The sequence below is a fragment of the Pteronotus mesoamericanus genome, unplaced genomic scaffold, assembly GCF_021234165.1.
Source record: "Pteronotus mesoamericanus isolate MK-2021 breed Mesoamerican mustached bat unplaced genomic scaffold, CSHL_Meso_final scaffold_232, whole genome shotgun sequence".
Classification (NCBI taxonomy): Eukaryota; Metazoa; Chordata; class Mammalia; order Chiroptera; family Mormoopidae; genus Pteronotus; species Pteronotus mesoamericanus.
The window spans coordinates 23,453,247-23,571,372 of NW_026555311.1; the positions used below are offsets into that span (position 1 = coordinate 23,453,247).

At 39.2% G+C, this 118,126-nt stretch overlaps 2 protein-coding genes and 1 non-coding gene across 4 annotated transcripts; 2 read left to right on the forward strand and 1 right to left on the reverse strand.

Annotated features, from left to right (window-relative positions):
- Nucleotides 1–2,043: 2,043 nt before the first annotated feature.
- On the reverse strand, nucleotides 2,044–109,051 carry HERC3 (HECT and RLD domain containing E3 ubiquitin protein ligase 3). Of its 2 annotated transcripts, none has more exons than XM_054591746.1 (26): nucleotides 108,949–109,051; nucleotides 106,361–106,422; nucleotides 94,814–95,068; nucleotides 74,110–74,269; nucleotides 71,845–71,921; nucleotides 70,824–71,045; nucleotides 69,761–69,852; nucleotides 66,992–67,122; nucleotides 65,046–65,206; nucleotides 62,991–63,067; nucleotides 58,414–58,538; nucleotides 56,356–56,415; nucleotides 53,961–54,072; nucleotides 53,376–53,565; nucleotides 51,184–51,347; nucleotides 50,943–51,056; nucleotides 41,268–41,291; nucleotides 41,090–41,179; nucleotides 39,682–39,852; nucleotides 37,865–38,008; nucleotides 36,158–36,324; nucleotides 32,437–32,503; nucleotides 31,849–31,931; nucleotides 6,054–6,237; nucleotides 5,728–5,830; nucleotides 2,044–3,809 (listed from the first exon to the last, which is right to left on the reverse strand). In XM_054591746.1, exons 3-26 carry the CDS (start codon nucleotides 95,037–95,039, stop codon nucleotides 3,601–3,603), a joined length of 3,153 nt encoding a protein of 1,050 aa, XP_054447721.1. In that variant the 5' UTR covers nucleotides 95,040–95,068; nucleotides 106,361–106,422; nucleotides 108,949–109,051; the 3' UTR covers nucleotides 2,044–3,600. The 2 variants fall into 2 exon arrangements, with proteins under 2 accessions (XP_054447721.1, XP_054447722.1); XM_054591747.1 differs by lacking the exon at nucleotides 108,949–109,051 and adding an exon at nucleotides 108,272–108,466.
- Nucleotides 16,619–17,371, forward strand: NAP1L5 (nucleosome assembly protein 1 like 5). The gene has a single exon (XM_054591748.1). The coding sequence runs from the start codon at nucleotides 16,693–16,695 to the stop codon at nucleotides 17,245–17,247; it is 555 nt and encodes a 184-aa protein (XP_054447723.1). The 5' UTR covers nucleotides 16,619–16,692; the 3' UTR covers nucleotides 17,248–17,371.
- LOC129085475 (small nucleolar RNA SNORA79) lies at nucleotides 81,884–82,031 on the forward strand. The gene has a single exon (XR_008530726.1). It is a non-coding gene; the product is annotated as a small nucleolar RNA SNORA79 (small nucleolar RNA).
- Nucleotides 109,052–118,126: the final 9,075 nt, after the last annotated feature.

Below are 118,126 nucleotides of genomic sequence, written 5' to 3' on the forward strand. Positions count from 1 at the left end.
TGGCCGCCTTCTAGTGTAAGCCCGACTGGGGATCACACCTGCAACCTGGGTCTGTGCCCTGACCGACAGTTGACCCCATGACCTTTCACTCCACAGGACAACACTCCAACCAGCTGAGCTACACAAGCTGGGGCCTCTACCCCATTTCAAATAGGAAGAAAATGAGATACAGAGAGGTTAAGAAACCTGCCCAAGGTCACACAGCTGGCAAGTGGTAGAGTCAGGAAGCAATGCTGGCAATGAAGCTCGATTGTGCATAGTAAATGCCTGGCGTAGGGTCTGGAACACAGCACACAATCAATATGTGATAGCTATTATAACTTTCAAAACCTTGGTATCTCTTTCTGTAGGTTAGATAAAGCTTCATTTTCTTACCCCTGTGGCAGAAAGGCCCAAACACTTGTTTTGGTTCAGTGTCAAACTATGACCCATGTTCCTCATAAGATTTCAGTAAGGTTATCCACTCTGTTACTATGATTCCTACAAGTCTGCCCTCACAGGGGTTGGCAAATCTCTTTCTGTAAAGGGTCAGGTATTAATATGTTAGGCTTTGGAAGCCTTATAATTGCTGTCTCATAGCCTTCCTTTTTAAAAAAAAAATTTCAACCCTTTAAATAATGTCAAATACATGTTAGCTCATGGGCTACAGTTTGCCAGCCCCTGATCTCAGGGTTATTAATTGAGGACCTTAAGTCATGAAACAGCTTTCTCGTGGAGTAGTGGAGCTATTGATTTGCTAAGTTGCCTCTGTTATACTTTCAGTTGGTAACAGTTTCATTAAATTGGTAGTTGACAAACAGTGAAGAAACTTCCTAAGGTTTGCAGAAGAGGGAGGGAAAGGTAGGTAGTTAAATCTAGAAATGCCTATCTGGAGAGTCTTCTAAAGCATTAAGTACTGAAGGGAAGATATAAAATACCCCAGGAAAATCATAGTGTTTCAGAAGCAGCACAGAACGTCATTCATGCAACAAATATTTAGAAGTATTTATTGGGCACGTCTGTGAGCAGGCCCTGTTCCCAGTGATGGTATTTCAGAGCTCATTGGACCTTAGAAATTATCTGGTCTGGATCCTCTTATTTCATGGATGAGGATTCCAAGGCCCAGAAACTTAAAATAACTTGGCTAGTTCCATTGAAAATTAAATGAGGCAGGTTTTTTTTTTTTTTTTGGTCCCTCAAACCTGGCACTTATGTATGCTCTTAAATGTCTTTTGAATGGAACTTATTAATGGAAACCTGCTGTTCTCTTGACCACCTCTTTAAACCATCTATTAATTCTGGTAAAACAATACAGTATACCTGCTTTTAAAATCTATTAAAAATCCTCTCATTTGCTCCATGCTCCCACTTTGGGTGTGTTTAAGTGGGCTAATAAGTGTCGGTCACCCTGATCACCTTCTACTCGTTCTTTCCCGTATGGCTCCATTCCCTCCACGTCCGCCTGTTTCTCTTCCATTCATGCACTCCCTTCTCTTGCCACTGCTGCCACCCTTGCTGTTCTCGGTGGCTGTCTTTCTGTTCTGCCCTTCCCACTTTTCCTCCAAGTGTACCTGCATCCACATCTTCTTAAAACCAAGATCAAGTCAGATTGCTGCCTCCAACCCCCACCTCAAGGTTCTGGACATTTTAACAAATCTTACTTGACTACAAATTAAAGTTCCAGTGCTTAGACTGGTTCCTCAGACCCAAGCCTACATTCTTGCTCCCCAGTTTTATTCACCATTATTCTCCTTTTTCTTCCGATGCTCCCTTCAAGTTGTTCCTGGCCCTTCCCTAGATACTCCCCGATGTTTGAGCCCTCGCTCAGGCCCGCCTCTCCGTGGGAAACGCCCTTTCAACCATCACAACCTGCAGAAACCTCAGTCATCCTCAGCGTCCTCTGCCCCGGCCCCTGCCCTGCTCTCCTCTCCGTTTCCCCAGCACTTGCTTCCGCTTTCTCATGGCTGGAAGCAAAATGAACCTTCTGTTAGATCACTTAGGTAGGTGACTTCATTCTTCTACTGAGAGTTAAGATACCCATTCTGGAAGTACAATAAGAAGTAGTTTTTTAAGTTAAAACACCAAATTTATTGCATAATATTGAACTATATGCACACACATAGAAAATAAACATTTCATATAACTGTATATCTTCTTTTTAATCTTGTATTATAAAGACTGAAAAACTACCAATTTAGCAATTAGAATAAGTTTTAAAAACAAGAAACAAAAGCAAAAATCTACACTCCTTCATTGAGACTGATGCTAATATCATGGATCATAAATACTTTATTTTATATAAATAAGTCTTTTCTCTAGTGACTAGGAATTTAACACTAGGTTGACATGGACTCTTTGATCATATAGAATTTCCTTACTCCATGATGAAGGTTGAGCATGGCATTACTTTTGAGATACATATGCTTGCTTTAAACACAATCCCCCATGAAATCCCACTGTAAACAAACATTTCTAATGCAATAAACAAAAGTTATATGATAAAGAATGTCCTTAAGTCTTAGCAATTGGGGAAGAAAAAAATCTGAGTAGAAATTTTGTAGTTTAAATAGAATTAAAAAAAAAAAAAGTAGACTGCATGCATCCATTAGGAGAGAAGAGGAAGGGAGCATTAAGTCAGGTAACAGAATGGGATGAAGTGACAGAACAGTAAAATAGGGGAGGGGAAAGATAGGAAAGGGAAAAATGACAGGGAGGGAGGAAAGAGACAGTAGTAAAGGACAGAGCAAGGAATTTATTATTTCTACTGTTCTTGGAGAAGATACTCTTAGAAAAAATTAATTCTACTTGCTCCAAAAGCAAGGTAAGAGGTTGGGCCTATCGCTTCATCTTATTGTCAGAGGAACGTGGCTGAGCAACAAAACAACATTGGGCTCAGCCGCCACTCTAAGCTGCTCTGCACATCTTTAAGGAGGTCCAGGAATAGGCAGAGCCATGGAGAGATTGCTAATCCCTCAAGAACTTTCTTAAAACACAAGATGTGTTCATGAAGGCCCCCGTAACATCTCAAGAGTTTAGCCCAAGTATGGACCTGGATTCAGTTTGCTGGAATTGGGACTTTCTGAAGCAGTCCTTTCTTCCCGAGTTCTTAGATAGGGCTTCAGCAAGCCAGGGGCATTTCCAAGGCTGCAGAGAAAAAGAGACATTCTGCGTGCACAGCTAAGAAAGGACAGATCAGTCAAAATCATTCTTGCAGAGGGGAATGACAAGAGAAGGAAGGACAAGGAAGCACTGTGAGGAAAACGAGGGCTGAGAGACATTTGGGAAATGAGAGTTTAAAGATCTACTGCCATTTTATCCAGCAGAGTGCAACGTATTCACAAGTGCAAGGAGCACTCAGTAATTTGGTTTAAGAACAAAAACACCTCTCATACAAGAGTCAATTTTTCACCCCATCCCCAACCCCTGATTTTTCAAGAAGGTTGCTTACTGTGTACAACCCCAGAAATACATCAACCAGGTTCAGGATTCAAAAGTCCCCTACCCACTTATACAATAAAAAAATAGAACTCACTCCCCATGATTTTCTGTATAGGCCTCAATGTGGACACTGAGGAAGGAAGGGGAATCTGGTGCAACCTGGTTGGGGGGGTGGCGGGGGGCTCAGGCCAAACTAAACCCCTCATAGTTGTCCAGGGCCTGGGTCAGCCGCGCACTCAGGATCTCTTTGCTGCTGTACTTGGGAAGGTCAAGAAGGTTGTAGCAAGTGTGGGCCACAGGCAAGTACTCCTCTCCGCTGGCAGTGGACTGGATGACGATCTGCAGGCTCGCCATGCCATAGATGGGGATGCGATCGCTGCCGGTCAGGAACACTGGGGAGAGAGGGGGTTGGCACTGCCGGCTCCGCCTCCGGGGAGCTGCTGGCCGCTCCCAGCAGTCCTCCCGCGAACAGAGAGGAAAGCGTGACACCCTGTGGCTCGTGTGAGAAGTGCAATCGCTTTTATGTGCCAATGTGTGTATCATCAATATTAATATATGTTCATTCATCTAAAAGAGACTGCCTTTCAAATCCTCTTACTTGGTTATCTATGAATGCGAATTCTGTATTATTCACTGGCTAATTTTGGACCCCGATTACACAGGCACAAATAATCCGTGCAATGCTCAAAATGCCCTCAAACGTCCGCCCTCATACACGTTATGAACCTTCCCAACGATCAAAGAGGAAAGGGACTGCTGGCACGGGCGAAGAGGAGCTGGCCCCGGGGGACAGGAAGCCAGCAGTGTGACTAGCTTCAGGCCCTCCTCACTTCTCGAGTGCCTGGTGCTTGTACTGCCTTCACTAGTGGATTTCCATTTGGGATCTGTTTGCTCTCCTTTCCCTGTCCCTCTTTCCATGTTTCTGAAACATGAACTGACAGTGACACTGTATTAGACATTTCATTCCCGTAACATACACTGTGACTCGGCAAAATAGGAGGGAGACGGACTCAGCTGTCTTTCCCTGCCTTCCAACACTAGCTAAGCTTCTCCTGGTTGAATTGCTGAAAGTCACCACATGACAGCATTTGTCAAGGAGCACTTTCAAATAGCCTGCCATGGCCTGAAACTGTGATGTATAAACATTCTTGCCAAAATTTACAGGGTTAATAAAATTTTCTGTAAGTCTAATGGTCTCTGAACTGGAAGAAATGTCTTCTTTTAAGGAAATCTCTAGGACCAAGAGCGGGCTTCTCTCGATTGTCACAGCCCTACAAGCGCCCCCGGTAAACTTTAACCTGTCACTCGACCCTCATGCCATTGTTTCTCAGGAGCCAATGTCACTGGGCAGAGGAGAAGCGGGGCTCTGGTTACGCAGCGTGCAGGGTCCCTACGTCCCCTCATCCCTACTCCCCATGAGCAGGGGAATCTGGGGTAAATCATGCGTTATTAGTATATGCTCATTCTTATACAGCAAAAGAGACTGCCTTTCAAATCCTGTTTTTTTAATATGGATAAAAATTTTATACTATTCACTGGCTAATTTCTGACCTTGATTATACATTGACACAAAGATTTCAACTATTCTTAAAAGGCTGAATTCATTCATGTAAATCAGGCTTCATGCTCCTCTTCAAACGCATTTTACCCTTCTCAAATGTCATCCAGGCAGTCACAAAGGACCATCTAATCCCTTTGATATGAAATGTCCAGAACAGGCAAATCCACAGAGACAGAAGGCAGACCGGCAAGGCAGGAGCAAACGGGGGGCGGCTGCTAATGCTACGGGGCTTCTTCTCGAGGTGCTGAACCTGTTCTAAAATTGACAGTCTCGCAACCCAGTGAATATACTAAAAACCACTGAAATGTACATTTTGAATAGGTAAATTGTGTGGCATATGAATTATACCACAATTATAAAGCCATTATAAATCACATCTCCCAAGTTACATCAGCAACAGACACTTTGTAATATTTTCAAAAGGCTAGAGAGAGAAGGGAAATTAATCCAAACAATTAGATTTCATCAATGCGATACTTACAGGACTCACAAACATAAAAATAACTAGTGTTTTTACAGTAACCGAAGATTGCTCCCTTTCTTTCTTTCATGCAGTCCCTCCTGTTAGGCAACAACTATGGATTAACGGCCTGTGCTGTGCCTGAGATGCCATTAAGACAAAAGCATGAACATTTATTTACTGTTTATCATTTAGAAGAGTTAGAACTTCACCTGTAGAGTATGTCACCGTACACCACATCCAAAACTAAAATGTGGACAAATGCCACATTCAGAATCCTGATACTTACAGAGAAACTTCTTCTTCTTTTCCAGTGGAAACTCATGAAACGTTTCCCAAAATAGTTTCACAGTGGGATGTGTGGCTGAGTAATCCCCCTTGTAGATGGCAGTCTGCCCCAAAAGACAAAAAGGAAAAAGAGTCTCTTACAAAAGAAGATTACAGTGGACCTTTTAGATATAGCTTGCATTTGAGAACAGGACATTGCCACTGAGACGCAGAAGGCCCCCAAACCCCACTGAAGCACGTAGGCTTCGAAGGAGACCAGGCCCTGGGCAGGCCTCCCAAGGCCCCCGCTGCTTTCCTGGAGGGGAAGAACCGCACTTCCGTGCTTACCTCTTCTAGTTCCTCCCAGTTGTAGTTGCTGTTCCCCACCATCATGGCCCTCAGTTCCGAAGGCTGGAAGAGCTCAAGCACTTTGCCACCGCACACCTTTAGGAAGCCGCTGGAGAAAGCTGTGTACCATTCGTGAACTGAGATTTGGAAGATATAATTCACATAAGCATCCACAAACTCCTGCCTGTCAGGAAACCAGAGAAACAGAATATGCTTAGCCCAAAGTCTTAGAGAGTTTTTTCAGTTCCCCTTTTACACTGAGGTTGCAGGTGATGAAAATGGAATTTCATTAAAGCTTCATACCAGGAGGCACCGTGAGACACTGAGTATACTGGTCACCACCCAGCCCCAGGGTTCCGACGACAGGTGTCGAGTGTTGGGCAGGGAAGGCAGGTAGGAAGGGGGCTGAGGCCAGGTAGATAGAACCATACTACTAGCTTCGTTTTACCTGAGGCACTCACTCCAGTTTTCATCTTGTTTATGGTCCTGCTTAAAATTTAGCTTAGAAAAAAAACAAAACTTTTTCTGCTTAAATGAAAAAATCTAAGAAAATGGTTCTAGGCTACTCCCCCTCTTCAGAAATGAATAAAGCTAAACCCTCTGATAGTTGTGTCTTCACATATCCTACGGGGTAATGTGATAACTCCTTTCTATAAATCTCTTAACCACTTCTTGAAAGAACTGTTATACAATGGCTCCATCTCACTAATAATCAGTCAAATGAAAGACCACAGTGGATTCCTATTTTACCCACCGGACTGGCCTAAGTTGAAAAGTCGGAAGATATTGATGTTATGGGTAAAGATGTGGGGAAATGGGAACCTTATACAAAGCAAATGGAAAAGTAAGCTATGAAATGATGATGGGAATTACATGGAAATAACAAAAATCGAGAAAAGCAATTTGTTCACAACTTGTTATAGCAAAGGAGTCAGCCACTGTCATTTATATTTTTGCAGGGACTCAAGGCAGCAGCAGGAGGAAGAGCTTTCGCGTGGAAGGGGAAGGTTTCAGGCTTGCTGACCAGAGGCTGCTGGCGTGGTGAGGCTGCGGATGCACTGACGAGAAGCGAGCTCCCTAAGCGATTGGTGAGGGGCGCATAGTTTGCTTTTCCTTTCTTTGCAGTGATTGTTAATTAAGTGTCCATGTATCATGGACACTTAACATTATATTGGTTTCCGATACGTGACATGATGATTCGGTAATTGTATACATTGTGAAATGATTACCACAATAATTCTAGTTAGCATACACCTCCACACATGGCTGCAAGGTATTCATTTTTACCCTTGGGATAAGAAATGTTAAGATCTACTATCTTATACATTTGCAAATATGCACATTTTGGTTTTTTCTGCTTGGTCCTAAATTGGAAGAAGCTGTCCGTTATTAATCAAGTCATGGCCATTTGGTGCTGAGGGTTACAGAAGTTATTGAGAGAAAGAGTCGGCTGGCTCTTCCTGGGCTGCTTATTGTAGGTAATGCTTGGTTTCCTGGGCAGGTTTTTGTGGATGAGAGTTCTGTTATTCAGTATGGTCTGGCCACTGTCCGGGTGCATATTCAACCGCTCACTAGTGGGAATGTAAACTGTGAAATGAGACATAAACATCTGGGAGAGAAAGTTGCCAACAGCTACAAGAGCTGAGAACAAATACCCTTTGACCCAGCTCCTCTACTAAGAGGTGATGACACAGAGAGAGTCGCATGGGACTGCACAAGAAGACAAGCACACGGACATTCACTGCAGCGTTTTCTCATAATATGGAGAAACAGGAAAATGACTAGACTCCAATACGAGAATGGATACAGAAAAGGTGACACAGCTGTAGGATCAAACAGTAGCACAGAGCACTGGAGTGGAATTAACTAGATCTAGAGTTATCAAAATGAATAGAATTGCAAGAACAATGCTGAGTGAAAACTTTTAAAATGTTAGGTACAATATGATAGCATTTACTTAAGTTGTTTTTTAACACTTAAAACAATTCCCCTTTGAGAGACAGTGGTGCGGACACTAGAGCTCGTGACCCTTGTGCAAGCTACTTAATCTCAGTCTCTTCATCTGTAAAATGGAGAGAATCAGAGTAAGTAACTAATGGAACTGTTTTAAAAAATAAATCAATATGTTTAAAGTTCGTAGAACCAATGCTGTTTTATAAAGGTTAGCAATCATTATTATATTGCTTATGGATAAGAGATTTTATTTATGCACATGAAATTATATCTATGACATACATAAATTGTATGTTGATTTTTTAAAATGAAAGCATTATTGTAAAAAGATATTCGTGTTAATATACATATTGAACATAGAAGTATTAAAAACATGAAAGAATACACATAAAATTCATAGTCAGAGTTTTGTCTGTGTAAGAAAGGAAAATGGGACTAAAGGGATATAGAAACTTTCAATGGTATTAGTAATTTTTTTCTTTTATTAAAAAAATCTAAAGAAAATATCATTTGTTTACTCTGGATCATAGATATAAAGATGCATACCATATTATTCTTTGCACTTCTCTGTACTTAATTTTTTTTCTAAAAATTAAAAAGAATCAGACAGCTGCATGCAAAAGAATGAAACTGGACCCCTACCTTATACCATATATAAAAATCAACTCAAAAATGGATTAAAAGCTTGAATTTAAGGCCAGAAACCATAATACTTCTAAAAGAAAACATATGGGTAAGCTACTAAATGTGGTCTTGGCAATGATTTTTTTGGATTTGACACCAAAAGCAACAAAAACAAAAATAAACAAGTAGGACTACATCAAACTCTAACACTTCTGCACAATAAAGGAAACCATCATCACAATGAAAGGAAATCTACTGAAAGGGAGAACATATGCAAATCATATACTGTTAAGGGATTAATATCCATAATATATAAAGATTGCACGTAACTTAAAAGGAAAACAGACCCCAAACAATCTGATTTAAAAATGGGCAGATGAACCAAACAGACATTTTTCCAAGGTTAAATACAGATGCCAACAGAAATATGAAAAAGTACACAATATCACTAACAAGCAGCAAAATGCAAATCAAAACCACAAGGAGCTATTACCTCACACCTGTTAGAATGGCCACCATCAAGAAGACAAAACAATCACAAGTGTTGGTGAAGATGCGGAGAAGAGGGAACTCTTCTGCACTGTGTCGGGGAATGCAAACTGGTACAGCCACTTTGGAAAACAGTATGGATGTTCTTCAAAAAAATTTAAAACAAAACTACCATATATAATCCAGCAATTTCACTTCTGGGTATTTATTGGGAGGGAACAAAGTCACTGTTTCAAAGAGATAGCTGCACCTCCATGTTTGCTGCAGTGTTATTCACAAAAGTCAGGACATGGAAACAACCTAAGCATTCATCAGTGAATGAATGGGTAAAGAAAATATGTTGTATACAAAATGGAATATTATTAAGCCATAAAAAATAAGGAAATCCCGTGATTTGCAACCCTGAAAGCATGATGTTAAGTGAAGTAAGTCAGAGAAAGACAAATACTATATGATTTCATTTATAGGTGGAATCATAAAAAAAAAAAGAAAAAGAAAACACCTCACAGACACAGAGAACAGATCAGTAGTTGCCAGAGTTGAGGTGTGAATGAAACGAGTGAAGACGGTCTAAAGGAACAAACTTCCAGTTACAAAAATAAGTCCTGGGGATGTTCTGTACCGCATGGTGACTACTGTTAACAACACTATATTGTACATTTGAAAGTTTTTAAGAGAGTACATCTTATAAACTCTTATCAGAAGAAAATAATTTTGTAACTATGTATGGTGATGGATAATGACTAAACTTATTGTGATGATCATTTTGCAATATATACACAAAACAAATCAGTATGACATATACCTACAACTAATGCAATGATTTATTCCAATTATATCTAATTTTTTTTAAATATGACATCATAAAGACAGATACTTTCTACTTTTCCTTCACTGTACTCTAATACCTCATAAACTACATTTGAATATCTTAGGTTTCCTCCAAGCAGACAATTTTTACACAGTCACTATGTACATGAATAACTAACCAATAGGCAGTGTGATACAACTGATTAGTGGGGCAAACAGGCTGAAATCCAGCCTCTGCCATGTTTTGCATGCTACTACCTCTCTTTTCTCATCTTAAAAAGGGATAAATGGCCAGTTTTAAAAATAAAAGACATGAAGGTAATAAAGACTATTGTACATGTTAACCATAGACACTAAAAGTTTCTCACACTGAATACATTGCACTAATTTCCTGAGACCCATTATGCAAAGCTATCATTTTTCTGGTACAGCTACCTAAGCCAAGTACCATCAACATGATTTTTTTATTAGAAGTAGTGACGGCTAATTTTATGTATCAACTTAACTAGGCTGTGGTACCCAGCTGTTTGGTCAAACACCAGTTTCAATGTTGCTGTGAAGATGCTTTAAATTTTTTTTTAATTTTTATTTTTCTTAATTCTCCCCCAAGGATATGTTTGCTGATTTCAGAGAGAGGAAGGGAGAGCGAGAAAGAGAGAGAAGGAGAAACGTTAATGTGAGAGAGAAACATCAATCAGTTGCCTCCTGTACATACCCTGACCAGGGATCAAACCCACACCCTAGGAATGTGCCCTGACTGGGAATCAAACCAGTCAGCTTTCACTTTGTGGGATGACGTTCAACCAACTGAACCATGCAGGTTAGGGCTAGATGTAATTAACATTTAAATCAGTAGACTCCAAGTAAAACAGATTAGTCTTCATAATGGTGGGCCTCATCCAATGAGCCGAAGGCCTTAAAAGACTGAAAAGAAGACCTCCAAAGAGGAAAGAATTTGACCTACAGACTGCCTTTGGACTCACGACTACAACTATTACTTCCAGAACTGCTAACTTGCCAGCCTGCCCTGCAGATTTCTGATTGGTCAGCTCCACAGCCATATGAGCAGATTCCTTAAAATCATCGATGGATGGATGGATGGATGGATGGATGGATGGATGGATGGATGGATGGATGGATGGATAGACAGATAGATAGATAGATAGACAGACAGACAGATGATAAAAGAAAGCCCTGACTAATACAGTTTTTGGTACCAGAAGTGGGATACTACAGTATCAAGCACCTAAAAATGTAGAAGTGAGTTTGGACCCATGTGAATTGTCTGGGAGACCAATGAGAGTTTGAGAATTTTATACCAGCAGAAACACCGCCAGCTTGCACTGACGGGGCAGAGGTGGAACGAAAGGAAGGCAGGCTGTCAGATTTATGGGATCCCACAGGTATAAAATGAGCCAACAGAGCTCACTGGCTGCAAACAGGTGTTGTTTTCAAGAAAAGGGAAGAATAACCCCAAAGGCAGATCAGAGGCCAGCGGCGCTAACACTACCTCCACGGGTACAGGTCTGGGAACAGGGCCGCCGCCCCAGAGGCCAGAGGAGAGCACGGCGCCAGAGAGGACTGTTCTCCAAGCCTTTAATGAAATTTACCCTGCTAAATTTGGGATTTGCTTGGGACCTGTAACCCCTTTTACCCCTTCTGACTACTTCCTATTAGAATGGAAAGTCTATCCTGTGCCTGTCCCACCACTGTCCCTGGAAGCGGATAACATGCCTGGTTCAGAGGTTCACCGCTGTAGACTTTTGCCTTAGGACGAATCAAACCCAGAGTCTCACACATACACGATTTAAATGCTACATTAGGGCTCTCCAGAAAACCAAAACCAGCAGTGTGTACATATGTGTATATATACATACGCACATATATACACATTTATGTATACACACACATAATATTTATTTCTCTCTCTATATATAGAAATAAAGAGAGAGAATTAGCCCATACAATTATGGAGGCTGATAAACCCCAAGATGTAGAGTCAGTTAGCTGGAGACCCAGGAGAGCAGAGGGTGTAGTTCTAGCCCAAGGCAGGCAGGCTCGAGATCCAGGAAGGTCTGATGTTTCTCTAAGAGTGTGGAGACAAGAGAAAACTGATGTCCCTACTCAAAGGCAGTCAGGCAGGAGAAGTACCTGTTACTTAGCCTTTTTGTTCTATTCAGGCCTTCAGCTCATTGGATGAGACCCATCCACATCAGGGAGGTCAATCTATCTGCTTTGCTCCAATGTAAATGTCATCCAGAAATACCCTCATACACATACCCAGAGTAATGTCTTACCATGTATCTGGGCACCTCATAGCCCAGTCAAGTTCACACATAAAATTAACCATCATAGATGAGACTTCGGTCTTAAAAGTTGATGCTAGAATGGGTTAGGACTTTGGAGGATGTTAGAATGGAGTGAGTGTATTTTATAGGTGAAGGACATGAATTTGGGGGGGGGGGGCGAGAGGGTAGTGTGTTATGGGTTGGACTGTGTCCCCTAAAATTCATATATTGAAATCCTGATCCCCAGTACCTCAGAAGGTGGCCTTTAATGAAGATAGGGTCTTTACAGAGGTAATCAACTTAAAAAGAGGTTACCAGGGCAGGCTCTAATCTGACACGACTGGTGTCCTTATAACACGGGGAAATTTGGACAGAGACATGCCTAGAGGAAACAGAGTGGGAAGAGACCTAAGGGGAAGTCAGACATCTACAAACCAAGAAGAGAGGTCCGGAATTGTTCCTTTCTCAGGGAAAGCAAACAAACAAAACCCTGCTAACACCTTGATTTTGGACTTCTCGCCTCCAGAATTATGAGACAGTAAGTTTCTGCTGTTTAAGTCACTTAGCCCGTAATACTTCATTATAGCAGCCCTAGTACACTAATACGTAGGCTCTAATCTCTGTATGTCAATTAGTATTGTTGGCAACACATTTTCTTCGATAATGATCATTAATGGTTATAGTGTTTCCTAGATGCTGTTCATTACAGCAGTTCTTAGATATACACTCTCTCAGTGAATATTCAAAACTAACACTTTGAGTAAATTTTATGGGATGAGAATTATGTGTCAATAAAATACACAAAAAATCTTTCTGAGGTTGATACAATCATGATTCCAATTTCAGTACTGAATCTAAGACAAATACAGGGGCGGACACAGAAATTGAAGCCAGATGTCTGAGTACAGACCTATGCTCCCAGCTACCTACAAAGTGCCCCCCCACCCACCTTGCTGCTTCTCATTTCCAATGTGACAGATGCATGAGAAATTACAATATGCTGAGATAAAGCCTTCACAGCATGAAAGCTCATCTACACTATTCACAACTATGTGTTACTGTAGCCCCAATTATACACTAGATCCCATAAAACCCACAAAATGAGACAACTGTTAATGAGCTGACAATCTTTAAACACAAATTTAAAAGAGCAGGTACTATGCGCATTTAAAAGTCTAAATCCGAACTGTAGTGAGGGTCTTTTAAATAATTTGTCAAACTGAATCTGAAATTTATATAGAAAAGCAAAGGAACTAGAAGAGCCAAAACAATTTTCAAAAAGAAAAAAGAGGACTCAGATTACCTAATTTCATGACCTTAAATTATCACAAAGCTGTAGTTATCAAGTGTAAAGTGGCAGAGTAAAAGGACAGAGGCATACATCAACAGAATGGAGAGTCCAGAAACAGACCCAGCTATATAGGGTCCATTAATTTTTGACAAATTCGCAAAGCAAATCAGTAGAGAAAGGATAATGTTTTTAATAAATGGTACTGGATCAACAGCATATCCATATACCTCACACCTATATAAAAGTTAATATGGATCTTAGCTTAAATGTAAAACCTAAAATTATAACACTTGTAGAAGAAACAAACCATGGGAATAAATCTTTATGGCCTTGGCTTTGGCAAAGACTTCTTAGATATGGCACCAAAAGCATAATGCATTAAAAAAAATAAAATGGATTTATCAAAACTTCAAACTTCTGCTTTTTCAAGACCATTACAAAAATGGAAAAGCAAGCCACACACTGTAAGAATATATTTACAAAACATCTCACAAAGGACTTGTATCCAGAACATATAAAAAGCATTTAAAAATTAGTAAGAAAGAAAAGAACTCGATTTAGAAAATAAGAAACTATCTAAGGAAGACATATGAATGGTAAATAAGCACACTGGAAAATACTGAACGTCATTAATCATTCAGTATGCCTACCCTGTGATTAGATTAGGGAGAAAAAACACCACCACCAAATGCTGGAGAAGATGTGCCGCGACTGCGACTCTCATCCGCTGCCGGTGTGAAAGCAAACTGATAGGGCCACTTTGCAAATCAGTGTGCAAGTTTCTTAAAAAGTTAAACATACATTTACTATCTCTACGTATTTACCCAAGAGAAATAAAAACTTACATTCATACAGAAACAGGCAGGTGAATGTTCATTATAGCATTATTCATAATCACAAACACACAAAACAACAACCCTGGAAACTCAAACAGGACTATTACTCAGTTATAAAGGTAAACTACGAATGTAAATACCACCACAAAGTAATCACAAATGCATTATGCCTAGTGAAAAAGACTACATACACATCATTCCACTTAGATGATATTCTGGGAGGAAAAAATCCACAATTATAGAGACAGAAGACAGATCAGTGGTTGCCAGGGCTGGCAGTAAGGGAAGGACCATGAGGGAATTTGGATGGGGGATGATGTTACTATTCTACGTCTCAACTACTATAGTAGTGACTATTTGTCAAAGCACCCTGAAAAAAGTAAATTTTATCATACATAAGTTATATCTCCATAAAACAACCCTAAAATAAAACAGCCTCGCTTAACAATACGTTTTAAGATTTTTAAATATGAGAACACAGAAATCCTCAAAGACGAGCATATCCTGGTTGTCTCAGACAGGCTCTCAGGTGTGTTCAACTAAAAAATTGTTTTTAAGTCTGTCACAACTTCTGCACTGTAGGAGTCAGAAGGCCTGGTTTCTGACCCCGATTCTGCCTCGCAGGTGATGCATATAGTCACAGAATACTGATTGTACTTTATTTTTCTGTTCCTAAGTTCCTTACCTTTAAAATGGGATAAAGCATTCCTAACCTCAAGGCAGCTGCAGCCATCAAGTGATGATGTATCACTAAATTTAGTCAAGGCTAAGACTGCAAGTTCAGCCTTCACAATAAAACTCAGTAATCACAAGTGGCAACAGGGAAGAGGAAAGTGAATTATCTGGAACAAAATTAAGAAAGTGAAATAAACAATAGGAATCACAAGTTCATAAAAATCTAGGATGCTTGCTAACGGGAATATAGTGGGTCTTTTGTAAATGGTCACTTTCTCTGGAGAAAGGCACGAAGGTATCATTTTCTAAAAAAGAGTATTATTATTGCACATTATCTTTGCATATTAATAAATTATTGTGTTAAAAAAATTAAAATACTTACCAAGCATTTGCTATGTGTCAGCACTAAGTGCTTTGCATATTATTAACTAACTCAATATTCTCAAGAGCCAAAAGATGGCACCAAATGTGTTTTGGGGAGTAATATCCTAACATTCATTCATATGCTTGATGGAAAAGCTTCAGAAAGTCCCAATATAGTAAAAGAAAAGCACTGGAATCAGTATGCTGAATTTGAAAGCATTCCTGAGGAATCCCTGGCATGAACACTTGCCTTCCAAATCGAAAATATGTGCCCTGATCCTTATTCAAGAAGCTATCATTTTGGTTTAATAAAGAACGTAAGGAACTAAAGTCTACTTACTTTGCTATTAGAGAACAAGCATTGGCTATTTAAGACAATGTTCTCAGATCCAAATCACAGGCACGACCCAGAGAGCAGAAGCTGAACCGTGAAGTGCCTTGACCATGTCTGTGTCCGTGTGTGTGTCTGTGCGTGCCCAAAGAGCCACAGTACTAAATATACACTTCAACCAAAATAAGATGGCGTTTGTCCTCCAGCTTTATTCCTACCCAGAAGCCAAGGATTCTGAAGTATCTTCTAGAACACATTCCAGAATACCCAGTGTCTTGAGGTTCCATACCCAAACGTCTCAAAGACCTTGCAACCCGTATATGTGTCACTAGGTGAAGAAATGGGCAAGGAGGGCTGTTGGGTGGGCAGGTGGACTGTCCACACACGACCACGCAAGTCCCCAAAGGAGTGGAATGCAGTTAGTCCTCCCATGGGTCCACTTTTTGGAAAGAAATTCAGAAGAATCTGAGAAGTGACTCCATGAGGGTAAGCCAGAGACAACCTACCAAGGCAGACCAATGCCAGCAATCAGAAGGCGCAAAGACCAACACAAACGGACAGACAGATGTATACGGGAACTTAAGTGGGATAGAAGAGCAAAGTGAAAACTGCTGAGGCCATCCAAGCAGTTCCCGAAAAGGTGTCTCCAGCGCCCAGCGGCCATTCCGGCACACACCGGGGCGCAGGTGTGTGGGCAGACCGGAGGCAGGGTATCCTGGAGACGGGTTCTGACGTCGGTTGCGAGGCCAGGGAGATGACAGGGGAGCAACGGCAGGAAGCTGGCGCAGTACGGGGGCCCGGCCATCAGCTGATTCCGGAGAGCCAGTCCAGGGCCCGAGTGGAAAGGGTGGGGCCGCGGCCGACGTCATTGCCGCGGCCGACGTCACGGCCGCTTGCCGCATCTGCAAGATCGCTCTGGTGCAGCTCGGGCGCAGGTGTCTGCGGGAGCCACCTAGTCCTCTGCAGCTTCTCCTCCACCATGGCCGACTCGGAGAACCAGGCACCGGCGGAGCCGAGCCAGGCGGCGGCAGCCGAGGCAGCGGAGGAGGTAATGGCAGAAGGCGGTGCGCAGGGGGGAGGCTGTGACCGCGCGGCCGGCGAGTCTGACTGCGCCGCGGGTCAGACCGCCGAGGAGCCCCAGAGCCCTGCGGAGAACGCACCGAAGCCTAAAAATGACTTTATCGACAGCCTGCCTAACTCGGTGAAATGCCGAGTCCTGGCCCTCAAAAAGCTGCAGAAGCGATGCGATAAGATAGAGGCCAAATTTGATAAGGAATTTCAGGCTCTGGAAAAAAAGTATAACGAAATCTATAAGCCCTTACTCGCCAAGATCCAAGAGCTCACTGGAGAGATGGAGGGATGTGCATGGACCTTGGAGGGCGAGGAAGAGGAGGACGATGATGATGAGTACGAGGATGAGGAGGAGGGAGAGGAGGAGGAGGAAGAGGAGGCTGCGGCGGAGGCTGCCGCGGAGGCTGCGGCTGCCAAAGACGGGGGTCCCCGCTCTGCGGTGTCTGATGGCGCCAAGGAATAAGCGGGGGCGGAGATGGAAGAGCAGAATGACGATGAAGAAAATCCTGGTGTTTTGCTTTGTTTTTTTAAATATTGGTGAACTTAAAAAGGCTCAGGTTTTGGACCAAAATACAGTATGAATCAATTCTGACATTCCTAAAAATATATTAAATTGAAACAATCGGATCCTGACCAGCCCGTTTCAAATTTGATTTTCATTTTGAACCCAATAAATATATGAAAAGGTGTTGAAAAAAACGAGTTAAATTAAAAATGATTTTTTTTTCATGATCTCTTCTGTGAGGACCGGAACAGAGGACTTATTAAGGGTGTCAAGTAGATGTGAAGTAAAGAACCACTTTGAAACCCATTCATCACACTATGATCGCACTACACACGCAACACCCAATTCAAGACTGAACGTGTTCTCAATGCTTAATTCTTCGATTTCTTTAGTCCTGAAATTTTCCCTGCAGAAGAAGCAGAACCCAAGGGGAAAAAAAACTCATCTGTAAGACTTGGCACTTCTGAGAAGGGTGATGGAGTCGAGGAAGCCTGTGATGGAGATCATGGCTGTACTGTGAATGAGGTCTGCAACCTGCCACTTCAAAGTTCAAAGAATATCCTGAATATTTTAAATTAGAGAAACAATGTGGTTCTGAGGAGGGTTTCTAACGTGTATAATATTGTCAACATATGTGTTCATTATTTACAGTCTCATGTTTATGTGTTTTCTTGACAGTGTCTATTTACAAAAGTGTAAAAAAAATCCAAATGTTTCAGTATTAAGTCCCTCAACCTAGCATTTTAGAAATATTAATTTACTTGAAGAGATGTAGAATGTAGCAAATTCTATAAAGCATGTGTATACAGTGTTATATAGTTTGATCCTTGTGAAGTCTTTTTGTCACATAGCTTTTAGAATGTAGCTGTGAAAATTATCAGAACTCTTCAATGAAGCTAATGTTTGGGGGAAAAAATATATACTTGAAGAACTAATCTAAATGTGTGTCCCCATCCCCAGTTCAGAAGTAGAAAGGGTTTAAGTTTGCTTGTATTAGCTGTGCCTTCATTATTTTGCTATGTAAATGTGACATATTAAATATAAAATGGTGCAAAATCAAATTTTACTGCTTGAAGACAGATTGGCATACAGTTAAGGATTTTTCGGAAGGACACATTTAATGTAAAGACTCTTAGCTTCTTTGTGGGTTTTGAATTATGTGTGACTAAGTGATATATAAAAAAACATAAGCATAAAGTTGTTTACCACTGTGGTGTTAATAAAACAGTATTTTCAAAAAACAAAGGACTCAGTACTCTGCCTGGAATGAAATCCCAGCTCTGCCTGTTATTAGCAATGAATCTCCGGCCATTCAATTAATCTGTGTTCAGTTTCTCCTCATTCACAAAAGGGGATAGTGAAACTGTCCTTCCTCACAGAGTATGGACAACAGTGAGTTAATACACATAAAACCCATAGAACAGTGTCTGCAAGTGATCAAGAAAAGTCAGCTATTATTATATGAAAGATAGAGACACTGATTAGAAATTCAATACTTGTTCCCTCCCCAGTTACAAAAAAGAAGAAATGGACATTATTATATTCTTAAGTTTATGATTCCTTATTGTTAGAAAAGAATGTAGTCTTTAATTCAGAAACACAGGAAATTCAATAAATTGCCTTGGTTTTGGTTTCCTCAATACAAAACCTAAGGTTTTGATTTCCTCCCAGAAAGGATAAAAGACTTTAATGTAACATGAATACATTAAAAAGGTTATTTCAACTTTACATTTGGGCATTCTGAATGAAGTAAAAATAATTAAAATAGAAGCCTTCCAGAAAACTTTAAAACTCAGATGCATTTTCTTCTTCCTGTAAGTGTTAATATTACACAGAAGCGAAATTAGACTGCTTTACCTTCGGGAACGGGAAGCAGCTCTGACCTGTTGCTAATGGCACTAGTTGAGTAAACCCTTAAGGTAATATTACTCTTCCTTACGGCCAGGTCAACCAAAAGAGAGAAAATACACATATAACATGAGAAGTTAATGATTATCTTAATCACAGGATTATCTTGTTAAAAACATCTAATAAAATTCAATATTCATTTTTTATACATAAGAATAAGAAACTGTCATTTAATATTTTTCTAGGTCCAGCAAAAAAGCAAAAATAAATGAAACAAATAAGGGATATGATGATTATTGGGGAAAATATTTTCACAGGCATGTGATTAGATATAGAAAACCCAAGAGAATCAATGGAAAACTATTATATTTAGTAAGTCTGAGGCATTGATCAGTTACCAGATAAATATATGAAAATCAATAACTATGTCTAGGCACTAATCTCAATATAGATGGAAAAGGTTCTTCTTTGCAGTAGAATAAGAAATCAAAATATTTATAAAATCCTCTAATAAAATATATGTATAACCCATATGAAAAGAAAAACTATCATGAAAAATATAAACTTGGCCTCAGGATGGTAAAATTAAATATCACAAAAGTGTCCAATCTTCCCAAATTAACTTTTAATTTATCACACTTCAAATGAAAGCCCAAACTAGATCTGTAAATTAATATAATTACCCTAATGTTTACCTGTAAGAATAGCTAAAAAAAAAAAAAAAAAAAAGGCAATTTGGATACAACTCACATTTTTACCTTAGAGTACACTCTCAAAAAACTGTTTTTAATTCAAGAAAATACATTAGTATTTATCAATTACTGGACAGGGGAAGGCTAAGATTAGAATGATACAAGGCCAAAAGAAATAACAGACTTGACAACACAACAATTAATAAATTATAAAGATTTAAAAACAATGCATTTCCAAAGCAAACAAGGATCTGGGAATAAAATCAATAATAAATATGGCTGGCAGAGGGATAATAGTCTTAATATAACACAGAGTTCATACAGATCATATGAAAATCCTTTAGTCCAATGGAGAACACATAAAGGACATCAGCAGACTACCTTAGAAAGAGGAAACACTTCGGGGCAAAAAAACGCCCCGAAAGGGCAGCACTAGCTGGGGCAGGGCTCCAGCGAGGTCTGGGGCACCGGGACTGCACCCTCTAGGCAGCGATCTTTGTTTCCCTGATAAGACTTCCGCTATAGGGTTTTCTAAATACCAGTCATTATTAATACTGTTGGCCACTTTTCCCAGGGTTCAGGCATGTTTATAATTCCCTTTACAATGTCAAGCAATTTCCACCATTTCCGAACTGGTTGATCTTTACCCTCTGTTTCCTGCAGTGCTTATCTGATCGTTCCTCAGGCAGCCATAAAACTTGCATGATAACATCTAGCAGGATACCCTCCTTTAAAGGCAGGTCAAAAATGATGGTTTATCAACCATTTTAAATCTATTATCGGCCCAAATTAGTAAGCAACGCACAAAATAACTAGCAGAAAGAAAGGCAACATGCATTACACATTCGGCTCAGGCTCTAAGAGGATTCTGCAGAAAGCTGTATCATGCTGACGCTTGCCGCCCACGCAGGGCGCAGCGGCGCCCGCTGCTCAGAGCTACCCTCGGTGCTCACGCAGACGCACTGCTCGTGCACAAACACACACACACTTCTTTTCTTACCGAGGCGAAATTCACAAGACATAATTAACCATTTTAAATGAACAATTCAGTGGCATTCGTACATTCACAACGTTGTACAGACATCACTTCTGATTTACTTTTTTTAAAACTAAAACATTTCAGAGGTAAACATCAATAGAGTGGATCAGTGCTGTGTAAAGTATGTGAAGTAACCTCTATATAGAAGTAATATAACATTTTACAAATAAGATCAAATTTGTTAATAAAATTAGTTTTTAAAGAAAATGCTCAGTGTTTGTAAGGATTAGGTGAAATGGGTACTCACATATATTGATGATAATGTATAAGCTGGTATATTCATTAGAAAAGTCAACTTAGCAAAAGTATCAACAGATTCAAAATGATATATTCTAATTCAATGTCATCCTTGGGACCTCATCATTAAAAAGTAATTTTAAAGGCAAACAATGCTTTATACACAAAAGATGCTTGATACAGTCTTACTAAAAACGAAGGAGAAGGGAAAAGAAAGGGAAAACAGGAAATAAAAAAAGAACATAGAAACAAGCCAAATACCTAAAAATGAAAAACTAGAAAATGCACATTCACATGGGAGTTTGGACAGCCACTGAGGGTGCCCAAGCAGGCTTTGTATTACCTAGACTTAAGTCTAAAAACTCAGGCACACAATTGTATATGTATATAGTGTGTTTTTTAATAGTTTATTTTTACTGTATTTTCTCTTTACCATTTACCCTCCTTAGTTTTAACTATGCCATCTTTGTCTGTAAAAAATTGCATAGTCTGCCTAAAAGAAAAACAATAAATTCTTCATAGTTATTTTTCTCTGAGGGAGTGGTGGGAGGGGGGACATGCTGGGACCCTGGGCTTGGCCTCGGAGAGGCAGTGCGCTGACACTTGCGGAGCACAGCTCTCACTCACTCAAACTGGGTGGCTTTAAACTCTGTCTCTGGTTTTGAATCTTGGACTTCTGGCTGTGTGACCTTGAACAAGTGACCTATGCTTCTCTATACCTCAGTTTTCTTCATCCGTAAAGTAGGGAGGAATACTAATACGTGTGATATACTTAAAATAGTGCTTGATGCATATAAGCACTCAAGAAATGTTACAGGCATTTTAATTTCTGCTATTCCTGTAACAGTCCAGTACAAATACAATACAGATATTAAAGATTATACCTCTTACAGACTATCTCAAGAGATCAAATGAAGGCTGTAATCGGTCCAAACTTCAACAGGTATCAAGGAGCTAGAAATGTTTATCATATATGAGTTTCATACTGAGGTTTAAGTCTTCTTTGGAGCGCTTACTTTAAGCCTCGCATTTCTTACTGTGTGGACTTTTTAATATTCTCCTCCAACCCCGTCTTTTTTTAATATGGGGGACATGGGGAAAGACATAGACTACATTTAATTTGATTATATTAAGTTGGGGTCAGTTTTGGGGAATTGAAAATATGTGGGTTTTTCATTAATGGTAGTAACACCATGATGCAGAGTGTGCACAGACTCACTTGCTCACACTCACCCCAAGCACCAGAGAAGGGACAGCAGCTCAAAAAATGCTGGGGGCGTATGGGGAGATGCCTGGCTTCAGGGTGAGGGCCAGAGTGCCAGCTCTCTCCCAGAAAAAGGTATTGGCAGTTGCCATTGTTCTTTTGTTGAGTGCTCCCCCCGCACAGCCTGAAGGCACAGCTGGGTGCCACATCTGAGTCCTCATCAACCTGGTTGACACCACTGGCCCATGCTGGTCCTTCTGAGATCCCACCCCTCCCAACCTGTGCACCAGTCCTCACCTCTTTCAATGGTTGTTACTCACAAGCTGTCAGCTTCAGCCCATGCTGAGGACTTTCCTAAAATCTCTCAAAGGTCCACAAAACCCAAATAATCAGTGACTGGCCACGGAATGCCCTGTACATCTTGCTAGCAGCCCCTGGCACTAGCGGAAGTTTACTGTGAGTTGGTTTGCAGCATAGCGTCTTGCAGGTTCCTCCAGGCCAAGCAGAGGGAGCTAACAACTGCTGATCACTTGGTTGCCCTTACCAAGGCGGCCATGGGCTGGGCACAAGAAGTGGCTGATCTGGACCCCACTAGAGAACCTCCCAAGCAGCCCCAGAACCAACACACCCAATGGCCAGCGTCAGCCAGACTAGAGCATCACTCAAGTAGCTCCACAAATGACATGCCCAAAGGGTAGACGTGGCAGGCACCAGAGCCCCATTACAGTGCATCCACTCCATGGGGTCAGCCCCCAAACTACAGCTCATCTTCTGTAGTCATGGCCAGTCCTCAGAGCCACTCAGCCTCAGGGTCAATCTCACCCACTGATATGCCAATGGCAATCAAGACACAAATACAATGGGAGGGCACACACAACCCACATGAGGGACACCCCTGCAGCACCCAGCTCAGGTGACCAGGGAATTTGCACCAGTGGGTTTCAGAGAATAACTACTCAAAAGACACCCTGCCAAGATGGGAGACATGAGAGATCTATGTAATACATAGAAACACACACAGGAAGGCAGCCAAAACTAAGAAACAATGAGACATGTTTCACATAAAAGAACAAAACAAAACTCCAGTAAAAGAACTAAACAAAATGGAGGCAAGCAATCTACATGATACTGAGTTCAAAACACTGGTTATAAGACTGTTTAATGAACTTAATTAACAGAACGAAAAATGAAATCGGTAAGAACTTAAAGAGATAGAAACCATAAGAAATAACCAGTCAAAAATGAAGAACACAATAACTGAAATAAAGAATACATTACAGGGAGGGAATCAACATAAAAATAGAAGTAGATAATCCCATCAGCAATTTAGAAGACAAGGCAGCAGAAAACATCCAATAGAGCAGCAAAAAAAAAAAATTTTTTTTAAATGAGGATAGTTTAAGGGACCTTTGGGACAATATCAACTATAACAACATTCATATCATAGGGGTATCCTTCTGGAGAAGAGAGAGAGAGAGGAGGGGATCAAAAACCTATTTGAGGGAATAATGACTAAAATATTCCCTAACCAGGTGAAGGAAATAGACATACAAGATCAGAAAACACTGAGAGTCCTAAATGATGAACCCAAAGAGGCCCACACCAAGACACATTATAATGAAAATGCCAAAGGTTAAAGGTAAACAGAGAATCTTATAAGTAGCAAGAGAAAAGCAGTTAGTTACCTACAAGGGAGCTCCCATAAGGCTGTCAGCTGATTTCTCAACAGAAACTTTGCAGGCCAGGAGGGATTAGCAAGAAATATTCAAAGTGATGAAAAGCGAGGACCCACAACCAAGATTATACTACCCAGCAAAGCTATCATTTAGAACTAAAGGAGAGAAAAAGAGTTTCCCAGACAAAAAAAAAAAAAAAAGTTAAAGGAGTTTATCACCATTAAAGCAGTATTACAAGAAATGTTAAAGGGACTTCTTCAGGAAGAAGAAAACAATAAAAATAAAAATATAAATAAAATGGCAACAACTATACACCTATCAACAATTACTTTCAATGCAAATGGATTAAATGTTCCAATCAAAACACAGGATGGCTGAATGAAGAAGAAAGCAAGACCCTTACTTACATATGCTGCCTGCAAGAGACACTTCAGACCAAAAGACACACACAGACTGAGAGTAAAAAGATATTTCAAACAAATGGAAATGAAAATACTCATATCAGATAAAGTAAATTTTTTAAAAAGGCTAAAACAAGATACAAAGAAGGATATTTAATATACAATAGCCAAAATATGGAAGTGACCTAAGTGTCCCTCAATAGACAATTGAAGAAAGATGTACATTACTCAGCCATAAAAAGAACGAAATCTTACCATCTGCAACAACACTGATGGACATGGAAGGCATTATGCTAAGTGAAATAAGTCAGCAGATAAAGACAAATACCACATGATTGCACTTATATATGGAATCTAAAAAACAAAATAAATAAACAAGCAAAATAGAAACAAATTCATAGATACAGAGAACAAAGTGATGCTTGCCTGATGGGAGAGGGGTCAGGGAGCTGGGTGAAAAAGATGAAGGAAATAAGAAGTACAAGTGGGCAGTTACAAAACAGTCACTGGGATGAAAACTACAGCGTAGGGAATATGATCAGTAATATTGCAATAACCATGCAAGGCGTCAGCAGGGTACTACACTTACTGGGGGATCACTTCATACATTACATAAATGTCTAACTGCCAATATATTGAATGTCAACTGTAATTGAAAAACTAAAAAGAAAATTTAAAGAAAATAATAGGACAAAAGAAACACTACTCTTTACTGTACAAAGACTTGAAAATTTTGGAAGCTTTCAGAAAGCCACAGTAACAGAATAATGGAGTTTTGTAATACAAGAAAAAGAATAACATGGTTTCCCTTCTTTTACCCTTTTGAATTTACAAACTTTCTTTTAAAGAACCTTTGTGTCATCGGAACATCCTTATGGAAAATGTTTTACTGAAACAGCCCTAATGTCAACGAGGTGCACATAACTGCAAAGCAAGAGAAAGGGAACCCAGATGCCTTTTTTTAAAAAAGCATCCTCTCCTTACTGATTGTGAGCACCGCTCTTGCAGTTGACTAATGTCCATGACAGCGTATGCGTCAGCAACAGATTCCAATAGTGGAGAAAAAAAAAAGGATGGTAAAGAAACTGGCACTTCTATCATGCCACTCCTCTGCTTACAAACCAACAATGGCTTCTTACTACCCGCTGAATGAATTCTAAACTTCTCTAACTTTCAAAGATTCCACAATCTAATCCCCAGCTAAACTACTCTGGGTTGGATGTTCAAATGACGCTTCCCCCAGCAATTCCCCGACTCACACTCACACCGCACTCACTCACTACTCAATTGTTCTCTGCAGAAATAACAACCAGGATTCAGCCATCACTTTACAGAGAATCTTTCGCTTTATTATGTCCTCCTTTCTACTTTCTGGGGTCCAACTCTTAGTAGGTTTTCCAACCCAGCTCTCTTCTATATCTCTCCTCCCAGATGCATCTGTCCATTTCTCTGAGCTCCTTCAGATTCAATCACCCAATTGTGTCTTCATATTTTATTTACAGTTGCATGTGAGAGTAGCACATTGCCATAAACAAACTGTGGTATAGTTCAGTATTCCTGCATAGGCTTTCTCTCAACTATGAAGTCAATTTAGTTGTTGATCGAAAGAAATGTCTCTTGAATAAGGTGAGATAGGGATACAATGAGAGTGAAAGAGAAAGAGATACAGAGAGACAGAAAAAAAGAAAAACTCAGACCCAGAAACAGAGCAAAGAAGGCACAGACAAAAAATACTTTAGGAGAAATAATTGTTTAAAGATATGAAAAAGAGTTATAAGTCCGAACAACTGCTGCAACTGCAGACCACGTCACATGTTGCCTATGCCTACACTAGATCACTCTTTCTCCACCCAGGGTATCAAACACAGAGCATCATGATGATTCAACCGAGTATGAAGACATCCTGAAGGTTTCTCCTGCCTCAGCCTGCTTAACTAGCCCATTGTTAGTTTCTAACAAATGACACACACATCATCTTGTCTGAAACCTATGCAAGCATCCAGATGTCCTCTGAAAGACTAAAGTCGCCATGTGGATCTACGTATGGACATACACATACATACATGTTATGAAATGATCATCAAAACTAGGAGGGAAGAGAAATCATCTGAGCCAACAAGTCCACTTTATGATCTGCCGTAGCTTTCCCAATTCTAAAAACATTGCCAGACTGTATGGAGTAATAAGCCTGTTCTTATTACAAATAAACTACTCTCTTGTTGTTAGCAAAAGTGCCAATGTTATATAAAGAAAACACAGTACTTTTAGCTCCGAGAGACTTATAAAGGAAGAGTTTTGATTGAAATACCTGCTTGAGGGAAAACTAGCCTCTGTGCTAGGTTCCTAAAGTCAAGATAATCTCATCCTCTGAGGCCATTTGTTGGGTGCTGGGCAACTTCAGCACCATTTCACTTAACTCTGCTATTACAGTTCACACCTTCCCCAAAGCTGAGGCTTCCTGGATAGTCTGGAAGGTTTACATGACAAAAACGTTACATTACATCAGACCACACTGACTTCTGTCTTTAAAAATGTAAAAGGGTGGAAGAAGAGGCCTGACAGATTTTTTTATTGTTCCTATTTTCAAAAGGGAAGATTTATGGAAGGAAGATCACTTGGACAGAGTGAATTTCACAGGATCTTTGCTTCCATGTTTCCAGTTATTTACAGAAGGAAGTCAACTAAAGCCCAGAGTGAGTTGGTTTTCACTGCCCAACATGATTACAAAGAGCATCCAGCTTCTCTACCACTGTACCCTTTCCCATAGATTAAATGAAGCCTCGCTTTCCTCTGTGAAGGCTGTCCTTGCTCACCACCCTCCCAAGTAGAGACCGCCCTCCTCTCATCTTTCCCCACCCTCGACCTCTTCTTCAAGCCAACAGCTCTAGCTCTAGCCAATGTGCTAATGATCCCTAAATCCTCATCTTAAGAATCTACCTTCTGTTTTAATTTAACATAGCTCCTCTACGAATGTACATTTTTCCCTGAACCTACTTTTTACCTACTCCATCCCTTGTTTCTTTGTGGTTCTTGTTGTAAGCAACCTCAAATTCACTAGTGATTGAGGCTGGTGCTAAGTAATGAAATAAAATATTCATGTAAGACCTCTGTCTCTTGAGATATAATACATGCAAACTTTCAGCTCAGTCACCTGTGTATCACAGACATGGCAAAATCAACATATCAAAAATGGAACTTTTTTTCCGTTCCACCTTATTCTACAGATTCTGTTTCCTGTTGGTCGGTTGTGCAAATTAGAAACCTCAGCGTTATCGTTATATGCCTCTCTAGTGCCATCCATACGTAATCAGACACAAGCTCCTGGTGATTACAAAATCAACATGCAGCCGACTCCATACTCCCATTACCTTCATTCTGGCCCTCATTACCCCTTACCTGAGCCACCTCAACAGCCTCCTCATGGATCCCCCTATATGTGGCTATTTCCATATGTCTACCAGTTATTTTTCTGAAACTGATCAACCACCTCCCAGTCCAAATCTCATTTAAGGCCTTGACAACCTCTTTTCTAAAGCTATTGCAGGGCCCACCCTTCATCCATACACTAGACCCCATCTCATAAGTAAGTACTCATCATTCTCTACCATTTGTCAAACGTGAGTCCTGATGCACATTATTCCCTGTGCCAAAAACATCTCTCCCACTTACAATCTTTAATGTCCAGTGTAAGTGTTGTGGCCTGTCCCTCTGCTTTCATGGCACTGGGCCTATTACTCTATCATATTCATGGTAACCTACTGCAATTGTTCACCTACATTGACCTTTCCTGATGAATCTTGAGCTTCTCAAGGATAAAAGTTACTTATCTCCCATACTCAGCAACATGCCTGGCACACAGCTGACACTCAGGGTTTGTAAACTGAATTAATTAATATGCAGATTGCCAGCAACCTCAGTCATAATTTAATACAAAAGTAAACAAAATTAAATTTTTTTCTCTTCTAAAGAGATAACATAGAGATGGTAAATCATCCTGAAAAAAAAAGCTGATGTACTTGAATTAATTACTACGAAGCAGAAAAAATATGAATTTAAAATCTATATTGCAAATTCTGTGTCAAGCACTCTGCTAAATACTGGAAACCCTGTGCCAGATGCTTGGAGTTCATTCATTCCAAAATGTTTTCCTATAAATTATCTCACCTTAGTCTCACAACTACCCAATGAGCTGGCTGGGGCAGTTATTATAACCCCTATTTTTCAGATGAGGAACTGAGATCAAACAGTTTGAGGGAATCCAGATGGCGGGGGAGTGAGTGGAAGTCACACTGACCTCCTCCCAGGACCAACCTGGAATTACAACTAAATTGTGGAGAAATCACCTGGAACAAACAATTGAAAAATAGCGAGAGAAGAGCCTTATAATCTCGGAGACAGAAAAATCAGCGTTAGCGTGACCTAACTGGTAAAGAGTGCAGTAGAGACTCCAGAAGATGGGTGGGGCACCCACAGGTGGCAGCACCAGAAGGATATTGAAAGGGCCAGCTGGATCCCCCTGAGAAGAGCGGAGTCAAAACCAAAAGTGGGGATCTCCAGTCTACAGCACCAGAGCCTAAAAAGTACACAGAAAACAGCCAGCTATGAAGAGTGGCAGGGTTGCTCTCTGCCAGACATGGGTAGCTGGAGATGCAAAGAGCTGTTTAAAGGACCAATGCATAAATTTTTATTTGCAGCCACTTACCCTGGTCTCTGGCAAAGGCAGGGGTAGAGAGGGCTGGAGAGAATGGGGAAGGAGGCTTTGGGGAGAAAAATGAGAGAGTGGTGGATGGGATCTTAGTGCTGACCTATCCCCCATGCAGTAGCAGCCATCTTGCTCAGGCAGAGACCACTCCCCCTGAGCGGCAGCAGCGTCAGAGAACCCAATAGCCCAACCCCAGGGTGGGACTCTGCCCCACCCTTAGCTGTCTAAGGAGACCCGCTGAGTGCAGAGTGACTTGATTAAGAGCTGAAGGAGACAGCCACAGAGAGTAAATTCCTGGAAGTCTCAAACAGACTGCCCAAAGTCAGATAGGGACAACATCTGACATCATCAGAGGCAGATCCAGAAAGAAAAAAACAGCAGTTTCCTACCACAGAAGCTCATGAGACTAAGTCAGGAAATCAAGACAGATCAACTTAAGAAGTAGAAGCAACAAAGAAAAGACTCCCAAATAATGGAAAGAGAAAGAAGTACCCCCCTAGTCGAAGGGAAAGGAGGAATCCCCAGAAAGAGAAATAAATGAAATAGAGGCAAGTAAACAATCAGATATGGAGTTCAAAACAATGGTTCTAAGGAAACTCAATGAGTTCTGTGAGCTCAGAGAGAATTACAAAAAACTATAGGGAAACTACAAGGAACTTACTGCAAACTATATCAGCATGAAAAAGGACATGGAAACTATCAATAAGAGACAAGAGGAAATGAAGAACACAATCTCTGAATTGAAGAACACAGTAGAAGGAATCAAAAGCAGGCTCGAGGATCGAATCAGCAAGCTGGAGGACAAGGTAGGAAAAAAAACCCAGAAAGAGCAAGAAAATGAAAAAAAGACTCAAGAAGAATGACAAGGTATGTAGGGAAATGCAGGGCAACCTGAAACGTAGTAATATCCATATAATGGGGATACCAGAAAGAGAAAAAGAGGAGCAAGGGATAAAGACCCTGTTTGAAAAAGTAATGATGGAAAACTTCCCTAATTTGAGGGGAGAAAATGTCACACAAGTCCGGGAAGCACAGAGGGTCCCCCATTCAAGAGGAATCCAAAGAGGCCCACTCTAAGACACGTCCTCATTAAAATGGCAAATAACAAAGACAAACTGAGAATCCTAAAGCAAGCAAGAGAGAAAGAGGTAGTAACATATAAGGAACCCCGATACGACTAGCATCTGACTTCTCAACAGAAACACTGCAAGCCAAAAGGGAATGGCAAGAAATATTCCAAGTAATGAAAAGCAAAGGCCTGCAACCAAGACTGCTCAACCCAGCAAGGCTCTCAATTAAAATGAAAGGCGAAATAAGGAGTTTCCCAGACAAAAGAAGGCTAAAAGAATAGACTTCCACCAAACCAGCACTGAAAAATATGCTAAAGGGACTGCTTTAAGATAAAGAAAAAGAGACTATGAATACCCATTTCCTTTCACAGTTGCCAATACTTGATATTACCAATATTTTTAATATGTATTAATCTGTTTGTGACAATGATGTGTTATTTTAATTATTCCTTTAGTATTTGTTGACACTAAACCTGTTTTAGTATATTTCTTGCCTATTTCTTTTATTTTTAAAAAGCTTTAAATGACTTTTTGATATTCTTTATCCACTTATCGATTAAAGGTTTGCAGAATTTTTTTCCCTTAAAAAAAAAAACTATTAACCCTTTTTCAGATGTGTCGCAAATACTTTCCCATTTTATTACTTGTCCTTTAACTTTTTGTATATGTATATTACTATATAGTCTTACATGTTTAATATAGTCATATTGTCAGTATTTTACTTTATTGCTTCTGGGTTTGAATATTTTACTTCAGGGTAAGAAAAATATTAGTTTGTATTTTCTCCTACAGTTTCATTGATCTACTTGATTATTGCTGTGCTAGTGTCATGTTGTTTTAATTGCAGAGAATTTATAATGGTTTTAAATTTTTTAATATTTTATAATTGACTTTGACATTTAATAAAAAAATAAAATCAATCTTCATTTCAGAGGAAAGAAAGAAAAAGAAAGAAAGGAAGGAAGGAAGGAAGGAAAGAAGGAAGGAAGGAAGAGAAAGAAAGAAAGAGTGAGTAAGTGATGGAACTCCTACCTTTTGTGACAACATGGATGGAACTGGAGAATGTTATGCTAAGTGAAATAAGCCACTTGGTGAAAGACAAATACAATATGATCTCACCTATAAGTGGAATGTATTTAACAAAATAAACTAATGAACAAAATAAACCACAGGCATGGAAACATGGAGCAGACTGAAAGTGACCAGAGGGGATGAAGAACGAGGACAATAGTGGAAAGAAGGGGAAGGGACTAGACAAAGAACATGTATGAATGACCCATGGACATGGACAACAGAGTGGGAATTGACTGTGGGAGCCGGGGGTGGGGGTGGGATGGGTGGAGGAGGGTAAAGGGGGAAAAATTGAGACAACTGTAATAGAATAAACATGATTTAAAAATTAAAAAAATAAAGAATAAAAATATTTAAAAATAAATAAATAAATAAAACAAAACAAAAAAACAGTTTACATGATTTGTTTAGGGATAAAGCCAGTGAGATGGAGACCCAGAATTAAAACAGTTATCTCCTGAATTCAGGTCCAGTGCTTCCTCTACTATTAAAAATTCATTAAAATCTGCAATTTCTTGCTCTCTCCTCTTATTCCTTCTGCAAAAAGGATTAAAGTTTAACTTAAAAGTGCAGAAAAATAAAGTGGCAACATCTACAAAAGTCAAAGGTCAGGACTAACCTGTTATCCTTGCTCACAGTCACCTTGTCTCCCTCAGGTATTAGCTTCTTCTGTTCAATCACTCCATAGCTTTCTCGACAAATCTATATTTAAGAGGGAAAAAGAAATGTTTCAATTTTCCTTACCACTTATCTTTCTAGGACCCAAAAGAATGAGAGAATCTTTAGGAAAAAAACGTAGCTTAGTGGCTACTTATTACCACAGAAAATTCTTGAGACAGGAGGAGAGAGAGAGAACCTGAATCAGAAAACATTGGCACCTTAAAAGATCTCTTTTGTTTTAAGATCTAGAGTTGCCAGTAAATGCAATCAAAGAGAAATGATATGAACTCTAGAAAAGAAATATATATATATATATATCAGGAACAAAAAGGACTGGTGCTTCAGTAATTTTCTTAAGAATATAGATTAATTATTCATTCACTTATTCAACATATTTACTGAACTTAAGACACTATGGCTAAAATAATTTGGTTCAGAGAATTCTCTGAATTTGTTATTTGATTTGGTGAAAAATTAATGTTAGTTATGACTTGTAAGCATGAAGAAAGAGACAGCCACAATCATAAGTAAAACTGGAAATTCTTACCGTAAAGTTGAGACAGAATGTCTCCTCAATATCTTCCCCAGGATAATCTAAAAGTTCTTGAAGACTCCTAATCATAGAATGATGGAGAAAGGAAAAGAGCAAATCAGAAGTGACAAAAGTGGTTTTTATCTCAGTCACATGTCCAGACTGTTTGCAAGGAAAAACAATAAAAGATTCTAGAATGAACATAAATTCAGACTGACAGAAAAATCATGTTACTTATATCTCAACAAGAAATATGGCAGTAGACCTGTAAGATATTAATTATTCTGTTTTGTTGCTGACAAATATTACTGGATTTATAAAGAAACTCAAATGAATTTCTATCTGACACACTTGTCGTCTTTTAACCCTGGTATTGCTTGGAGGGAGATACTGGGGCAGATGGTACCATAGTGGTTCTACAGACTGGCTTCACCCATATGCATTAATAGAATAATCCCTCTATCATTTAAAAAAAAGAAAAAGCCACAAAGTCATCTCATCCATTAGGAACCTTAATGGCTTACTTCCTAATGCAAAGGGCTCTGTACAGTAAAGACACTCTATTATCTGTCAGACTAAAGCACACTCAAACATGAACTCTTTAAAAACATGCTTATTCTAACAATGGTCACATCCTAGTTTTTGAGAGAATACATTCTTGCAGCTAGACCTCATTCACACTTTCTTGTTTAGATTTGCTGCAAGTCTAAACAAGACTAGATGAGCTGCAAGTCTGGCAGTTCCACAAAGAGTTGCCCAGGAAGAAAATTCTTAGTGTGGAATTTAAATTTGGCACCAGTTAACCAGCCAAAGTCATTACTCAATATAGAGCATTCTCAGCAAGGCTAGTAAATTCAATGACACAAGTTCTGTCACTCTCGAGACTTCTCTTAGTCTGGGTCTCCTGTCATTTTTTTATATTCCTTCTAAATTTTCTCTTTTGCTCTCTGGGGCCCCATCCCTGCCATCCTTACAGTTTCTCAGTATTGGTGTCCTACCCTGGTGGTGTGACAGTCTCATTTCCAGAGGGTACCTTAGAGACTACCATTCTCTATCTCCATCTTAAAAGCGGTACCTTCCTCTATAAAGAAGGATGTTCCTTCCTGATAATGTCAAAAGGATCACACTGTTTACAGAAAGCTAAACATATGGTGCTTTAAAAAAATATTCATGTATTAATTTATTTAAATTAGCCTTACTAAACCCATTATATAGTAACATAAATATTACGCTTTTAAAGATATGTTTTCTTTTTATTTTATTGTATTTTTTCCATTACCATTTAGTCTCCTTATACCACCTCCCCGCAATCACCACACTGTTGTCCGTGTCCATGAGTCCTTTTCCCTTTTTGCTCAGTCCCTTCACCCCCTAAATTCCCCTCCGCCCTTAGGTGTCATCCTGCTCTCTAAGAGTCTGTTACTATTTTGCTTGTTGGTTCATTACATTCCACCTATGAGTGAAATCATATGGTATTTGCCTTTCTCTGACTGGCTTATTTCACTTAGCATAATGTTCTCCAGGTCCATCCATGCTGCTGTAAAGCATAAGATTTTCTTCTTTTTTACAGTCAAGTAGTATTCCATTGTGTAAATGTCCCATGGTTGTTCTATTCACTCATCTACTGATGGATACTTGCGCTGCTTCCAGGACATGGTGTCTTTTTATATACTTAATCTTATGCTACCTAAAATCAATGCAGAAAAACTCAGAATAAAGAAGTTTTAAGCACCAGAAAGAGAATAACATAAAAGTATGGCCCCACAACTTTGGAAAACTGTTTGGCAGTTCCTCAAAAAGCTAGACACAGAGCTCCCATACAACTCAGCAATTCAACGCCTAGGCATGTGAGTATACCCAAGAAATGAAAACTTTTGTCTGCACAAAAACTTGCACAAGAATGTCCATAGCTGCCCTGGCTGGCTGGCTCAGTTGGTTGGAGCATCATCCCATGCACCAAAAGGTTGTGGTTTTGATTTCTGGTCAGGGCACATACCTAAGTTGGAGGTTCAAGCCCCCATAGGGACACATACAGGAAGCAATCAATGTTTCTCTCTCACGTTGATCTCTCTCTCTCTCTCTCTCTCTTTCTCAAATCAATGGAAAACATACCCTTGGGTGAGGATTTTAAAAAAAGCCCAATATCTATAGCAGCATAATCCACAATATCCAAAAAGTAGAAACAAGCCAAATGTCCATCAACTGATGATGAACAGATAAACAAAATTAGTATCTCCATATTAATGGAATATTATTTGGCAATGAAAAGAAATGGACCACTGATATGAATTATAATATGAATTTTGAAAACATGTTGTGTGAAAGAAGCCAGACACAAAGGACCATATATTGAATGATTCTATTTATATATAAAATATCCAGAATAGGCAAACGTATAGAAACAAAGTAGATTAGCAGGTGCCTAGAGTTTGCAGGATGAGGGTATTGGAGACAACAACTAAGGAGTACACGTTTCTTTTTCAGGTGATGAAAATATTCTAAAATATTTAGGGGATGGCTATACAACTCTGAATATACTAAACATCACTGGATTGTATACTTTTAAGTGGGTGAATTAGATGTATGTGAATTACTATCTCAAACTTTCTTTTTAAAGGCTCTGGGAGATCATAGAAAAAATATATTCAATATATATTGGTCTCTGCGCCTGGTTCATAGCACAGGGTTCCTAAAAACCTTATAAATTCCTAAGTGATAAAAGCACTAGGAGCGTCTCTTGTTCTAATGAAGTGATTGGGTGGGCTCCTGGGTGAGGGAAGCCTCTATAAAATCACAAAAGTAAGGGGTTCAGACAGCTTCTGGGTTAGTGAACACACCCACACATCAGGACTGAGAGATGCCCCAACTCCACAGCGACAGAGGCGCCTGCACTCAGCACACTCCTAGACCTCTTCCTCTGTATCTCTTCCTCTGGATGTTCACAAAAAGGTATGGTGTACTTTACCACATCCTTTAATGAACTGGTAAATGTGTTTCCTTGAGTTCTGTGAGCTGCTCTAGCAAATTAAGCAAACCTAAGGAGGGCGTCATGGAAACCTCTGATTTGCAGCAAACTCAGATAGGAGTTGTGGATAACTTGGGGCCCTCCTGCCTACAACTGGCATCTGAAAAGGGGGGGCAGTCTTGGGGACTGAGTCCTTAACCTGTGGGGTCTGACACTATCTCCAGGTAGACAGTGTCAGAATTTAGTTAAATTGTGTAACACTCAGCTGGTGCTGTGGAGGAGAAAAACCCACACACATGGTGACCAGAAATGTTGTGAATGTGACAGTAATGTGAGAACAAAGGAGACACACAAGAAAGAGAAACACAGGGAGGGGAGGAAATGCAGGTTTTTTTCTTTTTAATACAGGCTCCCATTTCAATATTTTTCTCCCCCTGTATTTCTGGACCATGAAAAATTTCAAAGTCCTTAGTTTCTGTTCAGAGTAAGGAAGAAAAGGGGTGAGTTTGTGTTGCTGGGCAGCTAAGACTTCCCTTTTTTTCCTCCTCTCCCCCCGCCTCCCCTTCCTTTCCTTTTGCCTGTACAGTGACATCTAGACTCTAAGCAAGGAGCTGTATACCTACACCCTAAGACAAAGCACACACAACAGAGTTGAACCACATGGTTTTCGATAAACTCACACTTGTACCTGTGGTATTTGCACCCTTTAATCCACACTGCCAGAGGCAGCCAGAGAAGTTCCCCACACCAATCTATCTCTTAGCTCTGTACCTTCCTTCAGTGGGCGACAGCTCCTTTAAATCTTCCAAGCCAGGCTTTACATTCAGTAATTTCTTATAAAGCGCCAACGGGAAATGGAGATCAACCACAGTGGAATTGTAGATAGCTAGTCCACAGGTTATGCCAATCAGGTGAAACCAGTTGTGCTCTACAAAACACTTTTCAGTACATATGCAAATACGTTAAAAACAAATGCAGTGTTTCCAGCCCTCAAAATAATCTGCCATTTACCATAAAATATTTTCAGCATAAAAGAATAAAGACCTAATCAATATTTAGTTACTTTCTGGAGCAGAGAAACTCCCCTGACAAAAATTTGATTATCCCCAAAGAGATACAATGTAGACAAAGTTAAGCATTTACAGCTCATCTAGTGACAGAGAGAAGAGCTTACGTAGTCATTTGCCACTTAAGGAGGGGGATTTGTTCTGAGAAACATGCCAGGTGATTTTGTCCTTGTGCAAACATCGTGGGGCGCACTTACACAAACCTAAGTGGTATGGCCTTCTGTATATCTAGACTATATGGTACAGCTTATTGCTCCTAGGCTACACACCTGTATAGCATGTCACTATGCAAAACAACATGAGGTTAAATCAAGCACAAGAGAAAGCGATGCAATCAAGAGACGCAGTAAATGAGATGTATGAGGCTGCTACCCAAGTAACACAGCATACTGCTTTACAGCAAATTATTTTTTTCAAGTAGAAAGAGTACACTCTAAGATAATGATAAAACGTACAATATAGGAACTACATAAACCAGTAACATGATCTTTTATTATCAAGTATTATGTGCTGTACATGGTTTGATGTGCTGTACTTTTATATGACCCGAAACACGGCATGTGTTCACACCAGCATCATCAAAAACACACAAGTAATGTGTTGTGCTACAGCGTTACAACGGTTATGCTGTCACGAGGCAATATGAATTTTTCAGTTCCATTATAATTGTATGTGGCCTCTGTCACATCCGTGATCCATCACTGACAAAAATGTCATTATGCAACACAGGACTGTACTCATTCAGTGCAATGTTGTCAACAGTACTTTCTGCAACGATGGAAACATTTGACTCTGTCCTGTCCTATACGGCAGCCACTTGAAATGTGGCTAGCACAGCTGAGAAAATGAGTCTTCGGTTCCACTTAATCTAAGTTAAATAATTTAAATGTCAATGACCGTATGACTGGCCAATGGCTACATTTTAGGACACTGCAGATCTAGAGAGAAAAGTCAGGTAGAAAAAGAACTAAATTATAATCTGCTTGAAATCAGAATGCTTCTTAAAACTTAGCTCTCTTACTCAATTTTCAAAAATTAAGTATGTATATGTTTACTTGTATAAGTATTCATATACATACTACCATTGTTATTAAAATAAGATATATTTGACTACTACTTTCCACATGTCGTAAAAGCACTTCATGTATCATTCTGTGCTTTTTCCACCCTTGGAGGATAACAAAACTTGGATCTTACCTACTAGAAACTGAAATAGGGCTGATGGGTGACAAAAGACACTATGAGGTCTTGGCAACAGGTGAAAACAATGAAGACTGGATACATTGTTTACATTTAAAATTCTTGTCTTTGTTATGCTTTCTTTTTCAAAGTGAGAAGTCTAGGAATTAGTCTTAGAACTTTAAGAGAAGGGTTTAATTCTATCCATTTAACTATGACATCACTAACTTACCGTGTCTGAAAACCACAAGAGATTCGAATCCTCATAGTACGTAAACATTCCATAGATGGGATTCAGAAGTTCTTTTAACAGTAAAAGAAAGAACTCCTTTGTGACACCACCAGCATCCACTGCTTCTTCACCATCAAAGATTACCTTAAAACAATGAAAGTAGAACTATACTTCAAAGAATCTTTGGAGATTATATATATATACAAATTCTTTCCAAAGTCAGGACAAAGGAAGTCAGATATAACACAATACACCCGATGCAATGAAAATTGCAAGGTGTATCCACTTATTAATAAGGCACTATAGACACAGAATTTTTACTAGGTACTTAAAGGGACACAAAGAAAGCTAGAAGTTTACCATATGTCCACAGAAAGTTTACTGTCTATTTAGGGCAGTGTGGCAAACATAAAAGAATCCATTAGAGGATACATTTTATTTTCAAAGAGTCAAATAGTTTGAGAGGTAAATGTTCTGGAACATAGAGATAAGTAACGATCAACCTGAGAAAAGATAAAAAAGGTGGGGGGGGCAGTTCTTGAAGAAACTGATGCATATGGAAGGGAGGAGGGCATTCTACGTAAGTACAGACCTGGGCTCTGTGAGGGACTTTTAAAAAAAAACCATAAACAGATCCATATGGGCCATGCTGAACCCATAATGATCATCACAGTAACAACTACAGTAAACCAACAAATGAGAGTTATTGAGATTTACTACATGCCAGCACTTAAACTCTATTAACCTAATCCTCAGAACAGCCTTATGTAAGGGTATTACTATTAACATCCCCAATGTATAGGTAAGGCCTCAGGTACAGAGCCAAAAACAGCATTTGAGAAGCTTATCCTGTGGCTGTCTTCAAGGCTGCCTACAGCAGGGTGAGTGAAAAGGTGGGAACAGACATTACAACTTTGATCCTACAGATGCAGCAGAAGGCAGCTTAGACATGCTATAAAGCAAGATCTGCCTCATCTGAATTACTGATTGAAAACAGGAGGCAAAAAGGGGCTCCTGTTAGATCAAAAATACAACCCAGAAGTTCTAGGGAGAAATCCCTGGCAGATTGATGGGACAGACACTACTCATTTGACATTCTGGAAAGGGTGATGATTTCGTGGAGACCATGAGTTTCTTGCTTATTACATTTCAGAGACCGTAGTTCACAAGAGGATTGGAAATAGAGAGATGGACATCTTCTGAAGGGAAAGACAAATAACTTCAAATTTCAAATAATTCACTAAATATTTACTAATGCCTATTGTGTACCAAGCATTGTGCTAAATAAACCCTGGAAACACAGTAAGTAGTAATACAAACATGCATAGTCTAGGAGGAAAGACAATTTCTTAATTCAATAATATCAGCGTACTAAGAGTACCTGTCATAACAGTCTAACAGCTTCCCAGATGATTTCACTACCTTTCCATATTCTCGTTTTTACCTTATTTCTCTTAAATCTTTGACATCCAAAAGACTTCCTAGATGCTGGCTTGATAGTTTTGCACCTAGTTGAAGCTTTAGTTTTGCTGTTGTTTACTTGTTTTTGGTGGAGCTAGAGCAGATACACCAAAGACAGCAGACAAAGAAAGCCCTATAACCCCTCAAGTAATACACTGGCATTTTTATCTGATGTACATTGAGATGTGCTGTTTGGTGATTTTACAGAAGGAGGTGATTAAATTCTTGTAAAATGGATGAAAGAGGTAATGAAATGGCTACACTCCCCAGCTTTAATAATAAGATCTTTGTTGCTTCATCAACACTGTTTAAAGAAAAACTAGGAAGGTACTTAGAGGAATATTCTGAAGGCTCACTTTGAGAGGCTTTTTTAGATCAATATCAGAATGAATGCTCAGCTCTCTTAGGGCATCTCCAACGAGGTTGTTCCTGCGAACATGAAGGACCAGGAAGGGGCTTCTGGCCAGCAGAGGCTCCAAGGTGAGAAGCATGAAGACATTCTGCAGGTTGGCTCCGTTGACCGCCACCTGGAATGGCACATCAAAATACAATCACTCAGAGCTCACCAGAGAGTGGGGACAGCCAGCTGTGCCTTTCTGGGGTATGTGGGGAGCACACCGACTGCATCTCTCTCCATTGTTCTTTTTTTATTTTCATCTTACTTTTCCAGTTAGATTTTCTAAGTTACTACGTTTATAAAGCACACAAATCTTTCTGCTATGAACCCAAAGAGATTAACTGAAATAGTCTGTGAACCATATGACCCATAACCAGTCCCTGGAAAATGACTTAGGCTCCATTAAGACTGAAACAATATTATAATAGAAGAAATACCATGGAGAATGGGTAAAAACCATGACTTTCAAAATGGCAGAAAAGAAACCTAATAACCACTTGTTAAACAGTTGTTACTCTTTGAAAAATGTCCATTGTCTCTGTAAAACCTTTAAACTGTCAATATCAAGAATATATCACTGTGAAAATAGTATATATGTGTATATATATAATATACGTGTGTGTATATATGTATATATACAGAGAGAGCTACAGAGAAATAGAGAGATAAAGAGAGACATGAGTAAAGTTATATATCCACCAATAGGAGGGATTGGTAGATTTGAATTGCTAATTTGTAAATATCTTAGGCTTTTCAAAACCAGTTTTATTATATAATAAAAATGTGTACTTAAAATAAACCTCTATAAAGTTTTAATTCAATGAAGAATTACCAAGTTCCATTTAATTATCTCTCTATCTCTATCAGGAGTCAGAAGACAACTGGACCAAATCCAGCCTGCTGCCTGTTTTTATACAGCTTGAGCTCATAATGGTTTCTATAGTTTTAAAATGTTGAAAAAAATCCAAAGAACAATACTTCACCACATGTAAAAATTACATAAAATTCCAATTTCAGTGCACATAAAGTTCTAGTAGAATACTGCCATGCTCATTAACATATTACCTGTCACTGTCTTTGTGCTACGACAAAGCTGAAAAGTTGAAATAGACTGTGTGGTCCACAAAGACTAAAATATTTAATACGTGTACCTTTATGAAAATGCTTGCCAACTCCTGACCTATGTAAATGTGTATTCACTTATATGTGTGGTATTCAACAAAAATTGCTAAAAAAGATTGTCATAGTTCTATAGGTTAGAATGGAACTCATCCAAATATCTTTTCTCCTATTAGTAAAAATTACAACTGAATATGTAGATTGAAAGGAACACGTAAGACAAGGAAATAATTTTTAACGTGTGATACCTGCATCTGCAGTTCAGCATCCGTCTGTAGCATTTTGGTCTTGGCTTGGGCATCAAAGATAAAAGGGTAGGAACAGAGTGTTACAGCGTCCTAAAGAAAACATTATTGGCAACATTGTAGTATCCACAGAGGATAGTGCTGGAAAAATATATAAGTATATTAAAAAAGAATAATTTACCTGTATTATAGATGGTCTAGCCTTCTGTGTAAAGAAAAATAAAAAGTCTCTTACTTGAATTGCAAAACCTAAACTTTTTACCTCCTACAAATGTGAAATATAAATAACAAAACATATAAACTATCTATTTGGCCATGGAATTAACCCCATTTGAATGGCTGACTGAATTTTTGATGGAAGAGACCAATGTTTTGATGGGCATAGTGTGAGGGAAAAAAAACTAAAAACAATCTTTAAAAATTTTTAAAGGACCGTTACAGATCATACCACTAACTCCATAATTCAGAGCATTAATGGAATTCTCTTTTATAAAGGGAAAATAATTCCAAAACAGGAAATTTAAAACTTTGACTTCAGAGGTTATTTTTGTTGGGTAAAGTTAATGCAAATTTCATTTATTTGTGAGCATGTAACTTCTCTTCCTTAGACACACACACACACACACACACACACACACACATACACAAAAGCTATTACCCTGAAGAGAAATCAAATATTTAAAGCTGTCCCTGTTCTAAGTTCCATGTATCTGTGCCTCTGGTTCTATTTTGTTTGTCAGATTATTTTGTCCATTGGATTCCACATATAAGTGAGATCACATGTTATTTGTCTTTCTCTGAATGGCTTATTTCACTTAGCACAATGCTCTCCATTTCCATCCATGCTGTCACAAAGGGCAGACTGAAAGATCTGAGAGGGGAGGCAGATGGAGAGGACTGGATAAAAGAAGTTGAAGAGATTAGCCAAAGAACATATATGCATAGCCCATGAACACAGACAACAGTGTGGTGAAGGCCAGGGAAGGTGGGGGCAGGGGCTGAATTTAGGTGGGCAAAGGCCGGGAAAATGGGGGACATCTGTAGTAGTGTCGCCAACAGCAAGAAAGAAAGAGAGAAAGAAAGACATGAAAGAAGGAAAGGAAAAGGAAAAGGAAAAGGAAAGGAAAGAAGCTGCCCTTGACTCGGCACTTAAACCGATGCTTGGTCAACAGAAGACACTCCATCGATATGTACATAAAATCTTCTTTAAACAATATTTTATTGATTGTGCTGTTGTTATAGCTGTCCCAATTTTTCCCTCTTTGCCCCCCTACCCAGCACCCCCTTCTCCCCTCAGGCAATCCCTCCCACCTTTTTCATGTCCACAGGTCATGAGTATAAGTTCTTTGGCTACTCAATGTTCTACACTGTACTTTACACCCCACTGGCTATTCAGCGACTACCAATTTGTACTTCTTAATCCCCTCACCTCTTCACCCACTCCCCCAAGACCCCCTCCCATCTGGCAACCATTAAAATGCTCTCCATATTCATGATTCTGTCTCTACTCTTCTTGTTTGCTTAGCTTGTTTTTTTGAGTCAACTGTTGATAGGTATGTGTTTATTGCCATTTTATTATTCATAGTTTTGATCTTTTTTTTTAAATAGTCCCTTTAATATTTCATATATAATCATTTGGTGATGATGAACTACTTTAGTTTTTTCTTGTCTGGAAGCTCTTTATCTGCCCTTTAATTCTAAATGATAGCTTTGCTGGGTAGAACAATCTTGGCTGGAGGTCTCCACTTTTCATGCCTTTGAATATTTCTTGCCAATCCCTTCTAGCCTGCAAAGTTTCTTTTGAGAAATGGGCTGACAGCCTCATGGGGACTCCCTTGCAAATAACTGACTGCTTTCCCCTTGCTGTTTTTAAGATTCTCTCTTTATCTTTAACCTCTGGCATTTTAATTATGATGTGCCTTGGTGTGGACCTGTTTACAACGATCTTGTTTGGGACTCTCTGTGCTTACTGGACGTTCATGTCTACTTCCTTCACCAAATCAGGGAAGTTTTCTTTCATTATTTATTCAAATAGATTTCCAAATTCTTGCTCATTTTCTTCTCCTTCGGGCACCCCTAAGATGGAAATGTTGGTTTGCCTGAAGTTGTCCCAGGGACTTCTCATGCTATCCTCATCTTTTTAGATTCTTTTTTCTTCTTCTTGTTCTGCTTGGTTGTTTTTTGTTTCCTTATATTCCGTATCATTGATTTGATTCTCGGCTTTATCCGCTCTACTGTTGATTCCCTGTAAATTGTTCATTTCCTTTAGTATATCCTTCAATTCTTCCTGGCTCTTTTTATGCTGTTGAAGTACTCACTGAGTTCTTTGAGCATCCTTATAACCACTCTTTTGAATTCTGCATCTGACAGATTGCTCGTCTGCATTTTGTTTAGTTCTTTTTCTGGAGTTTTGATCTGTTCTTTCATTTGGGCCATGTTTCTTTGTCTCCTCATTTTGGCTGCCTCCCTGTGTTTGTTTCTATGTATTAGGTAGAGCTGCTATGACTCTCTGTCTTGGGTGGTGTGGCCTCATGTAGTGGGTGTCCTGTAGGCTCCAGTCTCCCCTATCACCCAAGCTGGGTACTTGAGGTGCGCCCTCCTTATGGGTTGAGCGCACCTTCCTCTTGTAGTTGAGCCTTGGATGCTGTTGGCAGATCAATGGGAGGGATTTACCCAGGCCAGTCAGCTGCCAGGACTGGTTGTGAGGACCAACCTCTACCCTCTGTGAAGGATCAGCTGTGCAAGGTCAGGGTGGTGGTGCTCCAGTGTGGTCTGCAGCTGTCCACCAGGTGCGCAGGCTGTGGGGTTTCTTGGGTGGCACAGGTCAGGGTCAGCCACCACATGTGTTCTGCCCAGGGCCACCCAGCTTGGGCTACAAAACAATCTGCAGATGGCTGCCACTTCTGCTGGGCTCAGAGGTTTCCAGGTAGAGCCAAACTCTGATCCAAAGCTGGCTTCGCTAGTGCCAGGCTTGGGGCCACTTAGCCAGAGGTATAGGGCTGGGCATGGGCCCATAAGTTGGGTGGGGCATAGACTCAGGTAAATGCCAGGGCAGAGCAAAGAGTGTAAGCTAGGTTGACGGAGTCTCGGATATGGTTCCCACCTGCCAGTTCTGTGGCTCTGTAGGGGATGGGCTCAAAAAAGACACAATGGCCTATGCCTGCTTTTCTGTCTGAGAGAAAGATGTCCCCCAGCTCTCACTCTAATGCCAAAAACTTCAGTTCCTCCCCATATGCCACTCGTGCCTTTCAATCTGCTCCCCTGATAGTGCTGGAGCTCAGAGGGAGTAAGTCTGACTAAGTTTGGTACAGGCCCTTTAAGAGGAACTGCCAGAGAGTCCAGTAGTTTTTTCCACCAACTGAAAACCTACTTGTTTTTACAGCCAGAAGTTATAAGGGCTTCTCTCCCTGGCACTGGTACCCTGAGCTAGGGGGCCTGGTATGGGGCTGGGACCCCTCACTCCCAAGATATCCCTCCCGAATTTTTATCTACCACAAGTGAGTGTGGGACTCGCCCACTCCGCGTCTGTGTCTCCTACCAGACTGGATTGATGTGGTTGTCGGATTTCCATTCAACTCGATTTCTGATGGTTCTGAGTGATCTTTGGTCTGTAGTTTATTTGTGATTTTGATGTGGTTGTGTTAGGAGGCAAGTCCTGTTTACCTATGCCTCCATCTTGACCGGAAGTTGTAAATAAAATCTTAATAAACTTTTGAGGGGGGGAAAAACAGTAAATTAAAAAACTCACAAACATATCTAAGAGGTATATCAGTTTCACTTATCAGGGGAAAGAAAATAAATCTTTTCTCAAAGTTTTTGTTAGGTTATGCAACAAAGGTTATGTATTAACTTAGTAGAAAACAAAAATATCAGCAATTACTTCATATTTATTACTACAGTATGTATTTGTAGTAATATTACTACAATATGTATAGTACTACATATTACAATGTTACTACATATTATTACATATTACAATATGTATATTACTACATATTACTACAATATGTATATTACTACATATACATATTATAGTAATATTTCTCAAACAGAAAACTATGGATTTATTCTGAGATCTGAGAGTGCTACATGAATTTTTAAAATTTGTATTTTTATAAATAATATCCTAAATAAAACCAGTTAAAATACATTCTGAATTACTTCCTTATCATCGTGTGTCACCACATAATTTGCATTTATTTTAATGCTTACATTGGTACCACATTATACTTGACTGTCCAGTAGCAATAAGAAGAAAAGCAGTCTTCCTTGATAAGTGATACATCTGCACCCAGTAAAGGGCCAGAGCTGCCCTGGCTCTCTGCATGAACGAAGGTTTAATAGCAGCTCAAAGGAAGAAAGAGAGCCGAGGCATCCCAGGGTGAATAGGATCGGCCTTGGTACTCAAGCACCAAGGCCTGACAACAGGCAGTACCAATCCACAGTGCAAGCGGGGCTTGGTTTCCGCAAGGCTATCTGCCATTTTACTGATTTCAGAGTTTTGTTGGTATCTAATTCACAAATTTGGTTTGCTTTTACAACTGTTTAAATACTATATGAATAAGTATATACCGTTGGAAATGCATATTCCAATGAAATAATTTAAATGCAATTTTAATTAAGACCCACCCTGTTTATCCTTTAAAAACAGGTCCCTTATGGATTTGGGAACATTTCCCTAGACCAAAGAATACTCATGTGAGAGACAATTCCAGTCCAGTGAGACATGGTGTGAAATCATGGGTACACAATCCAGGCTAATTTGACTCACACTCATACCTACATATCGAATATTTTTGAATTTAGAAATTAAAATTACTAAAATAAAACACATACCATAAAACAGCACTCTATAAAATTACCTTCTCATCTAAGTATCTACAAAAGGTGTAAGTATCCTGGGGAAGTAGATTTTAAACTGGTGCCAATATTCAGAATTTTAGAATCTTCATCTGAGAAGAGCTTATATTATTCTAAGCATGACTTGCTTGTTCTCAAGAGAAAAGGAAGACTTTTAATGTGTGTTGGTCTATAAAATAAGATGAAGTTTTAAACACTGCAAATGTAAAAGTGACTATGGGAGAAGTGATAACCGTTGTTGGCATTTCAGCACCCCAGTATACCTAGTATTTTTAAATACTGGTATTTTTGTTGGTGCAATACACAGGGAAGAGTAAAAATAGATTTACAGTTGTGAGTACAGGAAACAGAGTTTATGCATATGTTATTATTTATTAACTATTATATTATTTTCCATACAAGCAACTGTAAACCTACTTTTGCCCCACCCAGTAGTTATTTCAGACATAAATCAAGAGTTTTGTCTGTTTTTCTTGACTCTCCCCATGCCCACTCCAGTCTCCCTGCAAACCCCACCCCAAGCCCTCCCATCTGCAGCTCTTATTCCCTCCCTTCACTCCTAGCCTGGCCCCTCCCCACCCCCTGACAGGGCCCAGTTTTGGAAGGAGGCTGATCTCTGTTTTAGAAAAGGAGAGGAGTTAAATTGTGGGCAGGGTCACCATGCTCTCAGCTGAGTGGGTTTGCTGGAAAGAAATCTAAAACTGCCTGTTAGGAACCAGAGCCAAGGTCACAGCGTTGGCAGTCCCAAAGACCCTCCCTCTAGGGGAGGACCATAGTGCCAGCTCTAAGGAAGGTGAAGAAGGGTAGGCTATTCTGTCAAAAGAAGCACTAGAACTACATGAAGGTCTCTTTACATCTATAAACGTTTTATAAGTCTATGAGTTTTTGTATTTGAAATATAATAATTTAATTTCACTGATTTTTACTTTGTGAATGCTGAATATTTTAGAAATGGTATTAGTACCGGCATTTTCTTATTGTGTGAAATAAATACTAAAACAGCCGTGTTATGATTTTGCTTCAAGACTCCTCTCCCTAACCTAGAAGAATACATATGAACTGACATGTGATCCTATCCTGAGGCGCTGCTTTTCCTGCCCCAAAATGAATCTTACAAACCTAAAACTAGCAAAGTACTGGTGGATCACATTTCAAATGTTTTTCTTGAAATGAGGTTGCACTGTGATCTTTGTGCATTTTTTAAGCATATGAAACAAGAGCAATGAACAAGTACATGGTACAGAACTGAATAACTGGGAACATCTTTTTCCTTTAAAAGAAAATCCAAATCAACACTTCCCAAATGTGACTGTGATTGGGGGCTGGAGGCATTGCACAAACACCTGTCAGGCCAAGAAGTAAACACAGTAGCCTCTGCTGTAGAGCCTGGCGGCCACTAGGTGTCCCTATACCCACAAAGGGCAACTCTGGCTCCCTGCCCTTACTGCACGCTGAGGCAAAAACAGTTCCCTCCTCTCACCAGGCACAATACTGGGACTCAGAGGCAAAACACTGCCCTCATGTGGCAAGATGACTCTACCTTTTACCTGAGGCATTTTCTTTGTATCACTAACTTTCTCACTTATGCAGCCCCTATGGGAGCCTACAAAGGCACTCACTCTGTGTTACTTCATTTTCAAGTGGATGATGGCAGTTTATTGATAGAAATAAAGAAACCGCTGCCACCTCTTCTTTAAAATGAGCAAAAATCAACCACTTTAGAATGTCCTTTTGTGCGCCATAGCCCTTTACACATGTGTTTTCTCTCTTTGTAATTCCTTTTTCACTGCTGCCTCTGCACTGAACACCCCACAGAGGCAGCCACCGTGTCCCGCACGTGTCTCCATCCCCAGTGACTAGCAGGCAGGCGACACACGTTAGGTTATGAGAACTGCTTACTGAAAAATAGTTACCAAGGGCTTATTATGTGCCAAATAAAGCACTTTGCCAGGTAAGGTATTTCCATGCTTGCTCCCATTTAAGTCTCACAATACAGCTGTAATTCTCATTTACAAATGAGGATGCTATGCCTACAGACATTAAGTAACCTGCCTAGGGTTACACAGGTAGGAGGCCAGAGTTGAGACTAGATAGAACCCAGTTCTTTTGAACTAAAGCATGTGCTCTGATCTTCCTTCTACACTGCCTCAGCCACTACGAAGCTAAAAAAATTAAACACACAAAAATCTATTTATTGTGGTATACGTACAATAAAATAGTATTCCTCTATTTAAAAAAAAAAGGAAATCCTGCCATTTGCAACAACACAGGTGAATCTGAAGATCATTACGCTAAGTGAAATAAGCCAGAAAAAGGCAAATACTGTATAGTATCACCTATATGTGGAATCTTAAAAAAAAAAAAAAAGCCACTCTTATAGAAACAGAATGGTGGTTTGCAGAGGCTAGGGGGTGGGAAGGTGGGGAGATGTAGGTCAAAGGCTACAAGGTCTGTTGTTAAGTTCTGGGGAGCTAATGTACAGCATATTACATTAATAATACTGTGTAATAACTATACAGTTAATAATACTGTTCCATATTTTAAGTTTGCTAAGATATAAATCTTAAAAGTTTTCATCACAGGAAAAAACTTTGTAACTATGTATGGTGATGGGTGGTAGCTAGACTTATTATATGATCATTTTGCAGTATATACAGATACTGAATCATTATGTTGTACACCTGAAACTAATGTAATGTTTTTCATCAATTATATCTCAAAAGGGTGGTTAAAAAAACATAAATTTGTATATAAAATCACTTTAGCAACATAGGTTAAAATCCAAGGTATCAAGAAATTTAAACTTCAATTTCTAATAGTATTGTACCTTATACAATAAAAAAGTTCCCCAGAAATCACAAAAGTTCACAGAGTAATTTCATCTAATTTTCCATCTTTCTATAATAATTAGCTTAGTTACTAAAGAGGAGATATGCATTTAGTATTCAAGACCTACATATGCTTATTAAATGCTAAGAGAAAGAAACTATATAAAGATTGTAAAAGTTGCTCACTTAACCTCTCTATTCCAAGACTACAGTCATGATAATCTAGATCTTAATACCAGTAACTTCTTTTTCAGTGAAAAAAAAGAATTAGAGTTCATTAGAATTATCCTATTCAGCATGAAGTTGGAGGTTAGAAGTCCGAAGACCTGTCTTTTTTGGCTAATTATATTGGTGGAAAAATTGTTCAACTTCTCTGAGCCTCCATTCCTCACCTGAAAACAAAGCAGATGGCCTAAATAATGCATAAGGCTTATTTCAGCTATTAATATTTCAGTATTTAGTGAGTAATAATTTGATAGAGATTGATAAAACAAAAAAGTTAATCTTTTTACAATATCTAAATTAGAGGGTGAAAACAGAGTTCTTTGCTAGCCTTCATGTTAAAATTTCCCAGTAAACCTATTCAGAAGACTCTACTCTACTTTTATTGAAAAGTATTTTGTTTTTTCAGGGTAATTTTAAATCTTATTAAAAACATAGTATCATGTAAACATAAATCATCTATTATATTATAAAGAAAATATTCTTGCTTAGTTAAATAAACCTATTTAAATACCTTGCTTTTGGAGACCACTACTGACCTCCAAAAACCCTGCAAGAAAAATGTTGCCTAAATGTTGGTGATAAATCTGTTAGACAAGCAAGAGCTCACCTCAAATGTATCTGTTGTACATGACTTCACTAAATATTTTAATCAAATTATCATCGTTTCCTGACATAACTCAAATTTACACATATTTCACACATGGAGGAATTCTAAAAAGCCTTGCATATATCTCAAGCCAGTGCAACCAAACTGAGTTCTTGCCAAGTCAGGGGTGGCAGGCAGCAATCTGCACGCAGTGCCTTGGACGGTATGTCTAACATACAGCAAGAACTAGGTCAGGGGCATGTGACATTTTCACTCACGTAATCCTAAATCAGAGGTGGCCTACAGGGTTCAGGCAGCTGAATAAGATGACGGAAGTAGGATAGCTATTATAAGATGATAATTAGCAAATGGCCTTTCCTTAATGTCAAAATCAAGCTGCAGTAGGGATTGTGGCACGCAGATGCCTCATCTAAAGAGCCACTATTGAACTCCAGCCAATTGGTGCCATCTGGGAAGACAGGTCATGTTGCCAGATCTTCCAAATTTCAGGAAAAGTTAAAAATTCATTTCACATGTCTTGACATTTTTTAATTGTGGTAAAAGACATCTAACAAAGTTTATCTTTATCGTTTTAAGGTATATATTTCAGTAGTGCTAACTGCATTTGTATTATTGTTCAATGATCTACAGAACTTTTTCATCTTGAAAAATGAAAACTCTAAACCCATTATACAACTCCCCACGTCTCCTTCCCCCAAACCCTGGCCACCACAATTCTACTTCCTGTTTCTATGAGTTTGACTACTATAGATACCTTGATTTATTTTTTTCATGGTGACAGATAATTAAAATTTATACCATTCTACATGTCTGCCCATTTATGACTCCTTACAATCATTTGTGATTACTAAAAGCACTTCAAAGTTTTAAGAATGCAAAAGTTAGTGGATATAACACAGGTGTGATACTAACACCAAAGTCAAGGACAAATTATAGGGCTCAGATGTGCTTTCCTTATTCCTACTTATATCCTGAGAAAAGACTAAATAAAATTATCATTGTTTCCTAACATAACTCAAATTTAAAATATTTCACACATGGAGGAATTCTAAAAAGCCTTGCATATATCTCAAGCCAGTGCAATCAAACTGAGTTCTTGCCAAGTCAGGGGTGGCAGGCAGGAATTGGCACACAGTGCCTTGGACGGTATGTCTAACATACAGCAAGAACTAGGTCAGGGGCATGTGACATTTTCACTCACGTAATCCTAAATCAGAGGTGGCCTACAGGGTTCAGGCAGCTGAATAAGATGACGGAAGTAGGATAGCTATTATAAGATGATATGCTTTCATCTTATCTTACTTATAAGTAAGATATGCTTTCTACGGATTCTTACCATGCCTGCTTGATGCAAGAACCACATGAGGTAGTCTTCCTGAATGTCCACAAGGCTGGAAATCTCAGGAATGTAAAATGTATCATATTCCACGTGCTTTACCTTAAGATTTACCTGATGAAAAACAAAATAAGGTCAACTAAAACCCGAAGATGGCTTCCCATAGAGCATCTCAGTAGGACTCTGACCCTCCAATCTTTTCACCCTTCCCCCCCAACCCCCAGCTCCTCGCAAGGTTTACCTTATATAACTTCTCCAAGAGCTTGAGAGCTGCTGTAATGTAAGTGTTAAACAGTACAGGTATTAAGAATGTCTTTCTTCCTCTCAGTAGATAAACAACTGCATCTTTATAGAGGTTTACCAGCTTCATGAAATATTTGGGGCATACCTGAGACCACCAGTTATCTTTAGAAAGAAAGAAAAGACATATTTCAACACATATTCTTGATATTTATGTTTTAAGTATTTAGATATTCCACCTACTAGCTAAAAACTGCTTTAGCTAGAAAGTGAACTAGAAAATAGTTTTCTAAAACTGACTTTAAAAGACTCCACTAAAGCATTTCTGGAGAAAGAAGCAGCTGTGCAAGAATCCTGGAGCTTTTTTTGTAAAGCTTAATCCGATTTTTTTTTTTCCCCTCAAAGGCTCAATCAGAAGGCTAATCTAAAATTTCAGTCCCACCCTGGCTGGTGTGGCTAAGTGGACTGAGCGCCAGCCTGCGAACCAAAGGGTCGCAGGTTGGATTCCCAGTCAGGGCACATGCCTGGGTCGTGAGCCAGGCCCTGAGTAAGGGACACGCAAGAGGCAGCCACACGCTGATATTTCTCTCTCTCTTTCTCCCTCCTTTCCCATCTTTAAACAATAAATAAAATATTTTAAAAATTAAAAAATAAAATAAAATTTCAGACCCAAGGGTACATGTGGACAAGATGCTAAGGCACATATTTTGGGCAGGAGCATTCATATATCCTAGTCCGTTCAGCCATCTTCTCAGCCATCACTCCTAGACTCTGTGCCAGGGACACCAACGACCACATGCCCCAGAACAGAACCAGTGTGACAACCATTCCTTCCTCTCAAGAGGCATAATTAGTTGAAAGCTACCATTTCTGCTTCTTGCCAAACAATGCTTTCTCATAACCCAACAAGAAAATGATACCATCGACTTCTACTTTATCAGAAAAAAATTCAGCCATACTGAAATATTTAAAAGATTAAATAATATGATGTCCGATACTTTTAAAAAATAGTCCAGCAAAAGATGAAAAGATGGTGGTAGGAGAATAGATAAAATAAAAAGAATAAAATGTTGATAATCATTAATTGATGAGTTCCTGTAGTGTTCTCTCTACTTTAGGGTATTCTTTTAAGTTTAAATTTCTATAATTAGAAGTTAAGAACAAATTCAGTGTAAAACTCAATGAGTTTGATTGCTTTGTGCCACCCTACCTGAAAAAATTAAAATTAAGAAAAACCTCAAACATAAAAGTCAAGTACTATACTCCTTCACAGGTTGCCATCTCTCTACCTCACAGTTTATGAGCACACCTGAGAAAATATGCTTCAAAAGTCTTTCGATCTTAAAAAATAATTAAGGGCTAACATATTACTATTGCTTCCATTACAATTTCTGTTTTTATATCTTCTGCAAAGGTGGAAGCAATATAAGCCAGTATTCCATCCTCAGGAACACAGGTCTCTTTACTCATGGGGAGACCACACTCAAGTAACATCCTACTTCTTATGGAATGCAGAAGTTACTGAGCTGCAGTGAACACCTGAAAAAAATTTACCAGGGGGGAAAAAAGAAAAAGCCAGGAGACAGACTTTCTGCACTTGATTAGTAAAAACAGCTCAGGCGCTACTCCCATGAGAGACACTCTCCAATTCACTGAGGAATAAAAGGTTCTTATCTCAGCAAAGTGTCCGTAGCCTGCAAAAATCAGTGCGGACTCAACTGTCCTAAAAAAGAAAAACAAAACAAACATTTGGTAAGTCTCCACCAGGTCATTTTCTTCCTCTCCTTTTCTGGAGACCTGCGTATCACCAAAACTGTTCATTTCACTCCCACCCCCTAAATTAGGTATAGGAGTAAAAACAACACACGGACATTAAATTTTAAGAGGCTATTAATTACTAGCAAGCATGGGAGAAGAAAAAAATAAAGTTGGATAATCTAACTTTGTAGAATATTTAAAAATAAAGATTAATCTGGCATGAATCATTTCAAATAACTGAAATAACAGTTCAATTTGTTCAGATTGCAAATATTGCTAGTTAGAAATTAACAGCAAAGAAAAGTAGGTTAAATGTTAAGGATATTAAATAAATGGCAACAAACAGATTCTTGGATCTCAAACCACCAAGAGCCACCAGTCACACCAATTAAAATAAAAGCAGAAAACCACTAGTATTGAATTTAGTAAATTCACCTAATACTTTGCTAGGGTTTGTATCCAGCCGCAGAATGGCCATAGCCAGGGGAATAGTCAATGTTATATAATACTTGGAATCCTGGAGTAGGGGAAACTCAGGCAGTATTAAATATATTCGCATAGCTTCAACATCTGGTGGTGAACTTGACAACTGAGGAATCAGGCAACTTTCAAAGCTGTTTAAGATCTGTAGGAGAGAAAAGAATACTGAGCAATTCAAGCATACTTAAGACCTAGTTACCTTATCTCTAATCCATACGCTATTTGACAGATTCTCAACTTTCACTCATTGCATGCACTGAGGACCTCCTACGTGCCAGGAGGAACCAGGCACTGGTCTAGGCATTCAGGATACATCAGTGAAAAGAAAAGCCAGTGTAAGCACTCTGGAGGGGCATTGCCTTAGACAGGTTTAGGCCTAAAATAGAGCTGAAGGTAGATCAAATTCCTAAAGTGAATATTTTAGAATTAAGATTTATACAAGACCTTTGTCTTTCATCATTTTCTTTCTCTTGAAAGTTGAATTACTGAAATGAAGAAATGTATTTTTAAACATGCGCTTTGTCAATGTAAAGAACATACCTGTTCTAGAATCATGGAATGCTGAGAGTTCATTAACTTCTCAAATAACACCCTAGTTGAGTTCAGGTCAATCCCAGGGATTTTGGGACTTGTTTTAAAATGTTCATCAATTCTAAACAAACAAAAACAAGAAAAAAAGTACCTAAGAAAAATAAAGCAAACATGCTGACAGGAATTATAAACAGATAACCAGAATAGTTTATCCATACTGATCACATGTAAATTTGCCCTGGCAGACAATATGCATAAAGATAGTACACTTTGGAGATGTTGGACAGGTAAACCTTTCTAGGGTCACTTTTACAAGATATTCTTAAATTTTTCAAGTTTTTTTCCTTCATGTCAAAGTACAAGGACCATCATTTCCATCTGAGGCCATCTCGAAGTTTATAAGCAGTGTTATTCCCCTGATTTACCCTTGTGTTTTTTTGCCTTTTTCTGTAACAGTGACATACTGAACAAGCTGTGGATTCTGTGCCCAGGTGCAAAAAAGAAAAAAAAAATCCCCTGTGCAAAGTGACCCACTCATCAACAAGTGGCAAGTAGAATCTTCAAGCCTTTCTTAAAGGTTTTTTTTTTTTCTTAAAACAGATCTACAACAAATGCAATGTTAATGTCTCTCTTAGTGAACACAAGAGATGCAATTCACCCAGGGACTAATTTTTACTGCTACTGTTTTTAACTTCCTAGCAACTAATCATTTTTCCAAAGTTAAAGCCTTATGCCTTTAGAGACTTAAAGAGTATCTCCTTTAAATGTCCACTCTTGATCATACATACCACATCTATTAATTATAAAAGAACTAGCTATTTATAAAACAGGCTTCTGTTTATGAGTAATGGACATGTTCAGACAGACTTAACACCCTGTGGCAGCAATGTTTTAATTTATAAAAACATAAGTAGAGTTTCTAACCTTTTTTAAAAAAAAAATCATAGTTAAGATATATTGGAACCTAAATTGTCAAATCAAGAGAGGATGCTAAGGCTTTGTTGGGTCTTTTGCTGTTGTTGTTCCAAAAATAAATCTGCCCAGACCATAAAAATTAATTCTGGTATCCCATATGTAACCTTCCATATGCTTAGATGTAATTCTGCTATGCTGTTAAGAAAAACAAAATACAAAAAAAAGACAATATTTGATTTACATATATTTATGCTTTATAAAACTGGTCTTCGTTTTAATTGGTGTCATACGATATATTCCATATAAGCTGGAGGAACAGGACTCCTGAAATAGCACTGTTGTCAGTTAAAAAAAAAAAAAAAAAAGCTTAATCAAGAATCCTATAGAATCCATGATACTAAGGATGGATAACCTAACAAATCTGGCCAAAAGCCATTCCCAAACTTCATAAAAGCTGTCCTTCTAGAACAAGGTTTCTTAGCTTTGATACTATTGCTTTTTGAGGCTGGATAATTCTTTGTTAAGTGAGTGGGATTGTTAGCAGCATCCCTAGCCTTTGCCTAATAGATGCCAGTAATATATCCTTCCCCATTATAACCAAAAATGTCACGAGACATTACCAAATATCCTGAGGAAGCAAAATCAGCCTAGTTGAGAATCATCGTTCTAAAAGACTCAAATCAGCGCAATCCATAGTACTTTTCTCTGAAGGAAAGGTAAATAACTTAGCTATCTCTATCTCACTGAAGAGAGTTTCTGAAGTGATCTCTTGCAACCCAGTAAAAGTGGGATGCAACCCAATTTGGGTGGGATGCATGAGTGGGATACATAAATGATGTCTAAAACTTCCTGCGATTCTCACTGAGAGATGGCCAAAAACTGGGATCACCAAAAATCAAAGCCCATAACGAGGCCCTTTTGCTGTATCAGGTTCCTCAGGGGTATATCTGCAGAAGGGATAAAGCAAAGCCAAAAAACACTCTATTTCCTACCTAGGAGCTCAGCCCAAATGTAATTTCCTAGTGACCTGGGCTGGATCTGAGTCCAAGAAGGCCTGAATTCTCCTTAGACCTTCCCCCTAAGTTCACCTATTTTTGAGGAAAAAAAATTTATTGGACGGCAAACCAAAGAAAGCAAGGAGATTATCTAGGGAGTTAAGAATTCAAGAATAAATACCACACACATGGTAGGAGTGGTAACATTTTAGAATACCCTGAAAAATCTTACTTTTGATTACACCAACTTTTTATGAGATACAGCCTCTCTCTTTGCTAATCTGTTTCTCTACCAACCAGGCATGAATCAGCATTGCCCTTCCTGATGTCCTCTGTTTCATCATTACCAGGCATTCCAATTTCTGCACAAATCATCGGCTTATCCACTGAAAAAAGGCCAACCACCATCAAAGAGAACAGAAGTCTTTCACGACCTTTGCTGATGAAATATCTGCATCACATGTGGGTATTTTCTTCAGATTCAAAGCACTTACTTTTTTTCAAGAAAACTTCCATTCCAACAGGCTGCAGAAGATAAAATCTGAACAATACCACTGCTCAGAGAGAAGAAGAGAGGGAAGCCTTTAATAATTACAAATAGATGGTTATTTAAGCATCAGAAACAGACCAGACAATCTATTCTAGGGTTTCATTAATAGCAGCTTTTTTAAAATGAACTTTTTCCTTTTACTGATTCTAGAGAGGGAAAGAGAGGGAGAAAAAGGAGAAAAACATCAATATGAGAGAGAAACATTGACTGGTTCCCTTTGGCATGTGTCCCGACTGGGGACTGACCCTGCAACCCAAGCATGTGCCCTCACTGGGAATCGAACCTGACACATTTTGGTTTCTGGGATGACATCAAACCAACTGAGCTACATCTGCCAAGGCTATTAGCAGCTCTTCCTTACCCAGGAAAAGCCCTGGAAAATATGCATACATTTGCTTTATAAAAACATTGTGTCACACCTCAAAATGGACAACAGCTTAAATTTTCCATAAGTCATGGAGAGTATTTAAGAGAGTAAAATGAGAGTATCAAAGCTACGGAAAGAAAAACTTTTGCACCTGCTAAGACCTTGAACATTTCTTCTACCACCAATCATCTAAGACACTCCCCACCTCACCTCTAAACACACACACAAAATAAAACCAAAACAGAGAAGCTGAGCTGTATCTCCCAAACACAGAAATTATCTTTGTAAATTAATAACTGAACAACTAACTTCCTTCTATTTTGTTGCCCATCTGAGAAAGAAACTGAAAAATGAAATGAGTGTTTATTCCTACAGGTTCTGGGAAAATAGCTAGTTTCTGAGGATCCAGAGTGAAATTGCAGGTCAGGAGCCCTGAACCCTCTTATTCAGTATAAGGAAAGGGAAGGAAAGAAACAAATACATGGTTGAGGAGGCTATTTCAGACACGTTTCTTAATCACAGAATCTGGGTCAGGAAAGATCATTTTATAAATAAGAAAATAGAACTAGCGAAGTTGTCATGGTTTCAGCAAAGTGAGTCTACATTCCCCCTCACCCTTCAACAGTGAGTCCAGTTCCTTTGCCCCTGCCACCTTTCAGCCTGAACTCCTCAGCAGAAACACCTATTTTGAGGACGGCCGTGAGCTGTTCTAGGGCACACCCAATGGTCCCCCGCGCGCCAAAGTTCAGACCCTGGTCAACTGCCCCGCTGTAATCCACGTCATAAAACCAGGTGTACTACACACATTTCTGGGAATGACCACAGCTTAGTATACAGAGTGTGATTCATTCATTTCCAAGAATGAGACTCTCTGAAGAAAAATGGAAATCCTGAGGAAAATCAATGAAAATGTGTAAAAATGTGCAGAAAAAAATGCTCCTTTAAGAATAAAGTAAAATTGCCCTGTTGGTGTGGCTCAGCTGGCTGTAGCGTCATCCAGTAAACCAAAAGATCACAGGTTGAATTCCTGGTCAGGGCACATGCCTAACGTGCAGGTCAGTCCCCAGTCACGGCACATACAAGGGACAACCAGACAATGTTTCTCTTTCTCCTTCCCTTCCCCTCTCTCTAAAATCAATGAGCATGTCCTTGGGTGAGGAAAGATAAGAAAGCAGCTTCAATACGTTTTATTATATGTTTTTCCTTACTTGACACTGAATTACCATCTTGACTAATCATTTTGAATTGTGGATATCTATTATTATTCCAATCAGGTAAGACAGCAGCTGTCTTAGATTTAGGATGCTTTGAAACATGCATATGAAGAAACTCTTGGGGTCAAACAACAATTAACAATGAGTTTTCTTACTAGAAAGGCCAACTCAGACCTTCAGCAGGATTTTTAAGATCTGAACAAGGCAGGTTGATGAATACAGTTGCTGGAAGAATAGAGGAACAACCTATTATGTTGTTTGAGGTAAGGGCACTAAATCCTGAATAAATACGTGCAAAAAAAAAAATTCCCTAAAATGTGAAATACCATTTATATTCACAATTTCAATATGAAAATAGGGAAAGTCGCTAAGCTAGAAGATTCTACTACACTTCTAGAAAATAAAACAAGCAGTCACATACTTGATTGTATTTGCATTGTTGTGTTCTGAGAGTTTTTGTCTCCAAACTGCTATGGTTTCATCATTTATTAAACTGGTGTAATGTGCTTGGTTCACAGTCCTGAAGTCAACAGCAGGAGAAGAATTCTGGAAAATTAAATATAGAGGAAAAAATGAGAAATTACGTAGGATGGATCTTTTCTCCTTTCCTTCTGACATAGTCTCCGTTTTGTGCTTCACCTACTACAAGAGCTGGGGAGCACTGCCCAGAGGCCCCCCACCCTTCAGAACAGGCACTCACTCTCCCAGCTGCTGAAAGTGTAGGCTTCTGATAGCTCCCAGCTGGGCTGCTTTTCAGAAATTGCTTTGTTCCTTTGTATCCCGTGGCAGTAAGAGGTGTGGTACAAAGGCCCAACTCTCTAGGCTCAACTCAGGACTGGCTGAAGGGCCAGTTCAACCCCAAAGCTCCCCAGAGATGGCTAGGGACTTGGTTATACTGACTGGCAGTTCAACTTCTCCCCCTGCCCAATCTTGCCTCCTTCATCCCTAAGTAGATGTTGTTCTACAGTGCACACCCAAACCTTGCTGAACATAAATCTCATCTTAAAGTCTGGTTCCCAGAGAAACCAACCTAGTATGACTTTTCCAAACTTCTTTCTGCGGTGCTTTGAATCACTATACTATCAAGGCTTTTAGGGTATTAATCATTGTCATACCTATTCACTAAACTCCCAACAAAATATATTATTTAAAAATTCGTTATAATCTATATTGCAAATAATCTATAAAAATTTAATGGGTCTTAATTTCTTGCTTCAAGTATACAGCTATACATTTATAAGAAAGGTGGCAAAAAGACATGTCAATAATGGCTTTAAAAATTCCAAATGCTGCTCAGCATTGTATATCCTTTATTCAGTGAGATTTTTAAAATATAAGCACTTATTTTCTAAAATTTCTCTTTTTCAACTGATTTTCCCCAAATCCTGTTCTTGACCCAGAATTGTGAAAAAGTTGAAAGTGCTTTCACACCTCCTATACTTGTCAGTAAAAAAGAGCAAAACAGTACTATTAGTGCATTCATCCGTCAATTCGTAAAATGTTCATTTTTCTCCTTTGAACCTCCACAAAAAAACACAACTTTCAAAATAAATTTTCTTTGTTTTTCTCATAGTCATAAACTGAGATGGCATTATAAAGGGAAAGGTCAAAGACATATAACAAATTAGAGATGCCTGCAAGTTCTTGATCATCTGGTTCTTAGTAGTTATTTTACTAAACTGGCCACAGACATCTATTGAGAGATCAAAAGGCACAATGAGTTACATAGAGAAAAATCCTAAGAGAAAGTAGACATTTGTGCACACACAAACACACCCTGGTTTGGAAAATCATTGTTGGTATGTAAATTTTAATTACTTTCCCTATTTGAGGAACAGCTAAACATAGGCTTCAACACATACTTATAATAGAATATAGACATGGAATTATGTTCTCATTCTTTACTGCATGCCCACCCAATAAACCACAGATGCCTTAAATGAAGTACAATTTCCAAATTACCTAAAGACCTAAGAAAAAGGATCAACTTTCTTCTAATCAATGTCTTCTAATTACAAAGAGGCCAGAAAGAAAAAAAAAAATTGGTCTATAACAGTGTTTCTCTACTTTAGCTACACTTTGAATCACCAGGGCATTCACAAATCTTGGTGACCAAGTCACACTCCAGACCAATTAAGTCAGAATCTCTAGAGGCATCAGCAGTTTTCTAAGGCCCCCAGGTGATTCCATCAGGCAAACAAGGTTGAGAATAACTGTTCCGGGAAAAAGGATTATGTCACCTAACGAACTTTGAGATAGATATTCTCCCCCCCCCCGCCCTCCGCCGCCCCCAACCACATTCCCTCTTCAGGCCTATCCAGGGAACAAGATGAAAAGAAAAGAGCGGCTAGGACTTACACTCACTAAATCGCCAAGACCTAGAATGAAACGCAGCAAAGGCCTGGCATTAATGAATGAGTCGGCATTTTATACAAAAATGGAGCCTGTTACCACACATAGATGCTTTTTCTTGGTTTTTTAAATGAGTCTTCATGTGATATAGTAAGAGAGTAAACATGATTTTGATCAGTCTCTACATCTAAACAAAAAACTATGGTTAATAGCTTCAGAAAAAGGGTATAGGTTTCATTTTTTTAAAAAAGAGCAACACTTTCCTAAGTAATATTTTCTTTTCTCTTTTCTCTATTATCTTACATTTGTAATGCACACTACTCTTAACAAATGTCAAATCTTTACCCTGCCCTGCTTCACTGACACTGCCCTACTCCACTTCCTTCTCATCAACGATTTCTTTGCCACATGTTAAGTGCAGTAAGTTTAAAATTCAACTACAGCTTTTTTCCTCCCTGGCTGCTTGAGGATCGGCAGCTGCCATCACATACAACCCAGTAAATATCCAGACCAGGTAGCTCATGACCCACACATCCTTTACCCTGCGAAGGCAACAGCACCTAAGACAGAAATTCAGGAGAAGCTAGCCAAAATGTAGAAGACCACAGCAAATGCCATCTTTATATTTGGCTTCAGAACCCATTTTGGTGGTGGCAAGACAACTGCTTTTGGCATGATTTATGATTCCTTAGGTTATGCAAACAAAAATGAAGCCAAATGTAGACTAGCAAGACATGGCCTGTGGGAGAAGAGGGAGACCCTAAGAAAACAGCAAAGGAATGTAAGGACGGAATGAAGAATGCCAGGCGGACTGCAAAGGCCAGCGCTGGTGTTGGCAAAAAGGGGAAAGATTCTTCAGTGACTTTATCTGTGGTGGCTGTGCAGGTTTTTCATGAGAGGATCAGTAAACTAAAAACTTCTTTTAAAAACCCAACTACACAAAGGGTGGTGCAAAAGTAGGTTTACAGTTGTGAATACCTGAAACACAGAGCTTACTCTTACATCCTTATTTATTAATTTTTATATTATTTTAGGAACAACTATGAACCTTTTACCCCACCCTATAAATCAGATAACATATTTATAAAGAGAAGAAAACCAAGCCTTATGTTGAATTGGCAAAATGTTATTGGATATTTTGGATAATATTATTCAAGTCGGTTTCTTAGGAATATGGATACTTCAAACTCTACTACTTCTGGACAAAAGTTATTAACCTGCAGAGAGTCGGTGCTTTTCATCCTTCACTTTACTGGCATCTTGAAGAAACATAGAATCATCTCAGCTTTCCTCAAGACTTGTCTGTGAAGCACTGAAGCTGGGCCGAAAATAGGTCTGAAGCCAGAGTTCCACGTCATCCCTAGGTTCCACTAGGCAGAACCTTCTCCAGGCTGCTGCGCTGGGAAATAGCTAATTGTCAGTTTTAGCTATCCAACCCGCAGCCTCAGGGTCCCCCACAGCCTCTTCTACCAAAAGCACAGAATTATACTGACAGGAAGGTAAGAACGTTTTGTATTGATGGCAAAATATCAGACTGATACGGAGAATCTGCAGGGCTAAAAGGGCCCCTTGTCTCCACAGTTCATTTTCTTCCCAAACAATTAGAAATCCTTTATTCACCAATGCCCCTTCCCTGCTCCTCCAGGACAGAATAAGGATCAATGCAACACATATCTTAGATCCTCCCTAAATGCTTGTTGCATAAAAAGCAGCGTGGGCAAGAGAGAAAGCACAAGAGTAGAAGCAATGGGGGAGGGCACAAAACAGTTCTGTAGTGCTGGTTTCGGACTGATTTTCCTTGTCCAGGATCAGAGCAATGAGTTAGAGCACTGTTGCAGATACCTGGGCCACAGTCTCCTGCCCTCAAGATACGGGGTCTGGCACAAATAATGCCCCTTTTTAAGTACAAAATTTTGTATTACAAAATCATAAGTATGTAATTCTGTAACATGACAATATCATACTCAAGAACACTATATGACATTTTAGGTGAAATGGTTAAATTAAAACTATAAATTATTGCACCCATATTACTACCCTACCAACCACACTCAAGCAGGCCTTACTTCTGCCGGACCCTGTAACAGAGTATCATTCTTTCTGACTTACCCACTACAGTGATGCAGGAGACAATATGAGGGAAATTTTAGTCTGGTGCAATGAGCAGATTATAAGTGAGAAAGGATATCTGAATACTGGGGTATCTCTCCTATATTTAGTATATACTCAATCACATTTTTAAAAAAACCCACTTTTAGTATTGAGTATTAGTAGTATTTTCATTACCTCAGGGGGAAGGAAAGAACTGGGAAGTCATATAATGCCAAAGTAAGTATGAACTCTCTGGGTCTCCATAAATCTCTTTTGGAACACATGTAGATATAAACAATTTTAAATTATAAATTAGAACTCTATGATTAAAATATTACAAAAAAATATTGGCACTTCAAGAGAGCAAAAGAAAGCTAACTTCCTCAAGGTTTAGGTTGCTTATTTTAATAAAATAAAATTGGTTAAAAAAAAAAACAAAGAATAACACATTGCTTGTATAATTATTTACTTATTTTTCCATGTAATTATTTATTAAAATAAATACTGGTTCACCATCATTCAACCCCCAAAATAAGAGTCAAAAGAAAATTTTACCTCATATTTGGAGCAAAGTACAAAAGTTTGGTCTCCTCCAGAGAAGATCTGCTTAACAATATGATATTTAAAGCGATCTGTCAAAAAAATTTTCAACAGCACATTTTTCAATAATTAAAGTTTTTCCTTGATTTCTTTTCTAATATTCCAAAATATTCTTCACAATGGTTTCCTGTCCATTTGAATTATGCCAGAGAAGTAAAAAACCTGTCTCCTGGCTCTTTGCCCAGAACTGTTTCTATTGCAATTAAAAATAAATATATCAAGTGGTAGCCTCCATTCTAACCCTACCTCATCCTCCCCGCCAAACGCCAGCTAATCCTGACCTCTTTTCTATTTTTCATTCTAACTCTGTTATGCCAACCTGCAATTTAAAACAGTCACTACTGTAAATGGTAACATATGCCTAACAAATAATCCAACACTGAGTGTGGTGATCCCTACCCTCCTTCAGAATAAAGCTTATCACGTAAGGACCTGCATGTCCTGTGCCCTGCATGTCCTCCTCCCTGCTTGACCTCCTATCACACTGTGTGCATGGTGGTACTCTTACTGTCACATGGCTTTTATTTCTAATATAGTACCACACTATTTCAAATCTCTGTGACTCTTCCTTCTACCACCACCAGTGCACGCCGTCCCCATGAATGGTGGCTCCCAGAGCATAACCAGAACAGTGCTCCTGGAAATGTGCAATTCCTGTCCTCACCACTGCCCACTCCCTCCCTGTCCTCTACCTGGCTAACTCCAAATCATCCTTGAAGACACAGCTCAAACTTCCCCCAAATGGAATACTACCTGATGCCTCTTCTGTGCTCCCACATTACTATGAAGTTTCCTAAAACCGCAGCATTTACCATAAGAAATTGAAATTTACCTACTTACATCATAAAAATCATTTTGGCAAACATCATAGCACCAATTTATGATCACATAAGTTAGGTTCTAATTAAACTTTAAAAATATGTGGCTTCAAATTAACCTATAAAAACACCTGAGTGTTTCAAGTTGGTACATTTCTTAAACACATGCATTCCTAGTGTAAGTACAATACGTTGAGAAAAAGAAATTTACAAATAATGGAGGAAAGGACACCAAGCCATTCTTTCACTTTGGAGAACATCATCAAAACAAAAATCTTGTTGATTTTATATTTTAAGTTCTATATTTCCTAGACACTCATATATTCATTCCATAAATATTTACTGAGTGAGAAGTTCATCCCAGGCCCTGTGCTACAGGCTGGGTTTACAAAGAGGAAAAAACTCAGTCCCTGTCCTTAAGTCATTTATAATCCAGTAGGGAACTTATGATTGTTGCTTCAAAAAAAATCCTGATCAAGCCATAACTGTGCTACTTTATAGTCTTCAGATCAAAATAAATTATTAACTTATGCTTCTTTTAATGACTCTCCAGCTCCATTTCAGCCTCTGGATTTATTCATACTGAGTGACTGCCTTATTTTGAGATCCAATGAAATGGACACTGTGTTATTTATTTTTTAAGGAAAGAAAAAAATGGCATACAAAGTAATTGTGTCATGTTATGACCAAAATAGTAATAGCAAAGGGAAGTAACACAGTTCAAGCATTAAGACCACAGGTTTTAGAATGAGGCAGATTGGGTTTAAATCCTGCTCCAGAATCTATGTGATCTTGGGCAAGTTACTTAATTAACTTCCTTAAGACTCAGTTTCCTCATCTCCAGTATAAGGATAATAAGCAATAATTGTTACAGTTTTTCTGAGTGCTTAGCATACTAACAGAACTTGGTTAAGCATTTGGTAAACATTAACTTCATTAATAGCAACAATATGTATACGATACCACCACGGCCCCTGGGGCCAAAGGAAAATTTTCTGCTTTATTCTTGAGTATCTCAACTATAGATCCTCATGCATAGTCTGTACTCAAATATTTGTTGATCAATATTAAAAGTAAACACTTCATATTCATTCCCTCCAAAAGGCTTCAAGGAAAAAATAGAAACGTGTTCTCTAAACAGCTGTTTTTATCATTGAAAATATCATTAAATTCCAATGAAAACCACTCTTACCAGCTCTGGCTGAAAGCTGGCCACTGTGGGCAGCCCAGTAACCTTTCACGGGAGATGGGCACTTAACATTACAAGTGTGTCCCATTCCTAATTGACCTCTTGCTCCGCAACCAAATGCATAGATGAGTCCAGAAGAAGGCACAAAGGCGAGGGTGTGTTGTCTGGGGGAAAATAATTACATTTAAAATAATTACTGAATACAGATATACACTCAGACTCTGACCTTTTTTTATATAAATGTATCTCATTATTTATATAGATGTTTAAGTTCTTGCATTAGATAATTACAAGCTGGTAAAAACTCGCAAATTATTTCTCCCATAGACCTATTACCACACATTCCCAGACAGTATAAATATACGGTTGAAAGAACATTACTACCTATCACCATTTTATCAATTACAATAAAACAAATTATCAAGTATCCAAATATTAAGTTACACAGCTTAAAAGACATATAAATTATTAGATGGCTGTTCAATTCTTTAGCAGAAACCCACTTCTTTTCTTGCAAGAGAGGGTGGGAAGGAAAAAAAAAATCACACTTTATACAAAAATAAGTTGGTCAACAACTTCAGAATGTATAAAAAATATAAGAATTTCAGAATTTTTATGATTAAGAATTGTCTCAGCTACAACAAAGCATCTCTACCTTTAAAAAAAATATGTACTAAAGAGCATATTTTACGTGTTCTATACAAGACAAAGGCAATACTTTACTAAAAATACTTAGTAGTCACCTCCCATTCTTTTCTCAGGTCCTCCCTATAAATTGCACCCCAAGTGCAAACACTAAAATTAACTGTACGGCTCTTTGTCTGGAGACATTAAAGGTGTGCTTCTGTACAATGTAGATTTTCACAATGGAAGCTTTCCATAACAGCACAAAATGAGATTTATAGAAAGGCATTAAGCAATAACTAAGACTTGCTGTAAGAATAAAAAAGTTGAGCAAACCTAGGTATACCCGTATGAATGTGACAGATGTAAACATAAAGTGATCAGGCAAATAACCATACATGACCTACCTTCTATGTTTGAAATGACCAAAGGGCTAAACCACATTAGGTCCAGAGTGTTCACAGTTCCTGAGATTTTAGTTCTGTATGATACTAAAAATATCCAAGTATTGTGCTGGGTATTTTGGCACCTAATCTTTCTAAATCTCTTATATATTAAGATTCTTGCACGGAATAGATTTAAAGACATTACTCAATACTACATGATTTCAGGAAAACTCAATTGGTACAAATGATAAGCACATTTTAAATGCTAAACAGTAAGAATCTTTTGCTAAGTGTCAAAATAGGTTGATCATACCCAACAGGATGATCAAAAAACATAGATGATGCAATTCTATCAAGCTTGTGGCCTGGTAAACTCCTTTGCAATATTCCTACAAAAGCTCTGGATATACACTCAAGACTCTGCCTTTTAATGTCCACATGTGAGCCCAGCAATTCCTAGGTGTGCCCGCACAAAGCCTCCCCCATGTTTTTATGTGACTCTTTTTGCAGTGGCTGGCTCTCCATAACACTATCCTTCTCGGACACTCTAGGTCATAGGGAGGACAGCAAGACTTGGAAAGCACTAGATGGCCTGCTGCATTTGCCCTCTAGGGAAGGGAAGAAACAGGGTGGACCAGGCAAAATTTCCTAGATGTCCTCCGAGGCTCTCTCACTTTCCTTTCTTCCTGTCTTCCTCGCATCCTGCTACGCTTTATCCCAAAAGAAGCCTAATGTCCCTATGTAGCTTCATTTATCGAAAGCCCTTCCTTGCCACACCCTGCTCAGATCCAACTCTCTCCAAACTTTGGCCATAGGTGTGTATACAGCTAAGATTTCTCAAAATGATGGTGGTTCGGTCTACTCACATTCTCCATCACTACAAAGACAAATCTGCTTCTGGGTCTTAACAGATACTAGGAAGCTCGTAGGAGCACTCACCTGCCACAAGCAATCTGAGTTACTTCACTGCCCATCAGCTCTAGAACTCTTCTTGGATTAACCTCATCATTCATGGAATCATGTCCAAGTTGCCCGCAGGAACCAGCACCAAAGGTAAACACACCTCCACTCTAACAAGGAACAAAACACCATATGACTGCACTATATTACTGCATTTGAGACACTCCTCTAAAAACCTCTGTATACAAAATTCATATCAGAACAGTCTGTACAAGAACATATGCTTACTTGATACTTGGCCAAAATCACTTTTTTGGAATGTTCATTAAATTAAAAAAATAACAAAATAGAAACTTAAGACTACATCTTTATGGAATGAAGACAGCACCACTCTGTGGAAGGTGTGCTGTCTGTAAATTCTGAAAATTGTTTAAAAGTACAATGATGTGTTAGGAAGAAAAAAAGAAGAACAAAGAAATAGGTGAAATGAGATGAATGCATGATTATTCATATATAAAAAATTAAATGCTCTAAAACTCCTCGGTAAATAAGATATATCTTTAACAGCTATATGTGAACAAATGTTAAGGCATTTTGCTAAAGGGAATCTATAACAGCATTTGTTTAACCTGAAAATAATTTTCATTCTCTCTAGATGTGACTCCTTTTAAGTACATTTTATTGATTGTTATTACAGTTGTCCCATTTTTATTCTCCCCTTTATCCCCCTTCTCCCGGTACCCTTGTTCCCTCCAGCATTCACGCCCCGCCCTCACACCTTTAGTTCATGTCCATGGGTTGTACATGTAAGTTCTTTGGCTTTTCCATTTCCTATACCGTTGTTAACCTCCCCCTGTCTATTTTGTACCTACCAATTATGCTTCTTATTCCCTGTACCTTTCCCCATTCCCCCCACCCCACCCCCAATGATAATCTTCCATTTGATCTCCATTTCTGTGATTCTGTTCCTGTTCTAGTTGTTTGCTTAGTTTGTTTGTTTTTTAGATTCACTTGTTGATAGTTCTGAGTTTGTTGTCACTTTACTGTTCATAGTTTTGACCTTCTTTTTCTTAGATAAGTCCCTTTAACATATCATATAATAAGAGCTTGGTGGTGATGAACTCCTTTAACTTGACATTATCTGGGAAGCACTTTATCTGCCCTTCCATTCTAAATGAGAGCTTTGCTGGATGCAGTAATCTTGGATGTAAGTCCAAGATGCTTTTCATTTCTTTGAATACTTCTTGCCAGCCCCTTCTCGCCTGCAACGTTTCTTTTGAGAAATCAGCTGATAGTATCATGGGAACTCCTTTGTAGGTACTCCTCTTTTCTCTTCCTGCTTTTAAGATTCTCTCCTTATCTTTAATCTTGGGTTATTTAATTTTTATGTGTCTTGGTGTGTTCCTCTTTGGGTCCAACTTCTTTGGGATTGTCTGAGCTTCCTGGACTTCTATGTCTATTGCCTTCATCACATTGGGAAAGTTTTCCTTCATTATTTTTTCAAATAAGTTTTCAATTTCTTGCTCTTCCTCTTCTCCTTCTGGCACCCCTATGATTTGGATGTTGGAAAGTTTAAAGTTATCCCAGAGGTTCCTAACCCTCTCCTCATTTTTTGAATTCTTGTTTCTTCATTCTGTTCCAGTTGAACATATATTTATTTCTTCCTTCTGCTCCAAATCGTTGATTTGAGTCCCGGTTTCCTTCCCTTCACTGTTGGTTCTCTGTACATTTTTCTTTATTTCACTTGGTATAGCCTTCACTTCTTCCTTTATTTTGCGTCTGTACTCAATCATTTCTGTGAGCATCCTGATTACCAGTGTTTTGAACTCGGCATCTGGTAGGTTGACTATCTCCTCATCACTTAATTCTTTTTCTGGAGTTCTGATCTGTTCTCTCATTTGGGCCATATTTCTTTGTCTCGGTGCACCTGTTACATTGTAAGGGGCAGAGCCTTAGATATTGGCCAGGGCAGAGAAACCCAGATCGTTGCGTTTTGGTGCTATATGTTGGGGAGGGGTCAGAGAGGAAACGATGCTGCTTGCTTGGCTCGCACCCTGCTTTCAGTCACTTCCCCCGCTTCCCACACCTGAATTGCACCATTCTGGTACTGATTCCCAGGTGGGTGGGCCCCTCCAGTGGATTCTCTCCTGTGACACTGGCAGTTTCTCCCGCTGCCACAACCCCCACAGGTTTTTTTACAGCCAGAGGTTTTGAGGCTTTCTTTTCCCCATGCTGGAACCCTGGGTTGTGCGGTCTGTCTCAGTACCCAATTGTTCTCCCGGTTTATTCTGAAGCGAATGTGCGACCGCCCAGTCTGCCAGCTGCAGCCTTGCCGCGCATCCTCTCCGCCCTGGCTGCCCATCTCTGCCCCTCCTACCAGTGTGGATGAATGTTTCTTCTTTAACTTCTTGGTTGTTGGACTTCCATACAGTTTGATTTTCTGGCAGTTCTAGTTGCTTTGTTTTTAAATTGGTTGTTATCCTTCTTTTGGTTGTGCAAGGAGGCGAAGCGTATCAACCTATGCTGCCATCTTTGAAAGCTGGATGTGACTCTTTTAGAAGCAAAAGAAATAGGTTGATAATTTTAAGATATTAATTACATTTCTCTTTTCTACATATTTAGATGGCTTAAGAGAAATACAGAATGTTATTACATATAATATATTTTAAGGTTATTTACACTGAACTATTTTTCAACATCACTACTCTCAAAAACACTATCAAAAATAATTAATCAATGATAATCATCCATATCATACCCAGCATCAAAATGTCACAGAACAAACCAGAATACTCCAGAGTCTCTTACTTTTGTGAGGACTGCTGTGTGTTCTTCTCCACAACTAATATAGACAACTTTTTGTGTTCGTAAGAGTTTCACATGGCAAGGAGACTCTCGATCTACAATAAGATCAGTATCAGAATGTCACTATCATTTGTCCTTGAGATGAAATACACATACAAATATTACCACGAATTTTAGGTCTCCCTGGATGGCTGACTCCCATATTCATCCTCTTGCCTGCATCTCCATTTGGATGTCCAACAAACGTATCATTTTTCTAAATGATATCATATATCTAAAACCTAACTCATGGGTTTCCCCACACTCCCCACCTCTGCCCCTCCCCCCCTCCACCCCACCATACACACAGAGTTTTCCTCTTTTCATAAATGGTAAATTTATCCTTCCAGTTTTTCCTCTCTTTATTTCAACCCACACATCCAACACTGAACAAAACCAACTGGCCCCATCTTCAAAACATAAACAAAATCCGACTTGACTCCCACTGCCTCCAAACTGGTCTTCCAGCTTCCCCTTGGACCCACGATAGCCAAACCCAAGAGAAATCACTCCTCTCCTCAAAGCCCTCACATATTCCCCTTTCACTGCAAGAAAAAGCCAAAATCCTGACCCTGCCCTACTGGGCCCTACATGACTGGCCTACACTGACTGGCCTCCAGCTCTGCTGCTCTTCCCCCAGCTCACTCCACTCCAGACCACACCACATACCCTTACACACCACAGCCTTTGCTCATCCTGTTCCCTTTGCCCAGATACCCAGGTTTCGTTTCTTATCTGACTTCCTACAGGGCTCTGCTCAAACATCCTCTTATCAAAGATGCCCTCCCTGACCACTATATGTGAAACAGGAAATTTTCCTCTCCAACACCCAACATACTATATATGTACTGATTTGTTTGCACCTGTCCACTACATGCAATCTTCATAAGTCAAGGTGTTATCTCTTTTGTTCACTGTTGCATCCTTAGTACCTAACATGGGTCCAGCACATGGTAGATCCTCAAGAAACACGTGTTAAATGAATGCGTTTTTGAACCAAAGAGGTGCATATGAAGAGTTTACTTACCTTCTTCATCACTGAGCCCTAGCTGCCCTGCATTATTCATCCCCCAGCCAAAAACAGCTCCTGAGAGAGACAGGGCAAAGCTGTGGGCCCCTCCTGCAGCCACCTGAGCCAGTGGGATCCCCTCTAGGGACCTCACCCTCTGCGGGCTGGCCTGGGAGGGAAACTCCTTCCCGAGGCCCAGCTGCCCATGGCTGTTCTTTCCCCAGGTGAAGAACTGACCATCTGAAATATGAAGAGAATAACTGGTATTAAACAATCTCCTTAGAACAATACCATTGCCCAGTAGGATCATCTATTTAGTTGACCCCATACATACACCAAACACGCCCAACTACAAACACTTCATGCTGTAGGACTGTCATAACCAAAACTCCCACTTGTCATAACAACAAAGAGATAAGCTGAGTCTTACGACTCTTCAAAGGCTCTTAACATTTACCCAAATAAAAAAGTAAATGTTTAAGTCAATTCAGTTTTGAATAGGGCAATTACCAGGCCTAGATCCACTAAGCAAGCTGAACTATTTTGACTACCCAAAAACCATGATACCCAGGACTTCATGAGATCCAGCTATCAACTGGATTTATTACACCACAGAGTATCAAACAGGACATGTTAGTGTAGACTGTCTTCAAATTTATTCTAACATAGAATACAGTATTATCTGCTGGCTTAGGTTTCTCTAATTCCTTTTTCACTTATTGGGGCGCCTGATAGTGGAACAGAGCTTGACAGTGAGCTGTGGCTAAGAAAAACCAATCTTCTCTCTGTGCAAGAACATTTGGGTCCAGTCCTGCCTACCGCTCCTCTTCCCCTGTGAGAGAGCTGGGCAGCTGCGATGACCACCTTCTTCATCATTCACTCCCTGAAGAAATAAAGATGCCTAGGAACCGCCCCTGCCCAGCAGGAATGCATGTACCCTAATCAGTTAACTGAATATTTCCAGTTAGATAACATCACACAAAAATGCAAAGAAAATTGGTGGTAAAATTAACATAACATTAGCATAATGTTACATTACCAGCTGCAAGAGCCAAGCAATGCCAGTTGCCACAGGAAACTTGTAATATTGTCTGCTGGTTCAGCTTTTGTATTAACCTAAAACAAAATAGGATTTATTTTTAAGAAGGGCATTAACAAACAAAGATCAGAAATATTCCCAACTAAATGAAACAGCTGTAATAAATAATATCATTTTTTCTAAAAGACTTTTAAAAACCAAATATATAATCTTACATGATACAATTCCATTAGGCCTTTCACTTACCTCCCGCCTCTTAAGTACGATCTAAAAAGAAAACAAAACAATTCCTCCACTTAAACCCATTACCACACCCTCTGTTAATTCCCACCTGTCATCTTTAATTCAGAGACAAATGAAGTAAAGCTACAGAAGAGAGTTCCCTAAGAATACAGCTAGCGTCTAAATGGCTCTCAAAGGGCGGGCAATGCCATAAACCAGCAATTCCACTTCTGAGTGTGTATCCAAAAGAACTGAAAGCAGGGTCACAAAAAGATATCTGCACACCCATGTTCATAGTAGCATTATTTACAATGGCCAAAAGGAAGATGCAACCCAAGTGTCTGTCAACAGACGAATGAATAAAATATGGCATATAAATGGAATATTTTTATATAATCTTTTTTATATGTTTTCCCATTAATCAACCTTAAAAAGAAAGAAAATTCTGACACACGCTACAGTGTGGATGAAACTTGAGGACATTATGCTAACTGAAATAACCCAGTCACAAAAAGACAAATACTATATGATACAATTCCACTTATAAGGTACCTAGTGTAGTCAAATTCACAAAAACAGAAAGTAAAATGATGGTTTCCAGGAGCATGGGGAGGAGAAACAGGGAATTGTTGTTTAATGGGTATAGAGTTTAATTTTTGCATGATAAAGTTCTGGAGACTGATCACAGTGTTTAATGTGAATATTCTTAATGCCACTGAACTGTACACGTAAAAAAGGTTAAAATGGTAAATTTTATATTATTTGTATTTTACCACAATTAAAATAAAATAAGGGCAATGCTTCTAAAACCTTAATTTCCTAGAATGATAAAGAGGAAGATCATAGGATTACTTTTCAAATCACATTCCTCTGCTTGCTCCTGTGAAAGGCAGATAAGAACAGGACCTACTTCATAGGGGTGTGGTGAGAATTAAGTGAAAAAAATCCATGTAAAATGCTGCCCCGCAGAGCTGGACAGCCTGGGAATAGCTCCTCCTCTCTACTTTAATAGTTCACAAATTGCCATATTCCTCTCTATTAAGTGTATGCCATAGAAACAAAGGAGTCTGGTAGACATGCCCTTGGGAGGGGGGTATTTTAGGAAATAGATGGGGCAGGAGAGGAGGGATTAGAAAGGTAATTATTGCTTTTGTTAATGTTTTATTTTCTCAGATATAAAAAAGTTAAAATAGAGTTCACGTGTGCATTTAATACCAAATAGCACCGAACTATTTTTATTGATATATAATTGCAGATTCACATGCAGTTGTAAGAAATTATATATCACGCATATACTTGTCCAGTTTTCCCCAATGGTGACATTTTGCAAAATTGTAGTATAATATCATAACCAGAATACTGACATTAATACAATTGACTAATCTCATTCATATTTCCCCAGTTTTATTCGTACTCACTTCTGAGTGTGTAGCAGTCTTATCGCCTGTGTATATTCATGTATCCACCACCATAGCCGAGGTACTGAACAGCCCCAGCACCAAGAGGGTTCCTGGTGACGTGCTTTTACTATTGCCCTCCCTCACTCATAGGTCCTGGCAATCGCTAATCTGTCCCTCAGCTCGAAAATGTTGTCGTTTCAAGAATATTAAATAAATGGAATCATACTCACATTTTTTTTCACTGTTTTTAGAGAGAGAAGAAGGGAGAGAAACATCAATGCAAGAGAGAAGCATCAACTGGTTGCCTCTCATACATGCCCAGATGGAGGAATTGTACTCGCCCAGGGAAGGGGGTAGAAATCACAACCTGGGTACGTGCCATGACTGGGAATTGAACCCACAATCTTTTGTTGCAGGATGATGCTCCAACCAACTGAGCCACACCAGAGATACACACTTCTATAAATAACTACAATTTTTGTGATAAGTACTGTAACAGTATAAGGCACAGTAGTGGCACAAAGGAATAGCAATTAAATAAAGAAAGCAGAAACTAAAACAAGTCTAACAAAGCAACAGCAGGAAGTAATATTTACAACAACTGACATTTGAAAACTCAGATTCCTTTCTGCGACATTCTTACCTGGGCACTGCCACTGAATCCTCAGTTGTCATGAGTCCCAGTTGACCATCACTCCCTGCACCCCAAGAAAACAGTTGGCCCCGGTCACTGAGGGCCAGACTGTGGGACTCGCCACATGCCACATGGACAATGTGCTGATCTGCCAAAGCTCCAATTTGCTCTGAAAGAGACCAAACCAAAGAAGGAAAGTATACAACCAAGAAACAAGAATTGCACAGAATTACCTTCCTAGGTAGTTTGTTTTTCATATTTATATTAGAGATTATAAATTTTACATGTTTCTGTAAGCTGTCAATCTAGATCCCAGCTACACTGGGCAGCACACATGTCTCAGACGGTCCTTCATGTGCCTGGACCAGGGTGAGGGGGGCGGGGGAGCATTCCAGGAGGGGGTCTCATTGTCTCCAGGCAAAATTTCACTCAGTCCCACTGCTTTTAGCAATATGCCTCATTTTCACTCACATTTGGGCCTCTCTGGTTCAGTCCCCCTAGAATGCTCCCTTCCCAATCCAAAAAACGCCTTTCTCTCTCATTCCAGAAGACAGTCTCATATGTATCTAGGCAAAAGATAAGAGAATTTTTCTGAGAAGACTGGCCCAAAAGACCCACAGATACAAACATCTGTGGGTACACAAATGAGATGTCGAGCTTCCCACTAGTTAACAAGACTTGCCCACACATAGCTTCACTCAGGCTTTAGTGCCTCACTCTTAAATATAAAAGACTGGCCAAGGATCATCATATATTTGAGGGAAAGCTTAACATGAAAGACAAAGAACAAAACAAAAAAATGAACTCTGAAGAAAAGGATCATGCAGGGAGCAGGAAAAAAGGTTCGTGTCATTACAGAAACAGAAGAGAGGGAGCATTCAAACATGCAGAAAGCAAACATAATTATCTTGAAAAATAGAAATATGGCAGCATGACTGTAAAGGTAAACCCTTCAAAAGGAGGATAGGAAGTTAGAATTTAAGAAATTTTCTAAGAAACAGGACCCAAAAATCAAAGAACAAAGCAAAGGTAAAAAAGAAAGAAATGAAGGAATTATTCTAAGAGGTCCAAAAACAAGTAAGAACTCCAAAAAAAGAATAGAAAAAAAGCACAATTTAGAAAACTTCAAAGAAGGAAAATAAAGATTTCTCATAATTAAGGGACTTGAGTTTGGCACTGGAAGGCCCTATTAAGGACTCAGAATAATGACTGATAAAAGACTGACTTTTTTCCAGAACACTTTATCTTGAAATTTCAGAATACCAAAATAGAGTCTGAAAGTTCTCAAAAGAAGAGCTTATATAAAATAGTTTATATATAAATCAGAACGGCATCAGATTTCTCAAAAGCAATAGTGAAAAGTAGAAGACAATGAAGTAATGTCTTCACAATTCTGAAGGAAAATGACTTCCAACTGAGGATTCTATACTTAGCTAACTATGAATCAAACGTGAGGGGCAAAAAGAATTTTCAGGCATATAAGGCTCTCAAAATATCTTACTCCTCACACTGCCTTTCTCAGACATTACCAGAAGATCATGCCTCCAAAGCAAAGGAAGGTTCAGGAAACAAGAATTTTACACAAGAGAAGTTAAGAATATTTCTAAGACACCTATGTAGCAGGCCTATGAAGCAAAGTTACAGGAATGTCTCCAAGGTAAAAAAGGAAATACAATTTCATGCGTTTTATATTAAGTTTTACAATTCTGTCAGACAATACAGAGGTTACTATGGCAAAGGGGGAAAATGAAATAATTAACTCCAGAGATCACCAAATGTTTTACCGGAAGTACAAGCAATCGTAGTACATGAAGTCATAATATATATAATATATCCCAAATAAATATAATATAATTTATATTATATAGTTAAAAACTTGTCAGTTTATTTTTTAACAATCAGCTAGTTGGGAACAGAGAAGCATTCAGAGGGGCGAGGAAGAGGAAAGGGTGGGTGGAAAACATGAGAGGATGCTAGTCTTCCCCAGTGTGAAGTCTCCAGGTTATGTCCAAAATTTTAAAAAATTAAAAAAATAACATTATAAGCATGTTATTTAGAAATATAAAGTTAAATATCAAAGTAATAGCCTCTGCAAGTGAGACCCATGGGTGAGGACACTGAGGCAGGGAGCTGTTCTTTGACCTCTGCATAGTTTGTGTCAATACAGAACTTGAAAACAAAGTATCTTTTTTTCTTAAACTAAGCAGCTGAAATTAGGCTCATATCAGATAATCTCCTGCGGTTCCCACCGCCCACCCTCTTTAACCTCTCTGGCATTAGAACCTACCTCTCACCGCAGCCTTGCCCTTTACACTGAGAGCAGTCCTGGCTTTACTTTGGAAAAAATGTACAAGAAGATACTCCCACTGAAGTAGCTCAGGGCACCTGACTCTAATCCTCTGACCATATTTCCACCTTGAACCACATTTCCAAGATTTGGGTAGGTTTCATGTCCTCCCAGACCTGTGTGACACCTCAGCCATGATTGAAGACTGACCTACACCCCGATCTCCTGTGCCAATCAGCAGCCTTTCCTGGCTGGATGTTAGCACACAGCCTCGTGTGACAATACTGTTTCTCCACTGCCTGACACGACAGTCTCTACCTGACCTGCCAATTTCCTTGCCTCAAAATCCATCAATAGCATCCCTTTTGATCTTGTTTACCACAGCTAAGCCACCTCAAAAGGGCATGTCTAGATTTCAAGTACCATTTCCTCACGTCTGGTCAAGCCCTAGGCAAACCAATTCCTGTCCCATCAGCCACCAAAACAGACATCAAACTACAATGACAACCAAACTTGCAGCCCAAAAGGCAGAGAAACTGTTTGGTAATGCAAAGATCTGTGGAGACTTAAACCACTGTTTATACCAAGTTCAGCTTATTTTTTTTCTAGCCAGAAAACAGAGCTCATCTGGTTCAGACTGGGGATCTGTTACAGTGAAATTATAATCCCTCCCTAGGTCGGGCCAATATGCCAACAAATGCTTCATTCATACCTCTCACTGACCACACCCCTGTCCCAGTTGAGAACATTTGGTCTGAGATGCACATCTCCACATGCAGTCTCTTCTGATTCATTATATCAGGGCTATACACTATATTTTGCAAACTATGACAGAACATCAACCCACACATTAAAATAAACACACAAGAAATATCTGCCGTTTTTTGAGGATAAAAGTATATTTTCTCTCTGGTCCTCTCAAAAGCAATATTTTAAATTCTTTAGAAGTCTTTAGCAATGTTTTTAACTCTGACTGAGCCTAGGAAATAGGGCAGAAGAGTGGCAAACGTGGAATGATGCTTAGAGCAAATTAGCAGTTCAACAGGACTTACATTATCAGGATTATCTCTACTTGGCTTTTGAGCCCATCCTTACTTTTACTGTATTTTCAAGTTACGATAAGGATGATACGGGCCTAGAGAATAGACGGATGAGGCCAATGCTTACTTAACCCTTGCAACAACCTTGTGAGGCAAGGGCTGTATAAGCCTCAGCTCAAAGTTAAGTATATGAGCTAGCCAAGGTGCACATCTAATGAGAGGTGGAGCTAGGACTGGATTCAAGTCTTTCTGACTTCAATGCCCATTATACCCTCTGGGCTATATCATCTTCCCTCCTGAAAAAGGACTAAGCAGATTTTAAATGGATGAAAGTAGCTATGAATCAAATAGCCTAGTATGGATAATGGGAAATTAATCAGTGATCAATACTGGGTACTAAATTTTTAACTAATAAAACTATAGCAAAATAAATTAAATGTCAGTAGTTGGTATGACAAAAGGGATTAGTATGGGAAATCCAGTGCTTTGTTCTGCCATTCTGTGGCTTCCAAGTCCTCACACTCACCCAACCCTGGTTTCTGTTGCCCACTGAACTCTCGCTCTCGTTCACTGCAGTATCATTGCTGCCTTAAACTCTTTGTCAGATAATCCTAACATTTATGTCACTCCAGCATTGGCATCTGTTGTCTCTTCCCATGCTAGCTGAGGCTTTCCTGGATTTTTATATGCTGAGTAATTTTGGATTGTACCATGAAAATGTTTGAATATTATATTATAAGACTCTGGGTCTTACTGAAATCTTCCAGTGAATGTTAACAATTTTATTATAGTTTTCAAAGCCTTTTCAGTGCTGTTTGGATGTGTGCCCTGCATGCACCATATGGTGCCCAATCTGGAGCCTGGGTGGTGGTCTATCTGTTATTTCAGATCTCAAAATCATCTATATGCTAAGGAGGAAAACATCCACACAGCTCAGAGGTGAGCCCATAGTTCAATGGATAACCATATAAAGTTGCTTTCCTGAGCTCTTCCTCCTCTGAGATCCCCACAATACTTTAAGGTTTCCTGGGGCTTCCTTTTAGCTCTCCAGCCTATATACTGTACTTCCACAGCTGTGCCTCCCTGTGGGGCCAAATGGCAAGAGGACCAGGAGGAATGGAGAATCCAATGCCAGTTCAGTGGTACTCGGAATTCTGGTCTTCTTTCCCAATGTACCTGCCATTATTTACTTTCCAGCATTCTCAAAAAGCTGCTACCAGCATTCTGTCCAGGTTTTACAGCTGCATTCAGTAGGGAGGGATGTGCTTATGCCATCCTGCCTAGAACAAGAAACCCACAGCCAGATTTTTTAAATATCATTTTTCCTGCCGTGTGTGTGTGTATGTGTTTAAATCAGAGAAAGTCCACAGTCTTTGTTTTACTTGGCAAAAAAAAAAAAAAAAGGTAAAAACAAAGGCACAGCTCTTCCACAAATTAAGTGCTAGATTCCTGGAGGCATGCAGGATCTCCAAGCAGTGGATACTTCATTTAAATTATCCTACCATATCAAACACTTAACTTGTTTAATCCTATGTAGGACTTCCCAAGTTTAAATAATCATTAAACCAAATCTTTCCAACTAAAGAATCAGAGAGAAAGATCAGTTATGATGATAGTTCAGAGTAGTACTTCTCAGTTCAGGAATAGGTGACTTAACTGAGCCTTAATGTTCATACGCAGAACTCAAAAATGAAAAATATTTCCAAAATAACTTTCTTCTCAAAGCCATAAATCTAAATTTAACACATATGCTTTTGGACACAACAAGCCAAATATACTGACAAAGTGAATTAGAACATATGGAGGCCTGTCACAGGCAATGGGAAGGGAGAAGGATTTGTGTTTTTGAGTCATTAGCACTCCACTCGTCAGAATAAAATCAGCTGCAGTGACTCAGTTATTTTCAGGAACTCAGAATTGCCTGTCATGGTATAATCTGATACCTTAAAAGGATTTAATAGAGAAAGATTGTAAATTAGGAAACTACCTGATGGCTCTGGTAGAGGGAATCCTAAAAGCAGAAGAGACCTCTGTAGTAGAAATACAGTACTGTATATAACTTTCTATAGCTAAATGCCTAAATCCTCCAGTTGGTAATTCAAGACCCCTCCAAGATGACTGAAATCTTAATCCTTAGGCACAAAATACTAACAGTCCCTCCAAGGTCAGCTCACAAGTTACCACAGATGCTTTATCCTTCACAGAGCTTTCCTCTTCTGTACAATGACAGCACAGGAGTGCCTGCTTGGGTACCTATGAGAACTAGAGTGTAAATTACAAGACTGCCTCACATTAAAGAAAGGCTAGGAAACACCTGTTGAATATATAAAGTTGTTAATATCAAAATTTAAACATCAGGCATTAAGATGTCTCAAATGACTGCCAAAGAAGTCACAGACATTAAAATGCTATGATTCATATTAAAGGAGCAGAAAACAAACTGGTTATTTCAAAACCACTGGAGGAGTTCATGGTTATTTCAAAGCATCATCATCCTTTTCAGGGAGAATGGAGGAGAATGGAGAAACTAAAACATTTTTAAAAAAAAAAACATGAATCAGAAGTGACAGAACCAAGACAGGTCCATGTAGAAAATAAACTAATATGTGTAAGATCTAGTAATAGGATATTGTTAAGAAAACCCATTTCCCACACTTCTGTATGTCTTCTTTACTACATGAGGCTTCCTCCTGCAGGCAGGCTCCATTACTACATTGCCAGCACCATCCTGTCTCTTGAGAATGAGGGGCAGGGCTGAAAATTCTAATCTTCTAATCACTGCTTGGTCCTTCTGGTGATTGGACCCTTCCAGAAGCCCACACAGTCACTCCATGAGAACAAAAGATGCTCTTAGTGCTCTTATCACTTAGGAATTTACAGAGTTTTTAGGAGCCCTGTATCAGGAATGGGGTCAAAACCCAAATATTAGAACAAGAGATACTCATAGTGCTCTTATCACTTAGAAAATTATGAAGGGTTTTAGGAGTTTTGGTGCCAGGAACCAGGAGTAGAGACCAATATATATATTTTTTTCTATTATCTCATAAACATTTATTCTCATCCAGAATAAACCATACCCCTCCCAATTTTTAGCACATACCACACTTCACCACTACCACTATTTTACCTCCTTAGAGCTAAAATATTTAACCTTGGTCAAAACCCATGGACCTACCCGAAAGAAAATAAAAAGCTCTCTATACTAAGTCACAAAATACACACTGGAAGCTGACATATAGCCAATAGTTTGTTGTGTGATTACACAACAAAATATTTGCTACTCTACTTCTTTTCAAAGAGGCTGTGTAAAGTCCTTATTTTTGACTCACCATATAAACTGTAGTAAATGTAAAAATTATATTTGATTAAATCAAAAGATATAGAGAAAATAAGTTTACTGGCTCTTAGGTAAAAATGAAGAAAGGACAAAAAATTGAAGTTATAATATAAATCCTATCTATACCTCCTAACAAAGTAAATAGTAGACACTTAATGTTAGTATACTATCCACCAGGATGAACTTTAAGGCAGGCATTTTGACTATATTCCATAAGCTTTAAAATTTTGCATGGTCTTTAATAACAGCTGAATTTCTACAAATGTATCCTAAAGAAATACTGTACATTGCATTGCTATTAACAGCAGAAAAAAAGAAATAAATTGGGGTTATACACAATAAGTTGAAATATGCAGTCTTTTAAAAAGCTAATATATTAATAGATCAGTATGAGCATGATGATCACGGAAAAATATTTATGAGATTTTAAGAGGAAATGAAGGTTACAAAAAAGTATTCTGATACAACCTGTTAAAAATGATATTGATGTTTAAAAAATACTGGAAGGATATATTTCTAGTAATAACAATTTTTTTTCTTCAGGGTGATAAAGGTATTCTCTCAGTAACTGATAGAACAAGTAAACACAAAATCAGTAAAATAGATATATACTGATATAAAACATACAGAAGACCTGAACAGCACTATCAACCAATCTGACCTAACTGACATATACAAAACACTCTACCCCTCAACAGCAAAATACACATTATTTTCAATAGCAGACAGAGGGCATTCATAGCAGAAGATAAACTATATTCTGGGCCACAAAACAAATCTGAATAAATTTAAGAGGTCTGAAATTATATAAAATTTGAACTCTGACCACACGGTATTAAACTAAAAATAATTAACTAAAAAATAACAGTAAAATACCCAAATACTTGAATTAAACTACATGCTGCTAAATAACCCATGGGTCAAAGTAAAAAATCATAAGACAAATTATTACAAAGTATTATGAACTGAATAAAAATAAAAGCACATCCAATTAAAATTTATGGAATACAGCTAAAGTGATGCTTAAAAGGAAATTTTTAGTATGAAATGCTTACTAGAATAAAAGAAGAGTGGAAAATCAGTGATTTAAAATTTCACACTAAGAAACTGGAAAAATGTTTATGGCTATTCCTCTTCTTCCTTGGAGCCTTAGGTAGTGGGAATTTGGTCCATCATATATCTAAGCTAACTTGTCTTCAGTCAGAGCACCATGGGGATGGGTTGGCTGTTCATTAGTGCCTTCTGATTTTTGCAGATTGAAACAATTACAAACAAAACAAAACAAAACCAAACCCTAAAAACATTTAGTAGATTGCCCTGGCCAGGTTGCTCAGTTGGTTGGAGTGTTGGCCTGTACACCAAAAGGTTGCAGGTTGCAGGTTGATCCCCAGTCAGGGCATATACCTAGGTTGTGGGTTCAATATCCAGTAGGGGTGCTTGGGGAGGCGACCAACCAATGTTTCTCTCTCACACCTTTCTCTGTCTCATCAATAAGCATATACTCAAATGAGGATTAAATAAAGAAAAAAAATAAGTAAAGCTCTTTTAAAAAAAGCTATTTTAAAAAAAATAGGATGGTGAATTTTATGCTAGGTGTATTTCACCACAAAAAAAAAAACAAAAACACTACACTGATTCTGAACTTGTTATATACATGGAACACCCACTATATACATAATAATAAAATAACCAACACTTACTGACTGTTCCTGTGTGCCAGGAACTGTTTTAACTGCTATATATGTTATATATCATTTAATCCCTACATGAGTGGCTATTCATGAGTGCCTAACCCTAAGAGGTAAGTACTCATAAACAGATCCTCATTTTTTTAAAGATTTTATTTATTTATTTTTAGAGAGAGGGGAAGGAAAGGAGAAAGAGAGGGAGAGATATATCAATGTGTGGTTGCCTCTCCTGTGCCCGCTGCTGAGGACCTGAACACCAACCCAGGCATGTGCCCTGACTGGGAATTGAACTGGCAACCTTTTGATTCACAGGCTGGCACTCAATCCACTGAGCCACACCAGCGAGGGCTAGATCTTCGTTTTTAAATAATATCTCAGGCTCTAATGCTCTGCTAGTAAGAATATAAAATGGTGCAACCACTTTGGAAAATAGTCAGCAGTTTTTGAAAACAAAGACTTTACTCTATGACCCAACAGTTCCACTTCTAAGTATGTACCTAAGAGAAATAAAAACATATCCACACAAAAACTTGTGCACAAATGTCCATAGTAGCATTACCCATAATAGCCTAAAAGTTGAAACAACTCAAATATCCATCAACTGATAAAGTATAAATAAAATGATACACACACACACAAACACAATGGAATATTATCTGGCAATAAAAAGGAATGAAGTACTGATACAATATGATGAACCTTGAAAACATTATGCTAAGTTGCCCCACCTGGTTTGGCTCAGTGGACTGAGCGCCAACCTGCAAACTAAAGGGTCACCGGTTCGATTCCCAGTGTAGGGCACATGCCTGTGTTGCAGACCAGGTCCCCAGCAGGGGGCACATGAGATGCAACCACACATTAATTTTCTCTCCCTCACTTCCTCTCTCTAAAAATGAATAAAATCTTTAAAAAAAATTATGCTAAATAAAAATAAGTCAGTCATGAAAGGTCACATATTGTCATTCCATTTACATGAAATGTCCTGAAAAGGTAAATATGTAGATTAGTTGTTGCCTAAGGATAGAGGTTAGAGGATGGGGGAAAGAGTCAAATGACTGCTCATGGTTATGGAGCTTCCTTTGGGGATGATGAAAATGTACTGAAATTAACTATGGTAATGATTGAACTGTACTTCTTAAGTGGGTAAATAACGTATCTCAATAAAGCTATTAGTAAACAACAAAGATATCTCAGCGCAGAAGACAGGTACAAACCTGAGTCAGCAGGCTGTCATAGCAATACAAGTGCACTTAGCTACCACAGATGTAATCACATGGCTTCTCATTCTGTAATACTTATAGTTTTAGAATTACAAATGAAACTCCATACATATTTTTTCAAGTTTTTTAAATGTATTTTCTTGCTTTAATGTCTTACAAAATTTTGTACAAATGCAGGAATTCTATATCAATTAAATGCTTCTGAAATATATATTCATTTGTTATACTTTTAATTGTATTTATTTCCATTATTATTTATCCCCCTTATACTCCCATTCCTCCAGGCAATCACCACACTGTTGTCCATGTCCATGAGTGCTTTTTCCTTATTGCTTGATCCCTCCTCTCCCTAACGCCCCACCTTAGCTGTCAACCTGCTCGCTATCTATGAGTCTGTCTCTGTTTTGCTTGTTAGTTCAGTCTGTTCATTAGATTCTACGTATGAGTGAAATCATATGGTATTTGTCTTTCTCTGACTGGCTGATTTCACTTAGCTCTCCAGAGAGTTATGAGAACATTCACATAATGTTCTCCAGGTCCATCTATGTGGTTACAAAGGGTGAACTTTTCTTCTTTTCTACAGCTGAGTAATATTTCATTGTGTAAATGTCCCATATTTGTTTAATCCACTCATCTACTGATGGACACTTGGGCTGCTTCAGTAACTTTGTGATTGTAAATAATGTTGCAGTGAACACAGGGTGTTTTACATTCTTTCAAATTAGTGTTTTGGGTTCCTTTGGATATATCCCCAGAAGTGGGATCGCTGGGTCAAAAGGCAGTCCCATTTTTAATTTTCTGAGGTATCTCCAGGCTGCACCAACCTGCATTCCCACCAACAGTGCAAAAGGGTTCCCCTTTCTCCACATCCTCGCCAGCACTTGTTGTTTGTTGATTTATTGATGACAGCCATTCTGACAGGTGTGAGATGGTATCTCATTACGGTTTTAATTTGCATTTCTCTGATGATTAGTGATGTAGAGCATCTTTTCATATGTCTACCAGCCATCTGTATGTCCTCTTTGGAGAAGTGTCTATTCAAGGTTCTTAAACATATTCACCTATTTTTCCTATTATTTTTGTAGTTCTACTTTTTACACTTATGTCTTTCATACATTTATAAATTACTTTTGATGATGGAGTGAGCTAGAGAGTCTAGGTCTATTTGCAAGTGTATAATCAATTATATGGACTCCATTTATTAAGTAAATAATCCTCTCCCACTGAAATGCCCCATTAGCATACGCATGACTCACCTGGGCAGCCATGCAATCTTGACCAAAAATAAATTCTGCATAAAAGCTTAAGAAAAGTCAAAGTGCCCTAGTACTTTATATAAATATGCAAATCACAAAGAAAAAAATTCAGAGTCAAGAATGCAATAAGGGAAGGAGAACAGAAAAAGTGAAAGAAGACATAAATGTGGCTTCTTCTCAACTTGTGGGCCTTCTTCTTGACTTGTGGGCCTTGCCATGATGGCTAGTCCAAAACAAGGGACAGAGAGTAGCCTCCTAAACTAAAACAGAAAGGATTCATTTATCTTGAAGTCTTTGGCTCCCTCCAGTCTTTCCTATTACAGAGCTTTCACCAGTTGGTTTCATCCACATGCACTGCAGCCTAAAGCTCTCCTGGCTGAACACTCAATGATCTGTCCTAAGACATTCTCCAGATAGTTATGTTTGGCTGAAATACAGCCGGAGTGAATGGCTCATTGAAACTGGACAAAATGGAAACAGTGGTTTCCTGAACCACAATATCTAAATCAAGGCAGTTAAATGGTAATTCATAAAGTGATTTAACTAAGGGAACGGCAGTGAGATTTGCTTTTTTTCTTAAGCTCATAAAATGATAAGGAAAAGAAATTCTGTAGATATAGTGGCCCTGGGTGAAATGTACTAGCACCCTTCCCCCATTCAACCTATATCTGGTGATATCCATAAGTGAAAGAGATGGGGAGGGGAAGGAGAGACAGGAAGAGAGTGACGGAGAAAGGTTGGGAAGAGGGGAACAGGGGAACATGGGAAGAGGGGAAGAGGGGGAAAAAGGGAAAAAGAAAAAAACGGCTCATTGCTCTCTGGGCACTGTCCCACCCCTTCTCACTTTTTTTTTTTTTTTAATCCTCACCCACGGATATGTTTTATTGATTTTAGAGAGAAAGAGAAATAACGACATGAGGGAGAAACATCTATCAGTTGCCTCCCAAACATGCCCCAACCAGGGATCAAACCCATGACCTAGGTACATACTCTAACCAGGGGATCTAACCCGCCATCTTCTGGTCTACGGAATGACCAAGTGAGCCAGCCGGCAAGCACTCCTTCCCACTCTTAATCACATTTTGTCAGTTTAGAAATATAAAAAGCAGCTCTTTACTTTTAAAGTAAAGTCCATCTGAATTATACCCTCGGTGACCAATGGGAGAGCATGAAATAACGAGACTATACTGTTCACCACTCATGTCATTACATTGTAATTACCAAAGGCATTCACCAAAGCTTTTCTGCTTCAAAAGCTACTCTCCATGAAGAATAAAGAGCAGAAAGATGGTTAAGCATGGTCTAACACTCATAAAGACAGCACAGAAAACTTCAACCTCTCAACCATGACTAGCTGGCTTGAGGTATCCCTATCATATGCCACCTCATAGTAAAGAACAACACTCCATAATTACTGCAGGCTTCTTTCCTTCGTATGAACGGGAAAGGGCATGTCATGTGTGCCCCATGGTGAGCTCAGCATGACTACTATCACCATTTTCCCTCTTTCCTTTCTCTCCTAGTTTCCAACATTCTTGTTTCCAGCTGGGCCTGGAGGAGACCAGCGTTGACTCCACCTCTTTGGTCAAAACCGGGGGACTTGCTGCCTAAGGGCATAACGGTCCCCACCCTATTCCTGCGCTCCCTATTTTGACTTTGTGCCCAAAGAGCCTCTGAGTACTGTAGACAGAAGGTAGAACTTGCTACCTCAATCAGCACAATCTATTTAAACATGATCAGTACTATTCATATAGCACCAGGCCAATTTCAAATCAATAAATGAAAGATTTCTTTCATGTAATAAAGAATGCAAATTGACCACTAACCTATCTGAACAGTGGGAAGCTAGTTTTTTAAATTATTAAGGACTCTTCTAAAGATCTCATTAATTTTACTTTGAAAAGAGGGAACAAAGAGCCTTACAACTCTCTTCCTGGCAGTATGAACAATTAATGCCCCCCAAAAGTTAACAGGCTTAGATTCCACTGTGACTAGACCTCATGGAAAGTTCTCGGACACTCTCAGATTTTAATGAGGTGAATCATATTCCCCTTGAGAGTCTCTGACTCCACTGCAAATGTTACCATTTCAATAGCTGACAGAGTAGCAAAGGAGAAAAACATCACAAGGGACAAAATAAAACTTTCAGTACAGCAAGCTGATTCTGGCATCCAAAAAAACAGCATAGTGGTTTTACCTTGGGGGATATAAGCAGGCTTTAAATGGAGCCCAGAAAAACCTTACAACTACATCAGTGGACTAGAGAATTGGCCCACTACAAAATTCCACTCCTGTCCATCCACTATTGCCCTTGAGTTATATATAACCCACACCCACACAGTCTGCAAAAAATTAAGTCTCCTATCACTGAAAGGAGTCTGTATCAATCATGTTAACAAACAGATACTCACACTCTCCTGGAAATGTACTTATTGCTGGGGAAAGGTATAGCAGTAAGGGATGAGAGGTATCATAAAGGGTGTATACTTTAAAATCTGTTTTGTTTCATGACTTTAACAAACAGTTTGACAGCAAAAGGGGAGGGGCAAGGGGAGGACCACTAATAATGACTGACTGACTCATGGCTCAGGTGATACCACTTGTTAAAGACAGTGTTCTCAGACAATGCTCATGATTTTTGCACTCTTTCAAAAAGTGGGTAAACTGCCCTGGCTTGTGTGACTCAGTGGCCTGCAGGTAGGCCTACAAACCAACCAGCTCCTGGTCGATTCCCAGTCAGGACACATGCCTGGGTTGTGGGCCAGGTCCCCCAGGAGGGAGCATGAGAGAGGCAAGTGGCAATGGATCAATGGTTCTCTTACACATTGCTGTTTCTCTCCCTCTCTTTCTTCTTCCCATCCCTTCTCTCTGAAAATAAAATCTTTTAAAAAATAACAATCGGTAAAACTAATAATAAAGTTTACTGAACTAAAGCTGTTGAGTCTATTGCAGCTCCCTTCGGAGTTCTGCTGCATGACACCAAATCCATTCTTAGCTGTGTGAAGTCTGATAAATGGACATTTTTGCCATGCAAGGCAATCCTTTATTCTCCATTCTTAAAATTCAGCAACTTTTTAAATACGCGTCACTCTGATCTTTGTTTACCCAATCAAAGCCACCTCCCAAGCTCATATAGAACATGACAGCCATTAGTTTTGCTCTAAAAGCAGATATGAAGGCGCTGAATTCATAGAAGAAAATAAAGATCATAATATGGAACAAAAAGAGGACTCCATGATTCCACTTTAAGGTGTCAAAGACCCAAATTTGCACACAATATGAAATCAGTCCTGGGGAAGACATAATGTGTTGCTTACCCATTAACCATCTCCCACTTCTTCTTTACACCAGAACCATCAAGGATGCTGGGTCCCTCCCCAAACCTAGGAGATGTGGAACCACCCTCCCTGTCCTTCAGCCACAATTCCCCCTGGCTTTTTAAAGCCAGAAGTTATGAGGGCCTCTCTTCCTGGCAATGGAACCATGAGCTGAGGGGCTTGGCAGAGGGCTAGAACACACAGTCCTCGGGGGAACCTCCACAGCCGGGGTATCCCTCGCTAATTTTCATCCAGCACACGTGGGTGAGCAGCCTGTCTCATGACCCCACCCTCTCTACCAGCCTCAATGTGACTTATTCCTTAAATCCTTATTTGTAGGCTTTCCAGTCAGCTGCATTTCAGTGGTTAGTAATGATGGTTGTTCCGCAGTTTAGTTGCAGTTCTGATGTGGTTGTGGAAGGATGCAAGTATGGCATTTACCCATGCCGCCATCTCGACCAGCAGTCTCATCTGATGCCTTTAAAAATGAAAAGGGGATTGTGTCCTCTACCTTTCATCAAAGCACCTTGATAATATTTGGTATTTTACCAGTAAATTAAAGAATACAGTCTTCTCTTTGGTTTCTTTTATAAGTACTGGGTGTTAAATAAGAAAAACAGATTGAGAATAAAACTCTGTTGAGCTTCCCTGAGCAGCCTGAGGTTAAAAAGATGCCTGTGGACATAATTCAAGGATTATTAAAATCAAACTATCTGTTAGCACCCAAGCAAAACTCAAATCAATTCCCATTCCTTTTCTCCTTTATATATAGCTGGGATAATAATATTGACCTACTTTACAGGACTATCATGAGGATTAATTAGCATAAAAATGCGAAGCACATCACGATGAAGAAAGCTTATAATATGTATATGTAGTTAACCACTTTTATAATTAACAAATGTACCACCATACAAACCACTGTATTAATTACTTAAAATATTGGAAATTTTTTAAAATTACAAATAATATCTCACATTAAAGGTATCCGTTATTAAGTATATATTTCCTAAAACATTCCAATACCTTTAAAGAAAATAGGCTGAGTAAAATGGAAAGAATTACTTATAACTTTTGATAAAACACACCAGAAAATAAAACTATTAAATGACATTTGCTCCTGATCTCTAGCCCTCTGGACCAGAAAGCTGTCCACTCAGCTACCAAAAAAGTCAACACATCTCACCGGGTTTGATCACTACTACTATCATCATCATCATCATCAGAGAGTGTGTACAGCCTCCCAGACCACCTGCCACTCCTAATGAGGAAGGGATGGGGGCCCTAAAAAGTGTAGTGTTGAGATCTGAACACTTCCTATGGCACCTTCTGCCTTTGGTATCAGAGTTATGCCCCTGGAAACATGCACTTCAATAACAGGAAGTCATTATAGAATTTCTTCTATTTCCTTTCAGCTCAGCCAGTTTGCTTTTCAGTAAAAGTTGATTAACATATTGGAGTTATTGAGTCCTTCATATGCAGGAGAGCAAACTGATAAGCTAGTTCAAAGTGTTACTTCTACCAGGCTTAGCAGCAACCACAGCTCTGGGAATTGAGGCTTTTGAGATGTTCCACTTTATAAACCGCAATTATCAAACAGCAGGGCTGTTACATATGGTGATAGGAATTATGGAAATGCTAAGACTGAATACAAAATGTAAATGAGAATTGGATTAAATTACCTGCAAGAGAGAAACTAACTCAGGAGAAAGAAAAAGGAACCAATCATAGATATAAGTCCAACAGGGTTGCCCAGAAATGTTACAGCTGCTTATAAATTGTTACCCATGGGGTTTGCTATGAAAAGGCTTCCTGGGATTTCTATGCAGACTTTTAAGAATTTTTAATATAGTCAAATTACTTTAAACTAAATAATTGTACCTAACACAGTTTTTGTCTACTGAATATAGAAAGAAAGTGTAGAGGAAGTTTATAATTCAGACAGCCCTAAAAATACAAGGATTAGTTTATGCTAATCCTAAAATGGAAAATCAGAGTAAATATTGGGAAAGAAAACTGTCCATTTAGCTGAAGAGTAGCGCTGACAATGTGGCTGGGCGAGAATAAGAGAAACAGAGTAAGCTGAGGTAAAAATCTTCCAATTTTTCTGAATGGACAACCAGTTCCTACTTTAGTTTAATAAAATATTTTAAGATTTGCTTTATGTTCAGTTATAGAGTAAACACTTACAAAAAGTCATCATTTAGAAAAAAATTCATGTTTTGTTTGTGCGCTTTATTAAAAAAGGGAGGGCATACAAATTTTCCTATAATGCCGCTCTGTAACTGTATATCTTTGGAAATTATGAGATGAATTCATGACCAAAAACATGAGGAAATTAGGAATAATCCTAAAATATCCTAACCACTGAAACTATCCCTGATCAAGGGGAGGGGGAGGAGGTGGATAAGGTTGATTTCACAATGTAAGGGAGAATGATGGAGAGAAAAGTCATATGGGAGAAAAATACACAAAACAATTACAATCTAACACTTTTTTAAAAAGCTGGATGTTGAGTTTAGACAGGGCTTTGGCATTCTGCCCATGAAAAATGTTTCTGGAAATCACAGGCGTCTCTGTCCTTGGCCGAAGCACAAATAAATGAGTCATGGACACACCTAAGTTAGAATCCTAGGCTGCCTAACACAATGGAAAAATATATGGGTCTGCATAACCAGGAGTTTCTTCAGTATTGGATGTGTGTCCTTGAAATGTCCTCTCTCCACCACACAGGGAAGTTGGTCATGTAAGGGTAGTACTAAGGGGAGAAATGAGAGTCCAAGGAAAACAGTAGCCTCACGAGCAACAAAAGCGATTTGGAAACTATTAGATATTCTCAAGGATGAAAGAAAGAAATCTGTAAAAGCACTGTGGAGTGCTTTGTATTACTACTCCATCACAGGTACAGGATGCCTCCAAAGAAAAGGAATTCATGTACCTCACAACTGTGGCAGCTAGAGACAAAGTAAAACATCAGTATAAACTGATATGTGATAATTGGCAGGACAGACTGAAGGCACATGTTCAAAAAGAATTTTGTGCTGGTACATCATCTATACCACCACATTCCACCTTTCCTTTGCCTCACTCTTTTTAGTCCTTCCTACTACAAATTCCTTTGGTCTGGCCAATGATGTCAATTTGAAATCTCAGACGTGCCCATTGTCTTCAGAAACATGCTCTCTGGGGAGATGGCCTTCTGCCAAGTTTCCTCACAAATACCACAGGGGTTACCTGGGGCAGCATTCCTGTGGGCCAGGGCCAGCACAGGCTACCTGAAACAGGGTCTGTCTGTGACTGACTTCCCTCCATGTCTAGAAGCTCTCCAGGCCACAGCTCTCAATAAGCACATATAGAAAACAGACTCGTACTCTTTTCCCACTCATTAAAAATAAACCCAAATGGAACCCAGATTTAGAACATACCTACCAATGAAAAAGTTAAGAGACGGAGGTGCCCACCCACAAAGTCTTTGCATTCAAAGAGGCACTATTCCACAGTGGGTATGGAGTTTATAACGAACAGACAAGCTTAATCAACAACAGATACTTCTGGAATCTACTGTAATTTATACTAGAACCTTATTTATACCAAATTTAAATTATAAGCATCAGCTGGATTCCGTGGTTGACTCTGAAAGCCTTCTTGGCACACCTCTAGTTCAAGTCTCTTACAATCACTCAGCCTTGGCTACAGGGAGGCAGAAGCTGAGTGGCTGCACCTCACTCCCAGAGGCCAACGAGCCACCTGTGGAACTCTGTCAGGAGGTTCCACTGGCAGAATGTCCGATTGCACTCAGATGTGTTCACCATGGTGCCTTCCACAGATCTTTGTCATTACAGGATGACAAGCATTTGGTTTCCTTTCTTACCTGCCACCTCAAGTTGAATCTTCTCACCCCAGGTTCAAAGGTAATGGTGTACAATGAAGCATCCTGAGTGACAGCTCTGCTGGGACGCTGCCTGACAGAAGGTATAGTCATGGAGAATACAGACAGCAGGGCAACCTTCACAGGCTCCGGGTAGCTTTGTGGAATCTCCTTTATCATTTGAACCTACTTGAAGAGCTACACTAGAAAAGGGAGCCTCCTCCTTTTACAGGAAAGGGAATTGAGCCCTGGCAGGTGTAGCTGAGTTGGATGGAACATCACCCCATACACCAAAATGTCCTGGGTTTGTTTCCTGGTCAGGGCACATACCTGGGTTGTGGGTTTGGTCCCTGGTTGGGGCAAATACAGGCAGTAACCAATCAATGTTTCTCTCTCATAGTGATATTTCTGTCTCTCTTCCCCTTCCTCTCTCTCTAAAATCAATGAAAAAATAATGTCCTTGGGTGAGGGGGATAAAAGGGGGGGTGGGATTTTGAGGCTCTGAAATACCAAATCAGAGTGGTAATACCTCCACTAGGTTTGTCTGACTCCAGAGTTCATTCTAACCATGTTGTGTCTTCAGGAGCAACGTAAAGATCTTTTCCTGGTCCCCAAATGACTCCCTTCAGAGGCTGGCCAGGGTGAAGGCAAGGATCACCGGTGTGAAAGTAGGCCGAAAGGTTCTCTATGTCCTGGTGGAATGCATACCTTCCTCCGTGAACAAAGCATGATATTGGGCCGTGGCCTGCCACTGACCCCTCTGTAAGCATTAGCTGTTAGACACTGGCTCTCTCCTTGAGACACAGAGCAAGAAGAGGGGCTTAATGTAAGACATGAGCGAGTTTTAAGAGACGGAGAGTAAAGACTGCCTTGGTTTTTAATCTCTTCTAATACGAAAATCATTTTTAAAAGTAAAAAACCTTCCTGCCACCTCCATAATGTATATTTTTATAGTATATTAATTGGTAAAAGCTAATGAATAGGATTTACTAACTCAATTTATGAATTGGTGGCACTGTTCACTGAACTTTTATTTTAGTGAACATGATGGCATTTGAGAACCTAAAGTATCAGGTGCATTGTACATATAACGGTGTACATATGGGCCATGCTACAAACCATGTCCTTGAACTCCCATGAGTCCAAGAGTCCAGAAACCACTGATTAGAACATGGGGGACTGCTGCAGGTGAGCAGGCCCAGTGAGAAATATCAGGGATGGTTCCCTTGAGAGAGTCTGGAGGCAAAGAATGGGGAAAAAGCCCACAAATCATACTTCACGTACTTCACAATTCTACTTAAGACCAGCCTGCGGCCCTTTATCTAAAGGTCAACTTAAACTTAAAGGTCAACTGATGATAAGGTAACACTGACACTTGTGCAGGAGAACTAAGGAATGCAGCCACTTTCTACGGGAGGGAATAAAGAGGAGAAAAGAGGGAGACGGTGTCACAGAAAAAGTTAGCTCACCCTGACACCAAAATGACTTGCCTGAATAAACACAGAAGAGTAAAATCATCTAGGAAAAAAGGCAGCAAGATTGCTCTTAATGAAGCTTCAGCATCTTGATTTGATTTGGATTAAATAAAAACATCAAGTAAAAAAAGAAAAAATGGCATATGCCCATGCTAGTATGACAAATACATCAGGGTCACAGTTTAGGACCCTACCTTATCATTTCCCACCAAAAGATGACTCACTTAAATATCATCACCTCTACTCCAAAAGTAGCTGTGCAGGCTACTCCCAGGACTAAGAAAGTACCTCATAGACAGACATGCACAATATATACATATACTGAAGGTCAAACAGATCCATTAGACAAAAATCATGGAAGGAAAAAGAACTTAAACCAATGAACTTTAAATACAGCACCTGTTATCAACAATGAAAGACTTTAAAACTGAAGGAATCTAATTACCCTCCTACCTTTCCAGCTTCTCTTCTCTTGCTGCCATCCATCAACTAGAATAGTTTCACCACACTATTCAACATGCCCTGAACAAGGACTGCACAATCATATCCGTACCTTTTTTTTTCATCTTTGGGTACACTCAGGTATGTGCCATATGCTTGGTGTTCCTACCAGATTCATAATCATACATACTCACTTACTGAAGTCCTACTCACGCTTCCTACTCAGCCCCCAAAGACAGAATAAATCCCCCTCCCTTAATCCCCAAGCATGTTCTTCAACTTAACCTCACCCCTCCTTCCACATGGGTTCCCTGGCATCAAGGCATTACTATCTCATTCACTTTCTACTCACAACACCAAGCACAGTACTTAACCCAAAATGCTTCACAAGAGCATGCTGCAGAAATGAATGAATGAATAGGCCTTTAGGGGGAAAAATTAAGGGGAAATTCTTCTGATATTGATTGTATGAGGATTACTTATTCACAAAACAACTGCAATGTCTTAGCATGCAATTACGGAAGAAAAATCTATTTCTCTAACTAGTCAACCTCCCTCCCCTGGTAACTGATAAGACATATGTTATCTAATAAGGTGAAAAAGGAAAAGCCTGGTTTTCCATCAAAAGGCTTGAATTAGACACAAAAGTCCCAAACAGAAGGGGATCCTGCACTGTTCAAAGAGCCTGCCTGAAAGAGAAACATTTGCTGAGGAATCTTCCAAGAGCACACGCCCGTGCCTCAGCCTTTTTCACCAGTGATCAAGGCAGACAAGGGGCACTCACCTGGCTTGTTTCCTTCCCTCTCATGGCCCAGCTGTCCCTTGGTGTTCAAACCACATGTGTAAACCTCCCCATCCTCCAGCAGGAACACGGAGTGGTTTCCTCCACAGGCCACTTCCTTGACGCTTCTGTCCGATATAAATCCACACACCTGAGGCTCGGCCACAATCCCTTGCAGGTTAGTGCTGATACCAGGTTGGCCCAGAGACCAATATCCCCAACATAACATTGTTCTTATCCTTCAGGGAATCATGTAGCCTAGAAAAGAATTTTGTAATAAAAGGTTTTAAAAAATAGGTCAGAGAAAATCACATTGAGTAATAAATAATCAGTTACTTAAAAATAACCCCTTAATATTCTTCAGATACCATTCATCTCAAATATATATTAACATTGTTGAAAGTAGTTATATTATAATACTAAGGCTATTTTTGTGTTTTAGTAAGAGTCTTAAAAACATCTCTCAACAAATTTTGTATGTGTAAATGAATTGTGAACACAGAATGGGGTTTTCAGATCACTGATGAGGAACTCTGAGTACAGGTGACTTCTTAAAATAATCTTTGCAAACCATGTGCTAATAACAATTTTGAAATTACCCTCATGACTCCACCTTGTCCTTTCTTGTTTGAACTCTTTGAGTTTTCTACTTATTTAATTAAAAAAATATTTTGAATCCATTCAGTAGCCTATTGTTACCTTGGATAGTAATTCACCACTCAAAATAAAAGTGAGAAATGGGGGTGGGGGGAAGGGTTATTTCTCTCCCATTGCCTCTTACACATCCTTCTGTATCTGAGTCCAGCTTCATTTCCTGCCCAAGAGCTTCTGGATATCATTTCAGCCACAGTCAACCTGCATCCCTCTGATACATTCACTAAACTGCCCTGATTAAAAACTTTCTCTGTATCTTATACTTAATTCCTCAGCCAGATTTTTTTTTTAAGATTTTATTTATTTTTTAGAAAAGGAGAGGGGAGGCAGAAAGAGAGGGAAAGAAACATTGATCAGTTGCCTCTGGTGTGCCCCCAACTGGGGATCTGGCCCATAACCCAGGCATGTGCTCTGATTGGGAATCAAACCAGCAACTTTTCGGTTAGCAGGCTAGCACTCAATCCACTGAGCCACACCAGCCAGCGCTCAGCCAGATTTTAATTGCCTTAAACAGAGACTACGGTATAACATATACCTCTTCGATCTAGCAGGTATTTAATCAACTTTTGGCTGACAGATTACTGTTAACTCTAGCCCAAAGTTTCACTACTATAAAATATAAAATATATAAAATTCATAAAATAAATATATAAAATTCATGCTTCCCTTTCATACAAACAAAAACAAAATTTGATATCTCTGTCAGTTCACACTGACTAGGGTGGGTATAATCAAAAAGGATGGAAAATAACAAGTGTTGATGAGGATGTGAAGTAAGTGGAGACCTCCGACATTACTGGTGGGGATGTTAAATAGCACAGGTGCTTGGGAAAACAGTCTGGCAGTTCCTAAAAAAGCTAAACGTAGGGTTATCATATTATCCAGTAATTTCACTGCTAGGTATATATCCAAGAGAACTGCAAACTGATAAATACCATATGATTTCACTTATATGTGAAATCTAAAAAACAAACAAAACAGAAACAAACTCATAGACACAGAAAATAAATTGATGGTCCTCAGATGGGACAGGTACTGGGGAGTTGGGCAAAAAGGGTGAAAGGGATTAAGATGTACAAATTTCCCGTTATAAAAATAGCCACAGGGATATACAGCATAGGGAATACAGTCAATAATATTTTAATAACTACATATGGTGCCAGGCAGATATTAAACTTAATGGGGTTACCACTTTGTAAGTTATATAAATGTCTAATTACTATACTGTACCCCTGAAACTAACATAATATTGTATGTCAACTATAATTGAAAAAAAATTTTCAGAAACTTTAAATAGAGCCCTGACTGGTGTGGCTCAGTGGGATGGGCATTGTATTGCAAATTGAGAAGTGCCAGTTTGATTCCCAGGCAGGGCACATGCCTGGGTTGCAGGCCAGGCACCCAACTAGGGGCATGGGAGAGACAGCCAATCGATGTTTCTCTGGCACATTGATGTTTCTCTCCCTTTCTCTCTCCCTCTCCCTTCCCCTCTCTCTAAAAATAAGTACATAAAATCTTTTAAAAATAAGTCAATTTAAATAGGAAAAAAAGAGAACTGCAACATACATCCATAAAAAGACTTGTACCCAAATTATCATAGTAGTACTATTCATACTACCTAAAAGCAGAAATAACCAAAATCTTCATCAACTGATGACTGGATAAGCAAAATGTGGTGCTGCCATACAATGGAACATTATTTAACCCCTTATGGTAATGCTATCTGATTTACTCTTTGAATCCTTTCAGGAAATGCATTTTTTAAAAAACAAAATAAAATAAAATATAAAACTACATCTCAATTTGCTGTCTTAACTAGAAACTCATGCTTAAATTTTTTTATTCCCTGTCTAGACTCTAGAACTAGGAGGAGGAGGAGGAGCAGGAGGAGCAGGAGGTGGGGGAGGGGGAGGGGGAGAGGGAAAGAAAATTAAGCTTCAATGTTATTCTTTAAGTTCACTGCAAAGGGATGAAGAGTAAAATGAAAATGAGGTGAGGGGAGGGTGTTGGGGAAGATATATACATTTTAAAAGACCAGCAAAATCGTATCATCTTTTCGTAATTTTATTTTCCCAATTTGCTAAATTGCTGTATCCACACTGTCTTCCTAGTTTTTAATGTTTCATGACTTTGTCTTAACTCCCCTATCAAGAGTTATATAAGCAACATCATAGTGCTTACTATATATCAGTGACTGTGCCAATAAGCATTTTATATCATTATCTCACTTCATCTTCACACCAACCCTGTTCCATAAGCACTGTTTTTAGCCTCATTTTCAGATTAAGCAAGGCTAAGAGAGGCTAGGAAGTAGGCCTAAAGTTACATAGCCAGAGGAGTGAGAGCCAGGCTATAAATCTAGGTCTGATGTCCATGTCCACGCTCCCCCAGTGGGCTACAATGCCACCCAAGTAGATTTATTGGGTTGGCAAAAAAATCTGTTACATTTTTTCCATATGACGGCTCTAGTAGTGCTTAGTTGTCTTTAACTCCATTCAAAACAATTTTGTTAGACTGTGTCGTGACAGCTGTCATATCAGCATGCGTTAAAAGAAAAAAAAATCAAAAATGGTGAATTTTCATGCAGCCATTTAAATATTGAAGATAGAAGGACATATGCAATATTTTTGGCATATTATGCTTTTTATTTCAAGAAAGGAAAAAACACAACTGAAACAAAAAAAATTTGTGCAGTATATGGAGAAGGTGCTGTGACTGACTGAACATGTCAAAGTGGTTTGCGAAGTTTCTTGGTACTACTGACATTTTGGCCAAGTAATTCTTTGCTGTGGGGCTATCTTGTGCATTGGAAGATGTTTAGCAGCACCCCTCCACCCACTAGAAGCCAATAGCAGGAGATAGCCAACACACTCAAAACATCCAAATCAATAGTTACTGATGAAAATGGAAAATGTCTTTTATTTTACAGAAAAAACTAAACGGACTTTTCAGCCAACCCAATACATGTCACCTACGAGAACACACACACACACACACACTTGCGCTTGCAGAATGACTAAATTATAGCCCATATACAATACAGGATGTCCTGGAAACTTGAAAATAAAATTGCTCTCAAAGAATGAAACTAGGCACAAGTAAGAGATAATGGATGAGATTAGGCAGCTGTAGCATTAAGCCATCCCCTTAACCATTCAAGTACAGTATGTCTAAAAACATGGTATCAAGAAGTGGTGATTTTATGTCTACACAAAAATCTATAAACAATGCTCACAGCAGCTTTATTCATACTAAACAAAAATGTCCATCAACAAGCATGATACACAGGCTGCAGTATATTTATACAATGGAATACTACTCATCAATAAAAAGGAAGCGGGAAGGGGGAGAGGCCATGACTGATACGCACTTAATGTAACAGAACATTGGAACTCAATGTGGCAGCAACCTTTCTGAAGAATAAAGGTTAGTTTTTAAAAATAGGAGACTTGACTTGGGGTAGTGAACACAGAGTACAATATACAGATGATGTATTATAGAACTATATCCCTGAAACATATAATTTTATTAACCAATGTCACCCTAATAAATTTAATTAAAAATAAAATAAATAAACAAAAAGTTACTCAAGGGTGTTATCTATTGCTTTTTTGTCTGTCTAATATGTCTCCCCAAGTGCCTTGTTGTAACGAAATCAACAAAGTCTACTCTCTGCTGCACAAGGGCAAGCATGACTTGGGCCAAACCAATGAGAGCCATTGTGGCTGGTGCCGGAATAGGTTTACAGTTCTAACTGAGCCAGAGTCCAGACCCATTAAGTTCCACGGAGCTCTGATAAAACAATGTGTTTTGCTTCTAAAGACTACATGATGTTACTCCAAGTTACCTTCCTTGCCACATGGAGGATACCTGTAAGACATGACAAAACTACCAGCCAGAGAGGTTCAAAGAGAAGAGACAGAAAGAGTCCCAATGATGCTAATTGAGCCTTGGATCCTCTCTTGCCTGATAGCAGCACCACCACCTTCATTCTTTCTAAGTACATTTGTTCTTCATTATTTGTGACCCCATACTTGTGAATTTGCCTACTAAATTTATTTGTATCCCCAAAATCAATGCTTGGAGCATTTTTGCAATCATTCCCAGACACGTGCAAAGAGATGAAAAGTATGAGTCACCCTATGCACACATTCCCAGGTGAAGCTGAAGAAAATGATGCTCTCCCTTCTTGTTGCAACTCTCAAAAGTGGTCTTTTTGCAATCTAGTGTCATGTTTTTCACATTTTTATATTTTTTGTTGGTAGTTTTACTTTTTAAAATGGTCCCCAAGTATTGAGCTGAAGTACTACAATAAGTCATTATTAAATTCACCCAGCTACTTGCTTTGCTTAGATTCCATGATTAATAAGCAACCTTATATAACTTGTTTTCCAAGGCAGATCATTCTATGGGGAAAGAACACCATGACCAGTTGGTCAAGGCATCCCAGGCTTCTTGGCATTTTTACTTTTCATTATTAATTCAGCATCCTGGATCTATCAGCATCTTATAAGTTTGTTTAGCATGAGTCAGTCCTTGAGGGTCAGCTACACTCAGAATGCTTTGGACAAGTACAAGCCTGAGTAAGCAACCTCAAGTATATAGTCTCATCATTAACTGACTAACAGAAACTACTTATTAAAAAATACAAATAGGACTATTGTTCAAAATCCTTCCTACCTGAGGCATAGTAATGGAATCTTCAAGCAGTCAAATAAAAATTACTAAGAGAAGTGACTAAACGGCAACCACAAATAAGCTGTTCTATGAATGAATTATTAACCCTAACAGAAAATCTGGCCTAGGTCATCAAGATATTTTGCCAAAACTACAGCAGAAAGCACAAAAATCACCTACGTTTCAGGATAGAAATTCAGTGCATTGAAGAGAACCAGCTTTCACTTAAAAGTACACTCTGGTGTAACCTCCATATTTAGTAGCTAATGGTGTCTGTGAATTTAAAGATCCAGTTTCAGAGACGTTCTTCATCAGCTGGCATTTGATATCCTGGGTCCTCCCACCCACTTTTTTTTTTTTTTTATTCACTGTCTCTCCCTTGTTTCTAGAGAAGCAGAATCTTTTATCATGAAAGGTGCTACAGAAGAGTAAAGGACTACACTGTGGCTCAGCACTGACACCAGGCACCTTAGCTGTCGCAGGTCAACTCAATCCCATCCCTTCCATTTCCTGCCTCTTCTTTCCCCATCACAAAACAACAGGAAGAAAGACAGATGTTCTGTCCCCTCGATCTCACACCTAGTACTTTTCTTAGTCCTTCTCCTCATCTATTTTTGGTAGAAGATTCAGGATAATCTTAGTAGGATTTAAGGGTCAAAAGAACAAAAGTTCAAGCCCTGAATTAACAAAATGCTAGGTGTGAAACCCTGGGGAAAACCTTTAACCACTCTAAACCTACTTCCTGTCTAAAAGTGGGGGAAAGAGTGACAGGATTGTGAGGACTAATGACACAATGCCTAGAAAGGGAGCTTAACATGCTACCTGGCACATGGTACAAGTACCAGTAAATGTCAGCCGCTACAGTCACTGTTACTCTTACTTCCAGTGCTATTTTCTGAGACCTCAGCAAGCGGGATGGTTCCCGAAAGAGGCTGTTGGGTGGCGTGTGACTCTTTTCTTCTGCAGTTGGCACTAGCTATGTTCCGCCAAATATGCACTACAGCAAACAGCACTACCACCATCTGCCATAACTTTCATGAAGGGGATTCAAGGTTGCTAGGACAGGTTTTTGGGGGGGTTTTGCATGTTTTTTTCTTTTAAATTCTGGAGAGAGCAAGAGGGTAGATAAATCTCCCTTTATCAGTCCTAGTGATGAGTGCAAAAGACAAGCTGCAATTCCTAAATTTTGTCTTATGAATCAGACTACACACAATGGCCTAACAACTGATTCTCATTCCTTTGTTTTAAAGTCACTGAACCCTAAATAACACTCAGGCAGGGCTTTTAATCTCATTCATAATAGGGTGTATGGGGAAAGAAGGGTCTCTTTCAACAAAAGAAAGGGGCAATATCCACGGCTTCAGTCCCCAGCAGGCACTCCCCAAGACCAAGCGTTAAATAAATTTGGAACCAAAACTCTACACAGAAGTAACTCCAGTCACAAAGAAAATTCATTTTAATGATACGTTTTATTGTCAAAAATGTTACTACCATATGCAGAAATGGCACAGAAGGGGAAGAAGTTTCAACAATGGGAATCCATAGCTCACTTTTTTCTCTCTCTCCTTCACTTGAGCAGAACTTTAGTCCTCTGACCCTTGTAGCGCACCTAGGAAACATTCCAACCCCTCCCCTAATGATCCCTGTGCAGGTAGCATCTTCTTTGCTACCTGGAGCTAGGCCTCATGAAACTCCACTGTCTGCATAAGCTGAGCAGACCACCTTCAAAGGACACTGGACACAGACTGGCAAGAACTGAGAAGTCTGACAGTGCCAAGTCAAGGATATAGAGCGACCAGGACTTTTCCACATAGCTGGTGGGAGTACAAATTGGTATCAACCCCTTTGGGGAAAAGGGGGCATTGTCTAGTGAAGAGGAAAACACGTATATACCTCATAGCAGAGTTATATCACTCCTAGGCATATGACCAGCACTGTCTAACTTATCAAGCATCTATAATGCTGCACTAGGCTGAGAACTGGAGCTACAAAGATGTGTAAAACCTGGAAAATGAAAAATTTCTGTAATGATGAAAATGTTACCTATGTGCACTGTCTTACATGGTAGCCACTACTTACATGTGGCTCCTGAGCACTTGGAATGTGGCCAATGCAGCTGCTGAAGTGAAATTTTAATTTTATCTAATCTTAATTAATTTTAGTGTAAGTAGTCACATATGGCTAGTGGCTATCTTACTGTACAATGCAGTAAGAAACTCAAGAGTATATGCCCCAGGACATATGTAGAAGAATATTCATTTCAGTATCAGAACCAGAAATCAGGGAAAAAATCCCCTTTGCTATAGCAACAAGAAAAATAAAGTACCTAGGAATAAACTTAAATAAGGAGGTAAAAAACTGGTGTGCAGAAAACTATACAACACTGAAGAAAGAAATAAGGAAGACACAAATAAATGGAAGCATATACCATGTTCATGGCTGGAAGAATTAACATCGTCAAAATGCCCATACTACCCAAAGCGATTTATAGATTCAATACCATCCCTATCCAAATACCAATGACATGCTTCACAGATAGAGAACAAAGAGTTAAAAAATGTATATGGAACCATAAACGACCCCAAAGAGCTGCAGAAATTTTGACAAAGAAGAGCAATGTAGGAGGGATCTCAAAGCCTGACGTCAAACTATATTACAAGGCCACTGTAATCAAAACAGTCTGGTACTGGCATAAGAACAGACACATAGATCAGTGGAACAGAACAGAGACCCAGATATAAACCCATGTCTCTATGGACAATTAATATTCAACAAAGGGGGCAGAAGCCTAAAACAGAGTAAAAATCAACAAAGGGGGCAGAAGCCTAAAATGGAGTAAAAATAGCCTCTTCCACAAATGGTGTTGGGAGAGCTGGAGGGCTACATGCAAAACATTGAAATTCAACCACCAACTTACACCATACACTAAAATAAACTCAAGATGGATAAAAGACTTAAATATAAGTCACGACACCATAAAAGTCCTAGAGGAGAACATAGGCAGGAAACTCTCAGGTATTCCATGCAGCAATATTTTCACCAGTATGTCCCCAAGAACAATGGACATAAAGGAAAGAATAAACAAATGGGATTTCATCAAAATAAGAAGCTTCTGCACGGCTAAAGAAAACATCAGCAAAATGAAAAGGGAGCCAACCATGTGGGAAAATACCTTTGCCAATGACACCTCGGACAAGGGTTTGATCTCCAAAATATATAAAGAACTCACATGACTCCACTCCAGGAAGACAAACAATCCAATTAAAAAATGGGCAAAGGACCTGAACACACACTTCTCCAAGGAGGACATACACAGGGTCCAGAGACATATGAAAGGATGCTCAGCGACACTACCCTTCAAAGAAATGCAAATTAAAAGAACAAAGAGATACCACTTCACACAGGTCAGAATGGCCATCATAGACAAATCAACAAACAAGTGCTGGTGAGGTTGTGGAGAAAAGGGAACCCTACTACGCTGTTGGTGGGAATGCAGACTGGTGCAGCCACTGTGGAAAACAGTTTGGAATTTCCTCAAGAAGCTAAAAATGGAACTGCCTTTTGACCCAGCATTTCCACAGCTGGGACTATACCCTAAGAATCCTGAAACACCAATTCAGAAGAACCTTACACACCCCGGCGTTCATAGCAGCACAATTTACAATAGCCAAGAGCTGGAAACAACCTAAGTGCCCATTAATAAACGAGTGAATCAAAAAACTGTGGTACATTTACACAATGGACTACTACGCAACAAAAAAAAAAAAGAAAGAGCTACTACCATTCACGACAGCGTAGATGGAACCGGAGAGCATTATGCTAAGCGAAATAAGCCAGGTGGTTAAAGTCAAATACTATATGATCTCATCTATGAGTGGAACCTAATCAACAAAAACAAACAAGCAAGAAAAATATAACCAGCAACATTGAAACCAACAGCAGTGAGAGGGAAGGAGGGAGGTGGGTAACGGGGAAAAAAAGGGGAAGATCAAATCAAGGAACACGTATAAAGGGCCCATGGACAAAGGCAAAGTGGGGAAGGATTGAGGGTGGGAGGTGGGGGGGTGTGGGGCAGGAGAAAATGGAGACGGGAAAATGGAGACGAATGTATTTGAAAAATAAAAAATAAAATAAAAAAATATTTTTAAATCAATTGACAATGGATGTAAAAGGGTTTATTCCTGGACTTAAAATTTTCTTCCAGTGACCTATAGGTCTATCTTTACGCCCATACCAAACCATAGTAGCCTTATAGTAGGTTTTGAATTCAGAAAATGTAACTCTCCAACTTTGTTACTCTTTTTCAAGATTATTTTGACTATTTGAGAACCCTTGCATTTCCACATGAGTTTTAGGATCAAGCTGCCCATTTCTGTAAAAACGACATTTGACATTCTGATAAAGATTGCATTCAATGTCCTGATCAATTTGGGCAATACTGGATAGAACGCATGATAAAAACAAATCTTTCCAAAAGAAAAAAAAAAAGAATATTCATTTCAGGACTGTTTGAAAGACATTAGACAAAAACAACCCAAATGTCTATCCATAATAAAATGAATAAACTGTAGCATATGCATAATGTAGAATATTGTACAACAGAAAAAAACAAATGAATTCTATCTAGAAGCATCTGTGTAGCTAAATCTTTAAAACAACATTGAGGGGGGAAAAGTTCAGAGTATGATACATTCTTACAAAGTCCAAACACAAGTATAACAAGTATTTGGTGATAAGAAATATTAGTGACAGTAAAAATACAAAAAAAAGCAAAAAAAATTATCAAAACAAAACAAAAGGTAATGATTACGGGGGGTGGTAGAGACAGAGGGGACAATCTGGAAGGAGCACAGAGGGAGCTTCAATAGCATAGCCGATGTTCTGCTTCTCTTTTTATGGGTCTTTCTTAGCGCATATATTACATATATTATTTTATGTTTATAAATGTTTCACTTTGAAAGAAAATGAAAAGCATAGGATCACTGCTTCTTGCATCTCATCCAATCTGCCGTGCATGCTCAGACTGGGAGTTTCTCCATGGAGGGGACCAGGTTTTACTCATCTTTGTATCTCCAGTTATCAGCATAGTGTAGGAACACAGCTGATGCTTACTAAGTGCCTAATGAACTGGACTTGTGTCTGAGAAAACCAGAACTTCCACAATCTAAATTTGTCAACAGTTTTGTTTTCCAGGCAATGTTAAATATAAACATTCCATATGTAGTAACAAAAAAATTATTTCCTCCACTCTAAAATGTACTCTCCCCTCACCACATTTTAGCAAATCTGGAAGAAGAATGCCTTTTACAATTGAAGCTGTCATTAAATAGTGGTGTCTCTCAAGGCTAGAAGTGAGGAATGCAAGCTCCATGAAGAAAGGACTGAGCTTCCTTTGTTCATTTCTCTATCCCTAGAGACTAGAATAGTGTCTGGCACATAGTAGGAGCTCAATCAATAGTTACTGAATAAAAAATAAGTAATACCTACTATAATTGCCTGCTGTGCATCTGAGTCTGTGCTAAAAAACATTACATAGATCATTTAAATTGCCTTTGCAATAACCTTGAGGCTTAGCAAGGTTAGGCCACTGGTCCAAGAACATGTAAATAAGTAGCTGAAATTGGAAACTAAGTGGCAAAGTCAGGATTCCAACTTATAGGTAACTAGAACCTATGTTAGCTAGAGCTGGGAAGGGTGAGTAAAGCAATCTCAACAGAGTCAGCCAGACTTTTCTCCACGTCCACTCTGACTTATACTAAAACTAGTTTACACACAGAAGCACATAGCCCTGATTCCAGCAAGTTCTATTTCTAAATGTATAAAATGTCTAAGAGGGGCAGGGTTATAACATCAAAAAGATGGCCTTATGAAAGAGACTTTCAAAATCCACTTAATCTAAACTCTAGGCAAGAGACTTACATTCCTAACCTCATTTTAATGGCAGCTGAGGCCTTCTGAGGCCACGTAACCTTGGTCCTCTGAGAAGTGGTTAAAGGAGAGACTAGGTCTCCTGCCTCAGGTGCTCACCTGGATCTCTCCACTACATCACAGTAAAGGAAGGTCGTGAAGGTTTGTTAAGGTCCCTCTGTAAGCAGCTGTACTAACCTGAGTTCTTTATATAGATCATCATGTTGAATCCTCTTATCAATTCTGTAAGTTAGAAATTATCTCCATGTACAAGATAAGGAAACTGAAATTCAGAGAAATTAAGTAACTCACCACAGGTCACACGCTTGGCATTTGGACTACAAGCCAAAATGGTTCCCCCTCACGTTGCAGGTCTGCAAGTTAAAGAAATAATAATTAATGTTAGTACAGAACTCTATAAATAACTTCATGTTTTTGAAAACAAAATGAGATGTAAACTTCTAAAAATAAGAATATCTTTAAATTAGGCAAGCGTGAATGTTCCCCAAATATTTTATTTCAAGACTGGAGTTCAGTTAAATACCAACAAGAACCTCTAACCAACTATGAGGATGTCACCGCTTAAAGTGAACTAGAGACACTGATAGCTCTTTTAAAAATTCCTGCATTTGTTTAGATACAAAAGTAAAAATGAAATTATTTTTAAATCTCCCATTTAGGTTAAAAGAGAAACTTTTTAAAAAATAATTCAGTTTTGTCTGTTTTCCTCCATGCTTTCCATGTACCATACACATTATAGCTTATTTTGCCACAACTGGTTTTGAAGACTTTCTTGTATCTTTCCTTCCTTCTAATACCACATCCTCTTTCATACAAAACAAGATGAAACTGAGAGGCACCTTCCGTCTCTCAAAAGAAAAAGTCCTACATGATTTTAAGATATTATCATCATGACTTTATTTCTATCTTATGCAGAAAATCCCATTCACTTTGAAGAATACTACTTTTATTTCTGAGACTACTGCAAAACTATCTTGTATCTCAATAGGGATGTGACTTTATGTATTTAAAAAAATTAATTATTATGCAAATCTTAAGAAATTTACATCTGTTACTCAGAATGAAATGCCATCACCAATGGTTCTAATCACACCATTTGGAAGATTTTAGATTCTGGTTTTTTTTTTTAAACAATAAAATTCCAACTGCATACTGAACAAGTAAAACTGCATGTTATTCAATTGTTTCTCTTCTTTCATGCCAAAAGGATTTTTCCCAAGAGATTTCAAACCTTTCTCCTTGATTTCCGAACACTTTCTCCAGAAGGTTCCTAGCTCAATATGGTCAAACAATGATGTGTAATTAAGCCATTTTGCATTAAAGGCGGCTTAAATATGTATTACTCCTCTTTTTTTTCTATCTCACCTGATTTTTTAAACTTAATCTTTATTATATTTCTCCCATTAGTATGTAGTCCCCTTATGCTCTCCTTCCCCAGCAATCACCACACTGTTGTCCATGTCCACAAGTCCTTTTTCCTTTTTGCTCAGTCCCTCCACCTCCTAACTCCCCCCACCCCCACCCCGCTCCCACTACTGGCTGTCATCTATTTTCCATTTCTGACTTATAATGCCATTCCCTTCCACCAGGGTAAAGTACAAAAAGAAAGCGGAACAGTAATCTGCCTCTCTATCTAGTCACATCACTTAAAAGGGCTGTTAATCCTCATTTTATTTCACTTTTCTTTCTCCTCAGCCTGGAGTTAAAAATCAGCTCAGTTGATGTTATCAAATCACCAAATGAAAGCTTCTAGAAATAGGTTCCTACTTGTGGAAAGAGCCAGAAGACACACAAAAATGCAAGAGCTCTTGAATCGTCTTTCCTAAAGCATTCCATGCATAACGAATGTAAGCAAAACCTGGAAAGCTTCGCTCTGAATTTAAGGTACTTCCTATTAGGGCTGCTTTAAAAGCTAAAGTAACATGCAATCAGAAAACAGCCAGAAACAGTGAGCTACTAAAAGCAAAGTTCAAATAGTACATATTCCCGGAGGCCCAAGGTGCATACACCCAGAATCAATGCACAGTGGCTTTAGGTACTGTCTCTACCGCACTCCCTGACTCAACTGTTTCAGGATTACACACGCTCTTCTCTGTCAGTTGTCCTGGTTTGCCCATTCCACGTATTTACAAATGGGCCAAAGTGCCACCTACCCCCAAACATCCCAGCTCCTGGCAATCCCGCGCCAGTCCGCATACTTACGTGTCCACGGGCGCGCGCGCTGGCGCGCACACACACACTCGCGCGCACGTGTCCACACACACACACCCTCGCCCCAGCTCCGCCCAGGAGGCAGACTCAAGCGAGACCGGCCTGCACGGCCTCTGCGAGGTGGGTGGTGCCGGGCACCACGGACCCACAGGCACTGTCACCCGACGCTGAGCCCTGAATCCTCAACGCAAGCTCCTTGCGGCCGCCGGGGTTCCCCCAAAGGTGGAGGCCTCGCCAGTTCCCATTTCCCGAGGAGCGTCGGTGACCCTCACAGCCAAGGTGTCTCCCGAACCCCGTAATTTAAATAGGGACAGGCGAGGAGGAAGGGGAGGATCTTCTTTTTTACTTTCCGCATCGCAATTCCTCCTGGACTGCGAACAGTGGAGTTGGGGTGGGGGGCGCTCTCAGTTTTAAAGCTGCTTCCGGCCTTCCTGGGCGCGGGGACTCGTCCTCGGAGGGCGAACCACTGGAACGCTAGGGCACTGCAGACGCCCAACCCCAACCTCCCCGGCCGCCGGGCCCCAAGTCGTGGGAAGCACCCTGGAGCCGCAGCTGCCATCCCCCCTGGAGCCGCGCGCTGACAGTCGCGTCCTGGGGAACACGGTAGCGGCGCGGTTGCAGCGCGGCAGTGCCCTCCTCCCCAGAACCCCGGTCCCCGCCCCACAAACCTTAGCGGGCGCCGAACCACCGCCCGGGATTCCGACTGTGACAGCCCCTCTGGCCCGGCTTGGGGTTTCTCCGTTTTCGGCGTCACAATAATAAGGAAGTTTCCCTGCTAGCCTGCGGGTGGCGGAATGAGCTGGATAAATGACTTCCCACCTGGCCAATGGGCACCCTTCTGGGGCGGGGCGCCACCAATGGCGGCCACTGCGGGGCTGAGGGCGGGGTGGCGAGGACCAAGGGCTGGAGGCGGGGAGAGGCCGGGCCGGGAGGGAAGCGGGGTGGCCGGAGGTTCCAGGACCAGTGGGCCCACCATGGGGACAAGAGCGCGGGCGTTAGTCGGCCAAGATCTGACTGCAGGACACAGGGCGTTGGCGCGGGAATAGGATTGCTTTTCACTGCCAGAGAAGCAAGCTGGGCTGATCAGTGGTTGTTTTTTTAAGGTTCTTGGCTCCGGGTCTTATTTCTGTAGAGGTGACCACAAGCCTTGGGAATGGAGGGGTGGCGAGGGGAAGCTAAAGGGTAACAAGTGAGGGTGAGTTTTTCAGCGTTTTATTCCACAGTGCAGCAGTCTTCTGTTTCACTTGCCTCGCGAAGACTGGAAGAAGCGCGGAGCGGAAACACGGGACTACGTGGTGGGAGACACAGGAATGAGGTCTCAGTCAGCGGTGGGGCTGCCTTGGCCCTCCTGCAGGGTTGGGGGGTAGAAGAGGAGAATTCTACTGAAGAAGCAGGGAGGTCTTGGGGAAGACTGGAGGGTGGCGGCTGGTAGAGCATGAAAAGAAGTCACTGAGCAGGACATGTTGAATCTAATCTGACAAACACCATGTGGCCTAAAACCCACAAATGGATATAGAAATTTGCCCTTCTTGGCACTGAATTTCAGAGCTTGCTTCTCTTGAAAGTGAGGTCAAAGTGCTTTCAGAGTTCCCCTGGTCCTTGTCCGATCCACAAAAAATCTTTTGAAGAAAACATTCTCACAAAGGTGACTAATTGTGGCAGCTGATCCTCCTCCTCAACCCTTCGATTTGAAACACAGAAGCACAATGCTGTGCAAGCACTACTTTAAACCCAAAGGAATGGCTTTCTTAGTGGGAGAATTTCTGTAACCTGGCATTTGAACCAGATCGTTTTGAGATCAGATTCTTCACAAAGATGTTCAAATCAGGTCAGGTCTGCAATCACTTGCTCTGAGAATCTAATAGATCGACTGAACAGAAAAGTTTTAAGGAATGGTGTATCCTGAGGATGGGGCACTGTTGGCTGGCATATAAACTCTCAGTGACATAAAGAAAGTTGTCAAATGCCCCTGCCAGCTAAATTAATCTATGAAAATGATTACAACTTTTGAAGTTTCCATCACACTGGACACCTTTAGAAACACTGGGGACAAGATTAACACAATTCCCTTATGCTCCAGAAGAGCAGAAGTTTCACAGAATCCAGATCTTTCACGAAGACATGTGGTTCCCCAAAACAGATTCATTTGATGTGAACCATTACTCCCCATGGTCAATTGAGGGCCCATATTTTATGGGTAAGAGTCTGGGGATCATTTGCTAACAGGCTTTCCTCACCTACTCTGTATGTGGGAAGACCTTCACACTGAACTCTCTGCTTCTCACAATATAATGTTTGTTTACCCCTAGTCACCTGCTGGAGGGAAACCCTGATTTCCTCTTTATACCACTAGATTGAGACCTACACCATCCAATCAGAACTATATAAATTGTATTCTCCTTAACCTCTATACTGACCAATCAGCACCTCACAGTTTGGAGGTCTCATTTGCACAAAATTGGGAGGTTAGTCAGAAACTTTATACAAGATGGCCTTCCCTTTGTCTCAGTGGAACACAATTTAAGTTGCTACCCGAATCTCTGTCTTCCAGGCTGCATCTCCTTTGCTTAAATAAATGCTTTTTACTCTTTATTGCATTCTAGAAATAACTGGTTTATATACATAATCCCAATTTAAAGATGATATCACAAGAACTGTGGGAATAGCCAAGGAAGAGTCATGGTAGGAAGGGAGGCAAGAACTGAGAAGCAGAAAAAAAATAGATTCTATTTTCATGTGTCAAATATGAGGTTTGAAATCAATCAGCATTTAAGTATACATATCTAGCCCATGTATCAAATGCGCCATGGCAAGCAATTGATGCGTCTCCTTTGCATCAATATTTCTCTCTCCCTCCCTGTCTCTGAAAGGAGTGAAAAAATTTTATGTGACCTCTGCTGAGGATAAAAAAATAAAAGATTTACCCACACCCCCCAAAGTCCTGACTGGTGTGACTCAGTGGGTTGGCTTCATCCTGCAAACCAAAAGGTCAAAGGTCACAGTTTTAATTTTCATCAGGGCACATACCTAGGTCCCCAGTTGGGGGCGTGCAACCGATGGGTGTTTCTCTCACATATCAATGTTTCTCTTTCTCTTTTTCTCCTTCCATTCCCATCTCTCTAAAAATAAATACAATCTTTTTTTAGAAAAATAAATTTAACACCCCCCCCAAAAAAAACCTAAATAAAACAGCTCTAATTAATGCTGTACATCCTAAAGTGTTTAAGAGGAAGTGTATTGATGTCTACAACTTATTTTGAAATGTATATTTTAAAAGATGGATTGAAGGATGGATGGAGGGATCTATAAATGGGTAAGTATATGATAAATGCAGTATGGCAAAATGTTAATTACAGACTACCTGGTAAATAGATGGGCTTCACTGTACATTATGTCCAACTTTTCTGTATGTTTGAAAAGTTTACATTTTATAACATTGGAAAATAAAAATAAATAAATAACAGTTGTAATCAATTCTAACCATAACCTTTGTCAGGTGGAAGGGATCGTGTGGTCCAACTCCAACACTGAGCAAATGAGGAAGCCCCATGACAACGGGATGATTCCCAGGGCGCTGAACATCCACTTCAGCAAGCCAATTTGCTCCATTCTTCTCAGCTCACTTCTTGAAATATATATGCCTATTTTGAATTGAAAGGTATTTTCAGTACAATAGGAATACTGTTAAACGATGAGTGTTCTCTGTGTTTGATTGCCCTGCAGACAAACATTCATTTGGTAAAATTGAAAGGAAACAGACTTCAATATATGAGATCAAACCTGCAGGGTAAAAAGAACTAGGTTGACCACAACATTCTTTCAGGTAAACAAGATCTCTCCAGAAAATATCCAGCTATGTACTATAAAAAATAGAGACATTTACGGAAGACGATACAAGATATAGGAAACATTGTACGTAGGACAATGACACCTCAGTCCCCTTCAAAGTCACCTTAGGGCCTCACACAGTTCTCCCAATTGCCATCAGCTACCCTGTTAATATTTTCCTGAATTTCTTCGATGGTCTGAAATCTCTTCCCTTTCAAAGGTGACTTTAGTTTGGGGAAAAGCCAAAAGTCACAAGATGCCAAATCTGGGCTATAGTGGGGCAGAGTTACCTGAGTGATTTGATGTTTCACAAAAACACTCTGCATAAGACGTGATACATGAGCAGGCAGGTTGTTGTGGTAAAGCTGCCAGTCACCAGTTGTCCATAATTGTGGCCTTCTGAATCATTCAAATAGTTTCCACAGCGGAATGTTCAAACCAAAGGCAAAATCTGATGCAGATTCATTGCTCTACTTGCTCAGTCTTTTTGAATGTGACAGCCACACAGTACACATGCTCACTCAATGGCATCTACCACCCCCCTGACTAGTATAGTGAAGTCATCATTGTTCACACATGTGTATTGCAGTCCACTCTCCTTGGCTGCCAGGTTATATCAAGGTAGTACAAACTGTTCTCATTATATTAACAATGGTTCGACTTTTTCTGGAAAAACCTCTTACTTTTCAATAAGTCTTCACCTCTAAGAAGGGAAAACACTGATTGTTTCACAGATAATGTGTGTGGACCCTGTAAAGCTCCATATTGACAAAGGGATATCTTGGTCACTCCTGCACCATGCCCCCAAAATATTTATTTTGTCAGTCTAGTCAATACTCAAGGGAAAAATGGTTGTAAAACATTTTTCACATTTTTTTCTATTTTTAGTTGTTGAATACGGTTTATTCAAGAGGCCTATATATATCCTGGCTAAATGATCTAAGCTTATTGAAAACTGTCCTAAAACATATGCCATTAATTTATAAATGTGAAAAATACCTTGGAAAAAAGATATGTTGCCATCAATAAAATAACTATTAAGTATTTATTGAATGTCTTCTACATGTAGTGTTGCTGGATAAGAAGCATCATTCCTGACTATACACAGCCTACAGCCATTTCTTTGTTTACATGACTATTTCTTTGTTTTTCTTGAAACTATTCATGGTTTAAGTTTGCATATTTTTTTCTTTCTAGCCATTTGAGTGAAGCACAAATACCTTAAATATAAGACACTCACCAGAGTCATATAGTTTAAAATTAATTAATATTAATAAGATTGGATGGTTGAGCATTTCGTAAGAAAGCCATTAGTGTGAGTATTGGTTTGTCTCTGAAGAATGCATGCAATAAAGCCTTTGGGAAGTGACATCTCCCATGAAACTTCCTCTTTTCACAAGGTCCCAAAACATATATTTTTGTAAATGGCATCCAACCTATCCTTCCTTATTGACAACATGAATACTTGGGGAATTAGAAAAGGGCATGTCTGTTGCTGTGTAGTTGCACAGTGTATCCATATTTTAACTGTGAAAAATCAAGCAGTTGTTTTACCCTTCTAGATGCAAAAAGACCAAATTCTTCAGTTTACTTGTGTCAAATCAAAATGAAATCATAATAATAAAAAAAAAAATCCCTCTCTTTGAAGTTTGATTAAGTCTGAGTAAAATGAAATTTAAGGAATTTTATTATATCATAGAAAAGCTAACGTGAGCCTATGGAATTTCAAAAAAGCATACATATAACAATATTAGACAGCTTTATAGGTTAGCCATAAATTCTGGAAAAACATACATAATAAATGATTTGTTGTTTTAAAATTGTAATACACGATATGTTTGATAGCATTATGTAATTTAAGTGTGTTTGTCCCTTGTAGCAATGCATAGTTCACGTTGTAATGAGTGTGGTGCATCAATATGCCACTCTTTATTTCTAGAAGAAACCTTTTTATTAAGTTTCCTTGGTTGATTTTTTCTTCTCAGTTTTACTAAATTGATACCGTGTCAATGTAGGAAAGATTCAGACTTGTGGAGAATTTTTATAAGAGCTTATATGAATCAAACAGAGGATACACCTGGCAGTAAGATCTCAAAGACTGAGAAAAGTGCTTTGGAGAATAACAGTTTTTACTTTATTTTATGCATTTGAGATTAAGGAGGGAATGTAAGGAAAATTAAATGAAGGTTTGAGAAAGCAATCAGTGGTCAAGTACTTCTTGCATCTGAAAGGGATCTGAAAGGATGCTCAGGTATTTAAAGGAGGAGTCTGAAAGGTGGCATTTCAAAGCTGTCTTAACAGAAGACAGCTTTGTTTCTAGACACACAGAAACAATGGACAGGGCTTGCTTAAGGCAAGGATGAACCTTTTAGGAAAGGGCGTGACACTCACCTTCACCTGCTCAGCTAGGAATTTATGATTCGATCACCCTGTGAGGTTATTTTCCATAGGATCTTTTTATTTCATCCACAACCTTTAGCATACTCCAGAAGAAGGAAGTAATCAAGAGGGTTCTATCTGTAAAGTTTATATATAACATAATTCATTTAATATAAGTCTATAAAAAATAAAATAAAATAGTACTGTTTGTGTTTTCAAACTTCATGGCTATCATTTATATGAAGGGGAACTAATTGGTATTTAACTTTCTAATGGCCTTCATCTTTTTGTTTCATCCTAACTTTTAGGTAAAAGTCCAGTGAAGTCAGCCATTATACAGGGTCTGGCAGAAGTAAGACCTGCTTGAGTGTGGTTGGTAGAGTAATAATAAGAGTGTAATAATTTATAGTTTTAATTTGAACATTTCACCTAAAATGTCATATGATGTGCTTGAGTATGATATTGTTATGTTACAGAATTACATGCTTTTGACTTTGCAATAAAAGGCTTTGTAATAAAAAAAGGGCATTATTTGTCCTGGACCCCGTATTTACTTGTTGATCAACAAATTGTTCTTATAGATACTTAAGATACTATAGTATCTTTTTAAAAAATTTTTATTTTTGACTTTAGAGAGAGGGAGAGGGAGGGGGAAAGAAAGGGAGAGAAACATTAATGTGAGAATCATCAATTGGCTGCCTTCTGTACATGCCCCAACCAGGGACCAAACCTGTAACCCAGGCATGTGCCCTGACCAGGAATCAAAGCATGACCTTTTGGTTTGCGGGATGACTCCCAACAAACTGAGCCACATGGGCCAGGGCAACAGTACCTTATCTTATAGATATCATAGCTGATTTCATTTACTTCTGTCCAGTGGCTTTTTAAAAGCCTAGAGCACAATGTATGTCCCCTCTGTACAGAACCTTACTGCACACATTTTGAGAAGTAACCTCACTCAAAGTTCATTTTAATTTTCCTCTGGACTTCCAGCCACATGGAGGTGTAGATAGATACACTTTGCCTCCTCACACAAACAAAAGAAGGACAACAACAAATTTAAAAATAAAAAATAACCAGAACTGCCAGAAAATCAAACTGTATAGAAGTCTGACAACCAAGGAATTAAGGAAGAAACATTCATTCAGACTGGTAGGAGGGGCGGAGATAGGCAGCCAGGGCAGAGAGGACTCGTGGCAAGGCAGCAGCTGGAGGATCTGGTGGGTGAGGCAGCCGCTGGTGGACTGGGCGGTCCCACTTATGCACGTGGATAAACCAGAGGAATAGGTGAGGAGCCAGGCAGACCACAAAACCCACGGTTCCAACACGGGAAAAGAAAGCCTCAAAACTTGTGGCTGTACAAACTTATGGGGGTTGCAGCGGCAGTAGGAACTCCCAGCTTCATAGGAAAGTCTGTTGGAGAGATGCACAGGGTCCTAGAACATACACAAACCCACCCACCCAGGAATCAGCACTAGAAGGGCTCATTTGCTTGTGGGCAGTGGGGGAAGTACTAAAAGCCAGCAGAGAGGCAAGCAAGTAGCATTTTTCCCTTTTCGGCCCCTCCCCCACATATAGCACCACAACACAGCAACTTGGGTTGCCTGTCCTGGCAAATACCTAAGGCTCTGCCTCTCTTAATGTAACAGGCACCCTGAGACAAAGAAATATGACCCAAATGAAAGAACAGATCAAAGTTCCAAAAATAGAACTAAGTGATGAACAGATAGCAAACCTATCAGATGCACAGTTCAAAACACTGGTAATCTTGATGTTCACTGAATTGGTTGAGTATGGTCATAAAACGGAGGGAAAAAATGAAAGCTATGCAAGAGGAAGAGCAAGAAATTGAAAACTTATTTGAAAAAATAATGGAGGAGAACTTCCCCAGTCTGGTGAAAGAAATAGACTTCCAGAAGATCCAGGAAGCTCAGAGAATCCAAAAGAAGTTGGACCGAAGGACGCACACACCAAGGCACAACATATTTGAGTTACCCAAAATTAAAGATAAGGAGAGAATCTTACAAGCAGCAAGAGGAAACAAGAAAGTTACCTGCAGAAGAGTGTCCATGAGACTATCAGCTGATTTCTCAAAAGAAACCTTGCAGGCAGGAAGGGGCTGTAAAGAAGTATTCAAAGTCCTGAAAGGCAAGGACCTGCATCCAAGGTTATTCTATCCAGCAAAGCTATCATTTAGAATGGAAGGGAAGATAAAGTGCTTCCCAGATAAGGTCAAGTTAAAGGAGTTCATCATCCACAAGCCCTTACTATGTGAAATGTTAAAGGGACTTATCTAAGAAAAGAAGAACATCAAAAACTATGAAACAGTAAAATGACAACAAACTCACAACTATCAACAACTGAACCTAAAAAAAAAAATACTAAGCAAACAACTAGAACAGGAACAGAATCATAGAAATGGAAATCAGAGGGGAGGGGGAGGGGGAAGAATGGGGGAAAAGGTACAGGAAATAAGCAGCATAAATAATAGATACAAAATAGACAGGTGGAGATTAAGAATAGCATAGGAAATGGAAAAGCCAAAGAATTTATATGTATGACTCACAGACCTGAACTAAGTCGGGGGGTGGGTTGAAAATGCTGGGGGATGGGGTGATTCAGGGTGAAGGGGAATAAAGGGGAGAAAAATGGAACAAATGTATTAGCATAATTAATAAAATGTATGTAAAAATTTTTTAAAATATTTCTTTGTCATTTTCTTACCTACTTTTTAAAAAACTTGTGTTTCTTTTCACAAACATAACTTTTTAAAAAACTTGTGTTTCTTTTCACAAACATAACATAAAAATATTCACTATATAAAATAAAATATGTAAAATACATGCAAGAAAAAAGAAGAAAATGTAAAAATGACCTGTTCTTTCACCACCCATTTTTAATTCTTAATATTTTGGCATTTCTAAAAAGTAGTTCACTTTATACATAATATTTTACACTATGCTTTCTGAATTTAATGATATATTGAACATCTTCAATAGAATCTAATACTATTCTACAATATTTTAAGCAATTGCATCTACTCACAAAATGGATATACTATAATTTAAGCAATTTCCCCATCATTGCATGTTTAAATTATTTTCCATTCCTTGCCATTATAAACAATAGTACAACAAAGCTACACATAGTGAACATAGCTAAATATTTGCCTTCACACATTATTATTTTCTTAAGATAAATTCCCTAAAGTGGAATTGCTACATCAGGCAGAATGCACACTCTTGAAGCTTTGTGATATAGTGCCAGTTTTCCAACAAAAGATGGTACCAGCTAAATACACACACAACCCCCCTTACCAGTAATGGGAGTTGTTTTGTTTTGGTTTTCATTTTATCTTTTTTACTTCATTTATTTTGAAAGCCACCTTAAGTCTCGACTAAACCATGGAGGATATAACCTAAAATAAAACCAAAAACATCTAGTAAAATAAAAAACAATGGAGCACACATCTAAAAATTAGCCCAAGGTAAGATGTTTATAAATATTCACATCAAAAAAATATTTAAATGCATAAAAATGCATGATTGGAGTCATTGGTCCTTTGCTGAAATTTGTTTGCTGTCATGTTTTTTCCCCAGTCCTCCCACACTCCTGCCAAAAATAAAAAGTTTCAGAAAG

What these genes read in the sequence shown, in the direction of transcription:
- NAP1L5 (XM_054591748.1), top strand. Translation starts at nt 16,693, where the DNA reads ATGGCCGACTCGGAGAACCAGGCACCGGCGGAGCCGAGCCAGGCGGCG.
- HERC3 (XM_054591746.1), bottom strand. Translation starts at nt 95,039, where the DNA reads ATGTTATGTTGGGGATATTGGTCTCTGGGCCAACCTGGTATCAGCACT. An exon ending in AACAATGCAAATACAATCAA is followed by an intron (nt 56,416 to 58,413) that starts GTATGTGACTGC and finishes CTCTCTGAGCAG; the next exon opens with TGGTATTGTTCAGATTTTAT. An exon ending in GGAAGTTTTCTTGAAAAAAA is followed by an intron (nt 54,073 to 56,355) that starts GTAAGTGCTTTG and finishes TTGTTTGTTTAG; the next exon opens with AATTGATGAACATTTTAAAA.